At 35.2% G+C, this 144,179-nt stretch overlaps 4 protein-coding genes across 12 annotated transcripts; 1 reads left to right on the top strand and 3 right to left on the bottom strand.

The window, feature by feature from the left end:
- The first annotated feature begins 9,089 nt into the window (after positions 1-9,089).
- Positions 9,090-18,930, top strand: LOC131157083 (casein kinase 1-like protein 4). Of its 6 annotated transcripts, XR_009137214.1 has the most exons (19): positions 9,090-9,451; positions 9,549-9,589; positions 10,349-10,418; positions 10,547-10,695; positions 11,109-11,204; positions 11,304-11,374; positions 11,719-11,780; positions 11,864-11,927; positions 12,093-12,177; positions 12,277-12,403; positions 13,589-13,677; positions 14,864-14,946; positions 15,188-15,245; positions 15,861-15,994; positions 16,190-16,380; positions 16,512-16,631; positions 17,015-17,988; positions 18,069-18,408; positions 18,516-18,930. XR_009137214.1 is itself a non-coding variant. In XM_058110962.1 (16 exons), the coding sequence occupies exons 1-16, from the start codon at positions 9,376-9,378 to the stop codon at positions 16,526-16,528; spliced, it is 1,413 nt and encodes a 470-aa protein (XP_057966945.1). In that variant the 5' UTR covers positions 9,090-9,375; the 3' UTR covers positions 16,529-18,930. The 6 variants fall into 6 exon arrangements, 1 of the variants encoding a protein (XP_057966945.1); XR_009137215.1 differs by lacking the exon at positions 18,069-18,408 and having other exon boundaries at positions 17,764-17,988; XR_009137213.1 differs by having other exon boundaries at positions 17,764-17,988; positions 18,069-18,930.
- A 27,974-nt stretch (positions 18,931-46,904) lies between these two features.
- On the bottom strand, positions 46,905-75,205 carry LOC131157082 (probable RNA methyltransferase At5g51130). Of its 4 annotated transcripts, none has more exons than XM_058110958.1 (10): positions 74,990-75,205; positions 54,641-54,742; positions 53,852-53,984; positions 53,069-53,183; positions 52,531-52,578; positions 49,128-49,404; positions 48,320-48,407; positions 48,098-48,163; positions 47,606-47,674; positions 46,905-47,463 (listed from the first exon to the last, which is right to left on the bottom strand). In XM_058110958.1, the coding sequence occupies exons 2-10, from the start codon at positions 54,652-54,654 to the stop codon at positions 47,374-47,376; spliced, it is 900 nt and encodes a 299-aa protein (XP_057966941.1). In that variant the 5' UTR covers positions 54,655-54,742; positions 74,990-75,205; the 3' UTR covers positions 46,905-47,373. The 4 variants fall into 4 exon arrangements, with proteins under 4 accessions (XP_057966941.1, XP_057966944.1, XP_057966943.1 ...); XM_058110961.1 differs by having other exon boundaries at positions 54,678-54,742; positions 74,990-75,197; XM_058110960.1 differs by lacking the exon at positions 54,641-54,742 and having other exon boundaries at positions 53,852-53,997; positions 74,990-75,197.
- Positions 75,206-93,922: 18,717 nt separating this feature from the next.
- On the bottom strand, positions 93,923-104,100 carry LOC131157081 (probable lactoylglutathione lyase, chloroplastic). Its single transcript, XM_058110957.1, has 9 exons — positions 103,585-104,100; positions 98,197-98,401; positions 97,983-98,107; positions 97,736-97,800; positions 96,574-96,786; positions 96,402-96,449; positions 95,839-95,946; positions 95,388-95,528; positions 93,923-94,385 (listed from the first exon to the last, which is right to left on the bottom strand). The coding sequence occupies exons 1-9, from the start codon at positions 103,721-103,723 to the stop codon at positions 94,344-94,346; spliced, it is 1,086 nt and encodes a 361-aa protein (XP_057966940.1). The 5' UTR covers positions 103,724-104,100; the 3' UTR covers positions 93,923-94,343.
- A 25,690-nt stretch (positions 104,101-129,790) lies between these two features.
- Positions 129,791-130,438, bottom strand: LOC131157080 (uncharacterized). Its single transcript, XM_058110956.1, has 2 exons — positions 130,319-130,438; positions 129,791-130,221 (listed from the first exon to the last, which is right to left on the bottom strand). The coding sequence occupies exons 1-2, from the start codon at positions 130,371-130,373 to the stop codon at positions 129,911-129,913; spliced, it is 366 nt and encodes a 121-aa protein (XP_057966939.1). The 5' UTR covers positions 130,374-130,438; the 3' UTR covers positions 129,791-129,910.
- Positions 130,439-144,179: the final 13,741 nt, after the last annotated feature.

Genomic DNA, 144,179 nt, shown 5'->3' with positions numbered 1-144,179 from the left:
AGCCTTGGCGTGGAGTTGGTGTTTGGTGATCATCAGGCTTTCATTGCTAGCTTGGTGATCCAGCCGACCTTGTTTGAGCGTATTAAAGCCACTCAGGCTAGTGATGCGAAGTTAGCTGAGATTGTGGAGAAAGTGCAGCAGGGATTGGCTGTGGATTTTAACATCTCTGATAGAGGTGTGTTGAGATTTGGGACCAGGCTATATGTTCCAAACAACAATGAGACCAGAAGAATTCTAAAGGAAGCGCATCGTTCTTTATATACGGTACATCCGGGTAGTACGAAGATGTATCGGGATTTGTGCGGGTCTTTTTGGTGGAGTGGTATGAAGAGGGATATTGCCCGATTTATGGAGCAGTGTCTGATGTGTCAGCAAGTGAAAGCTGAACATTAAAGGCCGACAGGACCGTTGCAGCCTTTGCCTATTCCGGTGTGGAAATGGGAGCACATTTCCATGGACTTTGTTATTTGATTGCCGCCAATGCCTCACCGGCAGAATGTTATTTAGGTAATTGTGGACAAATTGATGAAACCTGCTCACTTTGTACCGATGAAGGTTAGCTACCCTTTGAGTAGACTAGCGGACCTGTATGTGCATGTGATAATGAGAATGCACGGAGTACCGATGTCCATTGTTTCAGATCGGGATCCGAGGTTTACTACTCGATTCTGGAAGAGCTTGCAGGAAGCACTGAGGATGAAGCTTACTTTTAGTAGGACATTCCACCCCTATACTAATGGACAATCGGAGAGGATGCTACAGATCTTGTAGGATATGTTACGGGCTTGTGTTTTAGACTTCAGTGGTAGTTGGATTCAGTTTCTACCATTGGTGGAGTTTGCCTATAACAATAGCTTCTAGGCTAGTATCGGGATGGCACCGTTCGAGGCTCTGTATGGTCTGAGGTGTCGATCTCCTTTGTATTGGGATGATGTTGGTGAACGTTAGGTTTTAGAACCTGAACTCGTGCAGCAGGTGTTTGAGAAGGTGGGTTTGATTTGGGAGAGGATTAGATCGGTTCAGAGTCAGCAGAAGAGTGACGTGGATGTTCGCCACCATGAGCTGGAGTTTGAGGTGGGGATAAGGTATTCCTTAGAATCGTTCCGATGAAGGGAGTGATGAGATTCGGGAAGAATGGCAAGTTGAGCCTGAGGTATGTCGGACTGTTTGATATTCTTGAATGAGTAGGTCCAGTAGCCTACCAGATTGCACTTCCCCCTGCGCTCTCGAGGATCCATGATGTATTTCATGTATCCATGTTGAGGAGGTACATGTCGGATCCATCGCATATTATTAGTTACGAACCTTTGGAACTTGGAGATGCTTTAGTGTATGAGGAAGTACCAGTTCAAATTCTGGACCGAAAAGTTCAGAAGTTGCATACTAAGGAAATACCTTTAGTAAAGGTATTGTGGCGGAATCACACGATTGAGGAAGCTTCTTGGGAACTGGAGGCAGAAATATGCAGGAAGTATCTGCAGTTATTCTGAGTAGTAGTCTTGATGATAGAGTCGGTATAGGTATGTATGTATGTATGTATGTATGTATGTAATACTCTGTTATTGTATTAGTATTATGTGGTTAGTCTCTGGGAGAGTCCTGTTGTATTATGAGCTCTCGAGACCGTGTATGTATGTAACCACGGCATTCCTCCGCTATAAGTGAGGGAATGTATGTACGTATGTATCGTAACGGGACTGCGTATAAATGACCGCCAGTTCTTCTTAGAGTATGTATGTATCGTAACGAGGCTGCATATAAATGACTGCCAATTCTTCTTAGTGTATGTATGTATTGTGACGGGGCTACGTATAAATGGTCGTCGGTTCATCTTAGAGTGTGTATGTATTTGGTAGTATGAATGTGTTCGTAATGAGAGATTGCAAATTTCGAGGACGAAATTTTGTAAGAAGGGGAGGTTGTAAGAACCCGACCCATGATAAATGGATTAAATTATTTAAGAGAGGGGTAAAAAGGTAACTTTGTAGACTTCGTCGACAAGGCCATCATTCGTCAACGAAGGCTAAAGGCTCCTTGTTGATGAAATTTAGAGACTCGTTGACGAGGGAATGTCGAGAGGTTCATAGAAATTGAAAATATCCGGCTCGTCGACGAAACCACCGTCTCATCGACGAGAAACTCGATGAACTCGTCAACGAAGACGTCATCTCGTCGACGAATCCATCCGAGTCAAAAGGCTATAAATATTCAAATGAGTTGCTTCCAAGCTAAGTTAGCTTAAATCTCTCTCTCTCTCTCTCTCTAGAACTCGAAGCTCTTTCTTTCTCTCTTGATTTCTTCGCCGTTTGTCGCCAGATTCATAAATCTGACGTTACTGCGAGGATCAGGGAAGGATTCTCTACTTTTCTAGCGGATCGAAATCTCGTTTCGAGCAATTTCGGGTTTCGGGCCAAAATCAAGGTAAGTCTCGATTTTCTTTTCTGATTCAAAATATGTGTAGTAGTATGAGTTGTAAGCATGTATTGTACTGTGGTTTGTAGGTTTTGGAGTTTCGGTTTGTAGTTTTGGGGACCGTAGAGTTCATAGTTAGAATTCAGGTTAAGGTAAGGGGATTCAGTTTATATCAGTTACTTTTTGAAATTGGGATTTGTAAGCTTATAGGCTATGATCGTATGTATGTTTTGGTAACTTATTTGGAGAAATCTATCAGGTAAAATACGAGATTTTTGGGTTATAGTTTTCGGGAAAATTTGGGGATTTCGGGTATCATCTATGCTTTGTTTGGAAAACCATTTGCTTTATTTAAACCGTATTATTGAGATGACTGTTATCCATATTTGTATAAAACTGTATACTTGAATTGGAAAACTATATGATTTGCCGTAAACCAAACAAGTGTGGAATGTATGGTTGTATGTAATTGTTCCAGGTATTTTGTAAAACAGCTATGTGGCGGCTAATTACCGTATGCTGATGAGTATAGAAACATGAGTTTTAAAATGATTCAAAGTTTTATGAAATCGACTAGGCACGACTAATAATTGTACGCTGAAACAGCTATATGGCGGCTAATTACCGTACGTTGCACCATGTACCGGTGTCAAAACCGTGGGTGAGAGTGTCCGACTCTATATCCGAGGGTGTGAAATATCACCGGTATTCCGGCTGGTCACCGAGGGGTGTGAGCTACACTGTATTGGCAATGTAATCGCTATGAAGCTTCAAGTTTCATGGAGTAGTTGTGTATTAGTGTGAGTTACACCGTATTGGCAACGTAATCGCTGTGAAGTTTCAAGTTTTATAGAGTAGTTGCGTATTAGTGTGACGACACTGACCGTATGTTTGGGTATCGTATGTACTGGAATGGATTTGTGAAAATACTAGAACTGTATGGAAATGTTTTCGAACTGTATCGTATTGTATGGTGTTATGTTTTATGAAAAATAACACTAGTATGTCACATACTGATATAACCTATTTTCTTCCTTACTAAGAGGTGTCTCACCCTGAATGTACGTACAATTGTTTTCAAGTCCTTTAGATAACCGTAATTAGCATCTTAGCAATCGGAAGCGGGGGTGACATTAGCTGCTATTAGTGCCTGTTTAGGTACGAGTTTTTGTAACCGGGTTGTTGTGATAGTATTTGTAGACACCCGGGGTATGCTTTGTAACTATGGGAATGTATATCCTAGCTTTGTATAGACTCTGGTATGGTACTATACATGTATAGAAAGATTGTATTCCGCTATGTATTTGATGAGTGTGGATGTATATGTGTTTTGTATAAGGCATCCATAAACCCCACAGGGTTGGACCCTTTTATTGTATTGTATCATGTATGTTTTAATTGATATAGAGACAAGTCAGGTTACAATATTCACACTTGGAACCCATCTGCGGGTTTGGGGCGTGACAAAAAAGATTTGGGATAAACTAGAAATCACATATGAGGGAACTAAAGATTTTAAAGATAGTCGCAATGACATGCTCACGAGTGAATATGACGCTTTTAAAATGATTCCCAATGAATCTATATCTTCTATGTACACTAAGTTCACACACATTACTAATTCTCTTAATGCACTTGAGAAAACTTACCCTACTTATGAGATGATCAGGAAGGTGCTTAGACGATTACCGTCCATATGGGAGCCGAAAGCAACAACCATTGCAGAAGAAAGAGACTTGAAGGTTATGACCCTAGATGAGCTCATAGGATCTCTTCTCACCTACAAAATGGCCATTAACAAATGAGCTAAATGAAACAAAGATGTCTACTACTCTCAAAGCTTCTACGGTGAACTTCAGGGGCGAAGACAATGAGGATTCAAATGATGACATGACACTCCTAACTAAAATACTTAGGAAGTTTTTCAAGAAAAATAGGAAATTCACTAAAAAGTTTTGAGGCTCAATAATAGAAAAGGGAGAATCAAGTAAGCGAGAGTTAAATCCTCCCACTTGCTGCAACTGTAAAAAGGTTGGGCACATTAAGCCAGAGTGTTCTCTACTCAAGAAGGACCCCAAGAAGAAAAAGAAGGCAATGAAGGCAACTACGTGAGATGAATCAAGCTCATGTAGTTCAAAGAGTGAGTCAAGTGATCAAGAAGTGGCAAACCTCTGTTTAATGGCACTAGATGATGACGAAGTACATTTTTCTTCTCCTGCCTCATATATTGATTCCAGTGATGATTCATATAATGACAGCATCCCTTCATATAAATAATTGCAAATGGAACTATTGACTCTTCCCATTCTCCCACTATTGCCTACTTGCGGGATTTCCATGTCGAGCAAGCACTCCCATCTTGGCCTGCTCCATCCTCTGACTCGGCGTCGGTCCACTCCTAAGGTATTCTTTATCCCCTCTCACATTTCCTTTCTTATGATTCTCTATCCCCTACACATCATGCCTTTACCACTGCCATATCCCTTGCACAAGAACCCAGGTCCTTCATTCAAGCCATGTAGGATCCTCAATGGCGTGATGCTGTGCGTGCTGAGATTGATGCTTTGGAAGCCAACCATACTTGGAATTTGACTTCTCTTCCACCCAATAAGAAACCCATTAGTTGCAAATAGGTGTACAAAATCAAACACAACCCATATGGTTATGTGGAACGTTACAAAGCTCGTCTTGTTGCCAAAGTCTACAATCAGAAAAAAGGTATCGACTATTTTAAAACCTTTGCTCATGTTGCCAAAATGGTTACTATGCAGACGGTTCTTGTCCTTACTGCCGCAAAAAATTGGCATCTTCATCAACTCAATGTCAATAATGCCTTTATGCATGGTGACATTAATGAAGACATCTACATGCACCTTCCTCTTGTTTGGGATGGAGGGGAGACTAGAATCTGCAAACTCAACAAGTCTTTATACAACCTAAAACAAGCATCAAGGCAATCGTATGCTAAGCTTTTTTCAACCCTCATTAGTGCCAGATATAAACAGTCTAAATCAGATTATTCTATGTTTTTTCGGTTCCATGAAAACAATTATCTTGGTATATGTAGACGATATCATCTTTGCAGGAAACAACTTGGAATAGATTGATGCACTCAAGAAATACTTGGGTGAATGTTTCAAACTCAAAGACCTTGGTACTTTGAAATACTTTCTAGGGATATAAATGGCTCGCTCAAAAACTGGCATCTCTTTATCACAAAGGAAGTATGCCTTGGAGATAATTAGGGAAACTGGATTTCTTGGTGTTAAACCAGGAAACCTACCCATGAAACCAAATATGGCTCTTAGTGAGACTGATGGAGAACTACTCGCAGATCCATCTTCATATCGACGATTAGTTGGGAAACTCATATATTTAACTATCACAATGCGAGACTTAGCATACGCAGTACACGTACTGAGTCAATTCATGGACAAACCTTGAAAATCTTATTTAGATGCAGCACATCGAGTCTTACGACACTTCAAACAATCACTTTGGCCAAGTAATTGTTCTATAAACTTCCAGTGATATTCAAATACATCCATATTGTGTTGCGGAATGGGCTCAATGTAGAGATACTTGTCGATCTATTACTGGTATTGCATCCTACTTGTAAAATCACCAATCTCTTGGAAGACCAAAAGGCAAACAATTTCACAATCCTCGGCTGAAGCTGAGTACCAGCCTATGTCATCAACTTGTCGTGAAGTCACTTGGTTAAAGCAACTTCTGACGAATCTCCAGATAGCACATCCACAACTAATTAAGCTATATTGTGACAACAAAGCAGCTATTCATATTGCATTAAAACCAGTATTTCATTAGCAAACAAAGCATATAGAGATCAATTGTCATATCGTTCGAGAGAAAGTCCAAACTCAAGTTATTTGGGCTGTCCAAATACCCACAAGTCACCAACTTGCAGATCTATTTACCAAAGCATTTGGACCAACACAATTCTACCTCATACTTAACAAGTTGGGTGTCATTAATATCCACTCCAACTTGAGGGGGAGTGTTAAGAAAATTACCCAGACAAAGGCAAATTCACCGGAAGCAAATAAATGCAGGAAATCATGCTTTGAATTGGTCAAAACAACACAAAATGAATACTCACCAGACACGAGCTGATTTTTAGTGCTTCGGATTTGATTTAAGTATAATTTTAAGTAAGTTGTCTATAAATCTATGTGTATAAATACCCTTACAGTGCATTGTAATATTCATACCGAGAAATACAAGATATACATTTCTCTTCCTCTATGTTATTTCACATACTGAATTTCTTCAAGAACGTGCAAGGATGTCACTAAGGACGTCCATACTCTTAGGATGTGAGTTCATGTAAGCAATTTTACATGGTCATGAAACTACTTGTAAAGAGATTTTTCGAATGGAAAAACAAGTGGGATTGCACCTATTGAAAGAAAAAAAAATCTCTTGCACAATGGGTATCTTTTATATATTGTTGGACATACAGTTGATTATCGTTTGACATGTGATAGATTTTAGCACTCCATTGAAGCAATTAGTCATCACTTAAGTACACTTCTAACAGCCTTATGTTACTTTGTATATAATATTATCGAACGACATAGAGAGTTGGCAGAAATACCTCTGAAATATATTTAATTTATTAAACGTGTTTACGTCGAACCAAAATTTGAACTGAATTTGTTATAAGATTGTATAGGTATGATTAATGGGACACATCAATGCATTTGTGGGCGTGAATCAGTTTGCACACAAAATGTTATAACTGCTAATTGTTTGATATGTTATTCACTTTTAAAAATATTGGATGGGAAGGGGGTGCTTATGACATGATACTATTTACTTGCTATTTCGTGAATGCCAAAAATTAATTTTTCTTATCTTTTCGACTAATATTACCTTTACCTATGTTACCATATGAGTGCACATGCTATAAATTTGATAATTGCATAACATATATTTAATTTTCATTTGATAGGGAAATATTATGTGGTTGATGTTGGGTATCTGAACATGTGTGGTTGTATGGTGTCATACAAGGAGAATCGATATCATTTGCCTTATTTTGGAAGGGGTGGTAGATTAGTAAAGATGGAACTTTTAACTATCATCATTTTTTCATTAAGAAATGTGACCGAGCGATGGTTTGGGGTGCTAAAAAAGAGATTTGAGATATTAAGAAACGTTTCCTTTTTCAACGCATAAGCAAATGTGTATTGTTCTTACTTGCATTACTATGCATAGCTTTATTCAACTCAAAGCACAATGTGACAAATTGTTTGAATTGTATGGTGATGAGAATGTATTGTTGGAAATAATTTAAATTTTATTTCATTTAACACAATGGAACATCACGGACTCAACAAAAAAATACAATATTTAGAAAGATGAAACATCACGAACATTAAGTAATAGTTGTAAGGAGATTGTAGGTTGAAGCACATGAACTTTGTTGTCCTAAAATCAAATTTGCCACTTTCAATAGTGAGGTACTTAACATCTAGTCTCCAGGATTCAACAACCTATGCTATTAGTAAGTTGCACAATAAACCAAAAGTTCACAAACTAAACCTAATCTAGGTATAAATTAATATTTTAGGAAAATGACAATAGGAGAAGTATTGGAAGGTCAAGTGCATCCCAAAAAGCTGTAAACTATACCTTTTAGAGGTAGAGTGAATTCATTGTCTTAAAAACTTAAAACTTGAAAAACGACCCTTGTAAGTATTTTTGTCAAAAATCATCTATGGCTGCAAACTACAATCAACTACTCTATAAAATAAAAAATTGTCAACTAATACTGTAGTTGAAGACCAAAAACTTAATTAGCCAAAACTGTAAAACCAAGAGACAACTTTCAAAATAGAAGTTTGAATGGTCAATATTATCACAATCATTTGTCACAAAAGATAAAGATTATCATTAATCTAGTTCAGTAAAGATTCATCAACCCTACATTACGTTCGGGAGCATGTATTTTGAACTTTGAATTTTTTGTATTACATATTATCCAAATATACACAAATTCACATACAATATTTCTTCCAAATACATGGCTATTAAATTTGCCTAAACCTAAGAATTTCTTAGATATGGTAGAAAATGAGTTATTCTATCACTATTTATATTTATTATTTGCCAATTAATTACTATCCTTCTCCTGTTTGCAAAATATAAACTTGAAATATCCTAATTTTCATGAGTTCTTATTAACAAACAATAAGAAGAAAAATTAAAATTAATTAATGAATAAAAAATTTAATATTACCTATTATTTTTCTTATAAAAAAAAATAAAAGGTATAGCAATCCAATATTTTTATGTCATTAAATTTTGGTTTTTGTTAATTTTCACTCAAAATAAATTTAATTTCTTATTAGTATTTGACATAAAAATAAAACATAACGAATATTATTTTTTTCTTAATTTCTAACAAATAAAACATAACGAATATTATCTTTTTCTTAATTTCTAACTATCTCTTTTTTCTTTCTAATATTTTAAAAATCCTATAATTTAATTATATAAAAAAATTATGAATTTTAAATTTTATAAAAAAAAAAAATCCAAAATCTTGATAGAATATTAGAGTAGTCTCCTGTGTTTGCCTCGTCGGGAAAAAAGAAAAGAAAGAAAAGAAAATCAGCCTCCAAAGCATTAGTCAACAAGTCAACGCGCTCATCCCAACTCAATTTCCCAAAGTAACCTTCTCTGGTTTTCCTCCTTTATCCACTTTTCCTCGTCGCTCCAAACGTCATAGCTCGAATCCGCCCAAAGTCATCTCTCTCTCTACGTTTGTTACCGAGTCGGCGAGTCATCCCTTGTGTGGTTTCAGTTTCTCGGGAAAACAAGTTGCTTTTCCTTTCTCGCCCGCGGCTGTTTCTTCCTAAGGGAAAGTTTGAAAACCCTAGCCTCTCTCTTTCATGTTTTGAGTCTGCGATCCTTCGATCTCTTCAGATCTCCAGTATGGAACGGATCGTCGGCGGCAAGTACAAGCTCGGCCGTAAGATCGGCAGTGGATCGTTCGGGGAAATTTATCTCGGTCTGCTTACAACTCTCCCTCAATCCTATTTTGTTTGTGTTTTGATTTGAGCTGTTCTGGACTGCTGATTGATTTGTTGGATTCTGATGTTTTACAGCTATGAACGTTGAAACGTATGAGAAGGTTGCTGTGAAGATTGTAAGTTTCAAAATTTTCTTTTTCAATTTTTTTCTTTTTTGGTTTAGTAGTAATAGAAGTTAATTTTTTTTTGTGTTAATTAAGAAATATTGATGATTGAATTGGTGTTTTGTGCTGCTTTGATTTCGTAAAACAATGAAAATAATAATCTCTATTATGCTAATATGGCTGCACTTGGTTGGATTACCTTTCTTCCCCCCTTGGTATATGGCTAAAAACCTAACGGTTTTAAAACCGTAAACTTCGTTTTTCCTGCATTTTTATCAGATTCAAAATGGGACGTTTGTGTGTATAGTTGGGTTTGTAAAATCTCTTAAATCTTTTTTTTTAGATAATAATTATAGTTTTGGAACAACTAGTGCATGTTGCATGTACTGATGCACTTTAGTTGCACTAATCAACTCTTTTGATTCTTTTTTAAATGTCCATTGACTGCCTTGGTCTATAAAGTTTTGGGTGCTGCATAGTAAGAGGACTCCTCTCCTTAAGCAAAAGCTTTCTTCTCTTTTTGCGGCTTGTTCACGTCAAGTTTCTGCTGAATAGATTCAGCGGACTAGACACATTCCTTTCTTTGATTTATGATATTTTTGTGGGAAATGTGCATGTTTAGGCTTAGATGATTGCGGTAGTTTTGAATTTCATTAGATACTATTGAAGAAAAAGATCTAAACATTATGCTTTGCATGGGACTTCTGTAGTTTGCTGGTTGGTGTACCAAGAATCTATTAATCAGTTGCCTTCCTATCTATTGGTTTGCAGGAAAACAGTAAGACAAAACATCCACAACTGGTTTATGAGGCCAAGCTTTATAATATTCTTCAGGGAGGAAGTATGTATTATTTGAAAGCAAAATTTAATTACATATATGTGAGATAATATGATTAGATGACATTGATCCTTATCTTATACCTGGGTTAATGAATTTATTTATCATATGAATTTTGGTATACTTTTTAGGTGGTGTTCCTGGCATAAAGTGGTCTGGCACAGATGGAGATGACAATGTCCTTGTTCTTGATTATCTGGGACCAAGTCTTGAAGATCTGTTTGTCTTTTGCGGGAGAAAGTTTTCATTGAAGACTGTATTAATGTTGGCTGATCAAATGGTAAGCATTATTTGCCATCATGAGTAGGTCTCATTGTTATTTATATAGAAATTGTTTCTGTCAATTTTTGTGTGGATACATACATAGACACTGAAGATATAAAGGTGATTTTTACCGTCACTGGTTTTCATGTTAATGTTTTTTCCCTATCTATGCTCCTCATTTTGTTCCAAATCAGATTTTTTGTTTTTTATGTGCTCGTCTTCTCTCAGCACACACACACACATATATATATATATGTGTGTGTGTGTGTGTGTGTGTGTGTGTGTGTGTGTATAATATTGTCCTCATCACTACAAATTTGCATTTTGGATGTGTATTTGATAGAATTCTGGCTTCATCCATAACAGTATTCTATGAGGAATTACTTAGTTAATTTATGCCCTTATTTTCTTTTCCTCTTTTAATTACAGATTACAAGAATAGAATATGTGCACTCTAAAGGATTTTTGCATAGGGACATTAAGCCTGATAATTTTCTCATGGGTCTGGATCGAAAAGCTAATCAGGTGAAAATATTTCGAACCCTCTCTTGTTATTGTTTGACGTGATGGATGATTTCTTTTCAGTCCTTATTATTGTTATCCTTGTGATATTGTGCTCATCAGGTTTACATTATTGATTTTGGGCTTGCCAAAAGATATCGGGATTCTACGACCAATCGACACATTCCTTACAGGCATTATTCTTTTCTATTCTTGTTATTTTTCTTGGAAATGAGTTTTCTTCCTATTTATTTTTTGGGTGTCTTTATGGTGTATAAATTGTGATCGGCTTAATTTTCGATTAGAACATTTCATCAATTTCTTTCCTGACATTGCCTTTGTGGGAATTTGTGATGAAAAAGGACATACATGCAAAGCCATTGAATTCCATCCACAGTTTCAATGCAAATGATACATCCTTACTGATGAAATATAATTCTATTATACTCTGCTCAAGTTTTTCTTAAAAGTAGGATAGCAGAATTATTCAAACTAACATGCATTAATATTCTTTAATTTTCCACTTACTTTTGGGCAGAGAGAACAAAAATTTAACAGGAACTGCACGATATGCAAGTTGCAATACTCACCTTGGAATTGGTAAGCAATGAAAGTTCAGTTTATATCTTGTTTTATTTTTTAAGTGAGCGATCAACTGGTCTCAAATGTTGTCCTTTTCTTAGAGCAAAGTCGGCGGGATGATCTGGAGTCACTTGGATATGTACTTTTATATTTTTTGAGGGGAAGGTATGCTGGGTCTTTTTTCACTTCTTCCCTAGTCTTCTTTTCTTGACTTGCTCCTGTTGCACCTGGCTTCTTTTTAACTCTTTATTAGAGCCTGGATCATGGATGGCAGGACTTTGCCATCTTATTTTATTTCTTTAAAAGTAATTTTTTTTTTCTTGTGTATAGCCTTCCGTGGCAGGGCTTAAAAGCTGAAACAAAGAAGCAAAAGTATGACAAAATATGCGACAAGAAGTTAAAAACTCCTATTGAGGTTTGCGTCTACCACCAACATATTTGGTGAAATTTTTTCTTGTATTGAAAATATGTGGGTTTAATTTGGTTGAACTGATATGACATTTGATTGCCAAAGGTTTTATGCAAATCTCATCCCGTGGAGTTTGCATCATACTTCCATTACTGCCACTCATTGACATTTGATCAGCGACCTGATTATGGATTCTTGAAGCGTCTCTTCCGTGACTTATTTAGTCGTGAAGGTATCTGTGGTCAATTTCTAGTTATCTATGTTCTTAAGTTTCTGCATGCTGGAAAGATCATACAATCACAATTCTTGTCACATTTGGAAAAAATAACATGCACGTGGTTTGGTGGACAATTTTATTGCCAGCCTGAAAAAGCACATGCCTTAGTCGTGATTTGCTTTATTGGACTGCAAAAGGATGTTTGCAATCCCATCCCTCTCTCTCTCTTTTAACATTCAAAGCTATTTGAAAACTGTGGGGTGCTTCTGGTGTTGACCTTAGTTGACATCACATGGCCTGCAGGGTAAACGTGAATTCTTAGGAGAAATAAGGGTAAATTTTTCTTTGGGCTCTGTACTTTGGCCAAATATTTTTAATTTTCTATTATTTGGTTTCAGGCATTGCCTTGTAGCATAAGTTTTTGATGATGTTAACTGATTAAAGAATAGAAATTAGCAGCCTTCTGCTAATTAGGTGTGTAACGGTTTGGGTTGGTTTGTTTTGCCCAAAACTGATAACCGAGCCGAATTAAGCGGTTTTAAAATTTTCAAACCGAAACTGAACCGCACACCGATGGTTCAGTAAAACTACTGACCAAACTTTTACAGTTTGGTTTTCTTTTTCCCGTGGTTTTTACTATTCAATTAGATTTAAGAAAAATTCCAGGCCCAAGTTAAACAAGGCCTACTAAGTTGAAGAAATTATGACAAAAAGAAAAATGCTTTAAGGCCCTCTCATGGCCCATCTGAATCTTAGATGAGCCTGGCCTGCTAACTAATATTGCAAGCCTGCTGTGAATATTGGTTGATGTGCTGTGTGGGATGAATAAAAGGCAATCCAAGAGAATATATATGTACTACTAAAAACAAATATTTTCTTGTTAATCATTTTTTTGGTTCTTTTGGGTTGGTTTTCCTCTGAAATCAAAACCAGAACTGAAAATTGGGTTTTATGAAAATTGAAACCGAATCGAAACTGAAACACCGAACTGAAACATTAAATGGTTTAGTTTTGGTGCAGTTTTTTGTTTTTCAGTAAATTTGTACACCCCTATTGTTGATTGCTGGTAGTATCCTTGGTTGGAGTTGAGTTGTTTTTGTTACCAGTCTATATGGAAATATATTATTTGATGATTCATACAGATATCTGAACTATATGATTTAATCAATCAACTTTTACAAGAAAGATTTCTTTTTTTAGGCCAAGAAGGTGATAGAGAAATCTCAAACCAACTAAGTTTAACCAGGTTTGGAGGATTGGAGGAAGGATTTACTTGGTCAAGGCCTCAAGTACCACTTTCAGTTGTTCTATTGCTCATTATATGCTTAATGTATTTCAAATACTATTTTTATGATGCATTTTCTTTTTTACTCTGTTTTAGATTGACTTATCAGGTGCATTTGTCTATTAGTTTTATGAATTCTTTATCTTCTTAACTTAATTTTGAGATCTTTTTTGTTTCTTCTATTTTAATCTGTTTTCTTCATGTAACTGTTTGTAGGGTGTACAAAATTTACCAAAAAACTAAAAACTGGCCTGAAACCGGACCAAAATAAGCTTTGGTTTGGTCTTTCAGTTTTTGGTCTCGGTTTCATTTCTTGAAAATAGAAAATATGGTTTTTGGTTCAGTTTCGGTTTCCAACCCAGAACCAAACCGAGCCGAACCAAAAAGCCAAAATATTCTGTATAAATTAATATATATTAGTTCTGTCATGTTATATAACGTCAAAAGTTTAACTGATACTAATATATTTATTAGTAAGTTCCTTTACTGATAATTCCCTACTTTACAAAATAATTACATTGTTATTCTCTCAGCTTTTCTTTAAGTTTTAATCTAAGCAGATGAACAAATGAAGAGGGAAATGGTGAGGTTTTATAAAGCTGGAGAGGCTCTCCTCCATCACAAATTTTCAATGTGGGACAAAAGAGTAGGAGATCACTCAACACTCAAGCCATTGCTCCCCATCCATTCCTGTCCCACATCGGATATGATACAGATGTTCAGCCTCTCCCTCCTTTATAAATATAGGTTGCCCCCTCAACTTTTGTTCACCAGCCTTGCTGGGTCTGCAGCTAGTGCCCCTGGTCCTCATTAATGACCCATAATTGTGGAGTTATTAAGAGTTAAACTTTTTAACTTTGGAGGCCAGAAATTTGAAAAGCTTCCATACTTAAAATGGTTTATTATCTGAACCGAATTGTAGAACCGCTAAATTGAGAAGTGAGAAAACCGTCGGATTTGGTTCACTTTTAGGAAACCAAGTTCTGCAGTTTTATGTTCGGTATTGATCAAAATCGAACTGCACCGAACCAAATTCACCCCTAAACTGATTGTTTGCATGTGCTTTTATTCTCTGAACATTCATATTTTGTTGTTAATGATTGATAAGTGATGCCAATTGTAATATAATTGTGTTATGCTATGCCTATGTCAGTTGATTATTAATTTATTTATTTTTGGGTATTTGGCAGGATGTGCATTTGATTACGTATTTGATTGGACGATCCGAAAATATGAGCAATCACAACGCAGCAGAACTCAGCTTCGACTATCTGTTAGTAGTACTTTTATTTGGTGTAAATCTGTACTGTCTTAAATAGAACTACTAAGATTGCATGAATTTGGTATAGGTTGCTCGTCAAAGATTTTTTTGTTGAAATATTATTTTAATACTTCATTCCCATCTTTTGCTTGAGCTTTCTTAAAAAATTATTTTAAAAGAGTGTTGTGTACAACTGGGCATGAGAATAGCAAAATTCACGCTTCTGACATGATTTAATGCTTAAATTTTACAGCCAATTCTGGGAGGGAGTAGCAATAGAGCAATGCCAATGGATGTGGAAAAGCATCAAGGTAAAAATATACTGATGCTCCTTGGATATTTGGAATGAAGGTTGTATTTGTTGTCATTTCCTATTGAAAGGTGTAAGTCTAGTAATGTAATTAATGGACAATGGAAATGTGTGGGTCTGTGCTTGCTGACTGTGAACTTGCACCATATCCAGAGCTATTTGGGTAAAGGATCATTCATGGGTGGGTTTTGTTTGATATTTCTGCTGACTATTTTCTTTGCTTTCAGTCTGTAGTTGCATCTCTTTCCCTTAGGAATGATAAATTCCAAACTTGTTTGAAAAAGACTCAACATGAGGTTATGATAATCTTTTTCTGTGTTAGGGACTGGTATACAAAGGGATATGCACCATTTGGTACCAAATTGCCCTCTTGGAATCAAGTTATGCTGACTAATGAAATCTATGATGACAAATACACGTAATATGGCATTTTACTCAAAATTATTTCTATGGATGTTCCTATCACTGTAAGATATTTTTAGTTTGATGAATCTAAGGCTAGGCTAAATCAGATAGACGTGGATACTTTATAACATAATAAATCTTGAATCTTGGTTGTCTTTGAAGTTTGAACTACTATTTATGCTAATTTAATGGTTCATCATCAAAATTGCAGGCGGCAATGATGCTTCTTATTCAGCTGAGGTTACAGAGCACATTAGATCAAGTAATGCTGCTGCTCCTGGCGTCCGCATGCAATTTAAATCAGCAGGCAGAAAGTTGGGCCTTGACAAACTTGTTGATAAGAATGTAAGTCATCTTATCCTGTTTTGCTAAAAAAGAAATAATATTGAGTCTGTAACACGTGCATGTTACTCATGGTTCTTTTGCTGCTTTTAAACCCAGTAAGTTCTGCTTAATGTATTTCTAGAGAAACTCTTACATTGTAATTTTGCTTGTATGTTATTCAATAGAGTAATGCTGAATCATTGGTGGATTTTGCAGGTTTTTAGTGATGCTCACATGCCATCTACTTCATTTTCTCCTGCTGGCGTCTCGAAAAGAAATGCTTCAAAGCCTGTGTTGCCCACTGAGAATACAGACTCTGGGCATGCACATGGTAGCAAAATTGGTCCTTCAAGCAGCTGGATTTCATCACTGCATCGCATTTCTTCTGCCAAGTGAATATAATATTGGTAATTTTATTGATTCACCCATTCCTCATTACCTTGGTTGGATGTTACTATGTTTGCACTAAATTTTTGTTGTAATGGTACATTTTGACAAATTTTGGTTGACAATCAATTCCTCATTGTTATGTCTCCAGCTATTAGATCTGGTTGAGAAGATTCCAGCAGTTCATCTATGGATGATGCAATTGTGCAATGAACTTGAATTTCATCATCTCTTCCATGGGCACTGGATTGCAGGAAACATTTCTCGCAAGGTGACTACAAACACATTGGTTGATCCTAAAACAGACTACTCAAAGCCTGGTTCCTGTGCCGTACATAGATGTCATAAATCATGTACTTATGATTTTATGTAACATGAGCAATATGTAAAGTGTTTTCCCCATTCTTTTTTTAGTAGATTATATAGCTTTCTTTGTGCCATATGGTTCTTAGAAAGAGTGTTTATTTCAATTAATTCATGGTTTCGTCTTGCTTGTGTAATCAAATATCTTTTTGGATAAGAGCCTTGGATCGGTATAATATCCAAACGCATGTCATGCTATTCACAATATTGCTAATACAGCAGTTTAACCTAAGAGCTTTTTCCCCTTTTAATCCTTTTTGTGTATTCATAGACTGGTTTGTGACTGTTCAGATGCAGAAACACAATTTGGCATGAAGTGATCGGGTCAAATGGACACAAGCTTTTCAGAAATTCAATTATGCATCTAGCTGCTGTTGATTCTGAAAGTTATTACTTGTCAAAAAAGCTGTCTGGATTTGGCCTGGTTTTCTTGGTGCATCATTGAGGGCTGTACAAATTGAAATTGTATACCCTAGCTGTTTTTTTTATCCGCATTATTAAGGACATTGCATTCCTAATGAAAATGTATAATGGAGATCATTGATAAGTTGAGCATTTTCTTTTCCTGGTTTTTCTTCATTGCCAAAGTTGTCTTTCCTATTTTTTTGAGGGCTCCCTCTTCTGGGCCCATTCTTTTGCCCATATCATCTGTTTGCTTGAAAATCCCTGATTTGGAGTCCCAAGAATTTCCAGAATCTTCTGCTTTTTAATGCTTCATACGGTTCCTCTTTTTCTAACGAGGATTCCAAAGTTTCTTCTACCCAAATGATTTTATGGTGTCTTTTTAAATCCTCTAATTTGCATGGGTACCACAAGGATTTAGATAGTTTGCTTCATGACAAGTCATGTTGAATGGCTCTGTTCTTGAAGGATGATTAGACCTGCGCATTGTTACATTATTCCATTTGAAGAATGTGCATGATTTACTATGCATGTTAGGATTAATTATGAACTGGCTGCTCAGTTATGGGTTCATACTTTGTTGGTTTTCTTTTTCCCCCTCTACTACACAGTATGAGTTCACACTTTGTAATTTGCAGGTTTTCTTTTTGTCCCTACGACACTGTCAGAATTGTGGAATAAGGCAGGGGAATACTGTGTAAAGATGGTATTTAAAGACACCATTAAACATATGCCTCTGCCAGCTGCTACTACTACTGGTCATTGGAGAGGCTACCTTACTACTGACTCTGGATTAAGGTCAATTTTATGGCATTAACACTGTTGGGAGTTTCCGCAGGTGGCTGACAGCGTGCGACATAACAGTTAAGTTTAACCTTCGATTCTGCCCGAAATTATAAAATTTTATGCTGACCAGGAAGACGGGGCCTGTTCTATTATGCAGGCATGCTTGTAATACATGAAAAAATAAACTGGTGGTTGTGAATGCTGGAAGAACCAGGACTGATTGTTGCTTCATCAGCTTAATTGGGTTTTTATTTGACTTGGGTTGCAACAAAGTTGCAACAGGAGAGGGGATGCCGGCCGTTTGGGCAAATTATCCCTGTTAAGGCTGGATTTGGAGTATAAAAGAGTGATTGCTTGGGGTGTCATAATTTTGGCAAGGTGTTATACAGTGGAAGATGGGGAGGAAGTTAATAGCCTATCCTCCTGTTATTTCATTGCAATGCTATTGCTGTTAGGAGAGGCATCTGAACTGGGATTTGGTTGCTGGGTATATTGAGGTGTTGGCACTTGAGAGAGTTCTACATGTTTGTTTGTGTTTTTTTCTCTTTTTTGCTTTGACAGTAATAAAACTGGAGTTAAGTCGGCCCCTTTTAATTGTTGTCAGGACTGGAATTTTCCGTTGTGCTGGTTTTCTCATGACTAGAAACTGCAGCAGGGATGCAAGTAAATGGTTTTACAGGGTTTTTTGGTGAGCGGGGTTCTCTGGGTACACATCTTGCCGGAACTAATATGATCCATCTGAAAGAGTAGACAGGATTGAAAAATGCGGTAATTCTGGTGGGGTTGGGAAATCAAATTTAGGACGAGGATGTATAGCAGCTACAGGGGGAAGTGTGGCTTTCGTAGAAAGGTGCGTGGGTCATTTCAGTGTTATGGTAATAGAATGTCTCTACTGCTCACTCCAACCTTTCATGTCTACGGTGGCCTCTCACGAGGCTTGGTAAAAATACGTGTTAAAGATTTTATAAACCTCCCTTGAGGTTTTTGTCAATAAGAAATGGATCTCATGGTTTTGACAATCTCATGGGCCTACCTTATACTTTTTGGAGCTCTTGATATTTAGCAAAAAATCAAATATTAAAGCAATTTTGAGGTTTTTGAAACCCCAGGGCAGGTTCACACTTTTTTGTCAAATTTGCTGATCATGGAATTTTTGAGAATTTGGGAGATCATTCTCTTTTTATTGAACTAAAAAAGGATAAATGTTTTGCCTTTGGTCATGTTTTATTGTGGCTCTGCGGTCTTTGGATTTCCTTTTGGGATGGGGTGGTGATGGAGCTTGTGCTCTTAAGATTGTAATATATATTCTTGAGATTTCTTTCTTTGATTTGGTACGAAGTAAATCAGGACGCATGGAATGAATTGCATTTAAAGTTTGCTTTCAGATTCCCATGGTTGTATGTAAAAATATCCTCAAAAGAGCACAGATATGCCATATCGTTCTTGTTTGCAAGTAATTTGTTGGGCAAAAAAACACTTCCCTTGAGAAAAAAGATTATCTCATTTTCAGATTTAAAAAATTTGCAAATTTCCGACTTTTAGTTTGAAAATTTTCATTGATATACGTAGAGATATGTGGATTTTCCTTGATGCGTGGCAATGAGACAAGAAATATTACCCTGGTGTTGAATTTGGCTTTGTGGATTTGAAAAAATATAATATAAAATTTATTAAATTTTCTTTAATTTAACTCATCTAAATTCCATATTTGAAATTTACTCTCTTAAATGTAGCGCATGTTCATTTAGGGAAATTTAAATTTTTATTTTTGTCAAGAAGAGGCTATGAATTTTACTTTATGTGGATTTGATAAAATGTAACATAAAATTTTATTGAATTTTGTTTAAACTCACTCATTCAAATTTAATATTTGAAATTTACTCTCTCAAATGTAGCATATATGTTTCAATAATTAAATATTAAGTGGAATATTTTGATATCTGAATGCTTCATGACTTGTGTAATTTTTGAAATTTCAAGAGAGCAACGAGGCATTCAAGTTTTAAAATGTGCATTTTACTCTACTTTGGGCATTTTGTTGATTGATTAGGGTAAGTAGAAAATGAATTTAAAAAATCCACGAGGCATTTATGTTATTTAATCTAACTTGAATGAAAAATATTTGACTTTTGAGAGCATGAATTTAATGTTATGGATTGGACCTCGTGAATTTAGAAAAAAAATTTAATATAATTTTATTATGTTTTCTTTAATATTTGATTTAGAACATTTAAATTGTTTCTTTTTTAGCCAAATATTAAGAAAAACTGTTAATGTTTTGGTCAAATTTTAGGTAAAGCTTTTAAAGGCGGAAGAAAAATTCTTGTTTCTGCTTTGAAGTGTTAACAAAAGGAAAATATAATTTTGTTGAGAGATACAAATTTCAAATTTGCGAGGATAGGAATTGAAAGGGGCCAAGCCATGGATATGGATTGGTTTCCAGTGATGCGCGTTATTGTTGCCTTCCTGTGGGTGGAACTGAGCTGTGTCCCTTTCTCACCAGCTGCCACTGCCCAAAATTATTTCCCACTTGCATGCGACTTTTGGAGAATAATTATTGTTGACGGTCCATTTCTTTTCTTTATTTAGTCATTTTATTAAACATTTATTGTATTTCTGTTGTTTAAATGAGAAATACTCTTAATTAGGATCAAAGACCTTACCCCCCCCAACAATTTATTTGATACAAATCTTATTTTATTTTGTTCAATTCGAAATTGTTTGAAGGGAAAAATCGTCGCTGTCATAACGACTCCAAATGAATCTGAGCACGTAAAAAATATATTGCCTTTTAATTTTAGGAAGAGAGTGTGAATGAATATGAATATGAGATGGGAGTCTTGGTACTTATTGTTAAAATTAGCATGTTGCACATGTATAGATATTTCAGATAAATAATATAAATAATTCTCTCTCTTTTTTTTTTCTTTTTTTTTCTATAGACTATCACGTAAAAAACGAAAAGAAACAAATCGCACCTACATTTTATGATAACGTATTACCTTATATGAAACATGCATTTGCCACTGCTGTCCCAATCACCATGAGCTCCTATTTAGGTGTAATTTAATTCGAGAATGTATATTAATAATAATTTGCTTATATGGTCTCTTGTATACGAGTTGTTGCCGTTTTATTCTTTTTTTTTTTTTCACATACTTGTTTACCTATACTTTAATAATCATGGCATTTTAAGTAAATTAATGATAAATTTCTTGAAAATTTAATTGTATTGATGAAAATTGGAATAATACATGGGAACAGATGATGAAAAAAAATATTAGTAATAAATTAACATAAATTTAGTGGTTATGAAAAAAAAATATTAGTAATAAATTAAATTAATGGTGTAAAAAGTTATCTTGTCTTGGTGTACCTCATGCTAAAATTTAGCTAGAAACAAATTAAATTCTTTAATTAATGATTAATTAAGTTTTTTTTTTTTTTTTAAAAAAAAGAGATAAATTGAAAGTAAAATATAATGTAGCTGAGTAGCATAATGTAAAAACCAAAAAAAGTAAAAAATACACCATAAATTAATGGAAAAACACTCATGGAGATAATTACAATGAGAGCTATGATATTTTTTTTTTAAATGTGTGAGTTAAAATAAAATGAATATCATAAAATAATGAAGCCAACAACGTAAAATATGATTAAAAAGTTAACACTCTGAAAAATAGAAAGGAATATCGAAAATTCGACAAGCTGAAATAGCTACATTCGAAACAATTGAAAGAAAAACAAATGCTGGAGTGGGAGAGTTAGAGTCGAAAAGAGGATTCCTTACTTCTCTCTCATTCAAAACCGTACATGAGACTTAAGTGATAAAAGAAAGAAGAATTCATCTTCTTTCTTTTTTGATTACCTTATATATAGGATCAAATCCATTTGATTTCTAAAAAGGATTACTCATCCTTAAATTTTTGAGGAATCGTTCATGAGTGAATGATTGATTTTTTCAATCTTTTCAACCTTGGTTGCATAGGAGCAAGTCATAAAGATTGAGAAATAGAACCATTTAATTTGATTTGTTCTTAATAGCCATGATGATCATATTAGAGTGATTTTGAAGGATGAGAACCAACTATGTAGCATCTACATCGAGAATTCAAGTATTGTATACATCATTAGTCCGATCTTTTGTAGAAACTATCCATAATAATGAACTTGCAAAATATATCTGTTTATCATAAAGAGATTTCTTGTTTCTGATATTGCTTCACCTTAATTATTATTTGAACAAGTTATGCCGTGGTCCGAGTGGGTTGGGATAACATTTCTATTCCTACATGTCTATGGGGTTTGAAAAATTCAAACATCTTAAAGGGTACGAATTTATCGAACTAACCACACTCATTCGTATATTATACGTCAGGAGTCCGTTGATGAGAAAAGAAAGTTTGAACCCAATTCTTACAGTGATGAATGTAAGCCCAAGTGAAAATTCTGGAAAGTTATCCATTTGTGTATTGATAAGATCATTCACTATTTCTTGAAGCTCCATCTCTTCCTCTAATGAACCAACCATATGACCAAGAGAAACCATGAACTACCCCCGGGCGCTGGCTCGGGTGGCAAGGACGACCCGGCTGAGCCTGTGACCCAGGTTAGTTGCTCGGGATCGATTCTTGCTGCCTTGAGCAAATCCCAATTTACCTCCCTGCAGGGTCTTGGGGTGGGTTCTGTGGGGCGTGGGGATTAGTCCCGGCTGTGATGCATCCCAGGGTAACCTGGTTGATGTCGGTTGGGGACACCCGGACGTTATCCAAAAAAAAAAAAAAAAAAGAGAAACCATGAACTAGAATAGAAGCCCTTACCTCACTCATGAGTCAAAAAAAATACTAGTAGCACCCAAAATTTTTTTTAGTATATACTATTATATTTTCTTCCCACTTTAATTTCAAAGGTGAAAATAGAAAAAAAAAAAAAAATAATAGCGAGCCAATCCTTATTAATACAATCAATATTGGGAGGAATCAATTAACTCAAATTGCTACATAAGATTCTCATTGACACAGAAGTGTTGCTAAACACAATATTGCTATTATAATACTCTCATTGACACAAAGTGTTCCCTAAAAACAAGGCGCCAAAACAACTGCTCCAAAGATTGAAGCCACAATACAAACAGGCAAGGAAAAGAAAAGAAAAGAAAAGAAAATAATATCAGCCAGCCAGCCAGCTTCCTACCAACCCAAATCCTTCATCTCAGCAATGCCTCTGGTTCGGCTCTCTAGAGACTTCAAAACCCTCACCACCTCCTCCAGCACTTCGCAGGCATCTGTGCTTTCCATTCCAACCATCTTTGCCAATATCTCAAGCTTCCTTCTCGCTCCCTCTTCGTTCAACAAATCCTCCATGCATGCCTCCTCGTTCGATATGCCATTTGCAGCATCCAGTCCATCATGGAACAAGGAATCAGCGTCGGACTTCACGTCTGGATCTTCGTCAGAGAAACCCGACATCTCACTGGATGAAAATACAAGAGAATTCTCAGAGTCAGTACTGATCGCCATCTCATGTGAAACAGGGGAATTGCCTCTGGCAGCTTTGACTTTTCCGAAAACATCAAAAGCCGTAAGCTTCATGTGATTGTGATCTAAATCTCCGAAACGGGTTTTTGGAACATTGTGAAAAGCCTCGAGAGAACTGCCGGAATGATCAAAAAGTACGTAGGGGTGTGGGTTGCCGTGTTCTTGATTGGTGAACAGCTTTAGCTCAGAGCTCATTGCTTTCCCATCCATTGCTGTGGATTGTGAGAAAAATTAAGCAGACAATGGGTATTTATATGCCTCCGCTTCAATGCAAACTTTGTAAGTTACAAAAAGCTATTAAGCATTTGCATTAATCCTTTAGGGCTGAAGAGTTACAAAAACATTTATTTAGCTGTTTTTGTTTTAGGAATGTCATTGGTATTGCATAATAAATGGGTCTCATCCCCTTTTTTAAAATAGAAATTATTCACATTTTGTGTTCTATATGTTATCATATTTTCTTTCTAAGAAAAAAAAAAGAAAAAAAAGAAGAGAAATCCAGTAGGACCATTCCTGGTCACAGCATTTAGAATTTTGAGGGATAACATACTTAATATATCTTTGAAAAAAAATAATTATATTTTAATATTATGAGTAAAATGAGGATAAATTGTGGCATTCGATTGTTAACATTCCTTTTTCTGCTTCATCTAGGCTGTATTATTTGAATTGGCTTTTCACTTTTGGTCTGATATATTTAACACTTATAGAGTTATCATGCTATGCAAGGTCTAAGATTCATAAAAGATTACAATTTCACAAATAATATTACTCTTGAAGAACACTAATTAGCCTCAGTGCTTCTTTGTGACTCTTTCAGTCTTTCTACTGTCCCTTGAATTCTCTTCTGGACAATTCAATTCGCAGTTTGCAAACCTCAAACTCAATGGACACACAGATGAATATGAACAACGGAGACAAAGAAACCCAATTCGGACATTGAGAAAGATCAATCACGGAGTAAATACAAAATTTAAAAAGAATAAAATATCTCAAATTCAATGTGTGCTCCAAACAATCACCTTGGCATTTTCCCTACCATCATAAAATGCAAAACTCATAACCAAAGTAGAATAGTCAAAGTAGATAGATTAATGGAACAAATCTATGCATCAAAGCTAACATCAATGAACATGATATAAAATGCATATAAAAAAATATTATATAATCATGTAAGGGCTCCAATTTAGGGTGAGCATTCAGTTGGTTCGGCTAATTTGGTTAATTAATCGAAAATTTTCGGTTAAAAAATCTCATTAACCTAACGGACCGAAATTCTATATTTAACCGAACTCAAAACCGACCACACCGAATTTCGGTGAAATCGGTTAACTGATTTTATATTTTAATATATATAGAATATTTATGATTGTGTTCTCCTCTGTATGAAGCATATGTTCTAGGTGTAAATGGCATAAACCCAGATTGTAATTCCAAAATGTTAATGCAGAAAAATTACTTCATTGAGAACCTCACGGCTGGAGGCAAACTTGGAAGTGGAATTTTTTGGTTCTATGGGGCAATGGCAATATTACATTAGAATTGTATCTTACAATAAATTTATTAAATATGCTAATTAATGATACTTGATTATTTGCAAATGCATGGCATGTGTGGATGCTGTATGCTATATGGATGTAGTAGATATTGAAAGTCAGTGTTGTGTTTCTACTTGTATTGGGTTCTTTGCTGTCGTGCTAATATTGGAGCCATTGTAAAGGAGATAAATTTGAACATGACAGTCAAAGGGCATTGGCGGTGAATTTTGTGGTTTGTGCGTGCTAATTGCATGCTTGCAGCAATTGTATGCACAAATAACCAAACATTATTTTAAAAAAAAATATGAAATAAGAACATATAATTCAATAGTTTTGGTTTCAAGAATAAATAAAAAATAGAAATTTAATTGCGACAACTCACTTTATAGGAAGGTTCAGGAGAGGACATTCATCTTGAAGGTGAGAGGGAAGGTCCCGTGGGCTGACCTCTTTGCTAATAATAGACAAGTGACGAGTTGTGGTGCTGTTCCAGCATTCTCTATGAAGGGAACTGAAGCTAGATTGACCCCTGCAGATGTTGAGGACCCTAATGGGCCATGGAAGAATAGTTTGGTTGGGTACTTTGCTGGTAAATACCCAGGGAGGAACGCCCTTAATCAGGTGGTTAATCTCTGGAAGGTGAAAGTCCAGGTTTTCCGTCACGGGAGTGGGTGGATTGTTTTTAAATTTTGCAATAAGGATGATATGGTGCAGGTCGTTCAAGGTGGTCCATATATGGCTTATGGTAAGCCTTTGCTGTAAGGGTGATTCCAGAGCTGTTTCAGTTCGATAATGAGAACCTGAGCATCATTCCATTCTGGGTCTAACTGAGAAACCTTCCCTTTGAAATGTTGACATTGCAGGCTTTGGGGAAAATTTGTTCGCTGATTGGCAAACATTGTATGTTGATAAGATTACTACTACAAAGGAAAGAATATCCTTTGCTCGAGTTTTGGTTGAAGTGGATGTTTCAAGAGAGATTATTCGTGAGGTCAAAGTTTGGAGTCCAAATGGGAAGTCAATCATGTAGGAAATTCACTATGAAAACCTACCGCATTACTGTAAGCTTTGCAAAGTTTTGGGGCAAAGGGAGGGTATGTGCACACCCAGAGCAACCCAGGGTAAGAACAGTCATGCACAGTTTGGTCCCAGGTCAGCCACTGTGGCTTCTAAACAAACGGAAGGGGAGTGCAAACTGGGGGAGACCTGCAATGCTCAGGTTGGTCCCAGGTCACTCACTGTGGCTTCCAAACAAACAGAAGGGATGAGCAACCAGGGTAAGACCAGCCATGCATGCACAGTTTGGTTCCAAGTTAGTCACTGTGGCTTCCAAGCAAACACAAGGGGAGGGCAATCTTGGGGAGACCAGCAATGCACAGGTGAATCAGTTACTGTCTGATTGCCTCCAGATTAGGGGATCTCTTGGTTCTGAGCCTTGTGCTGACACAAGAGCTGGGGATCTAGTTTTGAATGAAGCCCAGGTCGATCTGAAAGCAAAGGGTGTGGGGGTTGAGAATTTGGGTATACCACAAACTGCTACTATCAATGTGACTTCTGGGAGAGGTGCTGACACGATATGGGGATCCAATTTTGAATGAAGCCCGGCCAGATTCATCTGAAAGAAAAGGGTGTGGGGGTTGGGCCTATGGATGCTACACAAACTAATACTACTGATGTGACTCCTGGTAGGGGTGTTGTTTGGTGTGCTGCTACAGATAATGGTAAAGAATAGATTATGGACTTTATTGTAGTTGAAAATAAGAAGAAAAGTAGAGGGAGGAAAGCCATCGTGCAGGTATCAGGTAAGGGGATTACATCCTCCCCAGGTTGATCATGAAGATTGCTTGTTGGAATATCAGGGGTCTCAATAAACCCCTGAAACAAAATGGGGTGTTTGGCCTCATAAAGAGTAATTTGATTGATGTAGCTAGTATTTTGGAAACTAAGATGTCTGCTATAAAATTAGAGAAGTTCATGAAAGGAAAGCTTGCTAACTTGGTGCCAGATTAATAATTTTGATGAACATGGTGCTGCTAGAATTTTGATTGTTTGGAATCCTCAAAAGAGTTTGAATTCAAGTGATGGGAAAAACTCCTCAGGCAATACACTGTTCCCTGACCTGTATGATTTCATCAACTTGCTTTCACATTAGTTTTGTTTATGGCCTCCATACTACTGTTGCTAGAGGCCTCTTTGGTAAAGCATTGGTCAGTTTGGGTTTAACTCTACTGGCCCCTGGATGTTGCTTGGTGATTTTCACTTTGTGTTACATCCTAATGATAAAAGGAATGGCAATCCTGTGACGGCTTATGAAACCAGGGATATGCTGGAGTGCTTCACTGAAAATGGGCTTTTTGATGTAAGATCCTTTGGGTGTTTCCTCACTTAGTCTAACAACAAAACCTGGTGTAAATTGGATTGAGTTTTGGTGAATATTGAGTGGAGTCGGGCAGGGTTGGGAGCACATGCTTGGTTCCACCTTTCTGGATCCCCATCTGATCATCCTTTCTGCACTGTATCCCTTCTTGAAGAGGAGAGCCTGGGTAGAAGGCCATTGAAATTTTTCAACATGTGAACACAACATGATAGGTTCTTGGATGTGGTTAAAGATTCTTGGAGAAATAGGTTTCAGGGTTGTAAGTTATACATGCTTGCTAGTAAATTGCAGACCCTGAAGGCCCCCTTGAAAGAGCCTAATTCACTGCACTTCTCATATATCTCAGTCAGGACTAAAAGGGCTAGCTCTGAACTGAAAAGTGCACGACAGTGCTTGCATGACAATCGTGAGGATGTGTCCTTGCAGAGACAGGTACAAGCTAAAAAGGTTATTGCAGGTAGGTTGGAGGAAGCCAATAGAAGGTTTTTGGCTCAGCAAGCAAAATGTAAATACCTGATCTAACAGTGATAGGAGTTCTGCATTGTTCCATTCTTTGATGTAAAGGCACACTGCTAGGAAGCATATTGCAGTATTAACCAAAAGAAATGGGGAGTGCACAAATTCTACACAGCAGGTGGCTGAAGAGTTTTTGGCTTTCTATGAGGAGTTGCTAGGTGCTGAGGTTGATTGTTTAACTATGGACCCCCAAGTCAATGCACGTGGTCCTTTTTTGTGTGATGAGCAAGCTGGGAAAATGGTGGAAGAAATCTGAGGCAGAGATTAGGGATGCTCTTTTCAGTATTGGTGATGACAGATCCCCAGGGCCAGATGGGTTTACTGCCTGTTTCTTTAAGAAGTCTTGGAGTATTATTGAGAAGGATTTTGTGTTGGCTATCAAGGAATTCTTCATAAATTAATGGCAAACTCCTAAAGCAAATTAACCGTATTTCAATAGTTCTAATTGCCAAGACCCAGCATGCTAACATTGTTAATGACTTTAGGCCCATTTCGTGTTGTAATGTGATTTGTAAGGTGATTGCAAAGATCCTTGCTAGCAGAATCAAGCCTTTCCTGGAGGTATTGGTGAACAATGCCCAATCTTCTTTCATCAATCAGAGGCTTATGGTTGAAAACATCTATTTGGTTCAGGAGTTAGTTAAAGATATGCAAGGAAGAGGATCTCTCCAAGATGTATGTTGAAGATTGATCTAAAGAAACCTTTTGACTCTTTTTCATGGAGGTTTGTGAAGGATATGCTGGATCACCTCAGATTCCCTTCAAGGATGGTTGGGTGGATCATGCAATGTGTCTCCACTACTTCCTACTCCATATCCTTGAATGGTAGATGGTATGGGTTCTTTAGGGGGGAGGAAGGGGCTTAGACAAGGAGACCCCATTTCTCCTCTTCTTTTTGTCATTTGTCTAGAATACCTATCTAGATTGCTGAAGTCCCTGGAGAATTGCACTGATTTCAAATTTCACCCAAGATGTGGGGAGCTCAAGATCACTCACCTTGCCTTTGCAGATGACCTTATTTTGCTTGGCAGGGGAGACTACTCCTCAGTTAAGAAGATTATGGAATGCCTGAAACAGTTTTCTGATTGCTCTGGGCTGAATGCTAGTGTGCTCAAATCAAACTTCTTTGGTGTAGGGATTTGTGATTATATCATGGCCTCCATCAAAGATCTTACAGGGTTCTCTATTGGGGAGTTTCCTTTTTGTTATCTAGGGATTCCTTTGGCATCATCTAGGCTAAACTCAATGCATTACTCACCTCTGATTAACAGGATTCCCTACTTGATTGGATCTTGGCCAGGTTATTCTCTTTCTCATGTGGGGAAGCTAAAACTTATCAACTCGGTGGTGCAAGGAGTGAAATGTTTTTGGCTTTCTATTTTTCCGATCCCTAATGCTGTGTTGGCTCATGTGGTCAAACTCTAAAGGGCTTTCTTGTGGGGAGGTAGGAAAGGGCCTCTTGTTGCGTGGGAAACCGTTTGTTTGCCAAAGAAGGAAGGTGGTCTTGGGGTGATGGATCTTAAAGTTTGGAATAGAGCCCTTCTATCGAAAGCTTTGTGGAATGTCCATCATAAAAAGGACTCACTGTGGTCTAAGTGGGTGAATCACGTGTACTTGAGAGGTGGCTGTAGGGACCCAAATCCAAAAAATAAATAAAGAAAAAAGAAGGGAAATTAAAAAGGATAAAACAGTAGAGCTCGTCAACGAGGCTCCATTTCTCATCGACAAAGTCTCTTCTGTGGCTCGGCGACGAGACATAGGGACCTGTCGACGATAAGATGCCGAGAGATTTTCTAAAATTCTGAAATCTCAGGCTCGTCAACGAGGTCAATCTCTCAGCAAAGAACAACCTTCTTCGGCTCGTCGACGAGAACTTCAACTCGTCGACGAGGCTAGCCAGGTCAACCTAGTTATAAATATAATATTCATTGTTTCATGGTTAAGAAAACTCAATTCTCTCTCTCTCTCTCTCTCTCTCTCTAGAACACGAACTAGCCCTCTCTCTCTCTAGGATTTTTTGTCGTCTATTTCCAGAATCAACGATCCGACGTCGCTACGTGGATTAGGGGGAAAATCTCTACAGTTATAGCGGATCAAATTTTCTATCTGAGGATTTTCGAGTTTTTTCCTAAAATCGAGGTAAGGATCTAATTTCATTTTTGGTTCGATAGTTATGTAGTAATTGAGATTATAGTGAATTATTGTTCTTCGGTTTTTAGGTTTCGGGGATCCCAAGTTGTTGTTTTAGATTGATTCATTCGTGTTTCAGTTTTCGGGATTAAGGTAAAGGGATTTGTTTACATCAATATTTCTAGAAAACGTAACTAGATATGTAGCTTATGTTTATATGAATGATATGACTGCTTATTTGCAAATTTTTACCGAGTATAAATGTCGGTTCTTACGATTTTATGATTTTTGGTAAAAATGAGGGTTTTGGCATATGATCTCCAAATTTCTTAAAACTACTTTATTTTCACTAAAACTAAAGTAGGAGATGCTTGGAACTCTTAATAGCAGCAGAAATGGTATTTTACGACCCTGTTTATATGAAATGTATATTTGACCAAATGAGTGTGGCGTATGATATGAATTGAATCTATACTGATTTAAGATGTATGTATATGAACTATGGGGACTAAGGTTCCAAGTGATTATTAGAAAATGCAGAAAACAAGTGTCAGTTAGATACCATGCCAAGTATGAGAAAAGGGTAAACCGAGAGGTTACGAGCCAATTTTTACCACAGTATGAATGAAAGTATGCATGAATGAGATTGTGAAAATACTGAAATTACACAGGTTGTTATGTTTTAATGTAAATTATATATATATGATATTGGGACCACAAGTTGTTACACAGAGCATAAGAAGCTCAATAGTATATGAAGCCTTAAAAAGCTTATATTGTGTAGGCTCAGTACCGTTGCCAAAACAGAGGTACAATGCAACTATACACAGTTATTTTTCAGTGTGGGTACCTAGTAGTCGGCTTGGTAAGAATGGCCACTGATCAAAAGGGATTAGGGTGGTGATGGCCAAGTCGGGCTGCAGTATGTTATGATGCCTGACAATACCTGCACGAACAAGGTCCGATCAGTGCTTTCTTATCACACAACCTTTGCCACAGGGAATTACTAACATAGTTATGATAGTTTCAAGCTGGAGGGTGTTCTAAATATGCATATACATGATTTAAAAGCTTTAATGGGCAAAATCACATATCTGAGTATCATGCGGAGGGATTGTACAATGTATGAGCCTGTACCCTACCCTAACCTTAGGAACTCTCACTTGTAATGATGCTAAGTTATCTACTATCAGGAATTTATATATGTACTATATATATATACATACATTACAGTATTGAGAATGTGCAACCTATGTAACTATTTTCAAAAAGAATATAACTGTACAGTCACACACTGATGTAATATCTTCCTCCTTACTAAAAAGTGTCTCACTCCGAATATACAACCTTTGTTTCAGGTCCTACAGGGCATTAGATTTAGTTGGTAGTGGGCCTTTGGAGCAAAGTATTGTTGTTAGTTATGTAAGTGTTTTTTTTATGCATTGGATTTTAGCTCAAAGTGACTTCTAGGAATGTAATACAGTTTATGTTTTACTTACATGTGAATGTATGTAAAGGATAGTTAGGTACTCTGGTATATCTATTAGAATCCATATGAATGTTTATGTTTTCCGCAATATACGAGAGTACAAATCATTATGAAATACCTGTATGTCCCTGCTTAGGGCGGGTAGATATGTATGTTATCAGGATTTGTACATATTATATGTGTATAGTAGCACTCTGGGGCCGTATAAAGGGTTGGGGCGTTACAAGTTGGTATCAGAGCCATAGCCAGTCGAAAGTGTGATGTGAATTGCACTGCCTGGTTATGGATATGCTCAGAGCTTAGGTTGCTAGGTTCTGTAGATTAGACTATACCAGAGTTTAAGATGTGAAGGTGATTATTGAGTTTAGTGTTGTATGTCGAGAGACAGAAATCCATTGCTAGACTTCTATGCTTTTCTAGATCATTCGAAGGGTTCAGAAAATCATGACAATCTATTGACGGTATTGTTTCTAAGTGGAAGGGCAGAACTCGAGTAGGAATGAGAATGTGAGTCATTAGAGTATGTCGGTACTAGGAATGTTATTACGGGAAATGAGTTTATAGTGCAGTATTAGTTGATTAAGCTTCTAATTGATTTCCTCAATTGCTTCTTCATAATAGAATTCAGGAATATTACTGCCAACGTTGGAGGCAGTAGTAGTGAAGGAGTTGGCCATGAGGCTGGCAGCAACTCCATGAGTGTTCTGCGGGACTTCGCTCAGCAGCTTATGGCTGAGGTTGTACGAACGAATGAGGGTCGGGATCGTCTCCTTGCTGAGTTGGGATGCTCCATTGACCAGTTCACACGATTGAAACCTCCTGTCTTCGCAGGGAGTGCAGATCAAATTTGAGCTGAGAATTGGATTGGGGAGATTGAGAAAATCCTGGACGTTCTTAACTACACTGAGAAGCAGAAGGTAGCCTTTGCGACGTTCAAACTGACGAGTGAAGCAGAGAGGTGGTGGAAGTCAGTTAAGATGCTTGAAAAGCATCGACCTATTCCTGTAGTCGTGACATGGGCTCAGTTCAAAGATTTATTCTTTGGACGATATTTTCCAACCATGGCCAGAAATGCCAAGATGGAGGAATTCATGAGTCTGGAGTAAGGGCAGCTATCAGTTCAGCAGTATGTTGCCATATTTCAGAAGCTATCTCGATTTGCTCCATTCATGATTCCGGAAGAGGCAAAGAACGTTTGGAAGTTTCAGAGGGGCCTGAAGAAGGAGATCAGGAAGCAGACTGCGATTTGGCAGATGTGGGAAATATGTAGTATTTCTTTTGCAGGTACATGTAATAGTTTAGTTATGAATGGATTTTTAGTTTTGAGAGAAATTTATTTTAATCTATATCTGTAATCTCTCAGAACTTAAAATTTAACCACGATATTCCTCCTCCATAAGTGAGGGTAAGTAATAAAATAAGTAGACCGTTTTGCCTTTAAGGGATGAAGAGTTATATGAATAGTAAATTTCAAGGACGAAATTTTATAAGGAAGGGAGAATGTAATGACTCGGAGAATAATGATATATAAATAATAAATAGAGAGGAAGATGAAAATAATAAAAGGGGGCGGCAGCAGACTTCGTTGACGAACGCTTAGCGTTTGTCAAAAACGTGGCATTTTGGGCCCATCGACGAGGGTGTGCTTTGTTGACGAGAAGATACCGATAGGGTGTTTTGGCGACTTAGAATTTCGTCGACGAGGGGTGAGAGTTCATTGACGAATTGCCTTATTGACCTCATCGACGAAGTGACGTGACTCGTTGACGAAGGCTAGTGTATAAATAGGCCTAACTCTCATTTTTTTGGCCAGAAATTGTGCAAAAACTTCCCTCTCTCTCCTCCCTTCGTCCCTTCTACCTTCTCTCTAAGATCTCAGGCCGGATTCTTGCTGGTTCGACAATCTGAAGCCACCACGACGCTTCTGGGAAAGTTCTCTGCAAACCTATCAGAGTGGATCGTCGGTGGAGCTACTTTGGAATTCATCCATGGTTTAAGGTAAAACTTTTTATTCAAAATTTGGTCTTTCCATAGTTATAGGAAATGTTGTACACGAATAAATACTAAAGTTTAATTCTGAGAAATGTTGATTTCAGAGTGTTGAACGGGGAACCCCGCGGGTGTAGGACGAGTATATTTTAGGGGGTTTCTTTTTGGAAAACAGGTAAGAAAATAAACTAAAGCAGTTACTTTTCCATGAAAATATTGTTTAATTGCTATTAGATTTATGTTCAGAAAGCATGTATTAATTTTGAGTATTATTGAGAAAATGTTGATTTGGGAAAATACTGCAATTATATTGAAATGTATGTATTAATATAAAATATCAGAAAATATGATTTCAGTATAGAATATATGGTCTTATTCAGCATTGTGTGGCATAAATATTATTTTATGTGAAAAGTATTATGTTAAGGCAATTTTACAGTTAAAGTATGTTTTCAGGAATTATGAAATAATGCAGTACATTATGATTTTAAAATACATGATAAACAAATTATTTATTCAGATTGATATGTATAAAATGTTCAGCGCAAGGCCATGATTGATAGTTGGCGTAAGGCCGTGTATGATGTATGATTTCGGGTCAAGGTCGTATATATGTATGATTTCAGCGTAAGACCGCAGATATGAAAGTAAATGGCGCAAGGTCGTATGTATTTCTGATATTATAGAAAATGCCATCAATCCATTTATATTAAACACTATATTATCAGAACCTGGATGATAGTTCAGTTCAGTTTTAGGAGCACGGTACCGTAGCTATACAGATCAGATTATTATGTTTCAGACTTGTGCTAACCGCCCCTGCAAGTAGAGGGGGTGGGAGAAGGATAGTCAATGTGGCTTTCAGTGTAGAGTTGTAGACGTCCATCTAGCAGTCTAGACCAGGGTGTGGCGGGCCCATCGTACTTACAGACATTTTTTACTCGACAGTGGTTGATCAGCCATTGTCGGGTCCCGCCTTCGAGCTGCACAACCCGTCATGAGGGATAATACATGACATCAGTTAGCTATACATCCTGGGTAAATTTTCAGTATTATTAGATATATCAAACAATTTATGAATAGTATGATTTTTTAGAATTATCAAATTATATGTCTACACAATCATGTGATGTTCAATATTTTCTAGCATGTGAAACGTACTGTATATATTTTATAGCACTAAATATTCATGTTGTCAGACAGCTGTATTTAGTTTATTTTCCCTTATTGAGAGGTGTCTTACCCCAGCTTAAATAATTTTCAAGAAATCCAAAAAGACCAGTGGAACGAGACCTTTTTTGAGTCAGTTGTGATACCCCGCTAGGAGGGTAAACTTGAGCTAGGATCAGGAGATCTTGACGTGGGATCCTAGATATGAATTTTTTTTTTTTTTTTGGGATTGTGTTTGAGTATAGTATTATTGTGGATTGTAGTTAACTCTGGCATTACCAGAGTATAGGATAAAGGAATTTGAGGTCTGGTTTTGTAGTCAAGATGCAAGACTTCCATGGTGATTTGTGTGATTTTCCTGGGGTGACGATTTCAGAAAAACCATGTTAAACTATCGTCGGGTTGGGTATCTAGGTTGCAGGATTGAACATTGAATTAAGATCAGGAGTGATGAATTAATTAAGGAAATATTGTACTAGTTGGATGATATGTTATGGTGATAGGGTTCTAAGTTAAGTTATTTGTTTTTCAGGATGGACCCTGGAGGCAGTAGTGCCCATGCTAGCGGAAACGAGGGAGCTGGGCCCTCAGACGCGGCGTGGCATAACAAGTTATGGCTAAAATTGCCAAGAATTCTAGGGAGCAAGGTGGTTCATCTGCAGGCTACGACAGCTCAATAGAGCAATTCATTAAGATGAATCCTCCGGCTTTCTCAGGAGGAACTGATCCTGCTATCGGTGAAAATTGGGTGCAAGAGATTGAGAAAGTATTTGCAGTACTGCAGTGTTCTGAGGAGCAAAGAGTGCTGTTCACTGCATATAAACTGACGGGAGAGGGCGAGAGATGATGGACGGCAGTGAAACTCTTAGAGCAGCAGAGGACAGTACCTATGGAGATGGCATTGGAGCGATTTAAGGAGATATTCTTCGATAGGTATTTTCCAAGCCTCTTCTAGGGAAGCTAAGATAGAGGAGTTCCTGAATCTGAAGTAGGCACAGAAGACAGTGCAGCAGTACACAGTGAGGTTCATTGAACTATCTCGCTTCGCCCCATACATTATTCCAGATGAGGCGAAAAATGTATGGCAGTTTGAAAGAGGTCTATAAGCAGGTGTCGATATTGAAGCTGCAGGATTTTTCTGAACTGGTGGATAGGGCCACTATAGCAAAGATTAGAGAGCGGTTGGAGGCAGATGAGCAAAGACAGAGGAAGAGATCCACGTCGTCTGGTACCCAATAGGGGTTTAGTTATGGTTCATGGAAGAAAGGTGGCTACTACAGAGACCAGAGGTAGGAGATTGGGAATCGTGGTTTTCAGGGTATGCAGTCACTTCCAACTTGCCCGACTCGTGGGAAGAGACACCCGGGGGAGTGTCTTGCCGGGCGAGGTATTTGCTACCGATATGGGGAGCCAGGGCATGTGATGAGAGATTGTCAGGCTCAGATTGGTGTTGCTCTTACTCCTAGATCTGCTCGGGAAGGCTATCGGGTGCCACGTGGAGGCCAGCAGAGGAACATGGCTCCAACTAGGGTTTTCGCTCTAACGCAAAGTGGATCTGATATAGCCGGCAATTTGGTGACAGGTATGGTTAGTATGTTTTTATTTAAAGTCATTGCATTATTTGATTCAGGTGTCATACACTCGTTCGTGTCTTCGTGTGTTAAATTATATGGGGCAGACACAAATATTAATTGTTGAACTATTAGTGACTACACCGACTGGGTCAGTAGTGAGGTGTAGTAGGGTACTCTGTGGCTGTCCAGTCGATGTTCAAAGGAGAATTTTGTAAGCTGATCTGATAGTACTGGACATGCATGGGTTTGATGTCATATTCAGCATAGATTGGCTAGCAGCTAATTTTGCTAGTATAGATTGTCGTTCGAGAGAAGTGATATTCAGACCTCCAGGAAGACCAGAATTCAGGTTCATAGGGTCACGAGTGCAATCTCTACCTTAGATGGTTTCAGCTATTCAGGTAAGGAGACTACTTCAGAGTGGTTGTCAAGGATTCGTAGCCTTTGTGAAGGAAACAGTAGGGAATGAATTGAACCTTACTAGTACGCCAATAGTAAAAGAATTTACAGATGTGTTTCTAAATGAATTACAGGGTTTGCCACCTGATCGTGAAGTAGATTTTCCCATTGATCTGCTTCTAGGTACAGCGCTGATCTCTAAAGCACTGTACCAAATGGCACCAGCAGAGTTGGCAGAATTAAAAGACCAATTGCAGGATTTACTTGATAAGAGTTTTATATGACCTAGTGTATCCCCATGGGGAGCTCTAGTATTATTTGTGAAGAAGAAGGACAGGTCTATGAGGATGTGCATAGATTATAGGGAGATTAATAAAGTGACCATCAAGAACAAGTATCCTCTACCCCATATAGATGATTTGTTTGACCAGCTCTAGGGTACACGGGTATATTCTAAGATTGACCTCAGATCAGGTTACCATCAAGTAAAGGTCAGAGTAGAAGATGTAGCGAAGATGCTTTCAGGATCAGGTATGGACATTATGAGTTCCTTGTTATGTTATTTGATCTGAAAAATGCTCCTGCAATATTTATGGATTTGATGAATAGGATCTTTCATTCATATTTAGATCAGTTTGTTGTTATTTTTATTGATGATATACTGATCTATTCGAGGAGTTATGAGGAGCATGAGTGACTCACTCAAAAAATGAGCAACTCGGAAGCTATCCCAAGTATAGGAGTTCTGTCGTGTAATATTAAGCCCAAGGGCTAAATCGTCTCCTCAAAGAATGCGTTTTAATTTCAAATTTAACGTTCTTCCAATCGAAAATAAAAATGCACTGAACTTGGTTCAGATTCAGAGTTTTCAAGGTTGTTCAATTTTACTTCTGACGAATTAAATGGCACGTAATTTAAAAACCTTAAAACTAACATTCACTAAATAAAAAAAACAAGTTTGAAAATTCTAGTCTACTTAAGGAAATACCTAAACATGCATTATAAAATATGACAACTACAAATAAGGAATTAAAACATGCAATGGAAACTCAATCAAACACACACGCATACAATAAAAATCAAATCTGCAACATGAACCAAAAATTACGAACCAAAATCACAATTTAAACACTGACTAAATACTGAACTTTTAATACGAGTCAAGAACTCGAACCGAAATAACAAGACACAAACAAAGATCTAAATTTAAATAATAATGAAACACAATGAAACTTTTCTTTTTTTCTTTTTTATTTTTTATTTTTTTTATTTTAGAACCCAACCAGACATCATCGGAATAATTAAATAAACTGAAGCACTCGTTAAATCTACCACAAAATTAATTGAGAAACTAAATAAATAAACTGCGACCCTAACATTCAAAATTAAAATCCTTCCATAAACCTCAATAAAAAAGTAATTAAAAAAAATAACAATAGTCACTTAACAAGAGCAGTAATAATAAGACATTCAAAAAAAAATCCACGTTAACTGACTTCAAATAAAAAACAATAATATCCGAATAAAAAATAATAATAAAAAAGTGTGAGAGAGAGAAAGAGAGCAAAGAAACAGAGATTTGCTGCTTGGTGCTCGGCAATGTCAGGAATTGCGGGCTGGTAGGGGTTGGCCGAGAGGGCTAAGGTCTGCTGGACTTCTTGTCTAGCTGCTGCTGTGTTTCTGGTGCGGATGGAGTCTACTGGCTCATAGGAGGATGGAGCCTGTGCTGTGCATGGTTGATGGCAGAGGAGGGAAATCAGGAGCAGAGAGGAGCAGCTCTCAAGTTGCTAGTGTTGCTCTGGAAGTGCAGTTGTGCTGGGAGTGGAGGTCGAGCACTGGTGGTTCTCGGTTATGAAGGTCCTCGAGTTATGGCTGTGCGGCGGAGCAGATCTATGGTCGAGGGACTGGTAGCTAAACAGAGAACCAGAGGGAGAGGAAGAGCAGGGGAAGAGAGAAGAGAGTTTGAGGGAGAGAAAGTAAAGGGAAGAGAAGAGAGCAAGATGGAATGAAGCAAAGCAAACTAAAGAAGAAGAAGAATAATAAGGAGAAGAGAAGAAGAAGAAGAAGAAGAAGAGGAGAATAGGCAGAATGGGGAGCCCCGGGGGCTGCCTGCACAAGGGGAGGAAGAGAAGGGAATTTAAGGATGGGGGGGAAAGCCCTAGACCCGGATCCAACCAACCCAGCAACTTGACCCAATTGGAGTTGACCCGAATTGTTATATTTTTTTTTTCATTTTTTTCATTCTCTATTCATCGCAAATATGACTCTTCTGGAGCCCGTTTCTCGCAAAACTCAAAACACAAAAGTTTTAGATAATCTTTTCCTCTTTCTCCATAAATTTGAATCGTCTCAATCGGAGCTTGGACGGAAAATTTATGAACGAAATACGAACAGGTGTCGATTTTGGTTCCCTGGAATTTTCCTACGACAAAAAATTACCAAATCTTCATAAATAGTATAATAAAGTTCAAGAATGATGATTTTAGCACTTTATTAAAATATTGGACAATTTTGGACATTTAATTAAAAATATAAACCGTTAAGCCCGGGTTAAGATGCCCAATTACGCAGTTTTGACGCGTAATTAATGAGATACATTTGAGGCAAGTTTTACAGACACTCAAAGAAAAGAAGTTGTACGCCAAGTTCAGTAAATGTGAATTCTAACTCGAGAGAGTTGTTTTTTTAGGACATGTTATCTCAGGGGATGGAATTTCTGTGGATCCCAGTAAAATTGATGCGGTAGTAAATTGGGCTAGACCGAGGAACGTCTAAGAGATTAGGAGTTTCTTGGGGTTAGTTGGATATTACCGTCATTTTGTTGAAGGGTTCTCAGCATTATCAAGGCCTTTAACACGACTTACTATGAAGAATGTCAAATTTGAGTGGGATGATAGCTATGAGCATAGTTTTCAGGAATTGAAACAGAGACTTTTCACGGCACCAGTGCTGATCATCCCATCAGGGGGTGAGGGTTATACTATCTACAGTGATGCGTCCTTGAAATGACTTGGTTGTGTACTGATGTAGCATGGTAGGGTGGTAGTGTATGCTTCTAGACAGTTAAAAGAATATGAAAGTAACTACCCTACCCATGATCTTGAATTAGCTGCAGTGGTATATGCATTGAAGATTTGGAGGCATTATCTGTATGGCGAGTGATGTGAAATTTTCTCTAACCATAAGAGTTTGAAGTATTTCTTCACTCATAAGGAACTGAATATGAGACAAAGAAGGTGGTTGGAGCTTATTAAAGATTTTGATTGTACCATTAGTTATCACCCAGGAAAACCAAATGTAGTAGCTAATGCGCTGAGTAGGAAATCTGCGAGATCAGTGTTAGCAGCTATGGAGATCTAGTATCCGATCATGATGGATTTGGAGAGACTCGGCATAGAGTTGGTAGAGAGTGATCCTCCAGTATGTATCGCCAGTTTAGTGGTATAGCCTACTCTGCGGGAAAAAATTAAAGCTGCTTAGAAGGAAGACGCAAAATTAGCAGAGGTATTAATCAGAGTGCAGAATGGTCCAGTGGAGGAATTCAGTTTGTCAGATGACGAAGCTTTTCTATTTCATTCCAAATTATGTGTTCCTGCCGATGCTGACATCAGGAAGACCATTTTGGAAGAGGCTCACAAATCTTTATATACAGTTCATCCCGACAGTACGAAAATGTACAGGGATCTACGAGAGTTTTACTGGTGGAGTGGCATGAAGAAGGAAATTGCCGAGTATGTAGCGCAATGTCTGACGTGCCAGCAGGTAAAAGCTGAGCACCAGAAGCCAGCGGGTCAGTTGCAGCCGTTATTTATCCTAGAGTGGAAGTGGGATCATATATCCATAAACTTTGTCTTAGGGCTGCCATCGGCGTTGCATAGCCAGAATGTGATTTGGGTGATTGTAGATCGGTTGACTAAGACCGCCCATTTCCTATATATCAAGATCAGCTATTCCCTTAACCATCTAGCGGAGATGTATGTTCAGGAGATAGTCCGTTCTCACGGAGTGCCTGTGTCTATAGTGTCAGATCGAGACCCGCGTTTCACGTCACTTTTCTAGAAGAGTTTGCAGCAGGCTCTAGGGTCTCAATTGTCTTTTAGCATGGCATTCCATCCCCAGTCAGATGGACAAACTGAGAGAACGATACAGATATTAGAAGATATGCTTCAAGCATGCATACTGGACTTTGGGGGTAGTTGGACTCAGTTCATACTGCTAGTAGAGTTTGGGTATAATAACAATTATCAAACCAGTATTGGTATGGCACCATTTGAGGCATCGTACGGTAGGAAATGTCGTTCTCTGTTACATTGGAATGAGATGAGTGAGCGGCGAGTTGTGGGACTAGAGCTTGTGCAGCAAGCGTACGATAAGGTTCGGCTTATCAGAGATAGAATCAGTGTAATTCAAAGCTGACAGAAGAGTTATGCCGATAATTGCCAAAAGAAATTAGAATTTAATATTGGTGATCATGTATTTTTGAAGATAGCTCCATTAAAAGGGGTTATGAGGTTTGGAAGGAAGGGTAAAATTAGCCCTAAGTTTATCGGTCCGTTTGAGATTCTAAAGAAAGTAGGGCCAATTGCCTACATGTTAACTTTACCACCTGCGTTATCCAGGATGCATGACGTATTCCATGTTTCCATGTTGAGGAAATACATCCCAGACCCTTCTCATATAATCTGTTATTGTGAATTAGAGCTCAATGATTCACTAGTCTATGAGGAGGTACCAGTGCAGATTATGGATAAAAGAGAACAAGAACTACGTAATAAGAAGATTCCTCTAGTAAAGATTCTATGGAGAAATCATGCAATAGAAGAGGCTTCTTCGGAGCTCGAGGAACGGATCAGATAGAAATACCCACAATTGTTCCAAGAAGTTCAGATGTAACTAGGAAATGTAAGTAAATAGGTAGTATTTCTCTTGCAGGTACATGTAATAGTTTAGTTATGAATGGATTTTTAGTTTTGAGAGAATTTTATTTTAATTTATATATGTAATCTTTTAGAACTTGAAATGTAACCACGATATTCCTCCGCCATAAATGAGAGTAAGTAATAAAATTAGTAGACCGTTTTGCCTTTAAGGGATGATGAGTTATATAAATAGTAATGAGGGGAGAATGTAATGACCCGAAGAATAATGGTATTTAAATAATAAAGATAAAGGAAGATGGAAATAGTAAAAGGGGGCGGCAACAAACTTCGTCAACGACGTGGCATTTTGGGCTCGTCGACTAGGGTGCGCTTCGTCAATGAGAAGATACCAAAATGGTGTTTTGGCGACTCTGAATTTCGTCAACGAGGGGTGAGAGTTCGTCGAAGAATTGCCTCCTTGACCTCATCGACGAAGTGACGTGACTCGTCGACGAAGGCCAGTGTATAAATAGGCCTAACTCTCTTTTTTTTTTTGCCAAAAATTGTGCGAAAACTTCCCTCTCTCTCCTCCCTTCGTCAATTCTACCTTCTCTCTAAGATCTCAGGCTGGATTCTCACCAATTCGATGATCTGAAGCCACCACGACGCTCTTAGGAAAGTTCTCTACAAACCTACCGGAGTGGATCGTCGGTGGAGCTACTTTGGAATTCAAAATTTGGTCTTTTCATAGTTATAGGAAATGTTGTACACGAAAAAATATTGAAATTTAGTTCTAGGAAATGTTGATTTCAGGGTGTTAAACGGGGAACTCTGCGGGTGTAGGATGAGTATATTTTAGGGGGTTTCTTTTCAGAAAACTAGTAAGAAAAGAAACTAAAGCACTTACTTTTCCATGAAAATATTATTTAATTACTAGTAGATTTATGTTCAGAAAGCATGTAATACTTTTGAGTATTATTGAGAAAATGTTGATTTGGGAAAATACTGCAATTATATTCAAATGTATGTATTAGTATAAAATGTCATAAAATATGATTTTAGTATAAAATATATGGTCTTATTCAGTATTGTGTGGCATAAATATTATTTTATGTGAAAAGTATTAGGTTAAGGCTTTTTTACAGTTAAAGTATGTTTTCAGGAATTATGGAATAATGCAGTACATTATGATTTTAAAATACATGATAAACAAATTAATTATTCAGATTGATATGTATAAAATGTTCGGCACAAGGTCGTATATATGTATGATTTCGGCACAAGGTCGCAGATATGAAAGTAAACGGCACAAGGTCGTATGTATTTACGATATTATAGAAAATGTCATCAATCCATTTATGTTAAACACTATATTATCAGAACCCGGATGATAGTTTAGTTCAATTTCAGGAACACGGTACCATAGTTATACAAATCAGATTATTATGTTTCAAGCTTGTGCTAACCGTCCCTGCAAGTAGAGGGGGTGGGAGAAGGATAGTCGATGTGACTTTCAGGGTAAAGTTGTAGACGTCCATCTGGTAGTCTAGACCAAGGTGTGGCGGGCCCATCGTACTTACAGACATTTTTGACTCGGCAGTGATTGGCCAACCATTATTGGGTCCCGCCTTCGGACTGCACAACCTGTCATGGGGGATAATAGATGACATCAGCTAGTTATACTTCTTGGGTAAATTTTCAGTATTATTAGGTATATCAGACAATTTATGAACAATATGAGTTATTAGAATTATGAAATTATATGTTTACACAATCATGTGATGTTCAATATTTTCTAGCATGTGAAACGTACTGTACATCTTTTATAGCACTACATATTCATGTTGACAGACAGCTGTATTTAGTTTATTTTTCCTTATTGAGAGGTGTCTCACCCCAACTTAAATAATTTTCAGGAAATCCAAAAAGGCCAGCGGAGCGAGACCGTCGTTGAGTCAGTTGTGATACCCCGCTAAGAGGGTAAGTTTGAACTAGGATCAGGAGATCTTGATGTGGGATCCTAGATATGTATATTTTTTTTTGTATTTTTAGGGATTGTGTTTGAGTACAGTATTATTGTGGATTGTAGTTAACTCTGGCTTTATTTATTTTATGGTTTGACAGATGTTATCTATATTAATTGCTACTTTGGTTTTCGTTGTGTATGTCAGGTGTACCCCACTACCCACGGGTTTGGGTTCACTTTGTTGATTATGTTTAATTATATAGTAAAGTAAGCAAGTCGTTACACCCTGTGTATATGAATATGTAAGCCCTGTAGAGATTGCAATTTTCCTTTCAATTGATAATCAAAATAACATTCAATCACTCTTTCCAAAATCAGAATTCAAAAAAACCTTCAGTTAATAGGTTTTGGGTTGTAACCAATCAACGTACTCCCTTACGATTTCCGTAAAATATTGATTAACCAAAGTACTCCCTTGCGGTTTCCGTAAGCCCAAGAACAAATTAAGCTTTGGTTTATTTAATTTCCAATACACGTTGTTTTTATGATTGAGAGAATTACAACATTCACACAGTTTATATTTTTGCTAGAATTTAAAGAGAATAAGGGAAAGAGAGTGACACCTCTGTTTTTACGAGGTTCGGCTTATCCCCAGCCTATGTCCTCACCTTAGGCAAATCGCTTAAGGATTTCAGTATACATGTTCCTTTCCGAATGGAACAAAATCGTTACAAATAACCTTTTTTTCAGGAAGAGAAACCTCTCCAAGCGATAGCCCATGCTTGGTCCAATGATCCAAATCAATCTTGAATCGTCAAAGAACTACTAAACAGAAGTAAGAATATGTGTACAAGAACACTCTCAAAACAGAGCAAATTTGTACAAGTTAGAGCACTTAATATACTTCAAAGCAAATACTAAATAGAAAATACGAAACTTAAGATTTAGATGTCACCAAAGGTTCTTTCTTATAGATAGAGAAAACTTAGCTACAAATCAGAACCAAGGCTTTTGATCAACCAGCAATTTCGTAGAATTCTCCCAGCAAAAGTGTAAGCACATATGGATTTAGGAGAATATGAACGTAGAATGCTTTGTATTGCTTGAGCGTCTATTTTCATTGAGCAAGGGAGGTATTTATAGACTCTTTTAAGGAAGAGCTTCCTTATTTACTAAGTTGACTTGGAGTGTTTGGCCAATTTCACAAAAGATTTGAAATCGTAAAATTAATTTTGAAAAACTTCTTGTTTAGTTCGAATTTCAAAATCTCCGTGGAGTCAGTCAGCTGACTCACTCAGTTGGGTCAAATTTTGTGCAGGTTAGTTGGTTGGACAGGCGGCTGACAGCGTTTTGTCTGTCCAAGAATTATTTCAATAAATAGTCAGTCGGCTAACTGAACTAAGTTAAAAAGTTGTCAGTCGGCTGAACAGACTATGGTGTCAGTTAGTTGACTAATCCTAGTTCAATGCAGAAACTAATAATAAAAGACAGTAAAAAGAACAAGGCAAGAATTTAATGAGGTTCGGTGCAGAATTACCTATGTCCTTGGGCGCCGACGATCAATCAACTATTTCTTGATAAAGTACAATTTTGAGGTGTGTTTCAAAAATGGAGAGTTAAGCTCTTTATATAGTTTCAACCTCAAGTCCAAAAAACACTTCTCATCAATGTGGGAAAAATAATATAAAAAATTTAAAACAACTTTTTTATACCAATGTGGAACTATTCTACCAATGTGAGACAAAAAACAAGAATAAGGATGCTACTATAGAGTTCCAACTCTATCTTGAAGTTCTAAAGATTCCCAAACCATCCATATTGTCACTAACATGGACTAGCAAGGCCCCCAATCCTCAATAATTATAGGCTTTGAGTAGAAAGGATTCGATCTAAGTGAAAGGTTTTTTCATAAGACCTATGCAGAGGATAGCGCCTCATAGTGGTCTCACTATTTCACCTCTCTCCTATTCCTAGTAGGTAGGAGTTTGAGTATAGAACTTGTGCAATTTTGGTGATTAATGTGTGTAGTAACTACCACAATCAATACAAAAATAGCAAAAGAAAGGAAAAGCAATTCATACAACAATTCATGTAACCAAACAACAAAATATAGAAGAACTAGCAACACGAAGACTCCTATTAGACTCAATTAACTAAGAAAAGAAATTGAACAAACTAAAGAAAGTGATATACACACACAAGGAGCGATCTTTATGCGTCCCTAACGAAGTAGCCAAGTTGTCGACATTGAATTTTGTCAAAGGGTCTAATGGTGGGAGCTATATGGTGATCCTCAAACAAGAAAACCTAAGGAAAATTACAACTCTAGTGGGAAAAAAAAAGACACAAATTATCGAAAAGTGGAGTTGCCACATGATTTTTTTTAAAGGGTAAAAAAAGAAAAACCCTAGGAAATCTATGGGTTAGAAAAATGAGATCAAAAGTACATTTGTGCATAAACAAGGTGGCTAACCAACCATTCTAAAAGAAATCAATCAATCAGCATCTCTATCAACACCCGTCTACTTTGAATGACAAATGAGTAAAAGAAACATCATCTACAATAAACACATAAAATATACAACTCCCATTATAAACTCACAATAAAACAATACTAACTAAGCAAAAAATGTGCAAGCAAAGCATGCCTCCAACTACGAATTTCTTACTACATTTAAATATTACATCCATTTAAAATACCTACTTTCAATTGGGGATGCAATTTCTCACTAATGCCAAATCTCCAACTATGCTGACCAAGTTTCTTTTATAAAAAAATTACTAAAAATATATACACGTGTATGCATACACACTTGATTCATATTATTTACAAATAATTTTTGTACATATTACTAGTACACTATTTAACCTATGTTACAAGTATCCAAACCATCTAAACTACCCCTTAAAGTACTATTCTCAACTTGCTATGAATATTTTTATTCTGTAATCACTCATCCAAATCCTCATTTTACCAACTTCTAATTTTTGAATATGTTTGTACGCAACATAGCTGATTAAATAACTTCCCTAACTTTCATTTTAGTTTTGATAATGTTCCATGATCACCCAATCAAGCAACCCAAAACACATCCTGAAAAGGCGTAGATTTGAATTTATATTAAATTTGAATCAAATTTAATATAAAATTTTATTAAATTTGAATCAAATTTAATATAAAATTTTATTAAATTTAATTTAAATCTACCCAAATCAAAATTCAAAGCAAGGTCCACAACCCTTTCGGTTTCATATAGAAATGATACCCCAATCCCAAATAAAGATCTTTAGGCATTAGATTGTTGCTTAGAGAATAATTAAGCCTAGTAAAAAATTTTGATAGGTTGGATGCCTCTTAATTGAAATAAAAAAGGTCACAATAATTTCCAAGTCATGCCAGCCAGCCAGCCAAATAATCAATCATAACATGTGATTCAACAAATTGGAAAAAAAAAAATAAACCAATTGAATTGATATAAAAGTCAAATTATTCGCATTACTTCCAGAAAATTCTAGCATGGCTGGTGTATCAAAATTCAAAAACGGGAATGTAACTTTTTGGCTTTTCACCTTCGCCCGTCGTGATTTACATTTATATGCTTTAATAATGCACTTGGAAGGATAGGGAACACACATGGTGTTAGAGAACAGGGTAAATCATGCTAATTACAGTCTGAGACTGCCCTGGCAAGCCAAGCTTGTCCCCTTTGATGAGCGCTCTTTTAACTTCATAATCATTCCTCCAGTTCACAGCACGCAAGCAGCTGGTCCAAGAAAAAAATTGTTCTTTCTATATTAGGCTGGAATAAAGTAACCTATGGTGAATTTTGAATCCTATGTCAAACCACAGTTTGCCTCGTTCAAAACTGCTAGACCCATAACAGCAGGTATCGGTTTGGTGCCTTGCCTCCAAACACCTCATTTCCGAAATACCAAAACAGGTCTGTTGAATCCAGCCTTCTTGCCTGATAGGCTAGGAGTAACATTTTCTACAGTTCTAAATCCAATCTGCAATCATATTAAATATCAGAAATCTAATGACCCGAACCTAAAACTTCAGATGTAATTTTAGAAGGAAATATAATCAAGTGCTCAATTCAACTAATTTTGAACCTCACTATCACTGTGCAAAGGAGAACATAACATGTACCTTATCCAGAAGTATTTCCTGAAAGCGTTCTGGATAGAACATTATATTACAATAATTGGCTGTTGCCGTCTGCAAAATAAGTAATAAGCAATGACTTAGTCGATGTAGTTCCAACATTTAAATCTCAATCCTACAATACGGTGTCGAAGCAGTAATGACAATTGAACAGTCGAAACAGACCAAGAAACGAAAAATGAACCAAAGCAACATATCCACACCACCACTCCTCGTGGTGGTGGGGCTCTTTTGCTCTGGACAAACTCCTAAGCAGAGCTCAAAGAATGCCCATCAGTAAAGCTGCCATATTTCAAAAATCAATCCATATAGACCTCCTTCCTCCATGGCACTTCTTTGTCATTAGGAAAGGTATGCCTAGTACAAATTGGGGTTTTTAGAACCCATCTTGGTTGAATTGTCATGAAATCACTATTTATGTAGATAAAAAGAATAGCTAGAACACAAGGGAGAAAATGCATAGAGCAAGTTCATTACCTCAGAGACACGACGGTTTTTTTCATATGAGTTCCATGGTTGAGGTTCCAACACAAGAATGCCGCCCTGTGCATGATAAAAATGATAAAAACAGGAAACACAGTATTCAGAAAAGGGAAACTCACAATGGAAGGCTTGGTCTAGGCCGTACAATAAAAACTATCCTGAAGCTAATTAAATACCAATCATTAGTTGAATATATATAAAATGTGCAAGAATTACTTGATGGAGAAGTCTCCAAATCTTGGCAAACAGCGTAATCAATCCGTCATCTCCCCAGTTCAGATGAATCCATTTGGTTACGCTAAAACTGCATAGGAGACAGGCCCATTTCACTACACCAGCAGCACATTTATTGTTGAAATTTGAAAATAATTAACTTGCAAACGAGACAGTATATGGTTGCACTTAAATGAGTTCAAATGCAATTTTTTCATCAAACAAAACAATATGGAAGTTTCTGGTGCAGTGTTGTCACAAAAGGCTTTCCAAATAGTTAAAGTGTTCTTGAGAAAACTAGATCTAAACAAATTTATAAGGCTCCACTTGTTCCACATAAAATGACCTAAAACATATTTCCTGCATTTTCTGATGTTCAGGCTTTCCAGAAACACCATGCATTCTTTGTATTAACCAAGTTCTATCAAGCCATAAGTTCAGTGAGGCAGAATCATAAAAACTGGGATAATATTTAATGGCCAGACCTGGAGTATTAAGAATTGCATCCTGCACAATCTAACTTGGGGCAATGATGGCACAATCACTGGAACTGATGGTTGGACAATGGTAAAGACTAAGGGGGAGGAGGAATTGCCCCTGATTGTTAATCATTTTTTTGTTTATGTTGAAATCCACTTCATTACATGTCAGAACTTTAAAACATTAACATATGTAACTTTTCCTCAGCTCAAGTCATGAAATTTTTAGAACCATGACCCCTTCAAGATTCCCACATTCTTTTGCATTTAATAACAATTTCTAAGATTGCTTACATTTTCATAGGAGTAAAACTTGGAAGGAAAGGACTTACCAAATAATTGTGTCATAGTGCTTCTCTCGAGGTGGATGCCAACTCTTAACAAAATCTTCTTGTCGAAAAGACACTATTTTGAACAGGTCTCTTCCATCAGAAGGAGAACAATCCCTTGTAATCCCCCTGATCTCCTCATTTAATGGTGAAGTTCCAACTTGCTCTGTGCCATTTGCTCTCTCTACAGCCTCTAATCTAGAAGCCTTTGAATGCATCTTACTGGTAGATTCCATTTTCACAAACTTTCTAAGGTTCCAGTAAGCATCCTCAATTCGATCTGGAAGACAAGAAGATTAAAAATTAATGTTCAAACACAAGCTCCAAGTCAATCCTCAAAAAGTACCCCATTTATGACCTCCTGCGGGTAAAACAATGTGCAATAGAAACCAAACTCATAGAATTGTAAAATCATTAGAGCAAAGCCAGGCTCAGCATGTAAGCATGTTAAAACAAGATCAACTGATTGAACTAGTAGGCTGCATTAGGCAAATTTTGCGATGCAAACAAGAAATTCAATGTTTGTATCTAACATCATTCTAACTGTAAGCATCAGATTGAAAAGCTAATCAACAAAAAGAGATGGGGAAAAAAGCAAAATTGGAATGTTGGGGATGACATCTGCATATTACAATGACTACAAAATCAACAGATCATTCAAAATCCCGATTAACACGTACAAATTCAAACATCTCATCCAAGTCAACACTTATATTATATGAGCTGTTTAAGGTTTAGCCAAATTTTATCAATTACCTTTTATGCCGCCTTTAACTAGAACAGGTCATCTAGTCTACATCAAGAATTGTATCTGCTGCTTATAGACACAATTGTTGTCCCTTCAATTAGATCAGGAAAAAAATCTCAAATCACAAAACAGCTTTTCATTATTTCCATAATTTTAAAAAAAAAAAATTTGAGTTACTGCTAATCCGTAACATGTGAAATAAAAAACAGTTATTAGCTTGAGCTGGGTTCAAGTTTTAAATCAATGGTGCCAAGGACAATCTTCTCAACCAGTATTTCATTGTTGGCGAGAGAGTAAATGGGTTATAGCCACTGGGTCTCAAGCTCAAGTCAACCATGTTCTGTTCACATGACCAGGAGGAGCAACCCAAGGAAGGTGTGCAGGTCAGGTCAGCCACAAGCTGAAAGGAGTGATGCAATGAAGGAGAAGTCAGGTGAGCCGTGTGCTGCCACATACTTCCTGTGTGAGCAGCAGCAACCACCGAAGGAAGGTGCACATCAAGTTAGCCATGTCCGGTCCATGAGGAGTGAGTTAGAGAACACACAGGTCAGTCACCCCCTGTGCTGCCCAGATGACCAGGGAGGAGGTAAAAGCTCAGGCACATGCTCCTATGAAGGAAGACTTGTTTGCGAATATGAGAAGTTAGAGGTCAGCTGTCCTGCACTTGCCACATGGCTCCCAATTCATAGAAGGGTTAAACCACCTGGATGCAATACAATAGAAGGGGAATCTGGGAGGGTTGATACCCCAAATAGACTTGGCCAAATTCTGTGTGTGTGTGTGTGTGTGTGTGTGTGTGGGAGGGGGGGGGGGGCGGGGGTGTGTTGATGGCAGTAAGGGAAGACACATTTGTGTATCCATCTCTCTCAACCCCTCCCTCACTACTCTGCTGTCCAACTTGAACATCAGAGAGAATACTTGGAGGCCACTGGGACCTCTCACAGCATTCTTCCCTGGTTATGTTGTGCCGATTGCAGGGGTGTTGGTACGGTGGATGATTTTGGGTGGAAAAAGGAGCATTTACAAATTAAGAAAAGATGAGTTAATTATACATGTTAATTATACAGTTGGGACAAATTTCTCTTTTCCTCTTTACAAGGTTATATGGAAGGTCAAAATTCCCCCTAAAATCAAAGCGTTTCTTTGGTTGGCTGTGCTATATAGGATAGATACTAATGACTTGTTGCAGATGAAGGGACCTATAAAGGATCTCCTTCCTGATATTTGTATGCTTTGCTTTAATTGTTCAGAGTGTTGCACACCTTTTCCTGCACTAAGATTTTGTATGGAAGGTTTGAAACAAGTTATTCAATTACTGTGAAGAAAGCTGGGTTTGTCCTAGAACAGTGGAGTTCTTGGCAATTTCTTTTGTAGGGTTTTGGAGGAAGAAGGAAGAAATTGCATCATGGAATTGTGCTATATTTGCAGTGTTCTGGGGCTTTTCGAAGGAAAGTAATGCGTGTATATTTGCAGGGAAGAAATAACCATATTGGTTGGTGTGGGAAAAGATTCTTTTTATGGCTTCTTTATGATGTATGGGCCATGGAAACTAAGGGAATGTGTGTTTCAGAAGTTCAGCGTGATTGGAAGTCTTCTTAGGGAGTCTTGAGTTTCTCGTCCTTTTTCATTTTTGCAATTTTCTTTTTTGGTTTTCCTGAGGATTACCAGACTTTGTTAAGAAGATGTCCTCTCTCCTGCTTGTAAATTCTATCTTCATCTAATGAATTTTTTTTTCTATCAATATATATAGATATATATATATAATAATGTGAAACAGCATCATTACTTATAAGTTATAAAGCCGGTTTTGACTAATAACTTATATATTGATTTATTATCTTTCACTTATTTTATTCCTGTAAATATTTCCCTAGGGAACATCCCGATGATTAAAGCTTGGAACTTCCATCTTGGAGGTGAAGGTTTCATGTCTGAATCCTAGGAGAGGTGGGAAAGGGGTGTAAGATGGAATATGGGCTACCTCCTGAATGTGGGCTTCCAACTGATCAAAATAATAATAATAACTATGTAATAATTAATTAAACTTTTGTATGTAAACTAGACAGTAAAGACAAGTTTTAAGTGTGACTAGAACCTTTCCAACATTGAATAATGCACAGGTTTTGCCAATACATCAGTGGAGCTTGTAACAATGATTTTATGCATTTATGAAAATGAGCACCACGGCTCAAACCTGTTATCAATCCTATTTCCAACAGGAGAGGTTGACAATTGAATCAAAATTTTCTTTTCCCATTCCTTTCGCACATTCATGCCTGTCAATAACCACATTACTATTATTTTCTCTTAGATGCGCCAACCTTAATGCTCTACATGGCAGGATATAACATTCTGCCTATAACAAAAAAAGTAGAAAAGAATATGTTAAGGAACATATTGTAGATGGTGAAACTACATGCATATTGTGTCTGTTCATATCATCATTCTATGTACTAAACATACAGAAGCATAGAAGACTATACAATATATCACAAACATAAGGGCATTCACTGACATAAGGCAGACAAATGATAAGCTACTAGCCTTCACCCAACATGCCACAACCATTGAAAACAATTGAACCATTGAAAAGATGCAATATTTCAACTAGTACCAAATACGCTAGCCAATACAAAAATAACGTGTACTGATTCTTACTGGAGTCTATGTCTACGCCGAGAATGCTCTGGCACCGAAACTTTTTTGCTGTACAAGAAATGAGAACATCATTAAATCATGGTAAAAGACAAAATAAAATGCGACAACCCACAAATTTCATATGCACCTCATACACACAAGAAACACAATCCACAGACAACTAACCCAAAACAAAGGAATAAAAAAACATAAGATGAAACATACACATGAGAAATTTCAATATTTTAAACTGGAATCAGATACAACATGCTTAAAATTATCAAAATGGCTGTACTTGTTCCCATATTGTAAACATCATATTCCCTTCTCATTATGATTAAACATGAAGAGATACCAATACGAAGCTAAGAACGACACTTTCATTATTGTTCATTTTAAAAAAATTTATGCAGTGTTAAGCCTAAAGTGCAAGCATTATACAATAATTTCTACATGCACAAGCACACAGAAAATAAGGCACTGCATACACAAATGATATTAAGCTGAAAGGGTGCTTCATAAAACAGGAACTCATAATTATTCATGTAGAATTACTTACCAATATTAATAGTTATCAACCCGTTATTGCAACCAATATCAAGACAGTCTTTGTCTTCAAACCATTCTGTCTTTAAAACTTTGAAACGAGGATCTTCTTCGACATCTTGACCAACCTAACAAAGCAAAAAATGTCATACTTTTTAGAGTACGGAAGAAGGCAAACATGTATATGCCAAATTACCCCCTCGCCACACCCACTGAGAAAAGAGAAGATAAGCAAAGACCCTCAGACTTTAATAACTCACCTCTCTCAACAATTTCAAAAAAAGGTCCAAATAAATCATGAAAAAGATTCATAACCTCAAACAAATACTCTACGTACTTTACAAATTTAGCAGCATTCTAAAACACAACAAAAAAAAAAAGTTTTAAGTTACCCGCACTATGCAGCACCAATCCTATTTTAAGCACAAAAAATCCAAAATCAAACTACATTGACCAGCAACTCACATGGCAACACACACATGTATATTTGGATAAGACATGACAATACATACATATTGATCCAAGTCCAACTATTTTTAATACCAAAACTCATCATTAAAAACACAAAAAAAAAGTGCAAATTCATTCAAGCACTCCCACTGTGTTTGGTTTTCCAAAATAAACCAACAAAAAATGTCCAATACTGCATGAGACTGTGAACCCAATTTAACTCTCTTTTCCCAAGAATCCTCAGAATTCCAGCAAGATCTGACTTATAATGTGAATAATTACTAGAAGCATAACCATTCAGAGAAAAAACTAATAAAGAAAAGAAGTTATTACAGAGAAATATTACGCGATAGCCATAATAGTTCTTGTAATTGCCATAGGGAGCAATCTCCTTGCGCTTTTTCTGGGTGTTCTTTACTCCAGCATCTTGCTTCTTCTCCATTTTTGTCTGCTGCTTCTGATTCTCCTTGTTTCTTCCCCTAGAAAGGAGCTCTAATCATATTATGTGAAAGCCATATAAACTAACTTGATTGCACAAATGCTGAATCAATATAAAAAATAAAGATTATGCTAATTCAATGGAGCAATGATTTATCAAAAAATAAAACTCATGCTTATGCATGTCAAACCATGTCTTTAACAGTTTGTGTTTGGTTGTCAAATTTTTGACACATGCTTTTTTTAAAATTCAAAAATCACTATGCAAATCAATCAAAATTAAATTTGCTAGGTGCTTATTACCATTGAAATTATTTATTGTGAAGCTCATAAACTAACAAATATTTAAATTTTAACAAAAACAAAAACCTTAAAATAAATAGTTTGGGAAATACACACAGGAATTTATAGCATGAATGATTTTTAATGCTGCCAAAAATTTCAACAGCACCGCCACAGTTTTGTACATTTAATATTTTTACTCTATAAAAATTTTAAAAAAAATAATTTCATGTACAAACAGCAGTAGCCAATCCCATATCGAAATCAACAACCACAACGAACTAAGCATTACAAAAATTTTCAAGGTTCAATGAATTATGGACCAGCATTTACAAATTACGTAAGTGTTTTCATAATCATTTAATGAAAACAAACAAAAATTAGAGGAAAAATATGCACATTTAAGCATGCTTATATGTTGTCTTCCATGGTTTAGGCTTCAAAGTTCAAACCGTGTATATGTATGCCTTCTTCACACACTCAGAGACTTCCTCTCAGCTTAACACAGTCAATTATCCTATGGAGAGAGAGAGCGAGAGAGAGAGAGAGAGAGAGAGAGAGATGTTAATTAGATACAAGTTTCGAAATTATGTAAACAATCTAGTAATTATTCAACTAAGAACACTGATTGGTATAAAATTACATCCCTGCAACTGTAAAAGGAACCACAAATTTTAATTCAACTAAAACAACATCACCGAAAATGGGGCCATAAAACAACATAATGGTTAAGTATTTGATTTATAATGAAATTGAATTTAATGCATACATCATTCAATAGAATGAAAAAACACTACTGTTAATTAGGAAATCATTAAAAAAAGTAATTAATCAACAAATAGTATTAATTTGCTTTTAAAAAACCAAAAAAAAATCCTATATAGTACTATAACCAATGCCTATTAAGGGGAAAAAAATTTGAAGGGAAAAAACAGTTTCTCTCAGCACAATTTAGCGCGACAGATATAACATGCACCTTGACGTTCTTCTGCAAATCGCGAGCTGATTCTTGATTTCTCCTGTTATTTTCAAGTTTGTTCATCAATTCTTGTTAGTTTTCTGATTCCTTGATTGCAATGGAAAAGATGACTTTTCTATAAAATCCTTTGGTGAAAGGTGATAAAGAGGAATCTTCAAGTAATATGAAGAATCTTTCTGGCATTGATATAGAAAAATTGTTTGAGAAATCTGATAAAGGAATAGAAAATGAAGATTATAAAGCTTCCTCATCTTTCAGCTGGAAGAACCTCTTTAAATATTCAAGTGTTCGAAGTTCAGAATTAGAGTACTTCAAACCTGTTACTTCAGAAGGCAGAAAATTGGTGGATCCACCTATGGAGGTCTTTGAGCTTGGTTCAGACAAATGGAATTATGGAAGGACTCTACCATAGGAAAATTTCTAGGCAAGCCTCCTTATTCATACATAGATACTATAATTGAGAAGATGTGGAAAAAGGGAAGAGTTGAAATATTTTCTGTAGCTAATTGAGCATATATTTTCAAATTCTTGAAAGATGAAGATATGATATGGATGCTAGAAAATGGCCCTTGGTTCATAGGAAATCATCCCATATTCTTCTTTGAATGGCAACAAAAAATTGAAATGGAGGAATTGAATGTAGAGAAAGCACCAGTTTGGGTAAAATTCAGTCATATTCCTTCAATTTATTGGACAACTCGAGCCTTGAGTTACATCACCAGTTCTATTGGGTGACCTTTGTATCTAGGTTTTGCTACAAAGCAAATGAGAAATTTGTCATCTGCCAAAGTTCGTATAGAGATTGATTTTACTCAGGATTTACCATATTTTGTTGATATTATGATGCCAAATAAGGAAGCAGTCATAATTGATCTGGAATACTATTGGAAGCCTACAAGGTGTGCTAAGCCCACTTTGGGGAGCACTTTAAATAAAAGTTCTTATACCATTTATCACTTAAAATAAGCACTTCTACAAAAAAAGTGGCGTTTGATTTGCAGTACAACAAACACTTCTTGTTCAGAACCACTTTTTTGAGAACTATTTAAGTAAATTTTAAAAAGCAATCTAGGATAACTTTTTGGCCACTTATGCAATAAGTAGCATTGTTAAGCAAATTTAGTGGCTATTTTATAATTCTTTTTTTTTTTAAAAAACATTAGAAGATAATCCTATATTATTTTATTATGAATTATAATATATTAATTATTAATGAAACATAATTCAATTCTGAAATGAAGAAGAACCATCTATTAATTTAAATTAAAATTAAAAATTAAAAATACCAATTTAATTAATAATATTATTTTAACACAAATTAATACAATAATCATATGTCATAAATATAAATTAAGAACAAGATTATTGATAATTAAAAAATAATATTATATTATTTTTACTAAATATAAATATTTAAATGTCAATTAAAAATAACAATTAACATGAGTATTAATTAAATTATTAAATAAAAATTAAACATATATTATTTTAGTATGTGTTACATCCTAGTAATTATTAATAAAATATAATTAAATTCTAGAATTTAAAAAAAAAAAGAATCATCTACAAATTTAAATTAACATTAAATAAACTAAAAATTTTAATAAATTTATTAATACTATTTTAAAATAAAGTAATGTGATAATTATATGTTACAAACATACTTTAATAAGAAGAATATTATTAATTAAAAATAATATCATATTATTTTATTTAATGGAAAATATCTAAATTTTAATTATAAAATTAATATAATTATCATTTAAATTTGAAATATAAAAACATTAATATTTTTATTTAAAATATATTTTAAAATAGATGTTAGTTATTATAATTCAATTCTGGATTGAACAAGAACTATTTATTAATTTAACATTGAATAAATTAAAATTTTAAATTTAACTTATAATATTATTTTTATCATAATTTAATATGATGGTAATATGTTATAAATATACATCAATAATAAGATAATTATTAATTAAAAATAATATTATAATATTATTTAATAGAAATTAATTAATTTATAATTAAAATAATTATTAACAAAATTGTGAATTAAAAAATATTAATATTTGTAATTCAAAATTTTGTTTAAAAATAATCATGTAGACCCTATAGAAAAAGCAAGTATCCAAGGACCACTTATTTTAAACACAATCAAACACTACTTATAACTTTCAGCACTTTTCCAGTTGAGCACTTATTATCAGCACTAATTAAATTCAGCACTTTTTTCTAAAAAACACTTCTACATAAGTGGTTCCAAATGATCCCTTAGTGTTTGAAAATAGGCCATGCAGAGAAGAATTGTAATGCTGTGAAAACCTCAGTTGCTAAAGAAAAAAAGATGGATAAAGAGGAGTTAAAAGAAGATATTCATAATTCAAGAGTGACTGTAACTAAGGTGAATCAGATTGAATTTGCCAGTGGAGTTACCAGAGAATACAATTGCAGAACATTCTGCATTAGAGGAAAGATCTGGAGCTAGTGTATCCAGATGCACATTGTTGGCAAATGAAATAAAGTAGAATCAACAACATATCAGAGAATTCTGGACAAAAATTCTCATTATCCTTGGGTAAAAACATCGAGATACCAAAACAATGAGATACCCACAAGGATCACTGAGCATGTGCCTGATATCATATAAATTTGGATCCCTGGTTGTCATTTAGAAATTCTTATATTCCGGGGGAAGATTCTTACCGAGAATTACAGAGGATAAGGAGGCTTCTGGTTGGTGGTCTTTTTGCAAAACATTCTTAGAAGGCAAAGGAAAAATAGATAACCAGCCACAGCAGAATCAAGGTCTCTCTTGCAGATACTGTGGATCAAGAGATGCAGTGAAGAACGAGGCCAGAAATCCTGAATTTAATGGGTTCACAAGTGAGTGCAAATTCGCACAGACGGTAAATTATGGATATTCTGGTGGTCGGAGCGGGGAAACGTCCAGTCAAACTAGCCAGGAAACTCAGTAAGGCAAGTCACTCGAAATGGAGAGTAAATCTGGGAGGAAGTGACTCTCAGACAATTTTCAGATCTAAATCTGGTTCAAATTTAAAACTTTATTCTCTTATAAATGGGCTGAAAATCTTAAATATAGAGAACAATTTTTACATTACGCAGTTTAGGCCGGGGGGCCTATGTTTAAAACCAGTCTATCCGTTAGGCCCAAGGTGGGGTCGATGGACCAGTCTAGCTTGGGTAGAAAAGGAAAAGTCCAGAGTCACTAAAAACCCAGTCCCTGAAGGGGATTTTTCTAATGATGGGGGCCTGAATGTAAATAAAAAAGGGATTTCAAAGCAGTAACAAAAGGGAAGTCGGAGGAGCAATTGAACTTGAACAGGGAGGACACTCAACTTTCGCTAATTATAGAAGATCCACAAGTTTTGCAAACACAGAAGAAGTAAGGGAAAGGTGTCGCAATTCAATCACCTAATCAGTCACCTAAATTCCTAATCAAATCAGCCATGAGTATATTGGGGACACAGCAGAGTTCTCAGAGAAATTGACATGTGAAGACTATACAAGGAAGGCTAGAAGTGCAGAAAATATTATGGAAACTGAAGTAATAACCAGCAAGAACTCGGGCAGGGCTTAGGGTATGGAAAATGCAGATTCTCATAAGCAAGGAAGCAGCCAGGGGGTGATGTTGGATAACCAACAAATGGATCATATATCCAACTGGGATAATGAAATGGAAGAAAGGTATGAGGATGACAATAATCTGTCATGGGAACAAATTCAGGAATATGAGGATGTGGGCTTTCCTTTGTCTCAGCTGAAAGATATAGTTAATTCAGAGGATGCTGAAAATTTAAAGATACACTTGAGCAAGAGTCAAACTGCTAACTCAACATAAAAAGCACTCTCAAAGGAGGTAGGGACTCTTGTCAAGTCATCTTATTCTGATCAATATGGTAAGTTTCTTTCAAGGTTTTTCACAGGTTTTTCACAGGTTCAAAAGATCTTTTTGATGAGGAAGCTTTGGCTGATAATAATCTCTTGGGGAAATCTTCGTGCTGTTCTTCTCCTCTCAATCTTAATTCTGGGTCTATAACTTCTGATGTTCTAAATGAGTGATTTAATTCTGGCAAAGACTATGCCTGGGCTTGATCTAATTGAAACAAATTATCTTCGCCAAAGAGTTTTAGATTCTGTAGGAGGGACTTTAATCCTTGACCCACTGGGGAGTGAGAGGAACAGCTGGAACCCACAGGACCTTTTAGATAATTGGAGTGCTCCATAGTAAACCCATTAGGCCAGGTTGTCAAAGTGGCTCTCTCTCCTAGAACTTACGAAAGGAAAAAAAAAAAAAAGTGGAAAAAGAATATCAAAAATCAGCCTCTTGTATAAATTATGGAGTGGGGAAGGGAAAAAGAGTTAGGGGCAGCAAGTTGATAGAATGAATATTGAGCTGGAACATTAGAGGTTTGGTCTGTCTTGATAACTGTTGTCAAATTAAAGATATTATAGTCAAGGCTGTGCCTGACATTGTTATGATCCAAGAATCTAAATAAGAGATGGCGGATGAATTTCTTGTTAGGAGCATCTGGGATTCTAGATTTAAAGACCTGTCAGTTCACTTAGAAGTCATAGGCAAGGGTCAGTGGTGGTTTACCTCAGTTTATGGTTCCAATGATCCTCAGCTGAGAAGAATTTTTTGGGATGAGTTAGCTGCAGTTCATGGCATGTGTTCCCCTAGCTGGCATTTGGGGGGCAATTATAAGGTCATTGGATTTCCAAATGAAAAATTGGGTGGCTCCTGAATTACTTCAAGCATGAGGGGTATTGACATATTTATTAGGGATTGTGAATTGAGGGATATTGCTCTTCCAACTGCTCATTTTACTTCGTTCGCTGATGGCTCTAGCTCTGTAGCTAACTAGGATTGACAGGTTCCTGTCTGCTACTAACTGGGAAGATGCTTTTCCAACTCTTACCCAAGAAGTACTCCCCAGAATTGCTTCTAACCATTGTCCCTTAATTCTTGAATCTAACCTATTAAATGGGGCCCAACTCCATTTCGATTTGAAAACATATAGCTTAATCATATTGATTTTCGAAGTTTGATTAGGAATGGGGGAAGTGCACTGTGGAAGGGTGGGAAGGTTTTTTCTTTATGAAAAAATTGTATTTGAGAGAGAAATTAAAAAGTTGGAATATTGAGACCTTCAAAGATGTTAGATCTAGAAAAACAAATATTCTCAAGGAAGTGGGAGCGATTGATAGACTAACTGAGGCGGGTTTCATTTTTGAGGACGTTGCTGGGAGACGTCTCCAGTTGTCCAATGAGTTTGAGCAAGTTGCTCAAGGGAAGAGATGAGCTAGAGGCAAAAATCTAGGATGAAATTGGGTCAGGAGTGGGGATATGTAATTCTAGACTCTTACATATAGGGGTGGGCAGGAAAAATCGAAAAATCGAACCAAACAGCAAAACCAAACCAAAAAATCAGTTAACCATTTTTTCAGTTCGGAGCTTTTAATCAGTTATCAGCTCGGTTTCGGTTTGGGCCCATTCAATAACCACAATTAACCAAACTGAACAGATATACTATAAATATACATATAAAACACGTATTATATATAATATCATATAAAATTTTAATAATTTAAATTTAAAAAGTTGTGTTAATCTAATATTCCTAATTAAATTTTATTTTAAATATTTTAACTTTACATGTTGATTATTATGAAAGAAAAAATATTACTATTGGCTTTTTGAGTTCAATCCCTGTTTTGATGCTGACAAAGCATGTGTATCTTATGTGTGCATTTAGTGTGTGAACAGGTTTACATGTCCGCACAAACATAAGATACCAGAAAATGGAAGCCAACAGGGACATAAAGCTCACAAACTCCTAGCGAATTCCATGGAAAATGAAAAGCAAAAGAAGAAGATATTTCGATGTTATCTGTATTGCATTTTATTTTTTATTAATTGGTCTGTAACAATGCATGCATCTGCATGATATGGATTGATTGCTCAGACAACCTTAGATTGACCTTAGGGACCTAACCATTCACATAAAACTTTTTTCAAAATTGCCTAAATCACACAAAGGTTTTCAAAATAAATTAAGGTCAAAAATTAGGGCTTACAAAGAAGGTTGACCGACGTTGGATTTTTTGGCTTAAATTTAAAAGCCCGGTCGACCAAACCCTTCCAGTATTAATTAGCTCAGTCAACTGATCACACCATAGGCCGAAAATCAAATGTTTGACTAAGCCTCGGTCGACTGACCTTTGGCGTTATAAATGCCTCAGTCGACCGACCAGGCAGAAAGTCAAATCTTTGACTTGGCTCAGGCGACCAACCCAGATTTGAACTAATCGTCCACGGTCGACCGAACCTTAAAGCTTGTACTTTTCACTGCCTTCAACCGATTGACCAAATGAGCTAAAAACAGCTCGGTCGACCGAACCTATGAAGGTTTGGTTTTTCACCTTTGGCTTAGCCAACCAAGGTCTCCCCATAGCCGACCGAACCCTGTTCAAGACTCAAATTCTCGGTAAGTGTTCGGGCAACTGACCTTAGGTACCGGGCGACCAAACCTCTCGGGTTGAGTTATTTTTTAGCGCTAATCACGTCTTAATTTTAATTAAACATTTTCGGAAATACTCAGCGTGTCCCCAACAGTCATAAATTTCTGAACTCTATATATATCCCATCATAAACCAAGATTAGCAACTTTGATTAGCCTAAATTTTCTCTCAAATCCTTTGTTAATCAAAGTTCCCCCAAATCATTTTTATTGCTAAAATTATTCTTTTGGGGCAAAATCTTTTAAGCAAAACTCTCCAACTCTCTTTCACTCTTTCATTTCAAAATTATTCTTAAAGAGAGTATATTTATTTTGGGCCTTTATTTTTATATTCACATGCACTTACTCTCACTTAGGTTTTATCTTAAAAATCATTTTTAAAGAGAAGCCTTAAGATTTCTTCCGGTTATTTTTCTTGATAAACATTTTTGGAAGAAATCCTTTATTGCACAAATATTTTCTTGAGCCTAAACTCCAAATTCTCCAAACATTTTTATTAGAAAAAATCTTTGTTGGATAACATAATAATCATTTTGATATTTTCATATGTTTTATTTATGCAATAATTATTTAGATTAACACTCTTACTCTACTGAGCATAATGCATATCATTAGAGAGTGCATGTATTGAGCTCAAATGTGTACATTTCTACTTGTATTTTTCAGAAGCATTTATATGTATAAAAATGATTTTTATTGTACCGATTGGGTTCAGCCCGTTAATTAAACTAGGAAATCTCAACCCCATAAGTGAGACCGGTTCAGTTCAGCCCAAAAATTGAACTGGAGTGTTTCCGCCCCGTAAGAGAGACCAGTTGGACTCAGTCTAGTAATTGAGTTGGGGTTTACCTTGCCCCATAAGGAAAGGTTGTAACGGCTTCTGCTCCGCCCATTTAAGTGGGTAGGGATAGTATAATCCTTGGGAGGTATGCCCAAGGCAAGGATATAGGCTGGTTTGACCAAACCTTGATAACAAATATCACGTGTCTCTCTCTCCTTATCTCATTTAAATTACTGCACTTTAGTTCCCATATGTGTAGGCTTGCTTATTTACTGTTATAATTATTCGCATACACACATTTAATTTAAATAAGATATGCTGCACTGTGTATGTCTGCACTAATAGCCTAATCATTTTACATACACGCTTTTAATATTGAATGAGATATGAACTGTGGTGAATCAGCAAATATTTAAATTAGCGAAAAAGTTTGAAAACCCAATTCACGCCCCCTCTTGGGATCACACCAATTCCAACAATTACTTTTAGTAACTTCAAATTTTTAAATTATACTTAAAGGTTCGGTTTGGTTAACCATTGGATATTGGTCTAAAAACCGGTTAACTGAATTTCAGCTAACCGTTTTAAATGGTTTGGTTTTGGTTCACATTTTCTAATAAACCGAAAATTCGGTTCGGTTAATGGTTCGGGGGTAATGGTTCGGTTAACCAAACCATGCCCCACCCCTACTTCCATAGGCTAGCAAATGGCAGGAGAAGAAAGAATTTTCATCAGAGAGCTTGAGGATGATAGAGGAGAGACTATTAGGGATTTGGATTGTATTGCAAGGCCGATTATTGATTTTTATAGGAATCTCTTTTCAGAGGAGGATAAGGGGAGAGCTATGGTCGAAGGGCTGGATTGGTGTCCCATATCGACTAATAAAGCAACCTGGCTAGAGAGACCCTTCAAGGAAGAAGAGATTAAAATTTCAGTCTTTGCAATGGATAGAGGGAGGGCCCCTAGGCGATGGTTTTACTTGGCTTTCTTTCAAGATTGTTGGGATATTTTTGAAGGGAGACCTTCTCAAAGTTTTTCGTGAATTTTTTTATAATGGGATAGTAGGAAGGAGCATAAATTCTACTTTCATTACCCTAATGCCTAAAAAGGATTGTGCAGTTAAAGTCAAAGACTTTAGACCAATTAGCTAGTCACAAGTGTTTATAAGATTTTGACTAAGATGTCATCTAAGAGATTGGCACAGTTCTAGAGGATACTACCTCTCTTAGCCAGAGCACTTTTATAGGTGATGGACAAATCCTTGATGCTGCATCGATAGCTAATGAGGTGGTTGAATATGCTGTCCGTAGGAAAGAGGGGTCTAGTGCTGAAACTGGATTTTTAAAAAGCCTATGATAAGGTGAACTGGAGTTTCTTGGACCAGGCTATAAATAGAAAAGGTTTCAGTCTAAGGTGGAGGAAATGGATTAGAGGGTGCTTATCTTCTGTGGTCTTCTCTGTTTTAGTTAATGGGGAGGCTAGGTCTTGGTTTCAAGTGCCCAGGGGTCTTAAACAGGGGGATCCCCTCTCCCCGTTTCTCTACACTATTGCAGTTGATGGTTTGAGCAAAATGATTGAGAGAGGAGTTGATGGAGGGCTGGGTGGAGGGAATTAAGGTAGGAAATGAGGAATGTGTCATTTTGCATCTCCAATTCGCAGATGATACTATTCTCTTCCTCATAGATAACATGGGTTGCTTCTCTAATTTGCTAACTATCCTCCAGATTTTGGAGAAATCATATGGTTGAAGATTAACTTTTCCAAGAGTGGTATGGTGGGCCTTGGCATTAATGTTGACCCTTTTATTAGGTTTGTGGGTTGTGCGGTTTTGAATTGGCCGATTATCTATTTAGGTGTTCCCTTGGGTTGTAATCCTAATGCTGATTTTTCTGGGATCCTGTCTTTGGGGGAGTGACTAGGAGACGATATGGGTGGAAACAAGTGTTCTTTACCTTAGGGGGTTCGATTAGTCTTATCCAAGAGTGTCTATCATCCATTCCGTTGTATTGTCTCTCTCTTTTTGGAACTCCTGTGAGAGTGGTGCACACGTTTGAGAAATTAATGAGGGATTTCTTGCGGTCAAATGGGGGAGATAGTCAAAGAGATCAGGATAGGTTGGGAGACTCTGTGAAAGTCTTAAAGGGAGGGAGGTCTGAATCTTGGCAATTTGGCATCCAAAAACATTTCTTTGGTGGGGAAATGGTTATGGTGCTTGCCTTTAGAATCTAATTATCTCCAGCATAAGGTAATTCGTGGTAAATTTGGTCTGCTACAAAATACGTAGGATTCTAAAGTTGGAGTTAATACTCGTACAAGTCCTTGGAAGTTCATATCTAAATTTATGATTTTTCTTTCCTAAAATCTAGTGCATGGTGCGTAATGGGGGGCAAATTCATTTCTGGAAGAACCTTTGGATTGGGGAGATTCCATTAGCTATTGCTTTTCCCTGTCTTTAATGAGTCTCTATTCTTCATGATACTATATTTCTGATTTCCATTTCAGGAGATATCTCAACAATAGAGAGATTGATGAGTTGGCTCTTTTGACCAATTTGCTTGATTCCTTTATTTGGGGAATGATAAAAGGGTTTGGAATTTAGATCCTTTTGGGGATTTCCCTTGTAAATCTTTTTTCTCTTATTTTACTTGCAACCCTAATGAGGATCCTTTTGGTTTGTACTCTATGATTTGGAAAGCTAAAGCTCCGCCAAAAATAAAAGCTTTTATTTGGACTACAGTGCTTGATAGAACTAATACTAATGATGTACTTCAGAAGAGAATGCCTAATAAGGCCCTATCAGCAGATGCCTGTGTCCTTTGTTTGAGTAGTGGAGGGACTTGCTCACACTTGTTTCTTCATTGCCCCTTTACTTGGGTTGTCTGGAATAAATTATTTGGTATATGTAGTGAAGACTGGGTTTGCCACTCCACTTTGAAGGCTTTTTGTCCGCCACATTTAGGGGTTTTGGAAAAGGAAAGGATAGGAAAGCCTTGTGATTTTTTTGCTGTTATTTGGTGTGTTTGGTTTGGAGTCTTGGAGAGAAGCGCCAAATTATCAAAGGGGTGGCCATAGATACTAATTTGGTTTGGAGTAGAGTGGTTTGTCTTGTATCATTGTGGGTGTTGGCTAATTTCGTCATGTTTCTCTGGAAGACTGCAGCGTGACCGATTGGCTCTGCTTCTTTGACCTGACTTTTACATTATGATGATCTCCTGGTGTAATTTTTTTTGTTATTGTTGTAAAGGGAGGATTTCTCATGCTCCCGCTTTTCTTTTCTCTTCAACTTTTTTTCTTTTGTAGTGCATTCTTATCTCTTCTAATAAATTTTGTTTGTCAAAAAATAAAACATGACGTGTTTTATTGCATGTTGGAACAATAAGGGTTTAAACAACCACTTAAAAATCAAGGAAGTTAAAAAATTAATGAATAGCAAAAATTTTCAAATCAAGGAAGTTTAAAAATTAATTAATAGCAAAAATGTCAACTCTTAGGCTTATTAGAGCCTAAAATAAACTCTGAAAAGTATGCAACTATTACTAGTTCTTCATGTAAGGATTGGATTTTCCTTCATAACTATGAAGATTGTGAAGCTATGGCTACGATATGGATTGGATTATCCAGCTTTTATAAAGTTGATGGATGTAAAAAAGCATGTTCAAGCAACATCAATCTATGCTCAGTTGCAGGATTTGCAGATTTGGATAAAAGTAGTATATGGTTCAAATTCTGGTCAAGAAAGAACCCAGTTGTGGAGTTATCTCAAAGATTTTCATTCTCTAATCCAGGGTAAACCTTGAATTGTGATGGGAGATTTTAATACTATAAAGGACTTCGATGAAAACAGATCTGAAGTTCCTCTTAATTGTATATCATTTATGAAGGATTTTCAGCGATTTCTACAGTTTACTGTTCTGGAAGATTATGCTGCCATTGGTCCTTGGTTCACTTGGTCTAATAAAAGGGCACATGGTTAGATTGCAAGGAAACTTGACAGAATTTTGTTTTCTTCTAAAGCTATGAAAGTTTGTTCTTCTACTCAGGCTAAATTTCTTTCCCATGGTGTATCAGATCACTCACCAATGATTATCAAGCTGGGTGGTTCAAATAATTGTCCAGTTAGTATTCCATTTATATTTTCAAATTGCTGGACCAGGCACCATTTTTTATGTCTGTTGTGGCTAATTCTTGGAATGTAATCATTAATGAGAAACCTATGTTCTCCCTCAATATGAAGTTGAAGATTCTTAAAAGGTAAACTCAAGCAATTTCATAAACAGTGCTACAGTGGAATTAGTAACAGAATCTGCTACAAGAGAGGAAATGCTTGAAGCCCAAAAAGGAGAGTTAGAGGATACATAATTGCTTCTGCTGCTAAAAAGAAAATGGATGATTTTCTACACTTATTTAATGCTGATGAAAGATTTTTTGAGGCAGAGTTGACAAGAACAATCATTTCTTTTCTGTTGCTACTAAAGAAAAGACGGCAAAATCCCAGATCAAATTTCTGATTTCCTCTGAGTTTCTCTCTGAATTCAGCTGAAGACATGAAAAAGAACTGTTGAAATTTTAGTCAAATCTACTTGGGAAGAAAGATGAAAAATGTAAGGAAATGTAACAGAGAAACTCAAGGAAATTTTGAAGTTCTGTTGGAACTCAGATTGCAAAGAAATTCTGGGTAAGCCTATCTCTGAAAAAAGAAGTAAGAGATGTTTTCTTCTCCTTTTCAGAAGATAAAAATGTAAGGAAATGTAACAGAGAAACTCAAGGAAATTTTGAAGTTCTCTTGGAACTCAGATTGCAAAGAAATTCTGGGTAAGCCTATCTCTGAAAAAAGAAGTAAGAGATGTTTTCTTCTCCTTTTCAGAAGATAAAACCCCTAGACCAGATGATTTTGGTGATAAATTCTATAAAAAATCTGTTGGAATATTATTAGCAAGGAGGTTCCTTCAGCTATTTTATCTTTCTTCAAGGATTGTCAATTGCTTAAGCAGATTAATGCCACTTTCATTACTCTGGTTCCCAAAGTTAAAATTTCTACTCTTGCCAAGGGATTTTGACCTATAGCTTGTTGTAATCTGTCATATAAATGCAAGACACAGACACTTGCAAATAGGCTTCAAAAATGCGTTGGAAATTTTGTTAGCCTAAATCAAGCAGTTTTTCTAAGGGTAGATCAATCCACGATAACTATATTCTTGCTCAAGAGTTGATTAATGGTTATCATTTAAACAAGCTTCCTGCTAGACTTGCTTTGAAGGTTGATTTGATGAAAGCTTTTGATTTAGTGCATCGGGAAATCATTATATTGGGTCACTTGAATGCATAGATACTCCAAAGAACTTTGTTGATTGGGTTAGGGAGTGTATAACTACTCCTCTCTATTCCATTATTTTATAAATGGCAAATCTGAATGTTTCTTCAAAGGTGAAAGGGGCATTCAACAAGGGGCAGCTATTTCTCCTTGCTTGCTTGTTATGATCATGGAAATTTTACTAAACTTATAGGTCATGCTACTGCTTATGGAAAATTGGCATATCATCCTAAATGCAGAAGAATTAATTTGCTGAATTTGAACTTTACTGATGATTTACTTACATGAGCTCATGGTGACTTACATTCAGCTAAATGTATTTAACAAATCCTGCATATATTCTACTTGTTTACTAGCTTGAAGTCTGATAACTCAAAATCAGAAATCTATTACTCTGGTTTAAATGAGGAAGAAGCAAGAAGAATTACTCAGCTGTTAGGTTTCTCATTAGGCACTTTCCAAGTTAAGCATTGGGCCTTCCCTTAATCTCAAAAAGGATAAGCAAGCAAGGTTGTGAAATACTGATTGCTGACTGAGAAGATCTCTGGCAGAATTAACAGGACTTCTAAGCCGCTGTCTTTTGCTGATAGACTACAGCTATTGAAATCAGTTTTGCAGATTATTCAAAGTTATTGATCTTCAGCTATAATCCTTCTTATTTCTGTAATAAAAGATTTGGAAAGAAAGTTTAAATCTTTTCTTTGGAAAAGGAAATTACTGGAATTCTGGCTCAAGTAAAGTCAAGGTCTTAAATTTTGATTTAGGCTCAAATTTTGAAGCTCCAAAAGTACGGAAATTTCAATTTCGATGTCAATTTCGATTTCGATTTAAAAAAATAATGGAAACTAGTAGTAAAGCATGGAATTCTTTGTGAAACTTTAGAAATGGTTAACAAAAGCAATAATATAAGTTTTTAGACTAATATATTACAAATTAAATACATCTATGTTTTGTATGAGGTGGAAAAGTTGTAAATAGTATGTGTATCAAACATATTAGTAAGATAATGTACATTAAACATATTCAGTTAATGCAAATGAAATTCATAAATTATTTAAGTATTATTTATTACAAAAATATTGATAATTTAGACATGAATGGTTAAACAAAATATTATTGTAAGTTTACTTTTTTCATATAATTTCAAAAGCACTTGCATTAATATTTTGTTTCAATAAAAAATAAATTAATTTAAAAAGAAATTTCACATCACTCCTAAGTCTCATTTGAATTTCGACAAAATTTCATTGTATAGTTAAAATTTCAACAAGTTTCGCTAAAATTTCGACGTTTCGATAAATTTCGGATGATTCGTTGAGATTTCGACGGAAATTATGTAAGACGGAAATCGACTGCCATTTCGATTTCGAGGGTGACGGAAATTGGAAATTTCGATGGAAATTGGAAATTTCGATGGAAATTTCAACAATTTCGTGGAAATTTAACACCATGAGTAAAGTCAAATGGAAAGATATACATATAAGCTTTATGACGAAGGAGGATTAGATCTAAAATTATTAGTTGGCAGGAACAAAGTCAATCTGATTAAACTGGTTTGGCAATTATGCTTCTCAAAGCAATTCTTGTGGATGATTTGGGTGCATTCTTATAAAATTAGAGGAATGAATCTCTGGGAAATAGGTGAATCCTCAAATGATACCTGGTTTTTGAGAAAGATCTAAGAGAAAGAAATTCAGCATATCCTCTCATCAAGTACCAGGTTGGTTCTGGAAAATCAATATGTTTTCCTTTTGATAATTGGCATGAGAATAGTCCTATATTTACCATTGTGGACCTCATCAACATGATCTGGCTACCTTAAAATTTGATAAGCTTGAAAATTTTATTCAAGACAGAACTTGGAAATGTACAAAGAGAATTACAGGGAATGTGCAAGATTTCATTAATCAGATCAAATTCTATCCTAACTCTGCTACTAATCATTCCGTTAAATGGAGTATAACAAGCAAAGGGATCTTTACTTCAGCATAAGCTTATAGCACAATCAGAAGAAGGAATTCAAAAGTGTCCTGGGCTTCTACTGTTTGGCAAAAATCAAATATTCCAAGGTGCAGTTTTACAAGTTCGCTGACACTGCTGACATTGGAAAGGCTTGCTGCTTGGGGAAAAACTGATTGTAATCTTTGTCATCTTTGTAAAATTGAAATTGAAACAAGAGACCACTTGTTTTCTGCCTGGTCTTGGAGAAGTCAAATTTATTCAAGTGTAAGCAATAAATGGAGGATGGAAGGAGCTGTTAGCGATTGGAGTGCAAACCAAACTTGTTACTTCCGTTAGAGACTCGAATGAAAGAAGAAAAACTGCTCTCTTGTGGACTCCAGCAGTCTAATATACTTCGAAAATGAGAAATGGCTTGATTTACAAGGATATTGATCCTAATATCAACTACAAAAAGCAGCAGATCATTGCTAATGTAAATATCTGTTTTTAACTTGGTTAATCGTAATATAATCTCTGCATAAGGCTTTAAGCCTTTGGTCATAAAGTTGCATATCTTTTGCCCAAAAAAAACTCAAAAAACTTATGCCTATTAGGAATCCAACTATTGTTCTCATGACTGAGAATCTAAACAACTTCAAATACACTAATAATGTTAATATTTATATGTAAATGGTGAGACCCATTGTCTATCCAAACCAACGTTGACCACATCAACCTTACATGGTGAAACTTAAGAAGCATAACTAGCAAAGTCTTAAATTCAATTTCGACTAAAATTTTGAGCCTCAAAAACACGGAAAATTTGATATCAATGTCATTACTGATTTCAATTTCAAAAAATTATGGAAATCACTAGTAAAGCATGGAATTATTTTATCAAACTTAAGAAATTGTCATTAAACATAACAATGCAAGATTTAGAACTAAAATATTATGAATAAAATACATCAATGACAACAATGTGGTGTATAAGGTGCAATAATTGTACTATAGTAATCTTCTTAAACATATTCAATTAAAGTAAATGAAATTCATAAATTAGTTAAATATCATTTATTGTACAAATACCAATAATTTAAATATAATTGACCAAATAAAATGTTTCAGCTAGTATATAACTTTATTTTTTTATACAATTTTGGAAGTATGAAAGCTATCATTCATTTCATTAATAAAAAGAATTTTTAAATTTCAACAAAAAAAATATTAATTAAAAAAGAAATTTTTATTTGGGTTTTGAATCTCAAATTTTAATTTTGAGGAACTCTTATTTTAGAGTTAAATTTCTCAAAATTTCTCCGAGATTTTGATAAATTTCAAATGATTTGTGGAAATTTTGACTAGAAGCCATTTCGATTTTGAGGGCGGTGGAAAGCAGAAATTTCAATGGAAATTTTGAAAATTTCAAAGAAATTTAAGACCATGCTAACTAGTATAATTATGAAAACTAATCATGTCTATTTTGTAGCTTCACTTGCTCCTGCCTATAAACTGCTTCAGCTAAAGGCCCAAACAACCCATTATAACTTACTTATACATCTTGCATTAAGTTTATGCAGAAAATATTAGCAATCAGCACGTGGATAATAATTAAAATGCAGCGATAAAATTGTTTAGGATTTGTGCTCTGTCAGCAGCAATCAACCTCTAAAATAGCCCAGCCATCACCATCTTCCTATGCACCAGCCATGGAAAATGTTGGATAACTCTTCTTGTTAAATTCCATAAGCAAACCTCACGAGCTCACCTGCTCACATACATTGTCCACCCATCATGACAATCAACATATTTAGGCCCCAATCACTTTCCTCCGAAAATTTTTTTTTTTTTTGCACAAAACTCAAAAACCATTTTCCTCCAGAAGCTTATCTCTCATGATTGTGACCACTAATTATCAAGACATGTAAATAAAGAAACAAACAGGAACGTCCAAGGCACTATGACAGATTTATTTTGTAAAAAATGCAGGAATATGGGAATGGTTTTGAGTACCATTATGACAGTTTTATTGCTTTTGTGTACCATCCAAATTTGGGTACTGAAAATATTTTTCTGCTAGATTATTCTATGCATAGGTCTTATGTCTCTCAATTGAACGATTTCCAAGGTTGTGTCCATATTCTACACTAAATTGCCAAGATTGATCAACTTTTGATCCATTAACAGTAGCAAAAATCAACATCAATATCACTAAATTTTTGCACAGAAGAACTGCTAAAAAGGACCACAAAGGCACAGAAATAAGACTAAAATATCAGAAGGGGGGTGGGGGAGAGTTCGCTGCAGACAGAAACACATAAATTGCAGGGGAAATAGATATTCCCTTGAGTAAATATACTTCCTTTTTATGTGGTTACTCTACGCTTCTTTGAAAATTAGGATGATTGGATATTAATGATGAAATAATGATATGTAAAGGGGTAAGTTCAGTAACAACAGAAAATTTCTGTGAAAAGCAGTTGCTTTTGTGTTTTCTTTCTTTCTTCTTCTTCTTCCTTTTTTTTTTTTTTGGTGCTTCCCTACTCAAATTGGAACATTCTTAAAACAAATACACATGCCATGTTTTTATACCATACACTGCACAACTAATTAATAATCCACACTTTGTCTTCAAAACATATTTAAAGTTTAGTTCATCTGACATAGCAGCTCATACATATCAATAAAGTCAACCTTCCCACTCGAACAAAATGGCAACATCAGATGCCAAACTTATATGTCCATGCATCAACCATTTCAAATTGGCATCGACTCAAAATAGGAAGAGCATGCATGAAATGTATTAACAGCCATACTCATATAGCAGAAACCTGACAGATATTATAGCAGCATTGATATCGCTCTAGTAATGTGTGTTTGAAGGGAAGAAGAAAAAGAAAAGGGGACGATGGAGGAAGAAGGAAGAAGAGAAGAGGGAGAGAATGCACAAGAGAGAGAGGGTAATCAGTTCTGAAATCTGAATTCAAAATATGATAACTGTCTGATGCAATATGCCAAATAAAGTACTTATACACCCAACATTACAACTAAAATAGTTAGTGGATAACCCCAAAAATACTTGAAATACATAAAATGAGCCTAAATTAACTAAACTCCTAGAATAATCAAAATTTCTAAACTAAAATAAGATTCCTAATTTGTAAAGCTATAGCTACAATATTATTATATAAGCATCTAAAGTTCACCATTGGCGGTCTTCCATCAAACTCCCATCTAAAATGGCATAGTAGCATTAACTCCATGAGCAGGAACAAAGCCATGTAGGAAAATCAAGAGTTGGCACAAACTGCACTGCATTGTCAATTACCATGGGAGAGTATCTAAAAGATCCTCGACATACATCACAAAAAGCTCCAATGACCTCTGCTAAAATAACAAGTCCTCCAAACAAGAAATCAATTTAATATCCAAATTTATTGGTGGCAGCTCAAGTAAATATGCATTCAGTCCATATTCAAGAAAGATAGAAAATGTTTCACTTGATTTGGTTAAAGAAGATGTGGAAGGAGAAGATGTGAGGCGTGGAGGTACATCTTTACAGGAAAGAGGAGAAATCATCTAAAGAGGATTTTCAAAAATGGGTTCCATGATTACAGAATTCTCGACTAACTCTGGAGCAACTAATTGTTGCTCATTCTTTGGGTTTGGAGTGAACAATCGAGGTTGAAGAGCATGGTCAAGATCATTGAAAACAGATCTGTCCTAGAAGTTGGCAACTCATCTTGAAGCTCATTGCAAGTCTCAACAACCAAGTTTGTAGATGAGTCCAAATCCATCTTTGGCCTAGAAGCCCCACCCATGTTTAAGGTCTCTGGAGACAAGTCTAAGTCCCTATTCTGAAAAGAAGATGTATGAGTCATGTCCATTGAAGAATAGAAAAAGTGTGGACTAATAATATGCAAATCATTTATGTAGTTGTAAGACTCAATTACCCAACAATTTACAAGAGCCTATTGGTATTTGATTGTTAATCCTCACACAGTCTAAAATTTCCAAAAAAATATCAAAATTTCTGTTGAAATTTTTGCTTTCCACCACTCTCAAAATCAAAATGATAGTTAATTACAATTTACAAAATTTTCATCAGAATTTTCATGAATTACTTGAAATTTATCGAAATCTCAAAACTCCAATGAAGTTTGTCAAAAATTAAGCTATGGTATTAAATTTCCTTGAGAGTTGAAACCCAGACTGTAATTAATGATTGTTAAAAGAAGGAGATGAATAGCTTTCAGACTTGAAATTATATGAAAAATTAAACTTTGATATAGTTACAACATTTTATTTGACTATTTATGTCCACATTATTTGTTGTACAACAAATAATAATCAAATTGTTTTTATATTAGTTGAATATTGTTTAATATCATTATTGCATTATAATTATTGCATCTCATACACCACATTCCTGTCCATGGTGACCTGATGACATTTTTTTAATAATATTTTAGTTCTAAATCTTGCATTATTATTATTTTATAATAATTTCTAAAGTTTCATATAAGAATTCTATGTTGTACTAGGAAGCATTGATAAAGGTACGGGATACGGATATGGCAGATACAGATTCGGCAATACAGAAATTTTGTAAAAATAAGGATATGTTATGGCCCAGGATATGTTAGTTAACTAACATATATATATTTATATATGAGAGGCATTATCAACCAATGCACCAGTCACAAATTTACTGGTGATAGAAGTAGACGATGAAGAACTCATGAAGCCATTACTGTCACAGAGTATTCGGTACACACTCTAATCACACTCAAATAAAGAATTAAAAAAATGAAAACAAACTATTATGTAAGTTCGTAACTAATTTCTTAACATGCTCCAATTTTGTTCATCATCCACCAATTTTTTAATAGCAATTTCTCATTTAAGTATTTAACCATCAAACACTGAAATTTCAAACACCAGTGCGCCACTACCACACAAACAAATGTACACTGAAACTGGAAGAGTGAGAAATTTATATTCATATCAGTTTGACCCCCAATTTAACAAATAGAAATCCCGATTCCCAGAGTTCAACTTCAACACACGCTACGGAGTAACAGAAAATAACTCAACAAACCCAGAAAGCCAAAATAATAATAATAATAATAATAATAATAATAATAATAAAACAATCTGCAACAGAACCCAGACGACCAACAAGAAGAAAGAGGGGGACTCACGGCTTAAAGAGGATTCAAGCCTTCAACGAAGCGACGTCCGGCGATGGAGGCTGCACCGCTGCAATGCCCATCGATGGCTAGGGTTGAAGGCTGCAATGTCAGGCGCTGGAAGCTGGTGTGGAGGTTCGAAGGCCGGCAGGGACGTTCAAAGGCCGAGACTCGCAAGGCTAGGGTTCCCTCATTCAGTGGCAGGCCGGCTCTTCACAATATGGAACTTGGCGAATGATTTAATTAGGGCCATAATATTTTGTTTAATTTTTATTTTTATTTCAAATTAATTTTTCTAACTTTTTAAAATGTAAAATCACTCATTAAAGTTTTATATTCAAGATTTTTAAATATTTTTTTTCTATTAATAATATATTCAATCCATTTAATCTTTCTTATAACATAATTGATCACAAATAATTTTTTATAAGTTTAAGTTTTGAAAAACTTCTTTTTACAAAAGTAGTCAAAGGTATCTTTAATAAAATTATATAAGCAATAAATGTATTTAGAAAATAATTTATCTTTTTTATAAATACATTGAGATTTGAAAAAAAAAATTAAATTGCATTTACTTTATATTTTAAAATATAATTTCATTTACTTGATAGTGGAAAAGTCAATGTATAAGAAGATAGCATTATAAATAATGTTAATATTATTATATTTAAAAAAAAAATTAGAGGCCCCAAAAATAGCAGACGCCTCAACGGCCTTAAGGTCGGGATGACACTGTTCAGTGGTTCAGAACTCAAAAATCATCATCTTCTCCTTCTTGACTGTGATGTGTGGCAACAGAGGGTGGGAACTTGGGAGGGGAGCGGGGTCGCTGGAGATTTGAAGTAAACTCACGAGCGAGAGCTAGGGTGGAGCTCAGCCCTTGTTTGTGTTCCCTTCTTCCCTATTTCCTTTTTTCTTTTAGGTTAAGTGGCCCAAAACGTTGCATTTCATATCCCAACGTATCCCAAGGGTGTCCCAACGTATCCAAACGTGTCTGGTACATGTCCAATCATATCCACGCCGTATCTATTTCAAATAATTCTATGGTTGTTGTAAATGAAATAAAAAGAGGAAAAAAAATTGGAACTATAAAAATTCAACAGTTTAGTTTTTCAGAAACTAGATGTTGTTAATCATCTTATTATCTCATTTTGTTATAAAACATGTCCGTATATAGACAAATACATTGGCATCCCAAATGTTAACCACGTAATGAACCATTATGTGGGCATACCAAAGGTTGTAACCTATTATCTAAATAGTCATCCACATAAATATACATGTTTTACAACACTTCCCCTTAAATAACTATATACTATGAATATGCCTCGTTAAAACCTCCACTAAGGAAAACCCTGTGAGACAAAACCTTAACGAAGAAAAAAAAGTACAATACACATACTTCCCCTAAAAAATACAACCAATTAAAAAATGTCTTTAAGTTGTCACATTCCAATATTATGTACATGATTTTTGAAAATTGAAGTTGGCAATGCTTTTGCGAATAGATTTGCTAAGTTGTCACTTGAACAAATTTTACAAATGTCAACATCTCATTTTTTCAGAAGTTCATAAGTGTAAAAAAACTTTGGTGAAATATGTTTAGTTCTATCACCTTTTATGTATCCACCTTTGATTTGTACAATACATACTGCATTGTCCTCGTACAATATTGTTGGCGTGTCATTCTCCAATGATAATCCACTTGTCCCTTTAATGTGTTGAATTATAATTCTTAACCATACACATTCACGACTTGTTTCGTGAACTGTCAATATTTCTTAATGGTTTGAAGAGGTAGCAGTGATCGTTTGCTTTACAGATCGTCATGAGATAGCAGTATCATTACATGTAAAAATATAGCCTGTTTGTGATTGAACTTTATGAGGATCAGAAATATATCCGGCATCAGCTTATCCTTTCAACACAGACTTTACTCCCTTTGAGTAAAACAAACTCATATCAGATGTGCCGCTAAGATAACGAAGAACATATTTTACTCCATTCCTATGTCTTTGAGTTGGTGTAGAGTTAAACCTTCCCAACAAATTTACCGCAAAAGCTATATCTAGTCTAGTGCAATTTGTAAGATACAAAAGTGCTCCTATTGCACTAAGATAGGATACTTTAGGACCAAGGATTTCTTCATCATCTTCTCGAGGACGAAAAAGATATTTTTTCACATCAAGTGAACGAACAACCATCGGGGAGTTTAGTGGATAAGATTTATCTATATAAAATTGTTTCGAGATTTTTTCTATATAAGAAGACTGATGAATAAGAATTCCACTTGTTAAATGTTCAACTTGAAAACCAAGACAAAATTTTGTCTTCCCAAGATCCTTCATTTCAAATTCTTTCATTAAGTAGTCAGTAAGTAGTCGTTAAGATCTCTTCTGGAGTTCTTACTATGTTTATGCCATCAACATAAACTGCAACTATAGCAAATTCAAAATTTATCTTCTTAATGAAAACACAAGGACAAGTAAGATTATTTTCATCTCCAATTTTCAACAAATATTCACTTAGACGATTGTACCACATTCGTCCAAATTGCTTCAATCCATACAAGGATCTTTGTAATTTAACAGAATACATTTTTCGTTGTTTTGGATTATATGCTTCAAGCATTTTAAATCCTTCAGAGAGTTTCACACACACACACACATATATATATATGTGTGTGTGTGTGTGTGTGTGTGTGTGTGTGTCATTATCCAATGAGTCATACAAGTAAGTTGTCACCATGTCCATGAGGCATATGTCGAGTCCTTCAGAAACCGTTAAACTAATCAAAAATCTAAAAGTAACTGCATCCATAACAAGGGAATAAGTTTCATTATAATCTATACCAGGCCTTTGGGAGAAACCTTGTGCTACAAGACGCACCTTGTATCTCACAATCTCATTCATTTCATTTCTTTTACGTACAAAAACTCATTTATACCCAACAAGTTTGACATTCTCTGATGTTTGGACTACTGATCCAAATATCTTACGTTTGGCTAATAAGTCTAGATTAGCTTGTATTGCTTCTTTCCATTTTGGCCAATCATTTCAACATTGACATTCTTCTACAGTTTGAGGCTCAGGCTCATTATCATTAATAATTTCTAAAGCAATTGCATATGCAAACTCAATGTCAACAACAACTTCATTTCTTCACCGCATATTTCCAAATTTTAATGAGATCTCATAATTTTCCAGTACCGGAACCACTTTTGATATTGCTTCTGGGGAAATATGGGATTGTTGATCTATATTTCTTTTAACCTCTTCTTGAGTGTTAATGAACTCTTTTGGAGTGTCACTTTTATTTATTTCCTTTTTCTTTCGAGGAATAGTATCGTTTGCACCAATTGGTCTACCACGCTTCTAGCGCACTTTAGATTCATTAACTGCTATTCGCATTGGGTGTTCTTTAGGAATAATCAATCTAGTAGGAATATTTGCAGTCAGAACATGTGATTGAGTGACCATTTTGGTGTCTATAACTTTTTTTTGCAACCAAAAATTCTAAGATGAGATATATTAGGTTGGTGGTTAAATACAAGTTGTGAAGGTGAAAACTCATGATATGCAGTTGGTCTAATACTAATCAAAGACGCAACATGCACTATAGTATGACCCCAAGAAGATGCAGGAAGTTTTGATCACATAAGCATAGGTCAAGCAATAAATTGTAAATGCTTAATAAAGGATTCCACTAAACCATTTTGTGTATGAACATGTGCAATAGAATGTTCAACACTCATTCTTATTGACATGCAATAGTCATAAAATGCTTTTTGAAGAAAATTTACCTGCATTATCTAAACGGACAATCTGAATGGGATGATAAGGAAAACTTGATCTTAACTTTATTATTTGAGCAAGAAATTTAGTAAAAGCAACATTACGAGTTGAAAGTAGACAAACATGAAACCATTGAGTGGAAGCATCAATTAAAACCATGAAATATCAAAATGGTTTACAAGATGGATGGATTGGACCACAAATATCTCCTTGTATTCTTTGCAGAAAAGATGGAGACTCTAAAGATAATTTAGATGGAGAAGGTTTAACAAGTAGTTTTCCTTGAGCACAAGAAGTACAAAAATAATTACCAGGTAAAAGAACTTTCTGATCCTTTAATGGATGTTCATGTGCATTTTTAATGATTCATCGCATCATACTTGAATCAGGATGGCCAAGACGATCATGCCAAAGTATAAAACTTCTAGGCTCGGAGCACTCCCGGTGCATGAAATTTGATTCTACCATCCTTATTTTTGTGAAATATAGGCCAGATGAAAAACTTGAAATTTTTTTTAATATGATCTTCTAGTTTGAAACTGTAGATATAATTAAAAAATATTTCATATCTCCTTCATTTTTTGTTTCAACATGATATCCATTGCGACGTATATCTTGACAACTTAGTAGATTTATTCGGGATCTACCAGAATACAACGCATCATCAATATACAATTTTGTCTTATTTAGAAACATAATGTGAACTCTTCCAGAGCCATCCATTACATTTGGAAAGCCAAATATTGTATTAATATTAATTTCAGCTAATGTTAATTGTAAAAAATATTTTTTAACATGAAGAATTGTGTGAGTCGTGTCACGATCTGCCAAACACATGTTATCCTCCATTTTATTAAGTTTATTTTGTATGATTTAGTAAATGAAAAGTAAAATTTAAGAATTAGGAAAGATAACAAAATATTATCAAGCATATTATATGTAAAACTTTTTAAAAAATTACATAAGTTAATTTTTTTCCAAAATAACATAAACATGAAGATAATTTAAAAATAGACATTTCCATCCTCAATCAAATGATCAATTTTGCCACTAGGATCCTAAAAAAAAATCAGAAACATCAAAATCAACATCCAAAGGAGACTCATACTTAGCATCAATGAGTTCAGACAAATTCACTTCAGTATTTTTCCCTTTTCCTTTTAACGATGTCTTGTAAAGATCAACTAGGTGTTTAGGAGTGTGACATATTCGAGATTAATGACCTTTTGTTCCATACCTATAGCAAATGTTGTCATTATTTTGCACTTTGTTATTTTGTTCAGAGTTTTCTTTATTCTTTGCCTATTTTCTTTGAGTCTTTTTAGTACCTTTGCTTTCAAACTTTGAAAGATGTTCATCACGGGTCCAACAATTTTTCCTACCACGACCCCTTTTACCACCACGACCTCGTCCACAACCTTGAAAAGAAGTCACATTCACTTCAGGGAATGATATTGAGCCAGTTGGATGAGATTGATGATTTTTCAACAAAAGCTCATTAATTTGTTCAGCCACAAGTAAACAAGAAATTAACTTAAAATATTTTATAAATCTACATTCTCGATATTACTGATGCAGGAGCACATTTGAGGCATGAAAAGTGAAATATGTTTTTTCTAATATATCATCATCGGTAATTTTTTCTCCACATAACTTCAATTAAGAGTTAATTTTGAACAAGGCTAAATTATATTTACTTACATTTTTAAAATTTTACAATCGTAAGTGTATCCAGTCATATCAAGCTTTTAGAAGAATTACAATTTTTTTGTATTCATATCTCTCCTTTAATTTGTTCCAAATGACTAATGGATCCTTAATAGTAAGATACTCAATTTTCAATTCTTCGTGTAAATGGTGTCGAAGGAAAATCATTGTCTTTACGCAATCTTATAGGGATGCTTGACTTCCTTCTTCAATTGTATTTCCATGATTCATAGCATTAAGGTGAATCTCAGCATCAAGTGCCCATGGCAGATAATTTCTTTCAGAAATATCAAGGACAATGAATTCAAGCTTTGTAGGTTTTGACATCATAAAGTCACTTTGAAAACAAATAAAAATTCAAAATTAGGTAAATATTAAATGGAAATGTTATTCTCACATATATCCCAACATAAAAATATTTAAGGACACGTACTCAAGATAAGAGATATAGTTAACATATAAATATAGTTTGATGAAAAACTTAAATTATATATATAATATATGTTAAGGGAAAAAAGATTCTTGCCTTAGAATAATACCAACGAAACTTGCTATATCATTAAAGACTTGATCGTGCTAATAACGTGCTGTAAATGAAGTAAAAAGAGGAAAAAAAAATTGGAGCTATAGAAATTCAACAGTCTAATTTTTCAGGAACTAGATGTTGCTAATCATTTTATTATCTCATTTTGTTGTAAAACATGTCCTTATATAGGCAAATATATTGGCATCCCAAAGGTTAACCACATAATGAACCATTATGTGGGCATATCAAAGGTTATAACCTTTTATCTAGATAGTCATCCACATAAATATACATGTTTTACAACAATGGTTAAATTTTCAAACAAAATAAACTAAACCAAATTAATTTTGAAATCAAACCTAATGAGAGCAATTAGTTTAGTTCAGTCTGAAGTTTGCACAACTTAATCAATGAGAATTTGAACTAGACTAATAAAATTTTTTGATATTAGAATTGGTGTTAATGGTGTGTAGCTGAAGAAACCTCTTAGCTTTTAGCCTCCATTTGGGAGGGATGGAAATATCACATAAATTAGTCAATCCTTAAAGAATGAATGGGAATATCATCTGAATCAGCTAATCTCTTGATTTTAGGATGAATGAAGGGAATATTCTATTCTCAAGGGACTCCCTCAAGCTTATATGGTTAAAAATGCATTATAACTTGTCGTAGAAGGATATTATCTGTCAAAAGCCTCCCTCGAGCCGATAGGTTTGTGATCTTGATCCCAATTTATCGTAGAATAACTTGAAAATATTCATGTTCAAGTCCCTTAGTAAAAATGTCAATCAATTGTTGATGTGAGGGAACAAATGCCCAGTTGAGAAGCTTGGTTTGGACTTTCTCTCTGACAAAATGACAATCTAATTCCATATGTTTTGTTTTGTCATGGAAAACTACATTAGAGCCAATATGCCTGGTTGACTTGTTGTCATAGAACAATTTAATCTGCCTTGGGACTTCTGCAAACAAATCCTTAAAAAAGAGAACTACCTATCTCCTTTGTTGTCTTAGTCATAGTCTTATGTTCTACTTCTATAGATGATAGGACTACTGTGGGTTGTTTCTTGGATCTACAAGTTAGAGGGACACTTCAAAGAAATGTCAAAAATCCTGTTACAATCGCTTTTTTTGGGGGGCAAGTAGCCCAATTAAGATCATAATAAGCCTCTAAAGCAAGGTCATTATCTTTAAGATAGAGGACTTTTTGGCTTGGTGACTTACTTATATACCAAACAAGCCGCTTTGCCATATCCATATGTAGCTTTCTTGGATCCTTTAAAAATTGGTTGAGCAAATGAACTCCATATAATAGGTCTGACTTGGTTAGAGTTAACTACAAGTGTAACACTTCGAACCCTTAAACCCGAGTTCGGCGCATTATACCTGATAAAATCTCTAATAAATCATGATCCATAACATACGCAGCGGAAAACATAAACAAAATTTCCATATAATATAATACCAAAGTTTACTAATTTCTATCTATAATTCAAAGTATCCATCCAACACTTGCATTTCCACATGTACATACATCTCCAAAAGCATTTCAATATTTTCACAACCATTCCGTTCTCAACAGGCTTAACACATAAAAACTTAAAACATAAATATATACATTCCCCCAAAGTATATAAAAAATATACCCTTTCTCTTTATACAATCCTCAAAAGGCTAAAAACCCTCGAGCTCTCTAAGCCTGACCTCAATGATGTCCTGAAAAAGAAATAATCATATTTGGGTGAGACACATCTCAGTAAGGGAAGAAACATACATATTAAAACAGCGTGTGGCCAACATAAGATAAATAGATTTTATTTTTATTTCATTTTCAAATCATCATATAACATTGAAATCATTTTCTAAATCTAAACAATCACATGCAAATATTTAACCCACGAGATTACCTAAGGATAGGGGTGATTACCCGCCCATACAAGTAGCACCCCTCTGCTCTGATACTTAGGTAGCCCTAAGGTCACAATTAAAACATACCAGAGCACTCACCTTACTCAGTAAGCCCTCAAGTGGTAGATTAATCTTGTACTCATACAGTTTAACAATAGTTTACCGGCAAAAGCCCTAAGGATAGGGAATTCTACCCACCCATACAAGTAAGTTCCCTCTGCCCTAGTGCGTTATGCAACTATTGCCACATCTGAAGCTACGAGTGCACTTGCTTTACTCAGCAAGCCTTCAGGCGAAGAGTGTGCCCCGCCCAAACGTAACATGTTCTACATACATAAACACTTCTAATATCATAATACATCATTCTTTCCATCATTATTCAATCATTCACATTTTTTTATGTTCATAACTTAACATTTTCTTTTGTTTCACTTTAAGTGATTCTTTCCCATTTGTATCATTCACATTTCTAATCAGTTAGTCCACATAGAAATGAGTTAGATTTGCTAACATGGCTTTCTTTCAACTGTCTTACATTTACATGGTGCATTTAACATACACAGACAACATTGTCCATAACACATTTTATTCTCATTGTTTTACTTACTTAACCTGCATCTCGTACATTTAACATATATTTGCACAGATTCTCATGCCACACAATTTAGTAGTAAAATTCATACATATTTCTCATAAAATAAGTTAACCCACATTTAACATTTATATGCTCAAAATACATTTCATTTCTTATTTAATTCATCAGAAAATTCTTTTCACGTTTATTCGTTCACTTTCAGATATACATAACTATACCGACAATCCTAGACTCAAAAAACATAAATTTCATGGCTGGCATTTTAAACCCACATAAAAACATATATACATAAATAACACATAATTATTTTTAATTCATAAAAACTTGATTTAATACATAAATTTCTCTCTTACCTGAATTCTCGAACTACACTGACAGGGACTCTGGAAAAATACCTGCAGCGCTCACCTGGATCCTGAATCAAAAATTATAATTTCATGTTATTAATCATGAATAAAATATTATTTTAATATTTTCTAGACCCATAAATTCTAAATAAATAAATATACCCTTAAATATAGTCAAATTACTAAATTTTTCAAATTAATTAATTTATTTCCCCAAAATACTACCCATCTAGCCTTCCCTAGGCTTCACACACCTCAAATTAACATTTAAACAATATTTAACACTCCCACTTAATTTTCTAAATTATGTCTGCGGGGCCCAAATTACACCCGCGACACTCTTCCGATTCCTGAATCAAAATCCTAATTTCATTTAAATTATTCCTAAATAAAATACTATTTAAATATTTTTTAAGGTCATAATTTTCAATTAACAGTTATACCCGCAAATTTAACTAATTTGCCAAATTTCCCAAATCTCACTCTCGCTTTGGAGTAGGGTTTAGAAAATCCCAATTGAAAAGTTGCTTACGTCAAAATGAAGGCAATCGCGACTAGGACCACGTGGTGGTTCCCGATTGCCGATTTAACAGCATATTTAAAGCAAACTGAGAAAATGGGGAAAAATTACATTTCCCCAGGAGCAGTACCTAAGTCGTTCCCACGACCAATCTGCTCCAATAAAAATGTCGGCAACGGAACCAGGAATCCAACGGCACCTTCCGTTTCCCGATCCATTGCAAATTTGTCGAGAAATTGAGAGAGAGGGACGGAGACGGAGGTGGAGTGCGGCCGCAGCAGGAACTTGCAGAGGAGGGGGGGCGTGTACCTCTGCTTCTTCTTTCTTCTCCTTCTTCTTTTTTCTTCTTATCTTCTTTTACTTTTAACTTTAGAGATGTATATATATATATTATATAACTAATTACCTATATATATATATGTATATCTTATTTCAATTAGTTTTTAGTTTTTTTTTTTAAATCCAATGTAATAAAAATTTAATTTAATTACTAATTATTTAATTATTTAATTTATCTTAATTTAATTTAATTTCTTAAATTTTAATATTTTTTTCCATGCCATTCCTTTTATTTATTTATTTGTTATTTTATCTATTTTTATCTTTATTATTTCAATCATTTTAATTTTTCGGGTCTTTACAACAAGAGTCTCCCAATCAATCTCCTGTAGGCACATGGATTCTCTATTGGCTCACCAATTTTCATTGAAAGCCTACTTGTTGCGAAATAGGTGTTTTTACGATCTTGGCATCTTCAAACCCAATTTCTGCTATAATATCATTAATGAGCCTAAGTATTTGATTTAAAATAGCCCTTGAAGATACTTCTTGAATTACGCACAATTTTCTTTATCATTATTGGATGAGATCATCGACACATACAATTACCACCATTTTACCTTCTCCTTTTGATAAAGTGAATAGAGACTTGTTTGAAACACTTTGCCAAAATCTATACTTTGGTAGAGCTTCTAAGAGCTTTCCGAACCATTGCCCTGAGGCCTGTTTTAGGCCATGCAAGGACTTAAGTAGTTTGCAAACCATTTCTTTTTCTTTGTTGAATAGACCTTATCGCACTTTCATGAAAACCTCATCGTCTAAGTTCCTATGAAGAAAAGCATTGTTGACATCAAGTTGATTTGATTCCCAACCTTTAATTATAGCAACTAAAATGAGACCTTCACCGTCACAAACTCTACTACTGGTGCAAAAAGTCTCATTGTTTTCAAGGCTTGCGACTTGGCTATAGCCTTTTGCAACTAGCCTAGTATTATATCTTTCCCTTGTACCATCAAGTTGTACTTTATCTTGAAGGCCCTTTTTCATTTGATTGCCATTTTTCCCTTTAGGAAATTGTACAAAACTCGAAAGTACTATTTTTGATTAAGGTCTTTCGTTCCTTGTCCATCGCCTCTTGCCATTTTGGGCTTTCTAGTGAACAATTCTTGCAAATAAAAAATATTACAAGATGATTTATTAGGAGCCTTGCCATGAACACCTTGAGGTGTGATTATAGGAGATTCTTGTTTCAAGGGGAAGTCTTCTTTATGGGAGTAATTCAAGACATAATCCTATATGCATCTAGGTGGTCTTCTTTTCCTTATTGACCTTGCCACCTGTCCTCTATGTTGTTTATCACTATGGATTTCTTCCTGAAAGTCTTCAGTTGTCTCGTGTTCAACCACTAACTTTGCTTCTCATTCTGCTTCTTCTCCTTCTAAATGGCCTTTGATTTCTTGATCTTTTTTGCCACCAAAAGATTCTTCATCAATTCCAATGTTCCCATGAGTTACTCGAATTGAATTTTAGTGTTGGTGGTTTTTTTATATTTTCCATTTTGAAATGGAAACAAATCTTCATGAAACGTCAAATCTCTTGACTCCTATATCCTCTTTATTTCTATCTTAAGGACCTTATAACCTTTTTTTTCCTAGAGTATATCCCAGAAATACAGATCACCTTGACCTTGATGCAAACTTGTCAAGGGGCTTCGGATTGCTAAATACATAGCATAGGCATCCAAAGAAATGCAAATGCTCGTATGATGGCTTATCTTGAATAAAATTTCATAGGATCCTCTTAGTCTTGGGGTTGGAAAAAATTGATTAAATGGGCTATTTTCATAACACATTCTCCCTAATATAATAGGGGAATATTGGATGGAAATCTTACAGCGCGGGGCACCTCAAGAAAATTCTTATGTTTCCTCTCCATAACACCATTCAACACCATTTTGCTGTGGTGTATATGGACAAAAGGTTTGGTGAAGCATCCCTTGATTTGTCACAAACTTTTAAAAATTCCGTACCACAAAATATGGGTCATTGTCAGATTAACTTTCTTAATATGCACACCAAACTTAGTTTTGATCATTTTAACAAAATGTTCAAACAAATTTGGAGCTTCCGCCTTGGATTTCATGTATATCCAAATGCTCCTAGAACAATCAACAACAATTGTGAGGAAACACAATAATTCGTCTGTCTTAACACCATAAGATTCTAATGTATCAATGTGAACTAAATAAAAATATTGTTAGATTTATCATTTCTGATAGGGAAAACACTTTGAGATTGTCTCGCTTTATGACATGCGTTGCGTAATCCTAGGTTTTTATTGTTTGAAAAATTAAATTACCAAAAAGAAGACTTTACTCTTGAAATTGGAATATGCCTTGCTCTTCGATGGAGTATCTCTGTCCTTGCAGCCATTAAGGCAACATTGACTCAAACCCTTCCTCCTTGATCAATGTAGTAAAGATCCCCCTTAAGCTTGCCCACTCCAATGACCCGCCTGGTGAAAAGGTCATGTATGACACAACCATTAGGGTGGAAGTCAATGGAGCAATTTAGTTCCCTTGTTAACTTATTGGTAAGAATTAAATTACAATTGAAATATGGCAAATATAAAACATTTTTCATAAGAATATTGAAACCTATTTCAGTCTTCATAGTCAATTTTACTTCGACAACTCCTCCATTAGGTAATTACACTAATGGGGTTTTCTAGTCTCGCATTTTCTTTGAGCTATGTTGTAACGACCCGAAAATTCATACATACTTTTTTTTTCCATAATAAGCCCTGATACCACAACTGTCACAACCCGCACCCAAAAAGGGGCCCTGGGTACATTCTTTCCATGTCATAATATAAATATATATAGCAGAAGCACAATACCATCCAAATAATACCTACAAGAGTACTATCTCACAACTAGTACATATACAATACCCAAAAACCCATATTACAACCCCAAATTGTCCAAAAACCACTAAATATAAACAAGGTGGTATCCTACCTAGCTCACTTTCAGCCAGATCGTCTAGGTACCGCCCTGGAGCTCCTAGATCATGTTTCCTATAGGTCTTGAAAAGTTAATATGTTGGATAGGGTGAGACACTTCTCGGTAAGACGGAATAGATTATCATCAGTGTATGGCTAGCACGAGTTTTAGTAAACATATATATATATATATATATATATATATATATATATATATACATTTCCCAATTTCTTTATCCGAACAAATATGACACTTACATAATATAACACACACCTATACAATTGGAAATGCTCATTTTCTATCATCATAATATAAAGTAGTTCAATAAATAATTTCATTTACATAAATTCACATATATGCGTAAAAAAACCCCCTTTTAGACATACATCATCGCCATGTATAAACCCCTGTGGTCAGGGTTGTGCGGTCCGAAGAGTGGACCTAACCCTAGTTGGCCCACCAAGTTAAGTCAAACCTCATGTTTGAAAGTCCAATTTGTCTATCCAGTCTGGTCTAGACTCCAAGGGGGTACACAACCCTTTCGTGGCCAAATTGACTTGTCAATACCAACACTTCTATCCAAAACAGTGTGGCTGCACTATCTCACATACTAGCTACGATACCATGCTCTCATCACATTTGGTCATCAGGGTTCTTAAACCATATAATGCAATTTAAGTAATAAAAATTGATATATATATATATATATATATATATAAACTCATTTCGTAATTCAGTATAACATCTGGCATATAAAAACCCGGCATTAAGTCGTCATATAAAATCCGCGGCATATAGCCATCAAATCAAACCCTCAGCATACAACAGTCAAATCAAACCCTCGGCGTACAACTGTCAAATCAATCTCGGCATTCAGGTGTCATTACAAGTTTCACCATTTCCACCACAATTCCAGTATTTACATCAATCAGTATAAATTACATTTCCACCATATACTACCATAAAAACTCAGATTCAATTGTACAGTATCATATAAATAATTTTCATGTCACACTATTTTTAATTGATAACTCATAATACACTAAATTGCCGAGAAAACATATATTTTTCCTGAAAACTAGATATGAACATTTTCATCATTTTATTTAACCAAAACTATATTTTTAGGAAACAAAAATGATTCACCAACACATTTTAGGTTTTTCCCCAAAGACGTATAATAATTAAAAAAAATCCATTTCATATGTCTGAATCAACTAAAAATCATATATAACATATACAAGTTCATATGTTCAAATTTAATTGGTTCAAATTTAAGAAAAAACTGACATAACCTATTCCCCTTACCTTATCCTAGGAGATATGTCTACGACGATCCTACGATAAATCCACTTCGATTAAAATGTTGGTGGTCGAATTTGAAACCTAAGGATATTTTTCGTTCTTTAATCGGCGCACGTATCACCGAAAAATTGAGGAGAGAGAGAAAGTGGGTTGAGGAGAGAGAAAGTAACGTGTGAATGAGAGTGAGAGAGAGAGAACGCCGGGAGGGGGCCTTAAATTGGAAGAAACCAAATTTGAAATCTTTCAAAAGAAGATTCAACTTTACATATATAATATAATATCATTATTATATTATTACTTTATAAATATCTTACTTTTAACTTTTTGTTTTATATATATATATATATCATATCACCTCATTCACCTATGAATTATGCTATTTAGCTTATTACCTTATTTAATTAATCACCTAATTAATTAATCAATCAATTAATTTTTTTTCTCTTGGGCTGGGGTTTCTACATATGTTGCATTCAACACTATGTGGTAGGATGCATCAGTGTCTAAAAATACATTCCATAGATTTTTCCCTCATTCTACCTACATTCTCGACATTTGTGGTTAGTGCAAACTGTTTCTTTCTTGTCAACAGAGTCATTAGTTGATCGTATTGCTCTTGAGACAAGTTTGTTAAGTACACATTCTATTGATTGGTTTATCCTTGGTTTGGTTCCTTCACTGAAATTATTGTGTGGGTTGTGGGTTTCCCTTTCTTTTTGCCTTGCCAAGATATTAGATAACCAAAGATTTCAAAGTAATTATCCTTGGTGTGACCAATTTTTTTTTTTTAATAGTCACACCTCGGTTTTCTATTTTGATCTTTGCCAATATAACCATTAGTATTCATTTTGAATTCTACTGGTTCTACAACAGGTCTCCCAATTGTCACCTCCTCTGAGGTTAACAATGAGTAAGCATGTGATAGGTTGGTTAGTGGGTCTTTACTAGAAAATTGGACTTGGCAACTCTATAAGCATCATTCATGCCCATAACAAATTATTGGAGCCTTTCCTCCTTTGCTTTCGCTACTACACCACATGTGATCCAATGCATCTTATCTTATGCGGCTTCTAAAAATCACTCAATTGCTCCTATAAATCCTTCATTTTGACATAATATGTGCTAAGATAGTCATATCTCCTTGGTGCATATTTGCTATTTTATGCTTAATCTCTTAAATTCTTGGGCCACTTCCTTGTGAGAATTGCTCCTCAAGATTTTTCCACATGCCAAATGTTATGTCATGGTAAACTATGCTATTGTGTAACTCTTATTCAAAGAGTTTAAGAACCAAGACATTATTGTCAAATTGCAAGTAATTCAATCTTTTTTCGGATAACCTTCTTGAGGTTTTGGAAGCTCTCTGTCTATGTACACAATCTTGTGCTTAGAAATGAAGACATTGGTTACTACTCTTCTCCAACTTGAGCAGTTCATCCCTTCAACAAGTGTGTGACCAGTTGGTTACCTGCTCTATCGGAGCCACTCAGCTAGTAGTGTGTTGGCTTATCGGTCTTGCTTGATGCCCCTTTGGTGAATGTTGTTGCTTCTACCATCTAGTTTTCTTGATCAACTTATTTGTCAAATTTTAGTTAGGCGTATCATAACTTCATATTTGAGGACAATCAACTTGCTTTGATACCATAACAAATTGTATAAATTGTTTAACTATTTGCTCTATTATTTATAGAAATGATACAAACATTTATGCAAAAGAGTGGTGGCCATAGAAGGAAAATACTGACAAAAAAGGGGGGGTACTAGATTCTACATGAATTAGCCATTCCCTTGATTGCTACTGATGAGTTGTATAATTACCTTTGAATGACAAAAGAAGGTGAGATTGACTAGATTCTACACAAATTATTCAATCGCTTGATTTTAAGATGGGAATATCATATGAATCAATTAATACCTTGATTTCAAGATGAATGAATGGGAATATCCTATTCTCAAGATGTAGTTTGTTTTTGAATTTTCCGATTAATCACATTATTAAGACCAAATGTCTATGTGATTAAAGAAATTATATAACTTAGCATTTAACTTTAATCATAATTGGTTTGCTGAGTGAAATGTACATTTGAGAGTTGGAATCTTTTGAATGGGAGTCAATATATTGAATTATATAAATTCTAAATATCAATTTTGCAAGCTTATAATGACATAGAAAGTGCAAAAAAGAAAAAAAAAAAAAAAAAGAGTTGATGTTGCTGAATTTTGAAGTCATGGCCACTTGTAAAGTTGTTTGGTTTGGCACTAAAATGAATTGCACTAGTTTTCTTAATGATACATGTTGACTTCAAGTTCAAGCGGCCAATTTGGTTGTCAATTTGTTTGGTGATCATTTTGTATCAAGTAAGTGTAGATAATCAAATCATTGCATATCTGACTTATCTATTTTATTTTAGAAAACGTAAATGCCACTTTATTTTAGTTTTGAAAAGGGAAAATTAAGGAAAATCTTTTAAAAGATATTTAGATTCACGAGTATAATTATGAATAGGGAAGGTAGCCTCTTCAATTCCTTTTTAAGGAATTTAAAGAGCTAGTAGCTTAGCACCCTACAATAACCATTCTACAACACCCATTTTACTTACCTTATGTATGTGTGTTATGTCGTTCTCATAAAAAGCAATCTTCTATGAAAAGTAATCATTTAAAAAAAATCATGGAGAATAAGTTATGGCAATGACTAGTCGACCGTATGTAGAGATTGGTCAACAACTTGTAACAACCTTCTCCTCATTTTGGTATTTTATAGAAAGATTTGTATACCTAAAATCTCTTTTGAAGAAAGTTTTCATAAGGTCTATGCAAAAGCCTTAACCTCATAAAGACCCTACTACTCTATGTCTTTTCAATAAGAACAAACATTTATACAAAAAAAAATTCAAAAGAAGAAATAAAGGAAAAGAAGAAAACTTCTTGCTTTTTTAGTTGTTATGGCTGGATCTATCGATCTAGACCGCTTATATATCCTTTAGAAAGAAATCAAGTCACTTGTAGTTCATCAAAACATTTTCCAATCAAAACCTAAAAAATATTTTGATGATTTTTGAAATCTTTGAAAAAACTTGAAGTTTTTTATTGAAAAATCTCCATTTTATTTGAAAATTTTAATTTTCAGTGAACTCTTTACAAAAGCAGAGTCTTGAAAAGCAAGTTAAAGTTAGAAAAGAAAATATTTTATCCTTAAGTCTGATTACTTACAAAAAATACTATTTTTTTTCTTACTTTCACTTTGAAAAAAATTGATTTTTTTTATGGAAGAATCATAAACCCGTCTTGAAAACTCATGTTAAGAAACTTAAAACCTCTTAAAAATGCCCAAAAGCCACACTATCAACATTCATTCCAGAAATTTAATTTAAAAGCTCGATAACATTTGAAATCTTTTTAAATCACTTAAGAAAGTGAATTTCTTTTTCATTCTAAAAAACTATGAAACCGCATCATGATCTTAGCAAGCAAACTCAACCATATACTTTGATAAATGTTTTGATCTATTAACATTATTAAAATTTTGAAAAAAAAAATAAAAATGGTAAAAAAAAAAATATAACCTTTGGATTAAGCGGTCGATCGCCTTTAGAGACAAGTCGACTGTTGATGATAACCAATGGCTACATTTTTTAATATTGTGAGGAGCGATCGATCGCACCTATAGGCAGATCAATTGTCTGTATGTCCTTTTCTTGAAAAATGGTTTTTTTTTTGGATAAATCTTATGCAGTTTCTCTATAAACTCAAACTTCGATTTTATCCTAAATGAATCCTAGGTGACATTTCATCAAGAAATCATGCAAAAAAATGAAAACAAAAACCTACTACATAGTACACATAGTTTTATGCAAAAACTCAAATAATACTTGAAAATGAGCAAAACAGAATGATATAATTGACTTTATATCATTGTTGCAATGGTATTTCAAGTAGGAAGTGCACTCACCCAAAAAAATCCAATAACAAAAATAGAAGTAGATGGTCTCTTCAAGTTTTTCCCAAAGTACTATTCTTTTTTACAACCAAAGTTTCATAATTTGTAGCAGTCAATCGTTGTAACATTTCTTTACTCTTTATTTCTATATTTTCAACTAGATTATAAAATTAATTGAATAAAAAATAACTATCAACAATTTATAACTTGTGCATTGTCGCAATCACATTAATTCATAAAATAGTTCAATCATATAATGAACATCGTTAATAAATGAAAAAAACATATTTCTTTAAATAAAAAAAAAGTTAAAATTAATTTTTTTTTATTAACATCTTAAAATATAAACATTACAAAATACAAAAATTTCTCAGCCTCCAACAGCATAGCTCTTTGCGAGTATAAAATTTTAAATTTTAGATTATTAAGATCTTCCTCTTTTACTCACCATTTTAATTCAATCCAACCAAAAGTAAAGCAGATGCTCAAACTATTAATCAAATCTTAATAATTACCAAGAATTTCAGCAACATAAAATTTTAATAACATATTTATTAAATTAATAAATATACAAACTATCTCCCCCAAATCAATTAACTATGAGGCTATAAAACAGTTGCAAAAGAAACAATGGGAATTAAAATTGCATCCAATAAATCTAACAATATCAAAATTTTAAAAAGATAATATGTATTTAACATTCTAAAGCTTTAATCAAACAAACAATTTAAATAAAAATATTTTTTAAGAGTCAAAATGAGACAAAAATAATCACCTCTGCATTTGAATCCTTCTATAAATCGTAAGATGTCTGGCATGGGCAAATCAGTAGGGGCTGCTTTGCAGCTGTTACAACGACAACCTCTGAAAAGAGTAGACTATCAACAACATCAAATCAAACTATATTTAGTTATAAAAATCAAAGTAGAACTGTATTTTATATGTAACTCGAACTATTAAACCAAACTACTTAAGACTGTAATTGAGCTAGTCAAACCAAACTACTTCGACTCGATCTGTTTTATCTGCTCAAACTGATATTGGCACACATCAGACTCATATTAAACATGAAACAATTCAAGAAATGTTGCTTTCTGTCAGGCTTACAGTAGGCTCTCCTTAAGGAGGTAGCCATGCCTCACTAGTAACACCCTTTTGATTGAAACAAACTTAACAAAAAGAATTAAATAAACATATAAATATATCTCAGACTTCCCACAAACCCATCAATCCGAGGCTAGATGCTCAATAAATATATCAAATTTCTACAAAACGCATTAATAATGATTTTATCTACAAAACGGATTTGATCGATGCACTCTCTTGGAATGCTTCTCCAAAGAGTAATCTTCGGCCAGAAGTTGTTCACGGCAGCAACCATTACAATCTCCATGTGGGTTCCATTGGCTGCAAAAGCTTGGATGATGAAGCTCCTAAGATTCACTCCAACTCCTTGAGAAAATCAATATTATCGACAAATACCTGCACAAAGACACGAAAAAAAAAAACTTATCAAACTATTGAGACAAAAAACAGGAGGAACTACCTAATTTTCCTCACCACAGATTCAAAAAGATCAAATAATGGAAAATATAAGTTTCAACACATATAGTGCATGGGCTCCCATGTGCGTGTGATGTGAGTTTCCGACATGTGAATAAATTAGGAAAAGATAGCAGGTTTAAGACTTTTGAGATTTATGTCTCATTATTTTATTATTTTTATTTTTTTTTTTAATTTTTTGTGGTGGTTGTTGTTGAAAGTAAATTTTACAAGAAGGAAACTGATGATAGCTTTCAGAGTTCTGATATTTTGTGAAAAATTGAACTTAGATTTTACATATAACTTTCATTTAACTTTTTATGTCTAAACCTGTTTTATTTTCTAATAGTATTCAATTAATTTATGAATTTTATTTATGTTAATTAAATGTCTAATATGATCACTGTGTTACAATTACTGTACCTTACGCATGAGATACTTGTGATTGATGTACCTTATAACGACACTTCAATTATAAATCTTGTATTATCATGTTTATTAACAATCACCAAGGTTCCATAAAAAAAAGCCATGATTTACAACTAATTTTCATCACTTAAAAATAAAATTGAAATCAATATCGTATTGAAAATTTAGTATTTTTGAACCCTTGAAATTTTAGTTGAAATTGAAAATTAAAACCCAGTGCTCAGAAATGGCATAAAAAACAAGTCTGAAAATAAATTCATCCTCAACCTGGTGAACCATTACTCTTAGGCTAATGGCTATCATGCACTAAAAGAATATGTTTACATTATGAAATATTGGGATCACTTTGACCCAGTCTTAAAAGTCCAAGCAAATATGTGAAGATGATATAACTGAATAGAGAGCCAATGGAGGCATTCAAAATAAATAGTCTTGTGCTGTAGGAGTGTTAGTGTTGAAAACAAGAAATTCCTAGGTAAAGAGATGAAGGGACAGATCGTTTAGACGTCATACCGCCTTCCAACCATCAGGATCCAAGCATGCAGTAATCTTGGTGTTGATTCCAGGTAATGGTCCAGGTTCTCGAGTAATTTTCCCACCACAGAGTTTGATTGCTTCTGCAGTTCTATAAACATCATCCGTGCCTATTGCAATCTGTTATATAAGGATGTAAGAAATCAGTCTTCATTTGACAGCTCTAGCAAGGTGCAGAGCCAGTATATTTGTCTTGTACAGCATAGTAACAATGGATTCGCTAAGTGACTTTGGCACAGAAAACCAGCATAGGGTTATAATCACAATTCACAGCATGCCATATTGGAATTGCAACAACGGCACAGAAAAACAGTACAGGGTTACAATCACAAATCACAACATGCAATATTGGAATTCAATCTCACACACGCCCATAAAGCAATTTTTTGTGCACAGCATGTGTCAGGAAAAAGAAGAGAGAAATTTCAACCTGAGCATAACCATTGCCTTTGTCATATTCAGCCACCCCATAGTTGTATGTCAACTCCAGCACAGCATTTTTGTCTTCAGGACCATAGCCCATCATAGCTATTGTATACTAGAAAAATAAAGACAAGTTCATGTTAGCCCATTCAGATATGCATGCGCAATGGTGTCCAAATGAAGATATGATTATAAAATGTACGACAGAGAATAAAGTCAAATAGTGACAACTCATGGTCATATAGATTAGACAAACATAGGGCACATAATGATGAATATTATGCAATTAAAAAGTTTCAGTTGCACAGACAATAATTGACAGGAATTTGAATAAATTTTTCGCTTATTTGTTTTGTTTAGTTTTTACTTTGTTTTATTAATTTTTTTGCTTAATTTCTTTTTCACTTATTTGTTTTGTTTAGTTTAGCTTTTATTTTGTTTTATTTTATTTTATTCTATTTAATTTTTTTTTTTTTGGGGTGGCCGAGAGATGCATAGAAGCACGTAGCGCAGAACTTGACATATAAAAAATAGGACGATCTGTTGATAAAGTGATGGGCATTTAAGTACCTTGTACTCTGGATTATCTCGAGTGCGAAGAAGCTCCATGCCGAAAGCCTGAGAGATAAAAACTCTATTGAAAAAATGCATGCTTGATGCAAAGAAGTTTCAAGAAAAATACAAGAATCAAATATCTGATAAATACTAAAGAACTGTCAATATTGCCCATAACAACACTCACCTTCTCATAAAACTTTATGGAACGATCAAGATCTCCAACACGAAGCATCAGTTGACATAAGGGTTCAGGTGTTGGACCCCTCTCCAAAAGTTCAAACTTATAACCATCAGGATCTTCAATGAATGCAATCACGGTACTGCCACCTTTGACAGTGCCAGCTTCCCTGGTTACTTTGCCTCCCTTAGCCTTTATGAGATCAACAGTCTTGCCAACCTTCCAAGGAGTGAGTAAATAGAGATCTTAGTATATATTTATTGAGAACATTTGACCCAAGATGCCCATAACAATGGTGAAGATCAAGCATATTCTACATCTGATATAGGATATTGCATGCCAAAAATCTGTAAACAGTAAGAGTGCAATTCCAGTGCCCACAATGGGCCACAATGGGCCAGGGTTATCCGAATTGCCTTAAACTAAAGGTGGAAATATAACTTCAGAAATCACATTTGTGTTTTATTTAATATATCATAAATTTTAGTAAATACATGTTATGCATGCTTATGTCCAAGAGGATGGCCAACCAACTCAGACAAAGGCGTTGTCCATGTACAGATACATCCAAAACCATGCAGACCAACCAGCAATTTTTCAATATTATCTAATTGGAGATGATATTCCCACAAATTTTAATGTTATAGACTATAAAGAAGAAGTCCGTGTGAAGTAACAGGCATTGATTGCTCTTCAAATATAAAAGCATATAAGGCACCTACTCAACCTAGCTTACAACCAACTAGCCAAGTAAAATACCCATCAATATCTGCAATCCATGAACCCCATGATCCATGCATTTGATTGAGAACAATCATAAGAACCTGAACCATACTGGCTCTCACAATCCAAAGGTGCTGTGAGATTATTGAAAGGCTTCATGGGAGACCATGTTATTGTGGTTTTGGATGCTCAAGAGTCAAGGCCATGGTTTTGGGCTTTTGATATTTAAAATATTACTGTATTGATGAAAAGGAAATGAAAACACCATGCACAAACATAAAACTGTAGCATTAAACTTATTGATGCCAGAAATCCAGTGATTTTGACTTTAAAAGGTAATCCTCTGTGCAACTAGCATGTGTGTGCATTTAAAATAAAATAAATTGCATGCGAGAGAAGATGAATAGAGTTATAGAGAGATAAAAATTCCCAGTCAGAAACTCACATCCTCAACTGCAATACCAAAATGCCCAAAGCCAGTTCCAATATCATACTTGTCAACTCCATAATCTGGCAGCATATTTATGTCAAAACAAAACCAATTAGATGTCACCATAGCCTGGGAAAGCATACCCTTCAGTTCACAATGGACAAACTACAATGCATATTTTAGTATTCCATAAAAAATAAAAATTATATGAAGTTATAAATTTTAGCAAGGTGGCAAATTCAGAAGTAGTCATATAACTTACTGTATGTGAGCTCAATAACAAAGTGAGAATCTTCGGGCCCGTATCCAAGAAAGGCATTCGTGTATCTCTCTTCTGGTATATCACGTTTTCGCAACAGCTTCATACCCAGGCATTCTGTGTAGAATCTGGAGTCAACAAACATTAGTCTTTTATCAAAAAAACCACCTCTGTCTAAAAGGAAAGGAAAGACTGCTGGTTGTCTTGAGGGACATACTTTATGGTCCTTTCCAAATCCCCAACTCGATAAACAACATGTAGCATTCTTCGTTTATCCTTTTTGACCCATTCTAAGACATTTTCTTGGGTTGCAGCAGTGCTGGCTTGCGCCATACTTCCAGCTGTGCCAACACCCAATCTTTTTCCTCCCCCCTTTAACAACTTAGAAGCTTTCAGGCCAAAGGAATGCGACTGTGGTACAGCTGGATACCAATCCAATATCAATAAGCAATTGATAAAGTCATAAAATAATAACACATTCAGGATTCATGGAAAATTTCAAAAGTCCAACAAGGTGGTGTCCTAGGACAAATAAGCAATGTCCAGCTTTGAAGAATCAGGCAAATCTCATAAAACAGCAAACCAAGCCCTAGGTCCCACTAGGTGAGGTCGGCTATATGAATCTTTCTCTGTCAATTTACATGATCACGGACAATTTCTTTCCACAAATTTAGGGCTATTAAATCTTTACCATCTCATTCTAAGTTATTTTAGGTCCATCTCTACCCCTCTACTACCCCTCACAGTAACTAACTCACTCTTCCTCACTGGCGCACTATGTGGCCTACGTTGCAAATGCTCAAACCATCCGAGTCATCCCTCCCTTATCTTGTATAGGAGTTACACCTAGCTTACTGCTAATATGTTTAATTTTTTAATGTCATATCACTCATCCATCTTAACATTCTCATCTCGATGATTTTTACTTTTTGGATATGTTATTTCTAAGTTGTTCAGCATTCTGATCCATATAGCATAGTTGGTCATACATCGTCCTATAAAACTTCCACTTTAATTTTAAGGGTATTCTATGACCGCAAAACACACTCAACACTTCTCCATTTTACCTAACCTACTTTAACTCTATGCATTACATCTTCTTCAATTTCTCCTTCAGCTTGCATGATAGATCCAATGTATTGAAATCTACTTGTTCTATTTATTTCATCATCAAGTTTAACTTTGTCTCCAATATTTCTTTTACTATGACTAAAATTACATTTCATATATTCTGTTTATTTCTACTTATAAAACCTCTAGACTCTAAAGCCTCTCTCCATAATTCTAACTTAGATTCTACTCCACCCCTTCTTTTATCAATCAAGACAATATCATCTACAAAAAACATACACCATGGAACCTCATTTTTGGATACTCCTAATCAGTTCATCCATCACTAAAGCAAAAAGATATGAGTTTAAAGCAGATCTTTGATGTACACCTATCGTGATTAAAAATTCTTTAGTTTCTCCACCTATAGTCATAACACTAGTTATTATAGTCATAACACTAGTCATTACTTCATCATACATATCTTTAATGACATTAGTATACTGTATACCTACTACATACACTTTTTTTCCCCCCCTAAAACAGGACTTCCCTAGGTATCCTATCATATGCTTTCTCTAAATCAATAAAAATACCATATGCAAGTCCTTCTTCTCTTCCCTAAACTTTTCCATTGATCTTCTTAAAAGATATATAGCTTCTACAATATATCTTAGACATAAAACCAAATTCATTTTTTGAGACCTTCGTTTCTAATCTTAATCTTTTTTCAACTACCTTTTCCCATAGTCTCATTGAATGACTCATAAATTTAATTCCACGATAGTTAATTTTGAAAAATCTCCTTTATTTTTGTATATAGATATTAAAGTGTTTTTCCTCCATTCATCTAACAATTTCTTAGTTTTTATAATTGTGTTATACAAATTAGCTAAACATATAATTCCGTTATCACCTAGGCATTTCCAAACTTCAATTTGGATGTTATTTGGTCCTATAACTTCTCCATTTTTCATTTTTTTTGAGGCAAACTTAATTTCGTTAACTATAATCTTGCGAATAAATCTCATATTTTTATCCTCTTCCTCATCTGTCAATTCTAAGTTTAAGTCTTCTACTTGGTTTTCATCAAATAGCTTACTAAAGTAACCTCGCCATCTTTCTTTTATGTATTCTTTCTTAACCAAGACAATATCATCCTCGTTTTTGTTTACATTTTACATTACATAAGTCTTTACTCTTTCTTTCTCTAACTCTAGCAATTTTAAATATCTCCCTTTCTTCTTCCATTGTATCTAATCTAGCATCCAAATTATTAAATGATCTACGTTTTGCTTCACTAACAGCCTTTTTTACATCTTTTCTTGCCTCTTAATACTTTTCAAAGTTTTCCATATTTCTACATTTTTGCTATATTTTATACAAAATTCTTTTTGTTTTTATAACTGTTTGGACATCTTGATCCTACCAACAAATTTCTTTGCTATTCGAGAATCTTTCTTTTGATTCACCTAAAATCTCTTTTACTATCTTTTTAATAGAACTAGTTATCCTACTCGAAAGAGTGTTTGTGTTTATACCATCCTCTATAGTCCAATCACCATCTTTGATAATTTTATTTTTAGATTTTCTTATATTTTCTCCATTTAGGTTCCACCACCTAGTTTTCTTGCATTGATTTATTTTTTATCATTTTTTATTACATATATCTAAAACTAAAACTCTACGTTCTGTGGTTTCATCAAAGATAACTTTACAATCCTTACATGATAAACGATCAACCACAGAAAAAATCTATTGACTTTTATTTTGTCTACTTTTGAAGGTTATTAAGTGTTCTTCTCTCTTCTTAAAACATGTATTCATTGTAATAAAATCATATGACACGGAAAAGTATAAGATCATCTCCCCAGGCTCATTTTTGTCTCCATATCCATATCTTCTTTGTATCCTCTTATAATCTTTATTATCTCTTCCAACCTTATGCTCCTCTAAAATATTTTCTCAGTCCCTGATATCCCTTATATAATACTATCCATATTTTCCCAAAAATTGTCTCTTAAGGTTTTTCACTAAGCCTACTTAAAGAGCATAAGCACTAATGACATTTATTATCTCTTGGCCTAAGATCATCTTGATTTTTATAATTCTATCCCCTACTTTTTCGACATTTACAAAGCCATTTTAAAGTTTTTCTCTACAATAATTCCTACCCCATTTATATGTTTTTTATTTTTATTTTTATTTTTATTTTTATTTTTTATTTTTTTCTATTGTACCAAAGTTTAAATCCTGATTTTTCAATTTTTCTAACTTTCTTCCTCCAAACATTTATTTTCTCGAAAGCATATTAGATTAATTTTTCTTCTAATCATTTTGTCCACAATTTCCATGTTTTTACCCGTAAGTGTCCCTATATTTCAAGTAGCTAATCTAATCCTAGTCTCCTAAACTAACTTCTTTGCCTGCTCACGTCCAGAATGATGTGGGAACACTTGCTACACTGTGAGCCAAAGCTCTTTAAGGTTGTCATACTACCGAGGTAGGACCAACACAAATTTTCCCTAGTCAAATTGAGTAGCACATTATGCACATAAGGTTGCTCAAACTCAGCTTGCAAACCAATTGAGATTAAAGTCAAAGCTAAAATTTTTCTAAAGACAAGGCCAAATGATATTTCTAACATATCAAACTGACTACTCCCAATATCTCTGTTCATTCACAAGCCAAAATTGCCTTTAAATGCAATATAGTGGCTCTCATAACATTCAATTAACAGTCCAATCCATTTCAGTATGAAATTTTGGGGATAAATTTATTAGAGCCAAAGCCTATGCCAAAAATGTAGGATAGCACATTGGCAGTCGCTAAGGCCCCAATAGAACATGTAATTAAAAAAAAAAAAAAAGATCCATTGTGCTTCAGATTTACACCATTTTAACTATATACTCATAGTCTACATGATGGCAACAGTAAGACAAGATAGTTCATCAGGCAACAATAAGACTAGATGATTAAATTAACTAAGGCAAAAGACATTAACCTTCCCTGAGGTTTGCCAAAAAGACAAGTACCTTCCCTGAGGTTTCAAAAATGCCATAGATCTCCTCTCACATTTGAATCCTTGGACACTCACACCCCCTTCCAATGACAAATGTTTAACACTGTTAAAAAAAATTTAATAGGACAAATTTGCCCCTTCGAAATCAGGGCTACTTGGTCAACATCTCTCAATCCTCTCCTCCCATTGGTCATCCCCTTGAACCTCCCTTCTCCCAACCACCGCTCATATGTCGCCCCCACTCACAGCTCGTTCTTGGGGGCCGCTCTTGTTCAACGGTGTGCGATTGGTCTCCCTTTTCCCCTGTAAAGGCAGTTGCTTGCTCCACCACCTCCGGCAACTGCCGCTGCAGAAGCTCAAAGGTGGCATCCATAACTCCTTTTATTTATTTACTTTTTTTTTTCTGGGTTCCTTCTCTAATTGAAAAAGGTGACAAAGATTTGGAATATATATTGTAGTCCCTAGTGTTGCAGAACTCTTTGATGAGGAAAGGCTGGTTGGGCACTGGCAGTTTGTTTAACTATGGGATTTAGGGATTTGATATAGTAGCAATAATCAATTATCTTCATGATATTGAAGATATTGGTTAGGGAGTTTCGGAATGTGGGAGCTCAACAGGGCAACACTGAAGGAGGTGTTGGTGGTGACAAACAGGATTTGGCAGAGATGAATGTGGCAGCTGGGAGAGGGGAGGCTTGAGGGGATGATCAATGGGAGGATTGAGGGGAGGATTGCGAGTTACAGGGAAAAAGGGAGACCAATCACACAATGCTGAACGAGAGCCGCCCTTGAGAACAAGCTATGAGCAGTGGCGGCATACGAGTGGCGGTTGGGAGAGGGGAGGTTCGAGGGGATGATCAATGGGAGGAGAGGATTGAGAGATGTTGAATGAGTGGCCCTGATTTTCAAAGGGGAAAATTTGTCCTATTATTATTATTATTATTAATGGTATTAAACATCTGTCATTGGAAGGGGGTGTGTGTGTCAGGGATCCAAATGTGAGGGGACTCAGGGGAGGTCCTGGTCTTTTTGGCAAAGCTAGGTGAGTGTCTATTGCCCAATTAACTATAAGATGCCCCAAGAAATGATGCTGCTTAAATTAAAGAAATTCTTACTAACATATGCAACTATAGTTTGTAGTTGTGTGCAATGACTCCATTGTCAATAGTGAATCAGTACGAAACAAATACGCATCAAACACAATTTAAGCTCTTGAAATCACTGAAACTGGGAAATTTTGCCTAATTCGTCAAAAAAAAAAATAAAACAAAAATAAAACGAAAGAAAACAAAAACCCATAGCTTATTTATGCTTTATCAGCGCCACATGACTCTACCCATTTAATCTGTCATTTGGGTGCATAGAAACACCTCTAATAACTCAAAATAATAATAATAATAATAATAATAAAAAAAGAACCATAACCCAGAAAAATTAAAATCCAAAACTAAATCAACAACATAAACAAACACACAGCAATCAAATTCAGGGCCGAAAATAACACAGCAATTCACAGAGGAAGCAGAATCTTACCGCTACCCAGATGAAAGGAAGAGATTTTGCGAGAAGGGTTAAAAGAAGATACTGAGACTCCCAATCTGGAAGCCCCAGAAAACCTCAGAGCCGAGAGAGAAGGACGTAAGGTCGACGCCATAGGTATTATTCGCACCATCTGTAGTTCTCACTTACCCCCAAACGGCGAACCTGTACTGATGCCAAGAAGATTGAGTTGAGTACAGGGGACAGAGCAAAGAGTGGGGTCGCGAGGGAATTGGAGGTTGCTTGATTTGGGTGTAATTAGGAGAATCAGAATAAAGGGTGCGCGTGACCGCTTGATTGTGCGAAGCTGTGGAGTGAAGTGAGCTGAGGGTATTCGGTACGTTCTAGTGCCGTACTTGAAGACGAGAGTCACGAGAGGCTGCAGGCGGTGATTGTTTTCGGGGTTACGCTATCCGGAACGGGGGTGGGTTTGTGACATTCGGTGGTGGTGTTGGGCCAGCCGGCATGGGCTGGCCTTGTTTTGTGTGGCAGGTGGGCTTCTCAAAGAATGGCCTTGGGTAAATGATGTTTGTCTAATTGTATTTAAATTTTTTCAAGTATTTTAATTTTTAATGTTTTTATCTACACTACTATGAAAGGAATTTAATTTCCCCATGTCTTAATTTTTTTAAAATATCTTTACAAAAGCCCTTTGCCCACCTCTAGCTTTCTTCAACTTCATTCATAGTTTTTCAAACATTAGTTTTAGATATTATAAGATAGTTTTATGACACAATTGATTAATACTGAGTAAGTTATGTCTGTTTATTCTAATAATATATCTTTAATAACTAAGGAAGAGTTCTTATCATACCAACATTACCTATACCGATGATTTTGTCATCACTATTGTCTCTAAAATGTGAGACTTCTTCCTTTTTTCTTTTTCTTTTTTGAGAATGAGGAAGCTTGGAGTAGTCTTTATTCGTGTGTCTTGCATCCACTATGTAAGGATCATTTTCTTGAATTAAATTTGGTTTTCAAGAAAATCTACAAGTCACAGTTAGTTAATGATTTTGGTACCTAACTTTTCTTGGGTCCATAACTATTAGTGGTGCTTTTCATAGGAGTCCAAACCCTTCTAATATTGTTTTGTGCCATGGATTTGGTCTCTTTGGCACCCAAATCTTCAATGCAAAAAGAAAAAGAATAGTGTGTATTTCTATCACAAAAATTAGATTAGACAAAGGGACTTGCAGATTGACCAGTTAACTTCCATAAAATAAGTTTTAAAGAATGATTGTATTTAGTTCTTCCTTTGCCAAAGTTACATCTTTGACTAGCTAGTATTTTGTCTAGATTCTCCTTTTCTTGCTAAACTTTGAAAGAATAGGATTTAGATACAAAACCTTCTTTTTAAAATTTCATTTTCAAATTGTAAATATTGGTTTAGTGGTATAAGAAAGAGTCTTAGTTTTTAAGTCTTCACAAGGCTGACCCCAACCTACACACCTCTCCTTACGGGGCAAGGAATACCCCAACTCAATTATCAAGTTGAGTCAAATTGGTCTCCCTCACGGGATGGAGACTCCTCAATTCAATTATGGGTTGAACCCAATCGATCTCTTTTACAGGGCAGAAACTCCCCAGTTCAATTAACGGGTTGAACCCAACCGGTACATTAAAAATATTTTTGTACAAAATACATGCTTCTAAATACAAGCAAAATATACAACAATGAAACTCTTAAAATATGCACTCTAATATGATATGAATTATGCACAGTAGAGAAATTGTGTTTTTCAAAATAAGTATTCTGATCTTTGAAGAAAGATATATATGATAAAATGCTTCAAAGATTTGAACCCTGATAAAAATATCTCCAAAAATATATTTTTATAAAAATATAGGAGAACTTAGGGTTTGCTTTTCAAATAGTTTTTACACAAATAACATATATATATGAATATATATATATATATATATATTTATATAAGATAAATATTTTCTCCAATAAAGATTTTTGCAATAAAAGATTATTTGGAGAAGTTAGGATTTGAGTTCAAAAAAATTTGTGTTGTAAAGAATTTCTTTGAAGAATATTTATCAAAAAATAACAAGGAGAAACCAAAGCTATACTCTCAAAAATAATTTTAAAAAATAAATAATAAGTGAAAGTATATGCACGTGAACACAAAAATAAATGCCCAAAATACATATAGTCTTTTCCAAAATGATTTTGATATGAATGAATGGAAAGAGAGTTGAAGAGTTTTGTTTAAAAAATTTTGTCCTAAAGAGATTTTTACAATAAAAATGATTTGAGAGAACTTTGATTAACAAAAAATTAAATAGAAAATTATACCTAATCAAAGTTGCTAATTGAGCAAATGAAAGGGGTATATATAGACTCTCGAAAATTATGACCGTTAAGGGACAGGTTTGGTATTTTGGAAATGTTTAATTACGAAATTAATTACAATTTAGCACTTAAAAAATTTCTAACCTAAGAGGTTCGATCGGCTAACCTTCAGCGTCAGTCGACTGAATAGACACAACCATTTTGAATTTTGAACTAGGTTCGGTCGGCTGTGAGAGATGACTAGTCGGCCGTGTAGAAATCCGAACCCGAAAAATAAAAAATAAAATGAATAAGAAAAGAAGAAATAAAAATTTTAAAAGGGCAAAGCAGCAGGACTCATCAACGAATCCGCTGTTTTCGTCAACGAGTGCCCTTTTGTGACTCGTCAACGAAGTGCTAGCGTCATCAATGAAGAAATCCCGAGATCTAGGAAATCTCAGGCTTAAGTTTCGTCGACGAATGTTCTTTTGCAACTCGTCGATGAACACTTTAAATTTGTCGACGAAAGTGGTCAGGTCAATGGCTTATAAAAGAAGCCACAAGAGATTTTTTTAAGAAAAATAAAATATCTTCTCTCTCTCCCTAACCCATAAATCCTGTCTTTTCTTTCTTCGATTTTTTGCTGTTCGTCGCTTGAATCGATGATCGGAAGTCACCACATTGATCTAAGAGCGTTTCTCTACAAGTCTAGCAGAGTAAATTTTTTAACCAGGCTTTCTAGGCACCACTCCAAGACTAGGGTAAGATTTAGGAAATTAAGTAAATTTGATGTTTTTGGGAGTTTAATCATTTATTTGGAGTTTGTGGACCTGGGAAATGTTAAAATAGTATTTTACTTGGAGTTGAGTTGATTAAACTAAGATTTATGAATTCAGGGTTCGTATGAGCGCCACTGGCGCAAATTTGGGATCACTGCAGGCATAACTTCAGGAAAACAAGTAAGAGGATTAAGTTAAGTCGGGTTTTATTAAATTTGAACTGATTAAACTGCTTTATATATATATATATGTGTGTGTGTGTGTGTGTGTGTGTGTGTGTGTGTGTGTGTGTGTGTGTACTTATGATTTCAAGGGTTCTTTCAAAAACCAACCGTTCAAAGTGAAGTTTTATAAATTATGGTATATCGTATGGTATTTTGAATGAAATGAACGGTAGAAATCTGGGTTTTATCTTGTGAACTAAATATGTTATATTTTCTTCATTGCTTATGGGATTATATTCAAATGCTGAAATTGTGTGGTAGGTGAATAATTGGTATGGTTTATTGTATAACCGAATTTGGGTATGGTAGTGAAAATAATGAATTGTTTATGAAACATACTAGAACTGCCTTTGCAAAATACTGGGATTTGATATGACAGTCGAGGGCAGAGTTTTATTTAACGACTAGGGTTCGGGTTTTATTTAGTGGCAGGTTATATATGAAATGAGTTTGTACTACAATTTTATTACCGAAATTACATGATATGGTTTATGAACCCTAAGGACCAATTATTTTTTGAGCACGGTACCGTTGCTAGGAAATCATTACGAGACCATGTGCACTCACACTGTACTGAGAGGTGTAGGGTGGTCTTAGCCGATTAGCCTGCGTAAGGATGAAGTACCTTTCCTAGGGATGAACCAGGAAGTGGTAAGGCTATCGGACCTACAACTGAGTTGTGTATGCCTGCAGACGCACTTGCAGATGGTTACTTTGACTATGTCTGGGCTGATCCCCTAGCACATAAGTCCAGCCTTTGAGTCACACAACCCATACCATGGGGGAAGTAAATTGTGTGTTAGTCTCAGGGAGTGTTATTTACGCATATTTGTTGAATTATATAAGTCATGTTATTAATTATTGAATTGGTTTATACTGAGGAAGAAAAGACATATTTTTCAATTGTAAAGGTGTGAGTACTTATATGTGAATTAAAATGCATGAATGTTTATGGCAAAGTAAACTCTCTGCCCGAGGGCTTGCTGAGAAAGGCGTACCCTAATAAGTATTAGTTGTTGCTATACCAGGTTGCATAACGTATTAGTGCAGAGTGGAGCTACATGTATGGACGTGTAATCTCCCCTATCCTCAGGAACTTTCACTTAAAAATAATTTTGTGTGTGTGTGAGTATGGTCTGAGAATGATTTTATATTGTGGTTAATTAACAACTGATGATATTTTTGTATAAATTAAAACTCACGTTCACACACTGATATTAATTTAATCTGTCTTACTGAGAAGTGTCTCGCCCCGATATACAAATCATTTTTTTTCAGGACCATCTCGAGATTAACCTTAGTGAGCTTCGGGGCGGGGTGATAGCTAGTTTCAGTTTTTGTGAGTGTCTGTAAGAACTCTAATGTATTTAAGTTATGATTAGAAGTCCCTAGATATGTAATATGGTCGTATGGACTAAGTTAGTTTTCTTTCTTTGTGGTTGGGATGCAATATGGATATTGGGAGACTTCTATGTATGTTAGCAGTTTACAACTCTGGCAATGTTTTGGAAAATGTATTATTTATTTCCGCTGCTTTTATATGATGAATATGTATCAGGTACATGGCGGGTCGGGGCGTTACAGGTGGTATTAAGGCCTAGGTTTGCTAGATTCTATAGACTTTGATAATGGATGATTACCAGAGTATAGGTTGAGATAAGTTAAGGATAGGAATGGGTAGATTAAGCGAGTCTTGGTCTAGAAGCTTAGAGACGGTGATCCTATGACGGTCTTTTGTGTTTTTCCTGGAATGATGATTTTAGGAAAACCATAGTAAATCCATTAATGGTTTCATTTCTAGATGGAGAGACTGGAACTTGGATACTTAAGTTGGAACGTTAGGTCGAGTAAGTATGTGTTCGCCCCGATGTTGTGATTAAAGGTTGATACGTTAACTTGACTAAGTTTATACGAGCAACAAAGGCTAGTGTGGTTTGCAAGAGGCAAACCGTCAACGGTTTCCTAGAGGAATATAAAATTGTTGCTGGTTTTCTTCAAAAGAGGTCCCTGTAATTCAGGTTTTCTGTCGATAGTTTGGGGACCCTCTGGAAAAACCATCAACGGTTTTGTAGCAGGATTGTGAGAATGAACCTTAAACTAAGAACTCATATAATATGTTGATTTCTTTGTTCAATACTTGCATCAATCATAATAAATGTGGCATTTCTAAGTCGGTTTCTATCCTATCTTCGGGATGGATTCCAAGGGAAAGGACATCGTAGCTGGAGGGGATAATCACATGGAGACTTCTAGTGAGGATGATTTGGATGCCTCGACAGTGCTACAAAGTATAATGCGGCAGGCTAGGAAGGAGAACTGGAGGGACTCTAAAGAGCATCATCAACCACCAATTGGTCAGGGATGTACTTTTCAAATAGTTTACTCAGACAAATCTATCGGCATTTGCAGGAGGAGCGAACCCGATCACAGTTGAAGATTGGGTCCTGGAAATAAAGGAACTATTGGGTGTGCTAGAGTGCACGGAGGAGCAGAAGGTGCAGTATGCCACTTTTAAACTAGTGGGGGAAGTGAAGAGGTGGTGGAGATCAGTAAAACTAGTGGAGAAACAATGGCCAAAACCTGCAGCTATAACATGGAACCGTTTTAGGGAGGTTTTCTTCGAAAGTACTTCCTTACTACTACCCAAGAGGCTAAGGCGGAGGAGTTCCTGAATCTGACTCAGTAACACTTGACCTTACAACAGTACGTGGCCAAGTTTATGGAGCTATCCCGCTTCTCTCTATACATGATCCCGGACGAGCCGAAGAAGGCCCGGAGGTTTGAGAAGGGTTTGAGGCAAGGAATACGCGCACAAGTGGTGGCGTTGTTGACTTGGAGTTTTTCTGGGTTGGTGGACAAGGCTATGGCAGTTGAGGCTAGCATTCAAGAGGGTGAGAGACTAGCAGTAAACCAGAAGAAGAGGTCCTTGCCTTAGGGATTTCAGACCAGTACCAGCCAAGGTACGTGGAAGAGGCCTGGTAATTTCATGGGCCAGCAGCAAGAGATTGGATATCAAGCCTATCAGGGGAATCCATAGCATCCTATCGGTGTGGTGGGAGTGGACATATGGCGCGGGACTACCGCGCGACGTTGACTCACACTCCTCCATAGCATCAGTATCAGGGAAGTCACTAGAAACCCCAAGGTGGTCACTAGAGGGGCACTGCCTAGGCGCAAGTGTACTCACTTACGTCGGGAGGTGCGGAGAACACTAGCGACATGGTGATAGATACTATTTCCATTTTTTCGAATAGTGCTATTGTGTTGTTTGACTCAAGTGCGATGCACTCTTTCGTATCTTGAGGATTGTTTAAATTATGCGAGGTAGAGACTTAGTTGTTAGATACCGAGTTAGGCGTGATCACACCGACATGGTCAGTTGTGGTGTGTAGCAAGGTGATCAGAGACTATCCAGTGGAGATTTAGGGGAGAATGTTGTCTGCTAGCTTAATTTTTTTTACATGCATAGGTTCGACGTCATTTTGGGAATGGATTAGCTAACATCTAGCTATGCAAGCATTGACTGCCACAGGAAGGAGGTAGTGTTCAGACCTCCTGGGGAGCTAGAGTTTAAATTCTTCGGGTCGTGTGTGCACTCTGCACCACGAATCCTTTCAGAAATTCAGGCAAAGAGGTTACTTCTAGAGGATGGCTAGGGGTACATTGCATTTGTAAAAGAAGCACCGGAGGAGGGGCTTAAACTGGAGGATATCCCAGTGTTAAGAGATTTCTTGGATGTTTTTCTTAAGGACTTACCGGAATTGCCTCCTGATTGCAGGTGGAGTTTGCCATTGAATTAAATCTAGGGACAACACCCATTTCTAAGGCTCCATACAGAATGGCTCTAGCTGAATTAAAAGAGCTAAAGGAGCAATTGCAGGAACTACTTGACAAGGGGTTTATTAGACCGAGCGTATCACCTTGGGGAGCGTCGGTGTTATTTGTAAAGAAGAAGGATGGGTCGATGGTGTGTAGCAAGGTGATCAGAGACTATCTAGTGGAGATTCAGGGGAGAATGTTGTCTGCTAGCTTAATTTTTTTTACATGCATAGGTTCAACGTCATTTTGGGAATGGATTAGCTAACATCTAGCTATGCAAGCATTGACTGCCACAGGAAGGAGGTAGTGTTCAGACCTCCTGGGGAGCCAGAGTTTAAATTCTTCGGGTTGTGTGTGCGCTCTGCACCACGAATCCTTTCAGAAATTCAGGCAAAGAGGTTACTTCTAGAGGGTGGCTAGGGGTACATTGCATTTGTAAAAGAAGCACCGGAGGAGGGGCTTAAACTGGAGGATATCCCAATGTTAAGAGATTTCTTGGATGTTTTTCTTGAGGACTTACCGGAATTGCCTCCTGATTGCAGGTGGAGTTTGCCATTGAATTAAATCTAGGGACAACACCCATTTCTAAGGCTCCATATAGAATGACTCTAGCTGAATTAAAAGAGCTAAAGGAGCAATTGCAGGAACTACTTGACAAGGGATTTATTAGACCGAGCGTATCACCTTGGGGAGCGTCGGTATTATTTGTAAAGAAGAAGGATGGGTCGATGAGGATGTGCATCGACTATTGGGAAATTAATAAGATGACAGTGAAGAACAAGTACTCGTTACCCCGTATTGATAATCTGTTTAACTAGCTCAGGTTTTCTCCAAAATCGATCTGCGATCTGGGTATCATCAGGTGAAGGTGAAATCAGAAGATGTACCAAAGATGACTTTCCTTACTAGGTATGGTCGTTACGAGTTTTTGGTTATGTCGTTCAGTTTGACCAATGCTCCTACAACATTTATGGACCTGATGAACAGAGTGTTCCACGAGTACTTAGATCAGCTTGTGGTGGTGTTCATCGATGACATCCTAGTTTATTCGAGGAGCCCTTCAGAGCATGAAGCTTATTTGAGATTGGTACTTCAAATACTTAGGGAAAAGAAACTACTTACTAAATTTAAGAAATGCGAGTTTTGGCTGGAACAAGTTGCATTTTTGGGACATGTAGTGTCCAGGGAGGGAATTTTAGTGGACCCGAGCAAAGTAAAGGCAGTAGTTGATTAGGCGAGACCGAAGAACATGCACGAGGTTAGAAGTTTCTTTGGTCTGGCAGGATACTATCGCTAATTCGTTGAGGGGTTTTCGAGGCTATCAGGTCCTCTGACACAGCTTACGAGGAAGAACAAGAAGTTTGAGTTGACCAATGAATGCGAGTAGAGCTTTCAGGAACTGAAGCAATGACTAGTCACTACCCTAGTGTTGATCATTCTATCAGGAGAGGGTGGATTTGTAATCTACAGTGACGCATCCCAGAAATGACTCGGATGTGTCTTGATGCAGTAAGGGAAGGTTATTGCATATGTTTCTTGCCAACTCAAGGAGTACGAGAAGAATTATCTGACGTACGACTTGGAGCTGGCAACTGTAGATTTTGCATTAAAGATCTAGAGGCATTACCTATATGGTGAAAAAGTGCAATCTTTACTGATCATAAGAGCCTTAAATACTTTTTCACGCAGAAGGAATTGAACATGAGGCGGAGAAGATGGTTTGAGTTGATTAAGGACTACGATTGTACCATTAGTTACCACCTAAGAAAGGCTAATGTGGTAACTGATGCTTTGAGTTGGAAGTTGATGGGTGCGTCAGTTTCAGCGGTTGTTGTACACCATCAGATCAGGATGGACCTAGAGAGGTTGAGTGTGGAGTTAGTGGAAGGAAACCATCAGGCGTTCATTGCCAGTTTGATCATTCATCCAAGCTTACAAGAGAAAATTAAAGCCACTCAGATGAGAGACGCGGAGTTGATGGAAATTATTGAGAAAGTATGGAGCGAGCAACAACCGAACTCCAATATTTCTGAGGATGGAGTTCTCAGATTTCACACCATATTGTGTGTACCTAACAACGTGGAGATTAAAAAGATGATTCTGGAAGAGGCTCATCGCTCTCTCTATATTGTTCATCTAGAAAGCACGAAGATGTATAGAGATCTACGAGAATCCTTATGGTGGAGTAACATGAATAGGGAGATTGCCAGATTCGTGGAACAGTGTTTGACTTGTCAGCAGGTAAAAGTAGAGCACCAGAGGCTAGTGGGACCACTTCAACCACTTTATATCCCTAAGTGGAAATGGGAGCATATCTCGATGGACTTCGTATCGGGGTTGCCTTCAACGGTGCATAGACAGAATGTCATCTAAGTAATAGTGGATCGACTGACAAAGACTGCACATTTCATTCCAATCAGAGTCAGTTATTCTATGAATAGGCTGGTAAAGCTTTATGTGCAGGAGATTGTCGATTTCATGGCATCCCATTTTCCATCGTGCAGATCGAGATCCACGGTTCACCTCTTAGTTCTGGAAAAGTTTGCAGGATGCCTTGGAATTTCAACTCACTTTCAATACCACGTTTCACCCGCAAACGGATGAGCAGTCCGAGAGGACCATTCAGATTCTAGAGGATAAGTTGCGGGCATGTGTGTTGGATTTTGGGGATAGTTTGATTCGCTATCTACCGCTCGTTGAGTTTATGTATAATAACAGTTATCAAGCTAGTATCTATATGACACCATATGAGGCTTTGTATGGTCGCCGATGCCGATCTCCGTTGTGCTAGAATGAGGTAGGTGAGCGGCAGATTTCATGGTCGGAACTTATTCAGTAGACCTCTACAAAGGTTGAGCTTATTAGGGAGAGGATTAAAACAACACAAGGTCGGCAGAAGAGCTATGCAGATACTCGCCGACGGGATCTGGAGTTCGAGATTGGTGATATGGTATTTTTGAGAATTGCTCCAATGAAAGGGGTGATGAGGTTTGGGAAGAAAGGTAAGTTGAGTCCTAGGTGCATTGGGCCATTTGAGATTTTGGAAAGGATTGGTCTAGTTGCCTATCGAGTGGCATCACCCCCAGCTTTGTCTAGGATTCATGATGTTTTCCACATATCAGTGCTGAGAAAGTACGTGCCAGATCCTTCGCATGTGATAAGTTATGAGCCCTTAGAGATCGGGGATGCCTTGACATATAAGAAGGTACTAGTTCAGATTCTGGTTCGAAAAATACAGGATCTGTGTACTAAGGAAATACCATTAGTGAAGGTGCTGTGGAGTAATCATGCAATTAGGAGGCTTCTTGGGAATTGGAAACGAAAATGCGTTAGAAGTATCCACAGCTTTTCTGAGAGGTTCAATACTAGACAGGTAGGTGTCTAGTTTTGCATGCGGGTTAGGTAAGGTAGGGTTGTATGATTTTAATAGTTGTTTATGGTTTTCGTATATGAATGGTCTTTGGGAGAGTTTTGTATGATATTGTAATCTCCAAAGACATTGTGTGTAATCACGATATTCCTACACCATAAGTGAGGGTAGTTAATAAACTTGGGATGGGGCTACTATGTGGGTGGCCACTGACTCTTCTGTAGACACTCTAAAAAAGAAACTATACTAGTCTCCACCCCTTGATTCTATTAAACTCAATCTCTTGAATTCCCTGAAAAGATATGTTGTATAACGGGGTGAGACACCTCTTAGTAAGGAACATTAAGTTAATAATAGTGTGTGGTCAACATGGGTTTCAGTGCATACAGAATCATACATCTCTCTTTTAACTGAAAAGAGTATGTATACTCATTGCTCATTTCTCATGGTATAAATCAATACTAAAACAATTACATCATTTACATAAATAAACAGAGATGCATAAAAGACTTTCCCTGGAACTAAACACCATGTATAAACCCCCGTGGTCAGGGTTGTGCTGCCCGAAGGCTGGACTAAAACCTGGGGGATCAACTCAGACCAAGTCACTCCCTGGTATCTACGTCTGCAGGCTTCCGCAACTCGCTTGCGGGTCCTATTGCCTTATCACTTTCTGATACATACTTTTAGGGAAGGTAACACCTCTACCTAGGTCAATCAGCTAGACCACCCAACACCACTCTCACAGTACAATGTGGGTGCACACGGTCAACTGGTGAAACTCTCTCTAGCAATGGTACCGTGCTTATAACAATTGGGTCCTCAAGATTCCTAGAGCATATCATGCAATTTAAGTAATTAAAATTGTATTTTAAACTATTTAACATAAAGTATGTCATTTTATAAACCCCGACCTCACACTTTTTAATACAAACTCGGCCTTGGCCCTCTGTTACAACTCGGCTATCAGTCGCTGAATAAAACTCCAGCCCTTGGCCGTCTAGTAAAACTCAGCCCTTGGCCCTCTCTTAAAAATCCCTGCATTTCTCAAATAATTCCAAAACATTTCTCAAAAAATTCAATATTTCACAAACATTCTTATTTCTAGTATTACCATAACTCTCAAAATAGTATTCACCTGCCACACAATTTTCTATATTTAAAACATAGCCCGTAAGAAAACAAGAAGAACATTGTATAAATGGTTTGTATGATCAAACCGAGCTTTCCACCATTCATTTCTACTCAAAATATCATATCATATATCCGAGGTTTGGAAAAAAACTCATTTTGAATGGTCGGTTTTCAAAAGGATAACTGAAAACATAATATACATACTCAAATCATATTTCAATCGATTCAAAATCACTAAAATGTTGCATTAACTTAATCCCCTTACCTATTTTTGAAATAGAAACCAAAACAGACCAAAAACTCGAAAATCAAACCCTAGCTTTTTCCCTAATTCAAGAATCCATTGTAATAACCCCAAAAAGGGATATAAAAGATTGGTGGAGTGATTCTAAAAAAAAAAATTAAATTAAATTAAAATTAAAATTAATTAATTAATCGGATCGGTGGTAAGAGCAGCGTAGACGTATCTCTTGGGGTAAGCCAATTTCTCCATTTTCTTTAATTTCTTGCAAATTATAAGCTTGATTGATGAACGGAAACCACCATGAGAATCTAGGGTTGATTCTCTATAAGTCTAGCGGGACAAAATTCTCGTGGGGTTATCATGGGCAAAACCTCAAATTTGAGGTACGGTTATTAAGGGGCTTATTTTTAATTAATTAGGATTAATTTAAAAATGCTAAAATATTGAGCATCTGAAGTTAAAGTAGGATTTCTGAAATTTAGGACCCGTGTGAGCACTGTGGATGTAATTTTGGAACCCATAAGCAAAATTCAAAAAATTAAGCGGGAGTGTTAAATAATAGTTTAAATGATAATTTGGGGTATATGGAACTTAGAGAAGGTTAGTTGAGTATTGTTTTGGGGGAAATGAGTTAATTAATCTAGAAAAAATATGAATTTCAGGATTTGAGTTTCGGGTGCCAAGGGGGTAGAATCTGGGTGTTAACGAGTGTCTCAGTAAGCCAGGTAAGGGGAATAAATTATAACAGTGTTTTTAGAATTACTATTTGAATTAATATGTGAAAATGAGCATATGATATTTTGTTTGAAAGTTATTATGATATAAATATCAGATAAATTGTGTGGCATTTGAGTAATTTTAGATTATGATATTTTGGAGAGTAAAATATAACGATGAGTTATTTCTGAGAAAATATTGAAATGAGAATTATTGATGTGATTAGTGAAAAATAATAAAAAATATTATTTATATGTGAGTAGAAATGTTTTGCCTGAAAAATGAGATTTTGTGAATTACTGATATTGGAAAATAATGAAATGTGGTATTTATTTGTGAGTGAAAGTTATTTGCATGAAAAAAGAGTTTGTACAAATTAATGGTATGAGTATTTTGGGAAAATGTGAAAATACGTGAAATATGATATATATTATTACGAGATGATGAAATGTGCACAGAAAATGATGAGAATATTTTATATTGAACTGAATTGTGATGTAATGGAATATGATTGATGAAATGTCAATACCGCATAATGATTGCGGGTATGTGGTAGTAAACCCTGTTGAATGGTTATGATATTGAGCACAGTACCGTTGCCAGTGGTATTAGTGCAACCACACGGACTCTTGGAGCGTGTGGTGTGACAGTCGACTGTGCCATTTTGTAGGGTTGTGGGCCCCCTGAGTCCGGATCAGGGTTATAGGCCGGCCAGTCGTACTACAAACCCGATATGTGATATGATATTTGATCTAATCGAGTCGGCTAACCGCGGTTAGATCCAGCCTTCGGGCCGCACAACCTTGATCATGGGGGGAAGCATGGCGTGGATAGAAAGATCCTCAGGGTGGCCATGAGTTACAAACGCGATGTTGGTATTTGATACCAAGGATACTCATGAGCCAGAAAGTAAAATAGAAATGGAAAGTGAAAGAATGATAAAATTGGCTAAAATGATAAATGAAAGAAAGAATAGAAATTGAGAAATAAAGAATGATAAAATTGAGAAATGGAACTGTGTGAGTTAATAATATAAATAATTAAGGCGAAGTGGAACTCTCCGCCTGAGGGCTTACTAAGTACGGTGAGTGCCCTGATAGGTATCAGTTGTGGTCATACCTAGCTGCATAACGTGTTAGGGCAGAGGGAAGCTACCTATATGAGCGGGTAATCTTCCCTATTCTCGGGAACTTCGCGGATATTTATGTGTTGAAATTATTGAATTTAAGAAATGGTTTTGAAGCTTATAAAATCTTGTGTTGTATATCTATATGAGTATAAGAATGTGAATATCAGTGTATTTTCTCAGATGAAATGTTGTTTTAAAAAAGTAAAGCATGTTATAACTGAACTCATATGACCACACACTGTAAATAATTTATTCCTTTTTACTAATGTGTGTCTCACCTAATTTATCTAAATTTTTTAGGGAATAAAGACCGACCGGGTGATAAAGCTCTGTGATAGTAAGGAGCTGGAACCCTGATATACAGGGTGAGTTTGGACTAGGGAGGTGTGATTCCCTAGGGTTGTATTGTTTTTGGGTATGAGATAGTATTGTGTACGTGTGTATATTGATACTCTGGGTATTGTATTCTGACTGATATGTATATATTGTCTTCCGCTATTAGGTTGTATAATAGAATAGCTTTTTACCCTGTACCCAATGCGGGTCGGGTCATATGATTGATAGTAGGATTGTTGACGTGACCGATTTGCGGATGTTGTGGATGACGAGTGATCATTTATTTATTATTATTTATGAAAAAAAAATTGTATGAAAATCGGGGCATCACATCCACTCCACTAGACTTGTAGAAATTCGCTCCCTGATCCTCGTGGTAATTTCTTATCGTCGAAACGACCAATGATCGGCGAAAGATCGAAGAGAGAGAGAGTGTGTGGGCACAGGTTCTAGAGAGAGAGAGAGAGAGAGAGAGAGAGAGAGAGAAATTTTGATTTCTTAACAATGAAGCAATTGAAAATCTATTTATAAATCCCTTGACTCGATCAAATTCGTCAACGAAATGATGCCTTCATCGATGAACCACATGAGACCGTTCGTCGACGAAAGAAGGGCCTCATCGACAAACCCTAAGCTTGATATTTTCACTCGTTTTGGGTATCTTCATCAACGAAACTTTGAATTTCGGAGATGAACCTTATAAAGGCCTTCATCGACGAGAACAAAAAATTCATCGACGAAGCCTGCTGAAATCTCCTTTTTCCTTTTCTTATTTAATTTCCTTATTTTCTGGGTTTGGGTCTCTATAGCTTCTCCACGAAGAAACTTTTTCTTCTTTATTTTTCTTTCTCAAAAACACCTCTCTCTGCCTTCTCTTTAAGATTCCGACCCGGATTCAACCCGAATCAGCAAACGAGAACCGCTACGGTGTTCTAGGGGAGATTCTCTACACATCTACCAGAGCAGATTTCTAAACTAGGCTTTCCAGGCATCGCTCCAAAGTTGAGGTAAGGGTTAGGATTCTTAGTTTGGGGGTTTAAAACGGTTATTTGAAGCTTTTAGGTTCAGAAAATGTTGAAATAGTAAGTTATTTGGGGTTTATTTGATTAAACTAAGATTTTCAAATCAAGGTTCAAGTGAGCGTCGCAGGCATCATTTTGGGGTCCCTGTTGGTGTAGTTTAGGAAATCAGGTAAGGGGAATATATTAAACCAAGATTTTTGAGGAAATAATCGATGAAAAATGGAAATATATGTATATGTGTACATGATTTTTACATGGGTTCTGAAAAACCGATCGTTTGAATTGTAAATTTCTAAGCCTAGGGCTGTGCTACTAAATATTATTTGTGAAAATTGAAAGTTAAAATGAGAGATTTTCTAGTTAATTGTGTAAGAGATTAAATGTATATTTTAAGTATATGAATGATGAATGTGGGTTGGATTATTTTACAGTAGACGTATGAAATATGTTGTTAAATTATGTGGCATGAGTAAAATGAAGTTTATGTGTTAAACTATGATATATGTATGAGATGTAGGAAATACTGGAAAAGCATTAAGAATTAAAATGTGATATGATTTATTTTGCATGTGTTTGATAATGTTAGATTACAATGTATGGTTTGAGAACTCCGGTGGACCAGAATAGGCACAATACTGTTGTGGGTATTTATAGAAGCGCTAGTGCACCCACACGTCTTAGAGAGAGTGTGGAGATGGAATGGTTGATTGTGCTGGAAAGGGTAGGGTCCTCCTCGAGTCTAGACCAGTATGGGAACAGTATGTTAGACCTATAGACTGTAGAATGTGGTTGATTTAGCTTTGGTGGGCCGATCAGGGTAAGTCCAGCCTATGAGCCGCACAACCCGTCATGAGGCGGAAGCATGACAATGATTTCTTCACCGGTAAAAAGGGTTCTAAATGCATATTTGTTATTTAACCATTGATAATATGAGAACAACAAATATGGTAATAGCATATATGAGAACAACAAATATAAGAACAGCAGACAAGAATGATATGATATCAGAATATGTGAAAGCAGACACGAATACAAAAATGAGAAATGTAAAATATGAATGTGAATGTGATGGATAATACAGAGATAACAGATACAGAATAAAGAAAGAAATGTATTATATATAATAATATAGTATGTGTTTGAGGCGAAGTAAACATTCCGTATGAGGGCTTGCTGAGAAAGGCGAGTGCCCTGATAGGTACCAAATGTAGCTGTGAGCTGCATAACATATTAGGGCAGAGGGAAGCTACTTGTATGGACGGGTAATCTTCCCTATTCTTAGGAACTTTTTCGAGTAAATCTTTGTGTGAATGTGTGAGTATGAGATAAACTAACCACCTAAGGGCTTACCGAGTAAGGTAAGTGCCCTGATATGCTTCAGTTTTGACTGTAGGTTGCTTAAGGTTTTAGAGCAGATGGGTGCTACTTGTATGGGCGGGTAATCATCCCAATCCTTGGGAACTCTCGTTGGTAAAATACCTCGCATGTGCTTGAGTAGAAACAGAAAATGATTTCATAATTGTGATCTTATTTGAAAATGATAAATATATATGTTGTACACAAACCTCATGATAGTCACACACTGATTTAATGCATTCCATCCTTATTGAGATGTTTCTCACCCGATATAAATTCTATCTTTTCAGGACCTTCGCGTGATCAAGCATAGTGAGCTCGAGGCTGGTATAACATTTTTTGATAGAGAGAGAGAGAGAGAGAGAGAGAGAGAGAGAGAGAGAGAGAGAGAAAGAGAGAGAGAGAGTATAAACTTTGGTTATTATTTTTGGGGTTGTAATATATTTTTGTTTTCAGACTTATAAATTTTGTGAATACTGGATGTTGGTGTATACTTTTGAAATTATATAGATATAAAACCTTTGGTATATTATTGAGGAGTTGCTATTATTTCTGATGCGTAACTAATATATAGCCAGGTACCGGTAATAGAACACGTGGCACCTGGGCCCCACTTGGCGGGTTTGGGGCGTCACAAGGTGGTATCAGAGTTATATTTCAACTAACACTCTGGACCCTAGTTTTGGGTTCGGGGCATTACAAACCCCATCCCTTCTCTTTTCGATTTCTCATCGTTCATCACCCAAATCTATGATCGGATGTCACCACGATGATCTAGGAGCATTTCTCTACAAGTCTAGCAGAGTAAATTTTTGAACTGGGCTTCCCAAGCATCACTCCAAGGCTAGGGTAAGATTTAGGGAATTAAGAAATTTTGATTTTTTGGAGAATTTAATCATTTATTTGGAGTTTGTGGGCCTGGAAAATGTTAAAATAGTATTTTACCTGGGGTTGAGTTGATTAAACTATGATTTATGAATTCAAGGTTCATGTGAGCATCGTAGGCGTAATTTTGGGATCCCTGCATGTAACGACCTACCTATTTTTCCATATATATATATTCTTTCCACATAATAACATACATAATAATCCTACTAAGCTGTCATAGTCGTGATCAACCTGGACCTATGGGTACCAAGGAAATATCTGTCATACAACTCTGATACCTAAGCAACGGAAAACATAAAATTACATACATGCCATAAAACACCAGAAACCATACCAGAGTTCTACTAAATCTGTCATATACATATACATACATCCCAAAAAGACCAAAAAGTATCCTAAGGTCATATCCCAAAAATCCATTTGACCCTAACTCACCCACTTACCCTACAAACAGGGTAGCTTAGTCCACTTTTATTGCTGCGGGACTCTATCCACCCTCCTAGCTGGATTTCTTGAAATGTTCGTAATGCTAGGGTGAGACACCTCTTAATAAGGGAGATAAACTAATATTAGTTTGTGACAACATGAATATTTTTCGTGACATACATATAAATAGTACATAATTCATAACTAGTATAAACAATTGTATCATATCTGAATAAAACATGATTTAACATAACATAGTTTAACGTACTAAATCTCTGTACTGAAAAAAATCATCTTATATATCCATATCATACTAGAATTATTACCCGGGATAGATAGTTAGTTGGCTATTGTCATGTCTTACCCCCCCACATGATAGGGTTGTGCAACCCGAAGGCGGGACCTAGCAATGGCTAGCTGACCATGTTAAGTCAAACATCGGTGTGTAAGTACGATGAGCCTGTTCCACCTGTGCCGGACTACCAAGGGAACTATGACACTACCATAAAGCCACATCGATTGTCATATCCCGCACTCTACATAAAATGTGTGGTAGCACTAACATATTCATAATCGTGAACATATAGCTATGGTACCGTGCTTCATAAAACTGAACGAAGTTATCCGAGTTCTGATAACATATAATACATTCCATATTAAAACATAACTATTTCGTAATTCGGAGTAATATATTACATAAACATATTTCATGATTTCTTACATATCAAACATAATCACAGCATCGACGCCGACATAATTCATAACGTATAATCATGGCATTTACGCCAACATAATTCATAACATAATAAACATACATTCTTGCATTATTTAACATAATCTTTAAAACATATTTCATGTACTGTTTTCAGGGTTTTTCTGAAAACTACTATAACATACTTATCTGGGAAAACTCACAATATTTCAGTACAACATAATTTTCATAGAAATATTGTACTCATGCCACACAAATGTACTTAGTTTTATAAACTCATAATTAATTCTGAAATCATATTTCGATATAAAATGTGTTAAAATCATTTCCCTGTTCAACAGCAGTATTCCCAAACATAATTCTATATCATACATATCTTCCTGAAAATAAATATTGTTTAATTCATAATAATTTGATGAAAAATACTGACTTAATTTATCCCCTTACCTGATTTACTAAGAAACCCACAAATTATTCCAAACCTACACCTATGTGTTCCCTAACTCAACACCCTCAAAATTGCATTTTTTTCCCAACAACACTTCAGCATTATTCTATCTAAAGCATTTTCCTCAGTCCATAAATACTAAATACCCTATAAAACTCAAAATACCCAACTTAACCAGATTTTGGGATGGTGCCCAAGTTGGCCTAACCAATGAACTACTCCAGCAAATTTGAAGAGAATCTTCCCAATAGTAGCATGGTAGCTTCCGATTGTCGAACCGGCAAAGGATGAAGCCAAAAACTTAGAGAGAAGGAGGGGGAGATGTTTTAGAGAGAGAGAGAGAGAGAGAGACATCCATGAAATCTGGCCTCAACTTATTTATAAGGTACGAATTCGTTGACAAGACACGTCACCTCGTCGATGAGTCCATGAAGGGAGTTCGTCGATGAAAATTTACTCCTTGTCGATGAGTTTCAGACCCTGAAAACAACCCTCTCGTTAAATTCTCGTCGACAAGACACGCGTCCACATCGACGAGCCCAAGAGGCTGATTCATCGACAAGCACTCTGCACTCGTTGACGAGACCCTGCTGAAACCCCTTTTTGAAAAATCATTTTCTCTCATTTCTTTTATTATTTAATTACTATAATTCTTTGGGTCTCTACACTGCAGGTGCAGCTTTAGGAAAACAGGTAAGGGGATTAAGTTAAGTCAAGTTTTATTAAATTTGAACCAATTAAACTGCTTTATATATATGTATACTTATGATTTCAAGGGTTCTTTCGAAAACCAACCATTCAAAGTGGGGTTTTATAAATTATTGTATATCGTATGGTATTTTGAATGAAATGAATGGTGGAAATCTAGGTTTTATCGTGTGAACTAAATACGCTATATTTTCTTCGTTGCTTATGGGATTATATTCAAATACTGAAATTGTGTGACAGGTGAATACTTGGTATGGTTTATTGTATAACTGAATTTGGGTATGGTTGTGAAAATACTGAACTGTTTGTGAAACATACTGGAACTACCTTTGCAAAATACTGGGATTTGATATGACGGTCAAGGTCGGGTTTTATTTAACGGTCGGGGGCTGGGTTTTATTTAATGGCAGGTTATATATGAAATGAGTTTGTACTATATTTTTATTACAAGACCATGTGTGCCCACACTGTACTGAGAGGTGTAGGGTGGTCTCAGCCGATTAGCCTGTGCAAAGATGAAGTACCTTTAGGACCGGACCAGGAAGTGGTAAGGCTATTGGACCTGCAACTGAGTTGTGGATGCCTGCAGATGCACTTGCAGATGGTTACTTTGACTATGTCTGGGTTGATCCCCTAGGGCATAAGTCCAGCCTTTGGACCACACAACCTGTACCGTGGGAGAAGTAAATGGTGTGTTAGTCCTAGGGAGTTTCTTTTATGCATATATATATTGATTTATGTAAATTGTGTTATTAATTATTGAACTGGTTTATACTGAGGAAGAAAATGCATATTTTTCAACTGTAAAGGTGTAAGTACTTGTATGTGAATTAAAATGCATGAACGTTTATGACAAAGTAAACTCTCCGCCTGAGGGCTTATTGAGAAAGGCGAGTACCCTGATAAGTATCAGTTATAGCCATGCTAGGTTGCATAACGTATTAGAGCATAGGAGAGCTACATGTATGGGCGTGTAATCTCCCCTATCCTCGGGAACTTTCACTTATAAATAATTGTGTGTGTGTGTGTGTGTGTGTGAGTATGGTCTGAGAATGATTTTATAACTATGGTTAATTAACAACTGATGATATTTTTGTATACGTTAAAACTCACGTTGATCATACACTAATATTAATTTAATTTGTCTTACTAAAAAGTGTCTCACCCCAGTATATAAATCATTTCTTTTCAAGAGCATCCCGAGATCGAGCTTAGTGAGCTTCGGGGCGGGGTGATAACTAGTTTCAGTTTTTGTAAGTGTGTGTAAGAATTATACAATATTTAAGTTATGATTGGAAGTCCCTAGATATGTAATATGGTTGTATGGATTGAGTTAGTTTTCTTTCTTTGTGGTTGGGATGTAATATGGATATTAGGAGACTTCTATGTATGTTAGCAGTTTAGAACTCTGATAATGTTTTGGAGAATGTATCACTTATTTCCGCTGTTTTTATATGATGAATATGGTATCAAGTACACAGATGTCGCTAAAATAGTACCTCAGGCCCCACATGGTGGGTAGGGGCGTTACAGGCTGAGCCAAGGGCGATTCTGAGCCTTTGTAGGTTTGGTTGACCATGGCCTAAGACCGGTCTGTCAGTTTATAAGGGTCGGTCGGCCAAGGTGTTTTTAAACCATAAGGTTGGTCGGCTGAGGGCAGTAGAAGAGTCAAAATTTTAGGTTCGATTAACCGTGGAAGCTATGTTCAAATTCGGTCAGTCAACCAAGCTTTGGTCAACACTTTGACTCCAAGCAAACAGTACATCGGTCGATTGATGGGTTATAACACAAGAACAATCGATTGACCAAGGGCATTTAAAATTTACTATTTTACCCTTAATTTGACAAAAAAAAAAAAAAAAAATCCAACATCCAGTCGACTGAAGTTTGTCCTAAGGTCAAACTATGACCTTTGATTCTATACGGTCAGTCTGTGGTGTTGTTTGAGCATTCAAATCATATCATGCAAGATGCATGGATTATTATAGACTGAATGATAAAAAATTAAATGCATTTACGATTCAAAACATGTTTTCTTCTTTTTGCTCTTCTCTTCATAGAATGTCAATATGATGTGAGCTTTAAGTCCTTTCTCACTTCCATCTTCATCTTCTGTGTGTGCATTCTAAATTGTAAACATATTCAAAACACTAGGCATACAAATTAGATCCAAGTACTTTGTCAACATTAAAACAGAGATCGGACTCAAAAAGTCAACAATTTTTTAATAAATTTAAGATATATATTTAAAATAAATTAATAATATATTGTCATAATTTAGTTTACAAATATAAAAAGTGTGAATATTTAAATTTATTTTATAAAAATTGATAATTTACTTAAAATTATAAAATACAAATATCAGCATGAGATATATATACAATTACGACACCATAAAAAGATAGGGACATGAAAAATCGGAAAAAATTTAAGATATGATGTGACATGAATGTTCTAGTCTTAATTAAAATTTTAAAAAATATTAAATTTTAATACTTACATAACATTATGGATAAAAGGTTAACAAGTAGACTTTCCATTATTTTTTATTTTCGAGTGATAGAGATGTAAGATTCACTGGTGGATTTTGGGGAAAACTCTTTCGCTTGATTGAATCAAGTCTTAGTATTTTCACAAGCTTTCACCCTTAAATGGATGGCCAAATAGAACACTTTAATAAGATGACAATTTCATATATATTTTTATAATTAATATCCTATTCCTTACCTCTTTTAAGATTCAAACTCAAAATCTTCAACATAAAAATTTCCATATGAACCATCGAACCCTCCTTTTATTGAATTAACAACACAATCAATGAGAAGTAAAAAACAAAAAGCACACAGATTTGACTTATTGGAACCATGAAAGCTTCTCCATCTCTTGATTTAATTAAGAGCAGCCGATTGTGGCAGAAATGGGCTTGAAGGTAAACTGAGTGGTCCAAGCATAAGAGAAGCTGGTAGACTCCTTCCCATAGAGGGGCTGGCCATTGGTGAGAAGACACGCGTCGCCAGATGGGGCCAAGAGGGAAGAGTCGACCTTCTCTGCCGACTGAAACCCTTTGCAGTTCAATTGTATCTCAGTAAAAGTACATATGCATGGATTTGTGATTGTCACCCTCCACTCTGGCTTACCCTTCACAACTTTTCCTGTATTGGTTTGGTGAACATCTATCTGGCTTACGTCGCATTGGGAAGTAGCTACATATGCATTATTCAAGCAAGAAGAAATTAAACCAAATGACTTATTTATTGAAACAACACTAAAATAAAGTAGGGAAAGCCATTTCTACTATACCTTCTCTAAGACTGATAAGAAATATTGCATAGAAAAAGAAGATTTTCTTAACCATTGTGCGCTATAAAATGAGATATGGAATAAAATATCAAAAAGGTTTCTAGACACGGCTGTTTTGAATGAAAATTTAGAAAGAAGTTCCCCCTTTTATGGAGAGATACAATGAAGATATTAATAAATAACGTAAAATTGTTAATGAATGACTTTCTTTTTCTAGTAGAATGGAGGTTAATATTGGATGGATTAGGTTACATGATAGTAGGTAGTACATCTCCCATTTTCCATATTTGTTTTTCACACCTTTTTTAGAATTCAAATTTGAGACCTTCAATATGAAATTCTTGACCAATGAGATTTCTTTGGTGGATCAATAAATGAGCATTGAACCTAAATTTTGAATTGGTAACTTATTCCATATAATATGAATTGGCATTGATATGTAGTGTTTTAAACTTAATGAGTAAGAAAAACATATTTGATGCTATTTAAATATGTAGTGCTTTAAATTTTGATGAGTAAGAAAAACATATTTGATGTTTAAACATGTAGTGCTTTAAATTTTGATGAGTAAGAAAAAACATATTTGATGCTATTTAAGGGTTTTTTTTATTGTATCAAAATGTTCTAAGATAAAATAATTTTAAATCATAACATTAAATAAGTTCCGAAAATTATGATTTATTGAAAGATAAGCGACTGCCTAAACAATATGCGAGGTGTCAACGTTGTATTTTCTTCTTTTAATAAATTTTGAGCGCTTGAACCAACTTTCTTTTTGGCTATAACAAGTTAATGATTGATACAAATAATTAAATCTTAACTAATGCCTCTTTCTTTTGAGCACTCCCTACTAGAAGCATACAAAGCTCCAAATGACAATCAAACCTAATAGAATGAGGAAAGATGAGTCATGAACAACTCGTCAAAATTTTAGGTCAATCAGACAAGAAATAACCATTCAACGTTAAGATCAAATTGATTGTGCACGCACCTCCAATCTTGAATTTTTCAACAAACAATTTTCTTTTGTCCCTCACTCTTTCTTAGCTGTCTCCAAGATGCACAAAGTTCTCTTTTTTTCTCCTCCATCATATTCTCTTTAGAAGCCTCTATTTATAAGTTTGGATACATTGATCCAGATATTTAAAAATGATGTAAAATTCGATATGATAACCTATTTCATTTACATTATAAATTTGCATTATTATGCAATGCCTTGGATTTAATGTGCAAGAAAAAAATTTGATGCTATTTGAGAATTTTTTTATGAACATCTTTCAAAATATAATACTTTTTAAATCATATTGTAAACTTGTATTCAACAACCATGATTTGTTGAAAGGGCCTTGACCAAGGTTCGATTTTGTAGAGAGTGTGTTTCCTCCTTATCTTTCAAAGGGAGAGTTGGTGGTGAGTTGGGCATTTTGATGGGGTCATCCTCCTAACCCCCCCCCCCCCAAAAAAAATATAAACGCACTATTATTTGTTGATATATATGTAAGAAATTGCACTTTTATTTTTTTTAGTATGCCTTTAAATACTTGGTCTAACCTTCTTTTTTCGTAGTAAGAAGTTAACGATAGTTGCGAATATTGAAGTGTGAAATACATGTACGAAACTATTGTTTCTTGGGGTTGCCCAAGTAGTAAGGTTTGGGCTTGTTTTACTGCACGGTCGAAGGTTCGAGTTCGTTGCCCTTGAGACCATGCTAGTGATTTACCTGGAAGCTGTCTTTAGGGTCAGGCAGTCTTCCCCCGGTTTCGTGCCACTTGGTGGGATCCGAAAGGCTCATCCAAGGCTAGTGTTCCGGGTCATCAAACAATGCATGAAGTCTCACTATAGCATTTGGCTACTTGCAATTTTTATTTTAAATATAATTCTTGGTCCAACCTTCCTTTTGTTGTAAAAAGTTAACAATTTATAGAAATAATAAACAATCTTAGCTAATTTTGTGTGTGTGTGCGTTGTAATGTGATTGCATGTGAATAATAGTTTTTTTTTATAATTTTTAATTTAAGATATATATTTAAAATAAATTAATAATCTATTGTCATAATTTAGTTTACAAATATTTAAATACGAATATTTAAATTTATTTTATAAAAATTGATAATTTACTTAAAATTATCAAATACAAATATCGACATGAGATATATACATATATACAATTATGACACCATATAAAGATAAGGACATGAAAAATCTGGAAAAAAAATTAAGATATGATATGACATGAATGTTCTAATTTTAATTAAAATTTCAAAAAATATTAGATTTTAATACTTACATAACATTATGGATAAAAACTTAACAAGTAGATTTTCCATTATTTTTTATTTTCTAGTGATAGAGATGTAAGATTCACTAGTGGATTTTGAGGAGAATTCTTTCGCTCGATGGGATCAAGTCTTAATATTTTCACAAGCTACCACCCTCAAATGGATGGCCAAATAGAACACTTTAATGGAATGTTGGAAGAGTACTTACGGCATTTTATAAACTCCAATTAAAAAAGTTGGGTTTCACTGTTGGATACAATGCAATTATTTATATGTTATAACGGTATGATGTATTTGAAAGAAATAAAACTTTGAACATATATGCTAACCAAAAAATATTTTAGTTTTAGAAAATTTGTCCCATTCTTAAATTTCATATATATGATTCACTTATAATTGAATGGATTATTTGTTCTTTAAAACCATACATGGTATATTTATTATTGCAAGTATAAATTACCAATTTTAAACTCTACTATAGAACTTGGAATTGGAGTTTGTAGAAATGGAAACTTATTAAACGTAAAATATTACATTAACATATGAAATCATTAAAGTGGTGCAAGACTTAAATTATCAAGATTCTCGCCAAACTATACCGAAAATATTTGTGGGTTCGAGTCGTAATGTGACATTGATTATGTGATTTATTGATTTTAAATCTCATATAAAGAAACAGTAATTTCCTCTTAAGTCGATCCTGATCTATCTGTTCATACATAAATTGATTTCTTTTGTGCTTTGTTTTTTTTTTCTTTTTTTCCTATGGGGAGAATGGTGGCGCATTCGAAAAAAATTCCTCGACTTAAAAACAAATTATAATGCATAATTATTTTTTTAATAGTAAAAACACACCCAAACTCAAATAATTCAGTTCTTTTTTTTAAATAATTCCATTGAAAGCTAATATAATTTCAATTATGAAATCAAAGACGTATCATCTCTCATCTTTAAAACTTGTAATTAATATTGTATTTCTTACCTCTTTTAATATTCAAACTCAAAATCTTCAACATAAATATTTCAAATTTGAACCATCGAACCCTCCTTTCATTGAATTAACAACACAATCAACGAGAAGTAAAAAACAAAAAGCACACAGATTTGACTTATTGGAACCATGCAAGCTTCTCCATCTCTTGATTTAATTAAGAGCAGCCGATTGTGGCAGAAATGGGCTTGAAGGTAAACTGAGTGGTCCAAGCATAAGAGAAGCTGGTAGACTCCTTCCCATGGAGGGGCTGGCCATTGGTGAGAAGACACGCGTCGCCAGATAGGGCCAAGAGGGAAGAGTCGACCTTCTCTGCCGACTGAAACCCTTTGCAGTTCAATTGTATCTCAATGAAAGTACATATGCATGGATTTGTGATTGTCACCCTCCACTCTGGCTTACCCTTCACAACTTTTCCTGTATTGGTTTGGTGAACATCTATCTGGCTTACGTCGCATTGGGAAGTAGCTGCATATGCATTAATCAAGCAAGAAGAAATTAAACCAAATGACTTATTTTTTGAAACAACACTAAAATAAAGTAGGGAAAGCTATTTCTACTATACCTTCTCTAAGACTGATAAGAAATATTGCGTAGAAAAAAAAGATTTTCTTAGCCATTGTGCTCTATAGAATGAGATATGGAATAAAATACCAAAAGGGTTTCTAGACACTGTTGTTTTGAATGAAAATTTAGAAAGAAGTTCCTCCTTTTATAGAGAGATACAATGAAGATATTAATAAATAACGTAAAACTGTTAATGAATGACTTTCTTTTTCTAGTAGAATGGTGGTTAACATTGGATGGGTTAGGTTACATGATAGTAGGTAGTACATCTCTCATTTTCCATATTTGTTTTTCACACCTTTTTTAGAATTCAAACTTGAGACCTTCAATATGAAATTCTTGACCAATGAGATTTCTTTGGTGGATCAATAAATGAGCATTGAACCTAAATTTTGAATTGGTAATTTATTCCATATAATATGAATTGGCATTGATATGTAGTGTTTTAAACTTAATGAGTGAGAAAAACATATTTGATGCTATTTAAATATGTAGTGCTTTAAATTTTGATGAGTAAGAAAAACATATTTGATGTTATTTAAATATGTAGTGCTTTAAATTTTGATGAGTAAGAAAAAACATATTTGATGCTATTTAAGGGTTTTTTTTTTATTGTATCAAAATGTTCTAAGATAAAATAATTTTAAATCATAACATTAAATAAGTTCTGAAAATTAGGATTTATTCGAAGATAAGCAACCGCCTAAACAATATGCGAGGTGTCAACGTTGTATTTTCTTCTTTTAATAAATTTTGAGCGCTTGAACCAACTTTCTTTATGGCTATAACAAGTTAATGATTGATACAAATAATTAAATCTTAACTAATGCCTCTTTCTTTTGAGCACTTCCTACTAGAAGCATACAAAGCTCCAAATGACAATCAAACCTAATAGAATGAGGAAAGATGAGTCATCAACAACTTGTCAAAATTTTAGGTCAATTGGACGAGAAATAACCATTCAACGTTAAGATCAAATTGATTGCGCACGCACATCCAATCTTGAATTTTTCAACAAACAATTTTCTTTTCTCCCTCACTCTTTCTTAACTGTCTCCAAGATGCAAAAATCTATTTTTTTTTCTCCTTCATCATATTCTCTTTAGAAGCCTTTATTTATAAGTTTGGATGCATTGATCATGATATTTAAAAATGATGTAAAAGTCGATATGATAACTTATTTCATTTACATTATAAATTGACATTATTATGCAATGCCTTGGATTTAATGTGCAAGAAAAAAATTTGATGCTATTTGAGAATTTTTTTATGAACATCTTTCAAAATATAATACTTTTTAAATCATATTATTAACTTGTATTCAACAACCATGATTTGTTGAAAGGGCCTTGACCAAGGTTCGATTTTGTAGAGAGTGTGTTTCCTCCTTATCTTTCAAAGGGAGAGTTGGTGGTGAGTTGGGCATTGTGACGGGGTCATCCTCCTACCCCCAAAAAATAAACACACTATTATTTGTTGATATATATATGTAAGAAATTGCATACATTTTAGAATAGATATTTGCGCATTTATTTTTTTTAGTATGCCTTTAAATACTTGGTCTAACATTCTTTTTTCATTGTAAGAAGTTAATGATAGTTGCAAATATTGAAGTGTGAATACATGTAAGAAACTATTGTTTCTTGGGGTTGCCCAAGTAGTAAGGTTTGGGCTTGTTTTACTGCACGGTCGAAGGTTCGAGTTCGTTGCCCTTGAGACCATGCTAGTGATTTACACGGAAGCTGTCTTTGGGGTTAGGCAGTCTTCCCGCTGTTTCGTGCCACTTGGTGGGGTCCGAAAGGCTCATCCAAGGCTAGTGTTCTGGGTCATCAAACAATGCATGAAGTCTCACTATAGCATTTGGCTATTTGCAATTTTTGTTTAAAATATAATACTTGGTCCAACCTTTCTTTTGTTGTAAAAAGTTAACAATTTATAGAAATAATAAACAATCTTAGCTAATTTTGTGTGTGTGTGTAATGTAATGCGATTGCATGTGAATAATAGTTTTTTTTTATAATTTTTAATTTAAGATATATATTTAAAATAAATTAATAATATATTGTCATAATTTAGTTTACAAATATTAAAATATGAATATTTAAATTTATTTTATAAAAATTGATAATTTACTTAAAATTATAAAATACAAATATTGACATGAGCTATATATATACATATATATACAATTACGACACCATATAAAGATAAGGACATGAAAAATCTGGAAAAAAAAAAAGAAGATATGATATGACATGAATGTTCTAATTTTAATTAAAATTTCAAAAAATATTAAATTTTAATTCTTACATAACATTATGGATAAAAAGTTAACAAGTCGATTTTCCATTATTTTTTATTTTCTAGTGATAGAGATGTAAGATTCACTAGTGGATTTTGTGGAGAACTCTTTGGCTTGATGGGGTCAAGTCTTAATATTTTCACAAGGTACCACCCTCAAATGGATGGCCAAATAGAACACTTTAATGGGATGTTGGAAGAGTACTTACGACACTTTATAAACTCCAATTTAAAAAATTGGGTTTCACTGTTGGATACAATGCAATTATTTATATGTTACGGTATGATATATTTGGAAGAAATAAAACTTTGAACTTATATGCTTACCAAAAAATATTTTAGTTTTTGAAAATTTGTCCCATTCTTAAATTTCATATATATGATTCACTTATAATTGAATGGATTATTTGTTCTTTAAAACCATACATGGTATATTTATTATTGCAGGTATAAATTACCAATTTTAAACTCTACTATAGAACTTGGAATTGGTGTTTGTAGAAATGGAAACTTATTAAACGTAAAATATTACATTAACATATGAAATCGTTAAAGTGGTGCAAGACTTAAATTGTCAAGATTCTCGCCAAACTATACCGAAAATGTTTGTGGGTTCGAGTAGTAATGTGACATTGATTATGTGATTTATTGATTTTAAATCTCATATAAAGAAACAGTAATTTCCTCTTAAGTCGATCCTAATCTATCTGTTCATACATAAATTGATTTCTTTTGTGCTTTGTTTTTTTTTTTTTCTCTTTTTCCTATGGGGAGAATGGTGGGGCATTCGAAAAAAATTCCTTGACTTAAAAACAAATTATAATGCATAATTATTTTTTTTAAATAGTAAAAACACACCCAAACTCAAATAATTCAGTTATTTTTTTTTTAATAATTCCATTGAAAGCTAATATAATTTCAATTATGAAATCAAAGACGTATCATCTCACATCTTTAAAACTTGTAATTAATATTGTATTTCTTATCTTTTTTAAAATTCAAACTCAAAATCTTCAACATAAATATTTCAAATTTGAACCATAGAATCCTCCTTTTATTGAATTAACAACACAATCAACGAGAAGTAAAAAACAAAAAACACATAGACTTGACTTATTGAACCATGAAAGTTTCTCCATCTCTTGATTTAATTAAGAGCAGGCGATTGTGGCAGAAATGGGCTTGAAGGTAAACTGAGTGGTCCAAGCATAGGAGAAGCTGGTAGACTCATTCCCATAGAGGGAATAGTCGACCTTCTCTACCGACTGAAACCCCTTGCAGTTCAATTGTATCTCAGTGAAAGTACATATGCATGGATTTGTGATTGTCACCCCCACTCTAGCTTACCCTTTACAACTTTTCCTGTATTGGTCTGGCTTATGTCGCATTGGGAAGTAGCTGCATATGCATTAATCAAGCAAGAAGAAATTAAACCGAATGACTTATTTATTTTGAAACTACACTAAAATAAAGTATTGAAAGTCATATCTACTATACCTTCTCTAAGACTGATAAGAAATATTGCGTAGAAAAAGAAAATTTTCTTAGCCATTGTGCGCTACGGAATGAGAAATGGAATAAAATACCAAAAGGGTTTCTAGGCATTGTTGTTTTGAATGAAAATTTAGCAAGAAGTTCCTCCTTTTATAGAGAGATACAATGAAGATATTAATAAATAACGTAAAATTGTTAATGAATGACTTTTATTTTAGCATAATTGAGGTTAAAATTGGATGGGTTAGGTAACATGATAGTAGGTAGTACATCTCCCATTTTTCATTTTTTTTTTCTCACATTTTTAGAATTCAAACTTGAGACCTTCAAGATGAAATTCTTGACGAATGAGATTTCTTCCGTGGATCAATAAATGAGCATTGAACCTAAATTTTGACTTGGTAACTTATTCCATATAAGATGTGTTGACTTTGGTGCAATCCCAAGAAGGGGTGAATTGGAGATTAAAAAATTTCCTCCTATGTTCAACTAGTCTACCAACAATATTACACAATGTAGGGGCAGTCTAAGTATGTATGAAATTGCATATATGATATATTAATCAATTTCAGTATATGCAACACAATTCTAGTATTTCTCAACCAAATGCAATACCGTGTCAATCATATATGCAGTATATTGAGTAAAGAAATTAAATCAAGCACAAACTAGAATATAATGCAGGAAATGAAAAGATGACATCGAATATGTTATCGGGGTTCGGCCAATATTACCTACATCCCCGCCTTGGCTCACAAGCACAAGGATTTCACTAAGACTCACTTCACGGGTGTAGTGACACCGTATACAACACCTTACCAGGATGGTGCACCTAACTTTCCTAACCGGGTCAAAACCAATCTGAGACTTTTCACAGGACAAGTCTTCCTCTTTCGAACACACGTCGGGGATACAACAGATAATCAAATCATTTTTTTCATACAATCAAATGTGCTTCTACACAAGCAGATATGTACCACAATATGGTCCAGATAAATATGCACTCACAGATGATAGTAATTATGCTCAGTGCCAATAAAGTGTGCTAACACTCAATCTGATGTAAATATACAATCAAATCCTAGAGTGTATTTTCAAACAATCTTTGAAACAAAGTATCAATATTAATCAATCACAACAAGATTCAAAGAGTTCCAACTAGAGTATTCAAAATATCTCAAAGATAATTTTCTCAAAGTAATAGCTCAAGAGATATTTGAAAAAAGTATGCTTGAAAAAGATTTTACACAACCAAAAACCACAAGCTTAATGAGTCTTGTAATATTGATGCAAATACTCACTAGTTACGAAGGTTTTCCCACACAAAGATTATTAGTTAAACCGGGGAAAAACCTTAGCTAAAACTCTCAAACAAAAATGATAAATCAACAAGAACAAAGAGAGTTTAAGTAAGTGCAAACAATGTAGATTAACTCAAATGCACTCTCACCAAACTTGGTTTAGCAAAGCAATATCAAATGGTGAGTATTTGGCTTTGTTATAGGAAGGATGAGCTCTCAAAATTTCAGAAAAATTTTCTCTTAATGATTATGCTAATCATCCATTAATTGTGCAATGAACCCATATATATAGAGAAGACCAAAATTATAACTGTTGGGGACACTTAGGAAATTATTAAAATTGTTTAAAAAGTGTTCAAGAAATTAACCCTATTTAACTCCAATCAACCGTGGTAAAAATTTGGCCAACCTGAGAATTTTGGTCGATCGAGCCATAGGTTCGGTTGCCCGAATAGACACATCAGGAAAAAGGTAATTTTGAAGTTCGGGTGCCTAATCAAGGGTTCGGTTTGCTGACTAAGGCGATTTTCCAATCTATCTGAGGTTCAGTTGCCTAGTCTCAAGTTTGGTCTGCCGAACTTGCACATTCGGTCGCTCGGAGGTATTTTGAACGTAAAATTCGGGTGCCCGAATTGTTGGAAAAAGTTAGGGTTTGAGTTCGGTCGACCATAGACGCTCAAGTCATTTGAGTTCGGTCGCCCGAAGTCAGGTCAACTTTTTGACCAATCAACAGTTCGGTCGATCGAGGCAATTTGACTTGCCTGGTTTAGTCACCCAAAACCCTTATGATTCTAAGCCTAAGTTCCATTCGTTAATTTAAATTTACCCCTGATGACATGTGAGTGTAGTGGGGTCCTGTGCACTAAATGTGTAGGAACCTAAAGGTCAATCTAAGGCAACCTGAGCATACAGTCCTATCATGCATGATGCAATTATTACAGACCATATTATGTTACAGTCCAAAATGAAGAATATAAAAAATTCAATTACAAATTAAGCATAATATTCTTCAATATTCCTTGGAGTCACCATACGCCATCATGATATAATGTTCTTTTCAATTCCATGCGTAGAGTGAACTTGCATACAAGCTTAGGGCAAACATCAACATCAATGTATTTGTCATTATCAAAACAGGATATGACCAATTAGGTCAACAAGATAAATTGGCATTAATATGTAGTGCTTTTAACGAGTAAGAAAAACATATTTGATGCAATTTAAATATGTAGTGCTTTAAATTTTGATGAGCAAGAAAAAACATATTTGATGCTATTTAAGGGTTTTTGATTGTATCAAAATGTTCTAAGATAAAATGATTTTAAATCATAATATTAAATAAGTTTCGAAAATTATGATTTATTGAAAGATAAGTGACTACCTAAACAATGTGCAAGGTGTCAACATTATATTTTCTTCATTTAATAAACTTTGAGCACTTGGACCAAGTTTCTTTTTGGCTATAACAAGTTAATGATTGATACAAATAATTAAATCTTAACTAATGCCTCTTTCTTTTGAGCACTCCCTACAAGAAGCATACAACAACAGAACAAAAACAAACCTTAATCCCCACTAGGTGGGGTCGGTTGTATGAAACATTTTTTTGCTAATTTATACGATCATGGACCATTTCTTTTGATAGATTCAGGGATATTAAATCCCAACTCATTATCTCCTCCAAGTTATTTTAGGTCTACCCCTACCCCTTTTATTGCCCCCAACAGTAACTAACTTACTCTTCCTTATTGGTGCACTATGTGGGCTACATTGCAAGTGTTCATACCATTTGAGTCGTCTCTCCCTTATCTTATCTTCTATAGGAGCTGTACCTAACTTGCTGCAAATATGTTCATTCCTTAAATTATCTTTCAATGTTATACCACTCATCCATCTAAGCATTCTCATCTCGGCAACTTTTACTTTTGGGATATTATGTTTCTTCGTTGCCCAACATTCCAATCCATATAGCATAGCTAATCTTATAACTGTCCTATAAAACTTCCCTTTTAATTTTAAAGGTATCATGCGATTAGAGAGCACACTTGAAGCACTGCTCCATTTTATCCAACTTACTTTAACTCAATGCAGTATATTATCTTTAATTTCTCTTTCAGCTTGCATAATAGATCCAAGGTATCGAAATCTACACGTACTATTTATTTCTTCATCATCAAGTTTAACTTTGTCTCCAATATTCCTCCTATCATTACTAAAATTACATTTCATATATTTTGTCTTATTTCTGCTTATTCTAAGATCTCTAGATTCCAAAGTTTCTCTCCATAATTCTAACTCAACCTCTACTTCATTCATAGTTTCATCAATTAATGTAATATCATTTGCAAATAACATATACCATGGAACCTTCTTTCGAACACTCTTAGTCAGTTGGTCCATCGCTAAAGTAAATAGATAAGGACTCAAAGCAGATCCTTAATGTACACCTATGGTGATTGGAAATTCTCTAGTTTTTCCATTTATAGTCCTTACACTAGTCATTACTTTATCGTACATATCCTTAATGACATTAGTATATCTATTGCATACACCTTTTTTTTTTTTTCTAAAACCCACCATAGAACTACCTTAGGTATCCTATCATATGCTTTCTCAAGGCCAATAAATATCATATGCAAGTCCCTCTTATTTTTCCTGAACTTTTCCATTAATCTTATTAAAAGATATATAGCATCTGTGGTAAATCTCCTAGGTATAAAACCAAATTAATTTTCTAAGACCTTCGTTTCTAACCTTAATCTTTGTTCAACTATCCTTTCCCATAGTTTTATTATATGACTCGTAAGTTTAATTCCACGATAGTTACTATAATTAAAATCTCTCAATATTAATTGAGGATTAAATGGATCACAAATCAATGATTGAGTTAGAGATTAATGAGGATTGAGATTGAAATTCCATGATTGGAGTCAAGGAATTAACAATGATTGATATGAGTCTCTTTGATTAAAATTGAGAATTTATGATGATGGAGATTTAAAAGTCTAAGATTGAAATTAAATATTTAATAATGGTTGAATTGAAAATCCTTTGATTGAAGACGGAAATTAATGGGGATGGAGATTTAAATCCAAGATAAAAATCAAGAGTTTAACAATGATGAGTTGAAAAATCCCTTGATTGGAATCAAGAATTTAATGGCGATGCAAACTTCAATTTAAAACTAAAATAAGGATTTTAATGATGAGGCAATTGAAAATCACTTGATTACAATCAAGAATTTAACAGAAATGGGAGATTTAAATCCACATTGAAATCAAGAAAAGAAAAGGTAATTTAAAAAATAAAAAATAAAAGATGAATAAGCATGGTGGTTGGGATATTTTTGGCACTCTAAGGTCTATGGAGGTGCACCAAATTTAAGTGTGGAATTTTGGGGTTAGATTGGGTGTGCGCATGTACATTTAGTGTACGAGATGCTATGTGAGTGTTAAGTGGGTGAAGTGAATAAAGTTGAATGTGAATAGGTGAAATTAAGCTAAATTGAGTGATGTCTGGTCCAATGCTTTGTGGGTTTGAATGTTGTGTTGGTGTATGTGTGTTAAATTTTGTGAAATTTGGTGAAATGGGTGTAATGTCAAATTACATGCGTGAAATTTAGTGATGTTTGAAATAGTATATGTGAAATTTTTTAAGTGTATTGTGTGAATTTGGATTATTTGGGGGTGTAATGTGAGAGGGATGTATGAATTTTGGTTTCAATCTTATGCATGTAGCATTAATTTGTGGTTAATATGGGGGTTTGTGATTGAATTGAGTTTAAAATGCAATGCATGGGTCGATTGGTATCTGATTTTAGGGATTCAAGGTCTCAACTCAAAAAATTAACGTTCAATTTAGCCTTAACCTTAAATTTTGAAATCAAAGTCCAATTTAACGTTAATTGGAAATTAAAGATCAACTCGACTCTAATTTCAAAGATTAAGGTTCAATTGGGCTTTAATTAGAAAATTAGAGTCTAAATTTAAAAAAATTATGTTAAATTGGAATTGAAGTCTTATCATTTGAGTTTGATATTTGTGTGAATTTTCAAACTTGAAATTTGATGAATTTGTGTATGTTTTGCAGGTGGGCAAGCCATGAAGATGGAACTTGAATATTGTTGCATTTTTATTTTTATTTTTGATTTTGTGTTGCTTACTTGTTGCTTGTTTCATTTTTATTAGTTTTATGATGTTAAGAATGAATGTGAATGTGTTGAGTTGTGAAGATTGTTTTCAAAGGATGAAGGTGTAATACGTACTCCTAGTGAAGGAAAAAAACCCCAATTGTTTTCATTTGTGGTGAGATGGGAGGATGAGGGTGATGGGGAAACTAAGATCGAGAAGGAAATCCACCTACGAGAGCACCTATCAAAACCACCTATGCGATAAATGGAGCTCGGTGAGTCGGGAGGCAAAGAGTTTGAGTAAGGTTTCGAAAGAGACCAAATGCACAAAGACCCTAAATAAGGTAAGAGTGTCACTCAAAAGATAGGGAAAGAGGGAAATCAAGGGGAAAATAGATCTTTTGGCATTCTTGGTACCCAAAGAAACACACTTTTTATTTGACAATTTTAAAACTTAAATGGAAAAACTAAGACAATGGAAATGAAAATAAGGCATAATGCACAGAAAATGTATTAGAAATGGTCGAGAGATCTTATTAAAAGAAAATGATCTCACGACGACCCACTCAGAAAGAGATAAAGAGACCCTAAGTAGGGTCCATGAGACCATAGTGAGTTTAGGACACGGTCGTATAATTGGTACCATCCAACAATTGAACTTGGTCATATCTATCTCTTTCACTTGAGCTCTTTGTAGGTAAAATTTTATAGAACCCAATTAGATTACTGATAATATTAATTTTATTTTTTTGAGTACAATAAATTATGTGGACAAAGAAAATAAGACAATTAATGAAATAAAACTACAACTTAAATAAAAAGAATATTACAACGATCGGTAAACAGGTTAAAGCACAATGGTCGTCCTAAAATCGAATTCAATCTCGAAGTTTAGTTTTGGAATGTTGGAAACACTAATTTTATCATATTGAGCACAATGAGGATAATAGGAACAAGGAAAACAGTACAAGTAAAGAAATAAACTTACAATGAAATAAAAATTATAATAATTAATTAGTCGGCTGAAGCACGATAATGAATTATCCTAAAATCAAAAGCTGGAGATTAAAATGCTGCAATAGCAGTGCCTGCATACTTAAATAAAAAATTAAATGATGAAATGCCTGCTAATTTGACGATTTTTTTTTAAAGAAAAATGACTTTTAATAGAATATAAATAATTGAATTTGACCCATAAAAATAAAGATTTAGAATAAATTTGGGCTCAACACTCATTTGTGCAGCATGCCAACATGACATGTGCTCATGCATGAGTTGCATGTTTGCTTCTTTTAATTAGGAGTCTTTTGGTATTACTATTAAAACTTAGGACTACAAAAACTAGAAATAAAAATTAAAAATAAAATTTAGTAATATTTTTAGTTAATATTTTAAAATTAAAATTAATTAAAAATTTTAATTAAAATGTTCATTTTTCTTTAAATCAAATAACATTATGAAGTATTGTTAAAATAATAAAATTACAAAAGAACACCCATTAAAAATGCTATAATAAGGATAAAAATTATTATACTTGTTAAACATCCCACCCCGAGAGTATATAGAGTTTGGGGGGGGGGGGGTGAATGGACTCTTTTCGCGTATTTGGGCTTTGTCTACAAAATAAAAACTCTTGATAAGATTGCAAACAATTATATCACAATTTATGAAACGTAAATCAAGCACAAGACATAAATAAAAGAGTGAGGTGAGAGAAAGCTTAACATCGAAGATTTAACGTGATTCGCCACCAAGCCTAAGTCCACGCCTTAGCACCAAACCAATAATTCTACAATCCACTATAAATACTCCTTCGCGGACGGAGCAAGCCTTATAACTTAGGTACCAAACCCTACACTCGGGAACAAATCCCTACCGTGCTCACCATGTAGAAACCCGAACTCGGAAAGTAAGGACATAAATAAGAAAAGAAGAAAAGAAAATTTTAAAAAGGGAAAAAGTAGGACTCGTTGACGAATCCCCTGTTTTCGTCGACGAGTTCCCTTCTGTGTCTCGTTAACAAAATTTAGGCGTCACTGACGAAGAGATCCCAAACGATAAGAAAATATCAAACTTAAGGTTCGTCGACGAACCTCTCCTTCGTCGACGAATGTCCTTCTACAATTCGTCGATGAAGGTTACATTTTGTCGACCAATTGTACCGGGTCAAAGGGTTATAAATAGGTTTTTAACTTACTTCTTCATTAAGAAATCAATCTCTCTCTCTCTCTCTCTCTCTCTCTCTCTCTCTCTCTCTCTCTCTCTCTAAAACTTGCGCCCCTCACACACTCTCTCTCTCCCTTCGATTTCTCACCGTTTGTCACCCGTATCGACGATCGGAAGCTGCCACAAGGATTTGGAGAAATTCTCTACAAGTCTAGCGGAGTGGATTTTTGAATTGGACCTTTCTAGGCATCACTCCAAAGTTGAGGTAAGGGTAGAAATGGACTATCTGTTTAGCATGTAATAGTTAAATGAGGTGTATGGGCCTGGGGATGTTTAATGGTTGCTAATCTGAGATTTGAGTTGATTAAATTGAGGGAAATATGGTTTCAGGATTTTGGGCTCCATATCGCCATAGGGTGGGCTTTAGGAGCGTCGTAGGAACTTTCTCAGTAAACAGGTAAAGGGATTATATTATGTCAGCTGTTTTGTGAAATTTGGACCGATTAAAATGCAGTATATGTTTTTAGGGAAATTAATGTGAGTGGTTTGATCATCTCCTATTTTCTATAAAACAAGTAGTTTAAGTTAAATAAAATCCTGGAGATGTTCAGACCCTGTTTTCAGCAATTTACGTCTTTCCTAGTCTGGTTATTTTATTTATAGTTAACAAATGAAAATTGTGTAGCATGGGAACAATTTTTAAATGACATATGTGAATAGAATGTTTAAATTAATTTTATACAGTATTTGATATGACGACCAGGTGCCGAGTTTTGACATAATGGCAAGGGGCCGAGTTTTGATATGACGGTCAGGGGCTGGGTTGATTGAATATCATGTTTTATATGAAATGAATTATAATATAGTTTTTATTGTGTAAATTGCCATATATGATTCTACAACCATGTGGATTACGATATGTGATATTGTGAGCACAATACCGTAGCTATATGTGGGCAGTGAGTGTAATCACACGGGCATGGAAGTGTGATAAGTTGATTGTAGACATGGGCCATAGTACTACTTTGAGGTTTTGCCGGGGGGGCCCATCTGTGGTATATCGGGTGACCATAGGTGGGGCCAATCGTACTTGCGATGTTAGTTTTGACTCAGCTGCGAACCGCTGGCTACGAGTTGAGTCCAACCTTTGGGTCGCACAACCCGTCATAGGGGGAAGCATGTCGTATGAGTATGTGATAGCGTGACGACGTTAGTTCAGTAGTCCAGGTTGTGTCTTTTATGCATATATAGGAAAATTTACTATAAATGGGCTATATTGAGCCGACGGTTTATTATTCAGAAATTATGTATTTTCAGTCATACTGATTAGTACAGTTTAAATGTCATTTTCATATATAGTTAAATGATGGAATTTTATATTCACACAAGAACTCATACTAGCCACACACTGATAATAATATAATTTGTCTTACTGAGAAGTGTCTCACCCCATTATACAAATTATTTTCAGGTCCTTTAGGAAACTGTACCTAGCTTACCTTGGGGCTGGGATTAGACTGTTGGGAGTAGTTATCTAAACTAGTGAGATACCAGATATTTTATTTTGGTTATTTTGGGATTGTAATATATGACAGATAGTATTTTGTATGTATGTATTTGGGAACAGTTAGAACTCTGGTAAAGTGTTTTGATGTTTTTAGAAATTTTTGTTATATGGTTTTAATTTCAGTAATGGCAGGTGCACCCGGGTTTCCCTAGTTAGGGCGAGTTGCATTTATATATATGTTCGTGGTATCAGAAATTATTTATGATTTTAATAGGTTATAAATATTCGAGTCATTACAATTGGTATCAGAGCTTAGGTTTCTAGGTTTTGTAGACTAGGTTGGATGATTTTACCAAAGTATAGGTTCAGATTGGGAACGACGATAAGAATGGGTAGAATAGGAGTTTTGAGTTTTTCTTTACAATCCTGGAGACAGAAATTCTTTGACAAACTTATGTATTTTTCTAGATTAGTCGACAGGTTCAGAAAACCACGACAGTCCATTGACGATTTTGTTTCCAAGCGGATGGGCGGGAACTTGAAAACTAGAATGGAAATAGGGAATTGGCAGAGTATGTCGTAAATTAGGAGAGAAGATTTAGGCTGGTATTGGGATTATTTTAAGCGCGCATTTTTGTGTTATAATTGCACCAGACATGTTAGGGTATAAGAATTCTAAATTCGTTTTGGTTCTATCTTCAGGATGAATCCTAGGGATAGTAACGTTGTTGCTAGAGGAAGTAGCAGTAAAGGAGCTGCCCATGAGGGTGGCAGTGATTCTACAGTGGCACTTCAGGAATTTGTCCAATAGTTTATGGCCGAGGTTTTACGGAGTTCTCGGGGGCAGGATCGTCCCACTGCTGAGCTGGGAGATTCTATTGAGAATTTCACTATCTTAAAGCCTCCTACCTTCACGGAAAGTACCAACTCGATCCTTAAAGAGAATTGGATTTGGGAAATT

This window comes from Malania oleifera, chromosome 6 (assembly GCF_029873635.1).
Source record: "Malania oleifera isolate guangnan ecotype guangnan chromosome 6, ASM2987363v1, whole genome shotgun sequence".
NCBI classification, from domain to species: domain Eukaryota; kingdom Viridiplantae; phylum Streptophyta; class Magnoliopsida; order Santalales; family Ximeniaceae; genus Malania; species Malania oleifera.
This window is presented reverse-complemented; position numbering and strand designations above follow the sequence as displayed.

Bases quoted from the DNA above. Each gene is read 5' to 3' on its own strand.
- LOC131157083 (XM_058110962.1), top strand. From the start codon at position 9,376: ATGGAACGGATCGTCGGCGGCAAGTACAAGCTCGGCCGTAAGATCGGC. The intron at 10,696-11,108 runs GTAAGCATTATT...TTTTAATTACAG, and splicing joins TAATGTTGGCTGATCAAATG to ATTACAAGAATAGAATATGT. The intron at 12,404-13,588 runs GTATCTGTGGTC...TTCTTTTTTTAG, and splicing joins TGACTTATTTAGTCGTGAAG to GCCAAGAAGGTGATAGAGAA.
- LOC131157082 (XM_058110958.1), bottom strand. The intron at 47,675-48,097 runs GTAATGAACTTG...CTTATTTTGCAG, and splicing joins AAAACCGTCGTGTCTCTGAG to ACGGCAACAGCCAATTATTG. The intron at 47,464-47,605 runs GTACATGTTATG...ATATGATTGCAG, and splicing joins AGGAAATACTTCTGGATAAG to ATTGGATTTAGAACTGTAGA.
- LOC131157081 (XM_058110957.1), bottom strand. From the start codon at position 103,723: ATGGTGCGAATAATACCTATGGCGTCGACCTTACGTCCTTCTCTCTCG. The intron at 97,801-97,982 runs GTAAGTTATATG...ATATGCTGCCAG, and splicing joins TGTTATTGAGCTCACATACA to ATTATGGAGTTGACAAGTAT. The intron at 96,787-97,735 runs GTGAGTTTCTGA...ACTCCTTGGAAG, and splicing joins TTGGTATTGCAGTTGAGGAT to GTTGGCAAGACTGTTGATCT.
- LOC131157080 (XM_058110956.1), bottom strand. From the start codon at position 130,373: ATGGCTAAGAAAATCTTTTTTTTCTACGCAATATTTCTTATCAGTCTT. The intron at 130,222-130,318 runs GTATAGTAGAAA...ATGCATATGCAG, and splicing joins TCTTATCAGTCTTAGAGAAG to CTACTTCCCAATGCGACGTA.